A 108,653-nucleotide genomic window follows, 5' to 3' on the forward strand; every position below is an offset into this window, starting at 1 on the left:
AAGTAGTAAGTACCTTATTCTTATTAACTTTGGAAAACATACAGCTTGGTAATCTACGTAGGTCTATGAAAATAAACGATGTTGTATGAAATTGACAACACCCAAACATGCAGTAGTAGCAGCTTGGTCGCACTGTTCCATGTTCAATCAAAAATTATTTAGCAAATATGAAATACATATTGTAAAGCGAAATACACGCGGCCTCGTACGCGTGCGGCGCGGCGGGGGTGGCAGGTGGCCGGCCCGGTGCGCTCCCATTTCTCACCGCGTCTGGACACCGCAAATTGCAACTCACTCCTCGAACCCCCACGCCAACCGAATTATGACCCTTCCCTCGACACCGGAGAGCTCAAATCCGCCCGCCCGCCCGGTCGACATCCATAAACCGAACCATTAACTCGACTTCATAAACCGATCGGTGTATTAAACTCCCGATATCTTTTACGTGAACTCGTAATTAATTTCGTTAAATCGTTAATTAAGACGCGCTTGCGTTGCGATGTAAACAAACGTATCGGCCGGCCGACTTATGTAGAGTGCAACAAACATACATGCATAACTTACGTGTGCGTGGGCGCAGCGCGGCGCGGGGCGGCGCGGCGGCGGGCCACCCGTACTGCGGCGCGGGGTCAGGTGCGGGAGGCGGCGCGGTGCAGCCGCAGCGTGCGCGGGGCGCGGGCGCGCGATGCAGACTGCACCCGCGACCCGCACCCCGCGTCCCGCACCCGCCCCCTACATTGTCAACAAACACCGATTGAATGGAACACGGCGCCTCCCGAGATGCCCCGGCCAGCCGTAGCGACCGGTGATCCTCAAACGGCCGCTCAAAAAATGAAGCTCTCAAATGATGTGATCGAACGATGCTTGTATCGCCCCAGCGAGTTTCTTAGGCCGTTTCTTTTCGGGTTAGTTCCCGGTGGACCTCATATACTACTACCTTCTAAAAGTATGAATTTTAAATATATTTAGAAAAATAAATTATTTCACTTTCTCCTCGTTATATTTATATCAATAAAATACACCGGAAGAGGACGGAGGCATCAGTACGGAAGCGGGATGTAAGACGGCGCGTGCGCATGCAGCGGGCGCGCTGCCGGGGGTGCAGGCAGCTGCCGCGGCCCGCGGGTCGACGACCGCGTAGCGCCGCGATCCACCCGCGACACCCCATGCAATTTGTTACGACGGTGATTAAGAAAACATTGATCATCACCAAATTTAAAAGAAGAACTAGAGAATATTTCCATTTTCAACATTAAGTTTACTAAAGTTATATTGTTATATTTTTAGCATTATATTATGATTTACACTTAATTTAACGCGGATGTGTAATTGGACAAGTAAAAATACAATTTATTAATGTTATTGAAATAATATTTTAATCAAAAATAGTAATTAACTAGATACATTCATTAATAGAAGCAACGTTTTACATTTCCCAAATTTTAATATATTTCACACACATACTACACACGTGTACACGGCATTGTTTCGATTCGGAATGTGTTTGATAGGGCGCCCATTTCGCAATGCTCTGCAACTTCACTCTAGAATCTAGATTGTAGAAAAACATAATTTCAATAAAATAGTCATAATTTTTATTATTTAGCACTTACCATATTTTTAGTATAACAGTGATAGCACTATTATAGCACTATGCTACTCTTAAATGTATTTTCAACGTAGATCCTTAATTAAAGTAACACTAAACTAGCATGAAGTTGTAGCGCAACGTTTTCAAAATGGCCGACCTGTCAATGCACTTATCAGGATTATGAACTGCAAACCATACGATGCGAACATTGGCAATTTTAATCCCTAACTGATTGTTGTATTTGAGGTTTCCGATGTGAATAACTGGATGAAAAATTTAATTTATCTAACATCTCGTAACTTGTATCACAAAAAATACATTTTATTGGTTATGCCAGGGGTTCCCAACCTGTGCCCCGCGGCACCCTGGTGCGCCGTGGAAAGGCAAGAGGGCCGCCGCGCCGTGAGTCGATCCTTCGTCATTATCCGAAACCACAAATATTATTTTAAATCATAATAATTTAATAATTATGTAAAGCAGGTAGATGATTAAAATATATTTATTTCTTACTATTTACCCGCTTAACCCAAATACTAGCTGTTTGACCGAGCTTTGCTCGGTATCCGATGAAAATGACATTTTCTAGAAATGATTCCTAGCTAAATCGATTTATCGCCCCCAAAACCCCCTATATTCTAAATTTCATGAAAATCGTTGGAGCTATATATATATTTATATATATATACAAGAATTGCTCGTTCAAAGATATAAGATAATCATTCAAGGTATTTATTTATGTATCTTTTTCTAATAGCTAATAGCTATACTCTACCTAGAGTAGTTTCTTGCTGAAAAAATATTTTACGAGTAACTGCGCCGCAGGCTGCAAAAGATTGGGAGCCCCTGGGTTATGCCAAAGCCTTGAATTTACTCTATTGATTATTTTAAGTAATTTGTACACTGATAGGAAGCTGCTAGTAAGAAAATCTACTAACTAAAAGAGTTTTGGTATTGTTAATGAATAAAACTTTCGTACAAACATTAATAAGATTCTTATAATATTTAAATGCAAAATTTATTAAATTCATAAGTTATTTTGTAAATTTATTCCCAAAATTCGGTGATCTTCTATGTTATACATTTGTTTTTATTACATAAAACAATATAATTTATTAATATCGAATACATAATATTATATTCATTATAATGACGTGTTATAAATATTATTATCTAAAATTTCTTAAATTTGATTCAACCAAACATGTAATAACACATGTTATTAAAATACAATCCGTTACTGAAATTTGAATATCAGAGGAATATCTTTAAGACAATAAAATGTTTTAATTGATAGTATTTAGTATTATCTTAGTATTATATTTGTGCTTATTTACATTACGTAAGAAATGCGATTCATAAGAAATTGTTAAATTAAATTAAGTTTTAAATAATAATTATAACAAAGGTGTTATTAACAATCAATTAACAAAGGATAATTCCTGAAAGTCTCGCCGGACAGAAAGAAATTCGGTCATTGACCTATATAGCGGTTTCTCTTTCACAGGCGCACAAAAATATTGGCATCCTGCTCATAAAAATAAACGTTGAAGCAAGGTACTAATATTTTCGTTTGTGAGTAAAATGCGTAAAGAGATAAGCAGCTGTAGGTCAATGACCGAATTCTCCCTATTTGGCGATCGGACCTTTACCAACTTTTTTGAAAGGATTAAAAAGGGTTCTTAGGGTTCCGTAGCCAAATGGCAAAAAACGGAACCCTTATTTTAAATATTATGTCTACGCTTATAAACAAAACTTACTAGTTTTAAATAGTACCGATATTTTTGTAAATCAACATACTTTAAACTGTTGCTTGATATATAATTTGAAAGATATATTTAAAAAAAAATTACATTCAGGGCCAGCCGCTAGAATGTACTACTTAATTGCGAAATAATAGTTTTGCCAACGCAAAATAACGTAATAATATCTAACTCAAACAAACATTTTCTATGGCAATTAATTACACTATGCAGAGTTAAAATCGTTCGCACATAATAATTAACTATGTAACTTACATTATAATACTTACACGTTATAAACTAAAATTAAATTTGGCAGAGTTAATTTAGCCCATATTACTGGCTGACTATTGATTTTAACTATTTGGAATATAAATTTTAAGTACATCAACCAATTCGGCAACTATTTTTTTTTACTACAAAACTGTACAGTTTTATAAAATACTCAAACTAATTAAAGTAGATACGGCTGAAATATGTATAAATATATACAAATATTTTACTTTCTACAAATATCTAATCCAACGTCAGCGCCAAATAAATTCATAATTTAAACTATTTTTACCATTTTATCAAAAAATGTATTAGATATACAAGACAATTGACATTTTAACTATCATTAAAAATAAATATAGGTAAAATAAATAAAAAGTTAAAACACGACCATTGCACTGACGCCAGCGTAATTATGATACGAATACAGACTGTTCACAGTTATTTTACCTCTGATAGCACCTCAATGACGACATAATCTCGTAGAACCCCTTAATTACTACGTTTGTTTAATTTCGACATAGCGGAGTGCGCTACATATAAAAAAAAAAAACTATCCCTCCCCCTCTCTAAATTCCTGCGCCTGCTAGCCCGAGCATGAAGTAAAATAACCGTACAGTCTCCACTATGAACCTATATCAAAAGACAGTGTACCGATGACGGTGGAAGGCCGTGCGGTGGTGGTGGTGGTGGTGGTGGTTGTGGTTACCCCAGGCCCACGTCCAGACACATCATCACCGTGAAGCCGATGACGCAGCCCCACGTCGCCAGCTTGCCGTTGCCGCTGTTGACAAATCATAATATTAATAGGCTTATAATTAACCGATCACCAGAAATAGTAACATTTCACAGACAAAAATAGTAAACGATCACCAAAATACAGACCACCATTTTAATGTAAAATGATAACCAAAGATTTAACATCTTAAAACCAAAAATAGTAAATGATCACCAAAATAAGTAAATGATCACCAACATTATACTATCATTTTAAAGTAAAATGATCACCAAAATTAGTAAATGATCACCAACATTATACTAGCATTTTAATGTAAAATGATCACCAAAGATTTATTATCTCGCTATCCTATTTATACAAAATGACTCCAAATAAATCATTGTTACCCAAAAGTATTAAACGATCACCAACATTAAACGTTAGCATTTTAATGTAAAATTATAACCAAATATATTTTTATTTAGTAAATATCCTAAGTAAAGAGAAGAAGACATATAGACGGACAGACAGACATCGAAGTCTTAGTAAAAGAGTCCCGTTTGTACCCTTTGGGTACGGAACCCTAAAAGCAGGACTCTATTACTGAGACTTCTATGTCTGTCCGTCTGTCCGTCCGTCTGTCTATCTCTAGGGCCTAGGCTGTGTCTCAAGAACCACTCCAGCTAGACTTCTAAAAATTTCACAGATTGTGTATATTTGTTGCAAGTACTAAAATAAAATAAAATAATTATTTAAGGGGGGGCTCCCATACAAAAACACAATTTTAGGTCTAATTTTGTTTTATAACGGTACGGAACCCTCCATGTCCGACTCACACTTGGCCGAATATTTTGTTAATAATATGCTTGTTACATGTTTTGTCAATCGCAGTTATTTATTTGGACAAAAATATCGCATTGATTTGCTCACAAGGATTTGGTGATCATTTACTATATTTGGTGATCATTTACTATATTTAGTGATCATTTACTATATTTGGTGATCATTTACTATATTTGGTGGTCATTTACTATATTTGGTGATCATTTACTTTATTTACTTTATTTGGTGATCATTTACTATATTTGGTGATCATTTACTTTATTTGGTGATCATTTACTATATTTGGCGTTCGATTACAATTTGAAGTGTTGTCATGACTAAAATAGCTGGTAGTATTGCAATTTTAGACTTTATTTTTTTGGTGTTAATTATCTTTTTTTGGTAAACAAGTTTAGGGTATCAGTGCATTTTTGGTGGTCATTATATTTGTTCCCATATTAATACGCGAACGAAAAACTTTGTAACACTTTTTACGTAAAATGGGGAACAGTTGGTGCATGAAATTTTGCACAGTTATAGTTTATATGGTGAAGGAGTGCATCGAACTAATATTATTTTGAAATTATGCTTTTATCATAAAAAAATTTAACAAATAAACCATTACACACACGACAACACGCACACATGAGAAATGACAGATTTTTGAGTGGCAAGCCTATACATACGAATTATACTCTTTTATTTATGGTTGAACTTCTGTTGACAACATTTTGACAAATTGACAAGAAGTTGAGAAATTGAAAATGGGTTATAGTTTTTTTTTATTGAATCTAAGATACTATTAGACAATGCTTACACGGCCAGTCTGAGAACAGCTAAGTCCCAGAGACAAGAGTTGAAAAAAAATGATAAAGTCAATATTTTTTACAAAATATAGGTAGTAGTCCTAATGTCGTTAAAACTAAGGTCGAATTTCGACCATTGGGCGATCTCTATATATCGTATCGTATAAGTTATTATTTGGAGATTTTGAGACACAGACAGCTATTAAAGATTCATCGGAAAAATCTCCCTTAGACTAGAAATAACTGTCACTTCATTGTCAATCACGGTTTGTATAGAAAATTATGAAATGTGACAAGTTCTGTCATGTCAATGACCGCTACGGACGGAATTCGGCGATTTGGGAATATATATAAGTACAATTGAATTCTAGACGTAAATGAGCAATGTAAACTACCTCACGATGAGCAGGAACTAATTTTTATTATTAGTATGGAACGGAAATATTCTAAAATTATAACGTCACCCCTGATATGGAGCAAGTTGCAACCTAAAATTTAAGAGTATAATTATAATATTATTATGATACATTTAAATCATTGTAAATGTGAGGATGGATGGATATGTCCATTCATAATATCGTGGATGGATCTCTTTTTCTCGAAATCGAGGTGTTTCCGAGGGCGGTGGAATACCTACAGTACCCGCGTTTTTTGTTTTTTTCTTATTATTTTTTTATTTTTATTTTATCCGTATCCGCTTGCAAACCCTAGTAACAAACCCTAGGTGCAAACCCTAGTAAAAATTCCTACTTACGAAAACTTTATAATTCGCTTTATATCTACTATAATTATTATTGTAGGTACTCTTAGAGCCTGTTTCACCACTTTCTGATAAAGTGCCGAATAGGCTATTCACAACTTTTTTGAGAGATTATACAGACAGACAGACAGTAAAGTGATAAAGAGCCTATTCGGCACTTCTCAGAAAGTGGTGAAGTGAAAAAGGTCTTTGAGATTATTATTATTGTTGGAGTAAGGTGATTTAGATAATGTTTTTTTGTATTAATTGCTTTATTAAACTCTTGGCATCAAAAATATCTAATTATTACATACTTACGATGCAAAGTTTTTATGAAATAACCCGTTTATTAAGAGATAAAAACACATAATTTTGATGAAATTGTGGCCTCTTAATTAAAAAAATGAAAGTTAATTAGAAAAAACTAATCTGGGCATTTTGAAGAAGAGAATGTTGAGCTCATTATGCGCTGAACAGATTTTTAAATTATACTAGCTGTCCCGGTGAACTTCGTGTCACTTAAATTCGTAGAAGTCCAGGGAAGGTTCCCTGGACTTCTACGAATATTTTAAGACTAAAATTAGCCCAATCCGTTCAGCCGTTCTCGAGTTTTGCGCTTAGCAACACATTCAGCGACTCATTTTTATATTATAGATTATTTATTGCCATAAACTAAGCGCACAAACACAACTCGAAATGACATTGGGCACGAAGAGCTGTTTTTAACGCTTGATTTACCTAACATTATCCACATATATGAACTTAAAAAAAAATAACTAGCTATTACTTATATTATACGCAATAATAATATTTAGTGTTATTTCATTAGTTATTGTTAGTTTGTCCAAAAAAATATATACAAAAATGCGCATATAATTCGCAGCGAGTGAATTTTGCAAGACTGTAGCCTTAACATGATGATTCATGTAAAAAACACATTCTAGGCCGAAAATCGAATCGAAAATCGAAAAAAATAAAACAAAAATATGTAAGTTTAATCTTATATTATAAAATTCTCGTGTCACAATGTTAGGCCGCGTACTCCTCCGAAACGGCTTTACTGATTTTAACCAAATTTTATATGTGTTATAGCCAAAGTCCGATACACAGTCTCTTCGCGGAAGGACTGGTTTATCCTAGGTTTGGCCAAAGCCGTCAGGCGATCCCCGAAATACATTTCAATTTCGCCCTTTGCCTGAAGTATTTTTAGTCAAACCCAGGAGCTCCTAACTTTTCAGTCAAACGTCGAAAGTAAATTATTCTGTTTCGGTTTTGGCCTAGTCAATCCTAGAAGCGACTGCAAAACTCGGTCAATCGTTGATCTGAACATGTTTAAACAGGTTCATAATGTCTCTCGCGGTGTTCCGACCGATTGTTTTGTCATTTCATGTTCGTTCATTGAGCGTGCGGGCGTGTAATTGTGTAAAATTGAAGATGAGTGAATCAAACGGTGTTGTTGTTACTAAAAACGTGGATAAAGAAGCTTTATTAAAACAATTAACATTAACATTAATGCCTCACCATGTCAGAAAAATGATTAATTTGCCACTTTAACTACCTAAGAAATTATTAAAACAATTAACATTAAAGTTAATGCCTCACCATGTCAGAAAAATGATTAATTTTCCATTTTAATTACTTAAGAAATTATTAAAACAATAAACATCAAAATAGGCTCGATGACAATTTTTTTTTCTTACTGGTAATTGAAAGACCCTTAAAAAATAGAAACATCACTGAAAGAATGACTCTGATAGCTTTAAAATTCACCAAGATATGACAATTCAAACATCTCATAAAATAGACCTGCCCAAAACGCTCCATACAAAGTGCTACGAAAGACTGACGTCACTCTTTCGTAGTTTGTACGCATCGGGAGAGAAATTTGTTCGATAGGTATATTAAATACTGCGTTTATGAAAGTGTTTTCATAACAAAAGTTGCTTTTAATTGCATAAGATATCGAATGGTATACAAATATTAAGAAATTTAATTAAAAAAAAAAACGACTTCATTATCCAACTTTGAAGGCGCATAACAAAAAAAAATAAAAATGCTATCGAGCTGAAATTTTGGGAACACTTATTTTTCACCGTGATTTCTTTATTTTATTAACAAAATTCGCTAATCTTTGACCTTGTCATCATCCCTATTTTTAAAATGATATTTTTTTATACCTAATCTTACAAACTAACCTCCGTATATTCCAAAGCATTTCTTTATTTATTTTATACTTTATTGCACATCGTACAAAAGGCGGGCCTAATGCCACACGGCATTCTCTCAAAGCATCTCAAATATAAAAGTGAAAATCACGTAAGCTGACCAATCAGGTGTCAGAACTGGCAGAGTTAAGCGGTTAAGACTTGAAAGCTGCTTAAATGATAAAATGCTTCCAAATATACGAAGATAAGACACTTCATACCTATATCGGAGTTTGACTTGTCAAACCCCGATTTAATACAATTGTGTTTTGACGTTTGCCTGACCAAATTAGTCCCTCCCAGGTTTGACGAAAATTGTTTAGTCAAAGGCCGAAAATTTACATTTGTTTGGGCTTTGACTAAGTCATTCAGTCTGACCTGAGGATTGACCAGTCCAACCTAGGAGCGCCGGAGCTTCGGAGTTTGCCTATAACATATGCATATTCAGTGGGTCTGAGAATCGGCTACTGGGTACTTTTATATTGATAAGTGCATTTGTTAAATAAATAATAGTAAATTATTACAACTCGAGACTGACGGCGACCATGTTTGTGCGACGGGATAGCGATGGACGTTGCCATGGTGACATACTTATTTAGTCACTTCAATAAAATAATACGGGCGAAAAACTTAGTATGGCAAAGAAACGTTTGCCGGGACAGCTAGTTTACATATAAATCCGGGCCCTACACATAACTTATGTGTAATCCAGACTGATGAATGATGATATAGGTGATTTTAAATATTACATGTTAAATTAACCAAGCCCACATCACAATACGTATCGTCTACAGAAAGATGAGTAGGTATAAGATATTAAAGTACAGTTAACCTTCTGCACTTATCTATGCTGCGTCCATTTGCGGCCCAAGTCACAACACATAAATCACCCTAAATTGATTTGATATTTAATAAAAGGTACGCGTGCGATCATAAATTATTGTATGGGTTTTTGGACAATGAACAATAGAATTTTATCTCTTTTAATATTTCCTGATGAACTCATTACAAGTTTAGTTCCGTCAGTGGTTTTTATTCCAATTTTTCATTGCATTCAGAAGATTGTAGAGGCCCTAAATTATGAGAACAGTATAATATAGTTTCTAACCTATCACAATTATTTACCCAAATTTGGTATTCAGAAGTAACTGATTCACTACAAATCAGTTTATATTAGGTCCTTACATATGAAATTGGCGTTTTGTTGTACGGTCTGCACAACAAAACGCCAAAACAAAACGCTTTGATCTCAAATATCTCCTCTTTGGTTAAGAATTCAAAATTCATTCATTTATTTGGTACATTTGAGTTTCCAAAACTGTCATTCATTTGTTTTTTTCTTGATTATTTTTCTTTGGAGTCGTTCATATCGCACAATGGAAAAATTGAAATATCGCTTTCTTTACGAATCAGGTCCTACCGTGGCACGAGTGCTGCAGAAACAGCTCGAAGAATAATTATTAATGTCAATGTGTATGTCGCTGGTGTCGTAAAAGAAAACACGATATGTACGGTTTTGGTTCCAACGTTTTCGTACTGGAAATTTCTACCTTCAGAACAAGCCCCCTGGACAACCCGAGACTGGAGGAGCTGCAATTGGAATGTCTGCGACATCCACCGTACTACCCGGACCTTGCTCCAACAGATTACCATTTTTTTCGGAATTTAGATAATTTCCTACAAGGAAAAAAATTCAACTCAGATGTGGCAGTCCAAACCGCATTCAAAGATTTTATTGACTCTCGTCCCTCCGTTTTTTTAGTAAAGGGATCAACGAACTACCCTTAAAGGAGTGAGCACACTGAGACGGGCCGTGCCGGGGCTCAGCGTGCCGGGGCTTCTTTCCATACAAATTGTATGGAGGCGGATTTTTGCGATGAGCCCCGGCACGGCCCGTCTCAGTGTGCTCACTCTTAAGATGGCAAAAATGCATCGATAACAATGATACATACTTTGATTAATTAAATATAATATTATACAAAAAAAAATCGACTTTATATTCCTCCCATACAAAACGCCAATTTCATAAGTAAGGACCTAACCCCCCCCGTTACTTTAATGTTTCACGGAAATATTGCGATAAAGTACTATCATACAAATTGATTAAAAGTCAGACAGCGGACCTACGTAATTCGGTCGAGTTATGTGATGCCCAGGCGACAGGTCACAAATCATATAAAATTGATATAACCCAACCTACGAATATTAATAGTCGGTCAAGTACAAGTCGGACTCGCGCACGAAGGGTTCCGTAACGTTGAAGAGCTAAAATAGACCAAAAATTGTGTTTTTTGTATGGGAAATAATTTAACTTAAATGAATTTTTTTATTTTATTTTAATAAAAATATTAATTATTAAAAACACATATAATTAAGGGTTTTGTGAAAATTTCAAGTGCCTACCTGTTGTCATCATTGATACCTTTTTTGGCCTTTTTTGCTCGTAATTAATAATAACAACTGCTAGGCACTTGAAATTTCCACAGCATCCTTAATTATATTTGTACTTTAATAATAACTAATAATAATATTAAAATAAAATAAATATTACTCTCTCTCATACAAAAAACACAATGTTTTCTACTTTCGCTCTATAACGGTACGGAACCTTTCGTGCGCGAGTCCGACTCGCACTTGGCCGATTTTTTTAATTATTCGTAAGTAGAACACAACCAAATAAAGTACCTATTTCCGCCTATGAATAATTTTCTCTGTTGGTACTTGAGGAATTGTAAGGTAAGAACTTGTAAGGTCTACAAGGATACGGCAATAACAACAGAACAATCGTTTCAAGTACAACTGCAATTGCGTATCAAGCGGTAACATCAAAATTCAAAAGACAGGAGTAACGGATATATAAAGATCAAATACTTAATCCCTACAGCTAGTACAGAACCGACGACAAGGAAGCTACGTACCGAATTTATTAATGACATTCGCAAATATCCTGTAGGGCCGATTTAATGCTTCCGCGGCCAAATTGATATACGGTCCTCAATAGACGAGTACAATGGTCGGACATAAAGAGACTCGTCGTAACCGTGCGACGAGAGGCCAGCGAGTACAAGGCACTGGAATCTCAGAGCAAGGACTAGTTAGTACACAGCATAGATTTAATATACCTAGCGGAATAGGGAAAGAAAGGCCTGAGCAAGCGAGATGTCACTATCAGTAACACAGCGTGGTAAAAAGAGACGTGTGATAGGTACGTGTGACAGTCCGTAGACTGAGTAGTTCTTCCGAGGCAGTTCTTTCGCCGTCTTTTATTGGCTAATCAGGCCCTTAGCATACGCAAAAGTGGCAATCTGCCGCTGAAAAATTTTTGCCGAGGGAGAATCATGCTTCGGCACGATTCTCCCTCGGCAAATGGGCCGGCTCGACCGGAGAAATATCGCGGACTCACAGAAAACGGCGTGAAACAGCTTGCGCTGTGTTTCGCCGAGTGAGTGAGTTTACCGGAGGCCCAATCCCTTACCCTTTTCCCTTCCCTGCCCTCCAATATTTCTTTCCCTACCCTCCCCTATTCCCTTCCCTACCGTCCCCTATTTCCTTCCCTACCCTCCTCTATTACCCTATTCCCTCTTAAAAGGTCAGCAACGCACCTGCATCTCTTCTCATGCTGCGAGTGTCCATGGGGGCGGAAGTTGCTTTCCATCAGGTGACCCGTTTGCTCGTTTGCCCCCTTATTCCATAAAAAAAAAACTTTCTCTTCAAATGTTTTATTGCCTTTTGCAATGTTTTATATGACTTTAAGGTTTGTTAGATATGTTTTACAAACATTTACAGCCGTCCTAGAAACATTTCCTTAACTTTAATTTAGCGCGGATTTTGATACACTTTCTGTCAGACTCTTCATTGAAATTAAAAGAATTAAGAAACCATTAAAATATGTCCCTGAGTACGACCGATATCTCACGTTTTGCCTGTAGCATTTCTATGTTGTTATCCTTGAGTGACAGGAGTGACGTCACTAGGTGGTGGGCTCACGGCCGCCGACCACAATGCCCATTGACAAGCGCGCTGGAATTACGGCCCATTACAATAAAACGGTTCCCCGTACTCCGGCCCTCGAACCCGCACTTACGGCGAAACATATTTGTTATGCCCCCGATGTATATTCGTAACAGACGTGCAAGACTTTCGAAACGCTTAAAACAGTTAGAAATTTTATGACTATATTATAGAAGGTGGTAAAGGGGATTCGTATCTAAGCGAACGAGTTCAATTAATCTCAGTAATTGTGATTATTGCTTTTTAAAAATAATGTAGAAAAGTAATACAATAAGTTCTGAATAGTGAACCTAAAATAGCATTTAAAGGGGCCTCAAGGAAAAATTATTATTAAGAAAAAGGATAAAACAAATCTACGAAATAGGAAGAATTCGTAGAAGCCATAAAATTAATATCAGTAAAAACCCATAGACTGGGCAGACTATGACAAAGATCTGAGCCCCATTTTGAACTTATATGGAACAAGGACATATTATTATTGATAGGTGATATAGCTTAAGAATTTCGAAGAATAGAACGCATCGGTTTTTAATATTTTACTTTCAAAATTGTAAAATGTTGAGGGGATCATATTTTAACGGTGAAAATCAATATTTTGTAAAAGGGGCTCAGGTTTTTTATATTTTCAAGCAAAGCATTATTGCAACTGCAAAGTATTATATTATAGAGTCATTTCGAAAACAGACGATTTGCACCTTATGTGATAGACTATAGAGAACTGCTGAGTGCTGATTTACATACAGCCTATCTCTACAAACCTAAAATTCTACAGGTTTTCCGTAAACCTTAAAGTTGGGGCATAATAAAGGTTCTCTGCCTCAATGAAAACATCACCGTTAATTGGTTAATTGGCGACTCATTAGTCATTACACATAACACGAAGACCGTGTCTGTTCGCGTTACTATCCGTTCGGAGATTTTTTGCCCTAGATATTTTACGAGAATGAGCCATATATCTTCAGCTTAAAAGTCCTGGGGGAGGTAGAAAAACCGTGGACGGTCAGTAATCCGCGGTTGTCGCATGCAACTCACGTAGCGCCGGGGAACACCGAGCACGACACTAACTGACATCACGCCCAAAATATCACCAATTTGGAATTTGTACACCGGAACAATAAACATGGGTTTCATGCGCGAAGAATTTGTACCGAGCATGTTAATTGCTGAGGCGCTCGGCGCATTGAATCACTGTTGATTAGAACTCAGTTCACGAAAGTTCGCGATTAGGAAATATAGGAAAATTCCTTGTTCAGGGTAAGGTAGGCATGGATAGTGGACATCTATACCGTTAGGGGAAAATTTATTGAAATTAAGACTTTTTTTGACAACGTAGGTAATATATTATGATAATATGTGGCGTTTTTTGTTCTAGACATCTTCGATTTGATACTTCACTCTCAACTCTATAGTGGTTAATCGAGGAAGAGCAAGGTGGAGCGTGTCCTGAGATTAGCAAGTAGCTAGGATATTCGGTAGGTCCAGCGCGAAGCTGGAGGTAGGTCAGGGAGTACCGGTGGTCGCGCCAGATTCCCAGACGGTGACGTCAGCGTATATACAAACTAGAACAGCGTCACCGGCCAGATCGCGGTAACAAATGGGTTATTTTGTATTAATTATTATTATTATCCACAGCGGCGAGACTGCGACGAACCCACGCGCCGGGTCCGAACCGCCCGCAAATAGCGCGTCCGAGCCGCCCTCAGACACATACGCAGACGGGCATCATGTCTGCATAGATGCCGCGACGCAGACGACTCAACCTATTTAATGCTAAATATAATTTGATTCTGTCACACTTTTTTTTAAACGCATCGATTTCTGACACCCAATGAGGTTGAAATCGAACAAGCGTATCCGACCAGACCACAAATGTCAAAAGTAACACGTTCATATCCGTATTTGCAGACAAGTTACCGAGAAGTGGCCAACGAAAAGAAGTCAGCGGATTCGAAATAGGAATTACATTTGAATTTGGACAGTTTTATCATCAACACACACACAAGAACATCGTGAAACTGATAATTACTGGATGAATGTCATGACGCTTAACAGACGATGATCATTATCACGATCATTAGCCTATTTGATCACTTCTGAACATGGGACTTTAAACGAAACCAAAACGATCGACTCCTGGCGACGAGCCAACATTTTTCGTTGTTCTGCTGTTGGAAACATTTGGAAGCATCTCATTTGCAGTTGTGATGTAGACAAGCGAATAGAGCCTTCTTAGAAGTTCTCGGGAAGGGGTCGTAGGTATATATGCCAAGGGGAATTAGAAAAATCCATGTGCATGAACTCATATGGGTTCATGCCAATATTAGAATCATTAATGAGTACGTCTTGTCGAGATAATAATGATTCTCAAACGTCTGATAACTGACACATTTAAAAGGTCAACTCCCAAAGCTGAAACTAGAGCTAAAAATAACTCCTAGAAACCGACAGCAGAAGAATGTCAGCTGACTTCACATATTCCGACGTAGGTGTACACTGAAGCTATAAATTATATGGAATTTTTATAAACAACGGTAGTAGAAATATGATCTAAAAATAACGAATGATTCATTAAATAATACGTTTCTATTCTTCGCTGATTTATGGAGTCCGTTTACAAAGAAACACATAATTCTTATTGTCAGTATAAACGTCACCGAAACATTAAATGGAGCGCGATCTACACCGATATTAGAGACTCCGCCTGGGAACGTTTAAAAAACCGTACCATCTTCGGCAATTAATGGTATTTTTTATTAAAGAAATGATATATTGGAATGTTTTCTCAATATTAGCGAATCAATAGAGGAGTTGTCATCGACGCCGCTGGAGATATCGATGAAGTTGAAATATAAACTATTATATGAGTAAAAAATATTTGCTATTAATCTAAATTACTGAATAATTAATTTTTGGCAGCATAGAATATTGGCAATTTTAATGTTCTTTTTTAAGGTTAAAATAACAATTATTTAAGATGTTATACTCAATTATTACTTAATTAAAGACTTTTGGAGTGAAGAATATAAATTTTGGTTAATTAATTGTTTCTTAATATTAAGTAAATAATAATATTAAGTAATTTGCGACATTGTCACTGCGAAGCAAACAGTCAATAAAATTGAGTTTATTTGAATTAAAAGTATTGGAAGCATCTGGGCCATCTCACATCTGGCATGTAGAGTACTACAATAACGAAGTCTTCGGTTACTTTAATTGCATTATTATGCACCGCGAGACTCGGTGATTTCTTGTGGTATGTTCATTTTGCGTAACAACGGTAATGTGCCAGTGGACAGGGTAAACAGCAATGACGGATCTATATGGATGACGGATTTTGGGTCGGGATTGTCGGGTAATGCCATTACGTATCCCCGGCAACGTTGGGGAGAAACTACCGGGGTATGATGTGGGACTCGCTACGGCCGATGAGATGGTAAGTGACCGCAGCTCTACCCACTAAAACCCGACCGTTTAAATCACTTAGAAAGTGACAAGAGGACTTATTACAACCAGTGTGATGTAAAAACCTTAGTCAATAGACGGTTAACTAGGAGAAGTGCGATTTGTAAGCTTCAGCGGCTAGTCAACATATTTTGTTAAAGACAAGGTACTTCGTATAGCAAAGCGTCGATTCTCCGACTTGGTGCGATTGATACGTTGCGTCGTCGACCACGATGTTCGTTAGAAAGACGAAATAGAAATGAAGATAGAAAATATATCAAAATGAAGAAGCGACGAAAACGAAAATAAAATAAAGAAGATGTGTGATGTATTGCGCTGTCACCATCTTAATCGTAATGTCGCACATTGTACACAACGCAGCAATGTGGCTGAGCTCACAGGTTTATAAGCTGCACATACTGTATTCACAAGTTTATAAGCTGCACGTGTGCTCACAGCTTTACAAGCTGCACATGTGCTCGCAGCTTTACCGGTGCTGGATTGCGGAGGGCAGCACGTCCGGGGTGTCAGACGGCGCGCCTCTATTTCTGGCTCCGTATTTGCGTCTTTGCGTCGCGTCGCCGCGTGCCGTTGCAATACATTATAATGCACCAATTGCAATAGGATTATTGGTTTGTATCTATAGTAGGCAAACTATTAATCAACTTCATAGGTAACCTGTATAAACAACACTAGCCATGATGTTTAAAGTTTTGGATCAATTATGAGGAGATGGCTCTCTGGCATAGGTATTAGAACTTGATACCATTTCGGAAGACAAAACGACGAGCATTTATTGTAATGCATTGCGTAATAAATGGTTTTGCCTAATAACAATTTTGGCAAAGTGTTTGAAAATATGAAATTTCACATTTCAATAGTTAATCAGTTAGCTTCACCACTTATTATAACGATCGTTTGAGGAACTATAGGAGTCTGTATACTGTAGTTATTAATACAATAATAACCAATAATGGTGATTTGCAAATTTCGCTATAGAATATTATGGAAGCTCGCATTCTTCGAACGCCTGTCAAGTTTGTTTCGCCAATTAGCACCGGTCAGACGAAGTTCAATGAAAGTCAAAAGGCAAATTAGTTTACACCATCGGGCACGGACACATCAAAATCGCCGCAATCGCAAGTACTCCGAGTGTATTTTAGCACCAACTTTCAGAATTACGTAACCAAAACTTCCGACGAGTGAAATCGTGAGAAAATATTCAAGAAATGCCAATGAGATCGATAAGTTTTAAGCTGCGAGCGGCGTCCACCGCAGAGACAATAACGACGCGTTAATTTTATACATCGGCGCGTCCACTCAGTGGAAATCGTACAATTAGCGCCGAATACGACGGCGAGTTCTCATACGGAAGGGTCCGGGACCGGTTCCCGACAATGCGCAAGATGGGCGCGAATCCGTCGCTAAGGGGAAGTGTCATCGGCCACAATAGACCGTGCCCGGGACCCTCTGGACCCGGTTACTAACGAGCCAGCTCCGAAACCGTATTCCGAAGCGCCAATACCAGAACAATCGGGCTCCGTACCCTCGTCAATCCAATTATGACAGGAACTCGCCGAGATTCGCGTCGCAGATAAGCGAATCGTTTCGAATATTTCTGCCACCTATTTACGGGGGACACTCGATGCGTATCTGCCTATAAACATCATTATACGCGCATTAAGCGGAGACGGGTATTCGAAATAAATACGGTCGTCCAGGCGCAATAAAGGATGTTATCTCGCCCGTATTGACGGCGAAGGCCGGCCCGAGGGCTGCGTCGCGAGGGTCAGAACAAAGACTCGCGATTCTCGTCTTTTTTGGGTCAATCTCAAGGTCGATTCGAGTCTCTTTATGCTCCGAACGATAAAAGGTACAAACAATGCCTCGTCTCTAAGCGATCTACATGTACTAATTTCCAGGAGTTAAGGTGTGTTTACATTCCCAAAGACTTCGGACATTGTCGCTCGAGTGGTTTGTGTCGCTCTTTAGAAAAACAATTTTTAATGTATTCGAGATCACTTCAAATCACTTAACATACTTTAGAATTAAGATGAAACGTTCGATACTGACGCGAACGGCAGAAAAGAGGTGATGTTGCGGAAACATTCGTAATCGTAACAGCATCTTAATGGTGCTCTCACGGTGACCTCGGAGCGTATCGCATTTAAGTGACGGAATGGGATCGTCGTTGAATATAATTTGACGGTTTGCTCCTGACAGGATATAACCTTCATTTGTCAAATCGACTATATCAGGTTTGGTCGGACATTAGAATTCAAATGTATCACTCACACTCACTTAAAACTTCCACAGCCTCATCAGGGACCATTGTTGAAATAGGGTGACTTTGGTAAATAGGGCTGATATAAATAGTCAGTACTAAAGATAAATCTCGGTCTTAAGACGCGATTCAGCCCTATGATTAGTCCAAATGTTGACAGCCAACCAATCACAGAGCCTCAACCGTGTCTTGAGACCGAGATGCATCTTGAGTACTGACTATTTATACCAGCCTAGGTTGCATTAGAAACATGTAGCTAACCCTTAGATAGTTGCAGGTTACAAGTATCTCAGGTATCGGACCTCTATTTTGAACGGTTGCAAACTCGTCGGTAATTCTGTGAATGTCACTTACGATGAGTTAGCCTCCGGGATGATGTCATCGACCACGACGTATATCATGGCGCCGGCAGCGAAGGCCAGCGCGTAGGGCAGGGCGGGGCGCGCGATGCCCACCGCCACCGCCCCCAGCACGCCGAACACCGGCTCCACCATCCCCGACAGCTGTCCGTACCTGAGAACACCACCACATTATAGACGATATAAGGGCTCCCATACAAAACTCACAAAACTGCGAATTCGCATCGTATCGTAATGTCATTTTTATTATTAACTAGCTGTCCCGGTGAACTTCGTGACACTTTAAAACCTTCCCTGGATTTCTACGAATATTTTAAGACTAAAATCAGCCCAATCTGTTCAGCCGTTTTCGAGTTTTAGCGCGACTAACACATTTAAAAATCCATTTTTATATATAAGATTTTGTCGCAGATATTTGCGATGCGATGTGAATTCGCAGTTACGTGCGGGCCCTAAATCAACAGAGTGCCGAGTCAAAATGCATTCGCCTGTTTCGATAGCGAAGTTAGATGTCAGAATATCTGACATTTAACTTTGCTATAGAAACTGGAGAATGCATTTATCAGGGGCCCATTGGGTACAATATAATAATTTATATACATCAACAGATTTCCCGCTCGAGCGACACCATTTGTTTTAATTTGGAATCTAACAAATTAGTCGGACGATTGGCCGAATAAATCATTACTCGATTAACTATGAATTCTGTAATTGAAACTATCGATCAGACTGTAGGAAATGCCATCTATTTCTGAATGCTTATCATCTTGAATGGCATTTGGCGCATTCATGTCTTCGCCGTTAAAAATTTGAACGACAAATTCAAATTTTTTAGTAGCCGCCGTGGAATGCCTCTGCGACTTTCACCGCGGCTTCTGTCAAAAAATAAACATTCGGCTACAGAATAATGTTCGTCGACATTAGCCGCTCGCCCGCCGCCCGCCGGCCGCCGCTAACGAGATTGTGTGATCAATGAGCCCGCCGCGACGTTTCACAACATCACGCCGGAGGAATGTTAATAAAATATTATACAGAAACGTGTATTCCGACCCGAGGAGTCGTCCGACGCTAGAGAATCTCGACTCATTACGGAGTAAATGATGTTACTGCCGGACCGACGAGCCGATATCGGGTAGCGCGGAATGGTGGCCCCCGGCATGCGGCACGGTGGCGAAGGAGGCCACTAACGAATTGTTTTGGTGAAAGTGCGGGTCGGTGCCGCAACCACATTCCTACGAACTGGTCGCGGGCCGCCGCGCCGCTGTGGGAAACGCCGTCGACGCTGCCGATCTTTCGCTGCCGAGTGCCGACAAACGCCCTCCGACGAGGACGAAAAAACGACTGAAACGCGCGCCTTCGTCGAATTAATGACGTCTCAGGAGTTGGAAAGTCGGGCTCTTGTATAAGGAAATTACGATTGTGCGTTCTGCGTACACCTCCGTAATATCCATATTATACAAGTTAGGGAGATGTAAAATGAGAGTCGTTGAAAGTGAATCCTTTCAGCAGAGTATTTCTAACGCTTTGAACATGGATTTTTCAACATAAGTACCTAGAGTCACAGCTGTTTAGCATGACGTACGAATTAAGATAAAATAATATTGTTAAATATAATTTTACCAATAGGACCATTCATTTTGAAATTCTTTATATCGGTTGGATCATTTAGGTAACAATGTAAGAAGCTTTGTACAAATAGAACATGAAAAAAGCGTTACCCACTTTTGTTTTTTTAGATGTGAGCCGTCAATAGTGAATGGAGCTCGGTAGTTGAGCCAGTTCTTCATAAGGAAAATACGAGCGCGCTGCCAAACATCATGAATCATAAGAAGACAGCTAATTGAACATGTCCACTGATTTGATTGGCCGCGATAACGACGGCCTGTAATGGCACAAATACATACGACGATGATCTACGAGATAATTAAGAACTTAGGTTTAGGGTATACGAAAAAATTAAACGGTGTAAACCTCAAACGATGAGCTTTTTACTAAGTGAATTTGATGGCACTGATCAAATAATAGATTTTGATAAAATATTGAAATTTAAAAAAAAATTGGTCATTGAAAACTTTAGCGGGAAAACGAAGAGCTTTTTACCAAATGATGGCTTGTTAATTTACTATAAAATGTCTTACAGAATTAAAAACCTAAACATAAATTCTATAAAAAGGAAAATTCGCACACAAAGAAACAGGCGACAAGAATGATTATAGCTTAAAGCTAATTTTGCCAACTCTAGTTTTCATGCCATATCGCAAACAGTCCAAAATATTTGGTTATCGTCAGGGTGGGTTTTGCTGACGGCGGCGGCGCGGGGGAGGTGCGGGGGAGGTGCGACGGGCGGGTGCGCGGGCGCACGTGATGTTATGTTATCGCATGCATTATTCAGGCGGGCGGCGAAAGCGGCGATTTGCGACAATATCCCCGGCTTCGCGGAATCGCCGACCGCCGCCGACATAAAACAGGATGCTCGTCACTCAATAACGATGTTGAATTTAAATAAAACTCTACCGCCATTAAAATAATGTCTTGTTTCGCGTTACGTTAAAGTTAAAACGACAACGAGCCGCTTCTGGTGCTGCTTAGGAAGCGACGAAAATAAGAATTCTGGACGAGTCAAGCTGAAGTGTAAAGATGTTCAATAAAAGCTTACATATGCTCGTCCCATGAAGGCTTTACTTAACACAGAAGAGAAAGCAGTATGGAAAAGCATGTTACTTTCTTAAATATTGGAATGGAATTGGTGATTCTGAAAATTTTCCGTAACCAGGTTACCTATAGACTCGTAGATATGTTCAAAATTCAGATGATCAGGCAAATTAAGCAGGAGAAAAATAAGCATTTAAGTCTCGGAATAGATAAAATACAAAATATTTTGAACAAAATTGATACGACGTAATTAATAAAGAACACAAAACATTAGTCAAGAGTTTCTGCTACATAAAATAAGCGAATCCGGATTCCACGAGTATTTTAAGCAATTTTTTACGAATGCGCGATGAAATCACATAATCGACGAAAAACGCAGAAATCAATACTTTTAATAACAATCAAGTTTTTTGTATAAAATTGGCAGCTATTACAATTTAATAAGCCTTCGCGTCGAGTCTTTCCCACGCACATGTAGGAAGTTTAATGGGCCGTCATCGATCAAAAAACGAGGCGATCGAGCAGTCTAGAGCGTTCGAGAAGATTAGGTGCGGCCGCGAGTCGCGAGCTGCGACGCAATAGTCCGCGGAACCGGCCCTATTGCGCAGATCAGCGCCGTCGAGGCTGGTGCGGTCGCCGTGGTCGACTTTGTTATTTAGCGAAGGCCGATCGCCCGAGGCGACTGGTCGGACGGGTGGAGGAGCGTGTAGACAGCGCGCCGCCGCGCGGTGCTGCAGCCCGCGCCAGACTCGCCGGCACCGCACTCCGCAGAGACAACGCACCGCCCGCACATCCGCTACCGTGCCACCACATACCACCTAGCTCTACCGACGACTCCCACTTGGTAGTCAGTAGAATCCCCGCCGTTCCGCTACCGTGCTTCCACCTAGCTCTACCGACAACTAGCACTTCGCGAGTCCTGTAGGAGAGTCCCCAACGACTAAAGACGGCAAGCTAAGTAATCGTAGTCATCAGCAGCATCACCAGCGGGGTGCGTAGCTAGGTAAATGAAATCGTCAATATCGAAGCCTGTGAAAAAGAAATCTAACATTTTAAGTCACCAATGCAGCATGGTGTCCTGTATGGCAGTATACAATCCTCAATCCTATACTACGCAAGTGAGCATATCTCTTGACAGTACCATAATATAATGTTTATTCCTTTTGAATATTTCCCACGTCCTTCTCCTATTAAGAAATACATAATATGCAGATGTTTAGAAATAATATTAGTTTGTATAATGAGGTGAGGATGACACAACAAGTATAACGGATATTGCAAAAATGTCATAGAACGTTTATATTTATATTAGCAGTAAGGATTGCATATCAACTTTTAGATGAAACAGAATCGAAGGTAGTCGCAAGGGTAGTCATCATTTTGACATCAAGCGGTTATTCTTAACTCTCAATTCTGTTATTGAACTAAGGAGAGAACTAAGACTTGGGATTAAACTCGTAAAACGAATATTTTTGATATCATAAATTGAAGTTCTTAGTTTCTTACCAATAAGAACGCATTTAATTTTCATCATATCAAAACCATATGAAAACCGTATGATCTATGATCTGTCATTACCTGGATTATTTGACAGAACGGACTTTCTGTTCTCACAACTAAAATTGTCAAAAGAACCAAGTAACTATCGGTTAAAAGACAAAAAAGTCACAGCCAAAAGATTGCTGTAATACTTGATCGCCACGAGCGGATGAGATGATCATGGTGCCATTAATTGTTTTAACATACATTTATGTAAACATATAAGGCTATTACTTATTTGAACGATTAATTTGGAACTACAGCCGGTATCGTTTGAAGACCAAAAATAACGGATAGTCCATACATAATTTAATAATATTTAAAATTAGTTGTGAAATGTTTAACAGAATATTGTCCTACTTCCGGCTAGTTTCTTCAATTTTACGAGTACCGAATAGCTTAACATCTGAGTTTTGTCTCTTGCTATAATATTTGACTCCTTGGGGGTAGAATTGATCAAAATCCTTTCTTAGCGGATGCCTACGTCATAACATCTACCTACATGCCAAATTTCAGCCCGATCCGTCCAGTGGTTTTGGCTGTGCGTTGATAGATCACCATGTCAGTCAGTCACCTTTGAGTTTTATATATTATATAGATTTACTATAGAAAAATATTAAAAACGGGGATCGAATGAGACTTGAAACATCCTACTAATCAGCACCTGTATCTAAGACGCCAAATCCAAAAATAAATAATCGGCCAAGTGCGAGCCGGACTCGCGCACGAAGGGTTCCGTACCGTTATAGAGCAAAAATAGGTCAAAATTAGTGTGTTTTGTATGGGAGCCCCCCCTTAACATTTTATTTTATTTTAATATTATAATTAAATATTAAAGTACACATGCAACAAAAGAATGTGAATAGGTATTTGAATGTGAAAAATTCAAGTACCTAGCCGTTTCCATTATTGACATAGAGCAAAAAAGGCCGAAAAAATCACGTTTGTTGTATGGGAGCCCCCCTTACATATTTATTTTATTTCGTTTTTAGTATATTTTGTTATAGCGGCAACAGATATACACAATCTGTAAAAATTTCAGAAGTCTAGCTATAGCGGTTACTGAAATACAGCCTGGAGACATGAAGGCAGACAGACGGACAGACATCGAAGTCTTAAAGTAATAGGGTCCTGTTTTTACCCTTTGGGTGCGGAACCCTAACAATACCTAAGCCATTTTCAGTACAGCTACTCGTGCTTTGATCTTTAGAAAGTCGCGTCCAGCGTTAAAAATCCAATTAAGACTGGACAGTCAAATATTTGATTTAAACAAAGGCAGGCTAATATGCGAAATTGTCTCATACATGAGTCACCTGGCTGGATCGGCGAGACACATTGTCTACATACAACGGCGGCTAATTCGATTATGTCATAATTAGACAAAAAACCAACCGGGACCGAGCGCAAACACTGTAAAAACCTACTTAGCAATCGTTCACTTCACAGCCGAACAAAGATTGGTACAGGGTAACAAGTTGGAAATTTAAAAACAGTTTATAGAAATAATAAGGTACATGTCAAGAATTGAGATAAATAGAATTATCTACCTTAGGTACATAACTGAAAGACTCCAGAGCTTTAGAGCTTTCTGCGAGAATTTGTACATTATGGTATTAATAATTTAAATAAACACAAAATGAAAAAGTATGTTTATTATACTTCTTTATACTTTGTTATAAATGCAATAGTGTGTATGTCTGTCGATCTGTTTGCCTATCCGTCTGTTACCTGTTCACCTTAAACCGCTGAACCGATATCTATACTAATATCTATACTAATATTATAAATGCAAAAGTATCTCTGTCTGTCCGTCTGTCTGTCTCGCTTTCACGCCAAAACTACCGAACCGATTGTAATGAAATTTTGTATACAGATAGTCTAAAGCCTGAGAAAGGACATAGGCTACTTTTTACTGGAAAAAAAGCGTTATAAGGGGGTGAAAATGCGTAAATTTGTTCAAATTCTATTATGAATTTTTGGAACAAACTTATAGTTCCAAAAATTCATAATAGATGGCGCCGTGCGTCTCCTACATCGCGCTAACGCATGCCCAAAAGTCTTTCTATAAGAGGTTGTATTATCTTACATTCGGTTTTCGACTTTTTTCTATTGTTAATTCTTTTTTACGTTATTTAATAAATCTGTATTTATGCAGTGACGTAACCTTAAACCTATCAATGATAATTAGTTTATGGGTAAAGTTGTGTAATTGGGGGGCTAAATAAGCCTAAAAATTGGGCATAAAATAGAAAGTTTAATTAAAAAAATTGAAATATTATGTGCACACTGCACAGCTGTTTTGATTTAAGGGGTACCAGGGTTTTATTTATAAAAGTTTTTGACACCAATTTTGTTGACATCGCGCGCTATCAATGGGGTAGGCCGGTCGAAACTTTTCGTAGATGCCGCCACCTTAGCTTTTACCTGTCAATGATTTTGTCAAACAACAACAACAATTTTATTTAGTACTTTTGCATAATTTCTGTATTAATTATATTGAAATCATTATGTATTCGTCTTGGCGTGTAAGTGAGCTAAAAGCTGAACTAATGAAAAGAGGCGCATCGCTTAACGGAAGACGGGCAGAATTAGTCGAAAGGTATAACCTCAAAAATATTTGATTTGCATTTTTTTCCAATAAAATTAGGCACTCATAGCCAAAAAATGGAAAAAATGTGTACCTTTTTACAAATATTTTTAAGTGACGTAACAATATTAAGTAAATATTAAATTTGGAGCTTGAATTATAACTTCTATTGTTGTTATTTATTCTTAACTTTTTCACCTTGTAGATTGGAACTTTACGACCGGAATTCCAATTTTGGAAGTGCAGAGAATCAGTAAATTGACGATGTGATGGAAGTTCCTCATGATAGGACATATCGGGACATAAATGCTAGTTCATTGTTACCTCATGTAACCCAAACTTACATACAACAGTAATTTTGCTGGTAAGTATACATAACCCACGTACATAAGTACAAATATTTTCATTACAATTCAATCAAATACCTATAATCACCTATAATATTTTATTACTATTTTTAGTGATGACAAGAAAATAAGTGAAGCTAAGGCATTGTGTGAGTCCCGATACCTACCTTGTTTTAGCAAGAGGATTTGGATTCAAATATGGGGGAAAATACCTTTATTAAAGGATATTGCAAAAAACTATGAAGCAGCTGCAATATGAAGTAAATTTAAAGCTTCACAAAAGTGGAATAGCACAGGAATCTAACTGTAAACAAGTTTTTGTTTCTTATAACTAAACCAAGTTTAGTTATAAGAAACAAAAACTTATTGTTCAGCTATATCTGTAATAATTCGACGGGTCCCAAGAACAAAATCTTATGGAAAAATAAGACGAAATGTATTTTATTGCGTTTTTGGATTCTACATACTAAAAACTATATGGCAGCATATATTTTTTATTGTATATCCTTTTATTTATTGGAATAATCAATCGAACACTATCTTATTAGAAATATATACCCACGAACAAACATGTAATGACATGTAGGCGATTGTTCTTTGCAACTCGCACCGAGCGCGCAGTGACGCAACAACATATACGATATTGTTCTTTAAAAATATAAATAAGTCCATCAGTAACTTATAAATAAATTCATGTAAAACCTATTTTACTTTTATATTCATAGACTATACAATGAGACTGTTATTAGACATATTTATATTCTAGCTTATTATTTTAACATAAGTCGCTGTTCGGTAAAAAACAATTTCAAGTAATTTATCGCTTGAGCAGATACGATTTTGTTCTACAAATTATTAATAAAAAAAATTGTCGTATATAAATAAACAATTTTGTTCTCTGTAAACTTTTTTAACATGCGTGTTTGTTTTACACAAAAGTATTTTATTTAATATTTTTTTTAATGAAATAGTACTATTTTTTGTAAGTAATAAGATTTTAGATATATATACTAGCATAACATATACCTTCTTATTTGCTTTCTGTTAGAAACTGGTTGCCAACGCTACACCAACATCAGCTCGCTGGAGCCGAGAATATTGGCCGATATGGCAGAAGTTTGGCATGATATTTTTGATGAAAATAATGAAAATGATAGTTTTAGGGAAAATAAGATCCTCATAATATCCATAACCCAGATATCTATTATGATACCTGCGATCAAATTACTTCACCACCTATGTATGGCTAATACCGGCCCCGCCTAGCGCCTACAGATGAAGTATTTACTCCATTGAACGTTGAGGTAACTCACCAGCAATATAATACATTATATTATTGAAGAGTTTGAAGAACCTGCGATTTCTACAATACCATCATCATCACATAATGGTATTAGGTCTACCACACATTCCCACCACTGCAACTCCTATGTCGCCAGGATCAACAGTAGTAACCACGAAAACTCTTTGATATGATCTCACGGGTGCCCGAGGGACAAGCTAAATCTGTCTTGGGACCCGCAACGAAATTAATCAGAAGAAAGGTAAGAGGAGTAGGGGATAAGGCCCATCACACATTCACATAATATGGTATTATAGCTACACTTATGCCTTCCCCAGTTAATGTACACAAAAAATGTAAAGATATTTTTTGTGCCGATCATAGTGGTTGGATTGATTCAGTCCAATCCCTAAATAATAGCACATCAAACTTAACGCCTGAGACTGCCCCGAAGCGAAAGTCAAAGAAACGTTTGGTAGGTACGTCGACAAGACTGGTCGAACGCGAAACGGAAAACCCAGAAAAATCTTGGAAAGAGTTATGTTTCAAGAAGAGGTCAATTTGTTAGAGACAAAATGATGGGAAAGCCGTGTAGTTGTAAGTATAAGACGTGTGGAGACAAAATTCAGACAGAAGAACAAAGACTTGAATATTTTAATCGATTTTGGAAGCTAGGAAATAGAGACAGCAGTACCTGTATCAGAAAATGCTTACTCGTCACTATTGAAGCTAACAAAAATAAAGATTTAATAAGTATAGTCATAAATTCAAGCAATGCAATGCCAAATATCAGCTGGCCGATTTTGTATGGTACATTTTGTGAGTTAATCACTGAGTTAGTAACGAAACAAAGGAGTGAGTAACGGAAAGTCTCACTAGCATATAAAAGTGAGAATTTTCGTCACTTACTCCTCCGTTTCGTCACAATATACGATACAGAATCAGCCAGCTGGTAGATAATTCGAATAAAAACTGATTTGATTTAAATTTAGGCATAGCATGGTCCCCATAGAAACGGTTTCTTTACGGAAGAATAGACAAAGTGACAGTTAGACAATGGAAAATTAATAACCCGCCATTTTTCGATAAAATCTATTAGTATGTCGATTCTTTTCCATGTCTACTGTTATGCTAGGTGAGAAAAAGAGTAAAAATTATTTGTGTTAAATATTTAGCTCACTATTTTTTTTAATTACTTTTTCTATAGGTGCACTTACTAAAATAAATACAGCTAATGATTACTTACACATTTTAATAATAATTACGACTGAAATAAAACCTATGTAACATACACGTTGACATTGGTGTTAATTCAAAAACAAGGTTAAAAACTACTTTTTAATATTACTTTTGAGTTAAAAATGTTCTGAATTTATTTATTTAATTAAAGTTTTGATAATTACATTGTTATTTTCAATATCAATTCGAACGTTAGGGCTTAATTTTCTTTTAAGACATGAAACCGAAACATCAATTCCCTAAAACAAAGTCTTAAATAAAGATATATACTAGATTGTTCCAAAGAACAACGTCGTATATTAACATATGCACTAGATCGTTCCGGAAAACAAAACCTTATTGTATTATAAGAATTCATTTTATTCGAAAATAACAATTTAAATCTATAAAAAAAATATGAAAATAAAGAAATTAAGCTCTTCAATAGCTTTTGCTAATTTTTTTCTCAAAAAATGTACATTTGCTTCAAAAATTTATAATTATATTTACACAGAACTTAAAAACCTCATACCGTAAACCAATATTTTCATACATACGATTTTGTTCTTGGGACCCGTCGTTATATTAATTATAAAGCATTAATGTGATGAAACTGGATTAAAGCATTGTTATAATATAAGATCATATAAATAAAACATACATTGATTTTGTACTTTTTATTATCAACAATACATTCCCTAAACTTATATAACATAAAACAAATAAAAAATATTTCTGATGCTAAAGGCACATAAAAAGAGTTTGTAAAATTTTGTATGTTTTTGTTAAACCTCTCAATCTCTCAATGTGCACACATTGCCTGGCAAGCTTCTGGTCATGTTTTAGCAAAACCCCTGCTATTTGTGACTTGCCTTTTAAAAAAGTAGGTATGTTAATAGTAAATATTATGTTTTTTATTGCAAAGATTCAAGACCTATTTGATTTAATTGAACATTAAAACCCCTGTCTGCCATTATAATACAGTCTCCTTCTTGACACTAATTATCTATTAAAGGACTTCACTGTATCATATTTTGACGGTCACTTGTTGCTCCGCTGTACCCTTGAGAACAATTATCCACCTGGGGTTGGACCTACTAAAAATTTAATAGTATTTTTATTTTTGTATGAGCTAGTATGAATGAGTAGCTCTTTGGGCGGGGTATCTGTAGTATCTGTATCTGTGTATCTGTGTTGATTCTTGAGACCTAAAATAATAATTTTATATTATAAATACATGTATGGAAACAAACTATGTCTACTTATATATTATGATTTACTTACAAAATATAGTTAAAATAATAACATACCTGATAAATACTTATGTTTTGGAAGTCGGAATCATGGAAATGTTTACATTTTTATGGGGCCTAACTTCGGGCCTAAAGTTTTTCCTTATTATAGCTTTCAGCCACATCTTAGCCATATTAGGATCTTTTGGGAATTATAGTGGGCACCTATTTCTTTACAAAACGGGACTTCACACATCTGAGGCATGTTATTTATTTAAAATAATCGAAAATTCCCTTTTAATTCCATACACTTTGACAACTACAAGGTGAAAGCTACTATAGCGCCACTTTGACAGTTGCCAACCCCATTGAAGTCCACGCGGACGAAGTCGCGGGCAACAGGTAGTTTATTATATTTAGTAAAAAGCGACCCGCCCCGTCGAACTATTATAAAATATATAGCCACTGAGAAAATGATTAAAATCGATAGCCTATTATCCTTCACGTGGTCTACTTCTTATCTGTGCCAAAATAACATAAAAACTTGCTCCAGTAGTTCGCGAGATAAGCCCTTTCAAATAATTTCCCCCGTTTTTTTCCACATTTTCCTATTAGTCTTAGCATGATAAAATAAAGCCTATATAGCCTTCCTAAATAAATGGGCTATCTAACACTGAAAGAATTTTTCAAATCGGACCAGTAGTGCCTGAGATTAGCGCGTTCAAATTAGTTAGGTGTCCCGACCGACCCGAGATCAGCGCTAGAGAGCGTGCGGCGAACTCGTGCCGAGCGTAGAAGGTCGTCCCGGAGCTGACGACGAGCCAGACGCACCACCAAGCGCCGTCCTCGTTTTGGCTCATTGACGCCAGGTTCTCTGCTCATCGTGCTGCGACCCACCCTTTCGGCGAAGACAATATCCGAGGGCGCAAGAGTGACTCCCAGTTTGGAGGCCAGCACGGTGACAGCGTGCGTTATACTTTCTCCTGCGACCTCCGGAACATTATTAATATCCAGGTCTGTCAACAGCGCATCCTGGTCCCTGTCGTTAAGCTCGACCTTCAACTGCTCAACCGTCTTCTCCAGCTCTACTACGGTCCTCCCCATCTCTACATTCCCCGCGCCGACGCCGCCTTTCTCGAGCACATCAAGTGTCTTCTCTACTGTGTTTAACCACGTAGATAAGTCCACAATGGTTGTTCTCAACATTGCCATCTCCTCACGACATCCGCGCAGCTCTATGATACAGTCAGCAAACTCACGGCGAAACTCTGCCAGGCTGTTGACTCCCAAATCAGTATCATCCGTGGTAGTTGTCGATCCACTCATTTCATCTAACGAGCCACCGACTGTGGGGACTACTCTGGCAGGTTCAGGGCATGCAGTGAGACCTCTCACAGGCGTCAGGGTGTTGTCACCACGTCTATCAGTTTTTTTGCAAATGGGACAGGCCCAGTCGTCTCCAACATTAGCCTTAGCTGGTAATGCAAGACAATTCTTGTGGAACTTTGTGCAGCACGAACTACAGGCCACTGTTGCAGACTTTCCGAAGGATTTCAAGCAAGTGCCACATTTTGTTTTATCCATTAGGGAAAGGTTTGAAAATCCTCTGGGTTAAGTAGCTTGTTCCGGGATAGCTTAAACAGATGGCGCTATTGAGGGTTTTTTAATTCATATATTCACCAACAGATGGCGCTATTTCTACAAGGTCACTAGTGCGTAGAGCTTCTGAACACTAGATGTCGCTACTATGCAGTAATTTGGTTACTTTACGCTCAAACTCTACCCTCACACTCCAAAAAAGTAGCGTATGACCAAAACAGTTAATTGATTATTTTACTAGGTAAGAGCGTACACAACTAGACACAAACACTAACACAGCTACAACGAATTACGAGTTACGCAATACACATTACAATCTGACTTAAAACATTGTTTAACAAATAAAATCAATTAAAAACACGGAGACCTGTATTCACAGTTTGACGGTTGTGACGTCACCTCAAATATTATCTACATTAACTGTACCTAGTAATGAAATATTTTTTTTTTGATAAGAATTAATGCCATGAGTAAAATAAAGGCATTTAAATGTAGTCAAAAAACATTTTAATAAAAAAACGGTTATTGTGCCTCACTCAACATAGATAGGTATAGTATGTCGGGGCATTTTTTGTAGATATTTAAAAGATCTACAATTACTTAGAACATTTTATGGTTCTATCTTTTATAGTTTAGGCAGCGTACGCGAAAAAAGTAACATTTCTGGTTGATTTTTTACACCTTGCGTCCGAAAATCCCAAATATCTTACGGAACCCTATTTTTTTCCAAAAAAAAATGTAGCCTATGTTCAGCAGAATTAATGTAGGATTCCGATGGTAAAAGAATCTTTCAAATCGGTCCAGTAGTTTCGGAGCCTATTCAAGACAAACAAACAATCAAATCTTTCCTCTTTATAATAGTAGTGTAGATAGATAAGATACTACGACCCTAACGACCATAATAATAAAGATTTACTATCATTTGATTGCTGCTGATTTTATTTACAACATGATATTTTACATCGCCTAAACCCTAACCTGTATGAGGACATGACATCAAACCCCAGCAATAAAAGTATCCACTCTAGTTTTTAATTCGCTATTTACATTCGAGAGCTCGGAGAAATTCCATTTTAATTAATAGACATATACAATATATTCCACTCGTAACAAATAAAAAAACAATAAAGTGACATAAAAGGTAACGGTATTATTTTTATTGAGTACGTGAATATGAGAGTCGGAATTTACGTAAGAATGCACTACATTATTGAATTAACATAACCACCGATATTAATTAAGATTTCAAGCGAATTCTTTAGATAATTCAAACTAATTTATTTAAATTAGGCAATCTAACGTATTTCTTAATCTGGGGGCACGGGAGTGCCCCCGCCAAGATGAGCCAAGCGAAGCGCGCAAGGGCACTACCTACCTTTTCTCGAAACATTTCGTCGTATTTTTGAACCCTCGTAACTTTGGTTTGAATAATGCCAGATAGTTGAAATTTTTAAGATATAATGACATGGGTATAGTTATTAAATGCGCAAATTTTGAATATCGTAGCTATTATACTTTAGATTTTATAGGTGTCCAAAAATCCACAATTTGGTCACTGACTGACCGATCATCAAAACTGTTAGGGTACTTCCTGAAGTCTTAGAAAGCTGAAATTTGGTATGTAACATAATATTAGTACTGAAACAATATATAAAATTATCAAACCCAACTTAATCCGTACCATTATAGAGCAAAATTAGGCAAAAAATTGTGTTTTTTGTATGGGAGCCCCCCTTAATTTTTTATTTTATTTTAATATTATTATTAAATATTAAAGTAGACATATAACTAAGAACTTTGAGAAAAAATCAAGTACCTACCTGTTGCCATTATTTATATAGAGCAAAAAAGGCCAAAAAATCACGTTTGTTGTATGGGAGCCCCCCTTAAATATAAATTTCATTTTGTTTTTAGTATTTGTTGTTACAGCGGCAACAGATATACATAATCTGTGAAAATTTCAACTCTCTAGCTATGACCGTTCTTAAGTTACAGCCTGGAGACAGACAGACGGACAGACATCGAAGTCTCAGTATTAGGGTCCCGTTTCTACCCTATGGGTACGGAACTTTAAAAAATGAACCAAAAGAAAAAAACAACGTAAACCAGCTTACAAAAAGAAATGAAATCCCACCAAAAACATTTTCATGTAAAAATGTTGCCAAGATGAGAACATAATATTATAGTTCGTCGTGTCAAAAAGTAGTGAGATCTCATGTAGAGCCAAGTTTCTAACCTTACATACTCAACCCTAAATCTAAAAACCTTAATTTTACCCTAAAGCACGGCAAAATATTTGATAATAATATTATAATGTGTCAGCCGCACGAGAAGAATCTAAAAACTCTACACATTAGTCAAAATCGGTGGCTTGGCCCTAAAAGGAACACGTACACTCCCTAAAGTATTATCACTTATTTTTGTTACACTCTGTATATTAATACGCGAGCGAAAAACTTTGTATCCCTTTTGACGAAAAATGCGGAATCGTAGGTGAATGAAATTTTGCACAGTTATAGTTTATATGGTGAAGTAGTGCATCGAGCTAATATTATTTTGAAATTATGCTTTTTTAACAATTTTTTAACAAATAAAACATTACACACACTACAATACGCACACTCAAGAAGATGACAGATTTTTGAGTTACAAACCTATACATACGAATTTATACTCTTTTATTTATGGTTGAAGTCTGTTGACAAGAAGTTGACAAATTGAAAATGGATTATAGGTTTTTTTATAGAATCTTAGATACTATTAGACAATGCTCACACGGCCAGTCTGAGATCAGCTGAGTCCTAGAAACAAGAGTTGAAAAAAAATATGATAAAGTCAATATTTTTTTACAAAATATAGGTAGTAGTCCTAATGTCGTTAAAACTAAGGTCGAATTTCGACTATTGGGCGATCTCTAGTAATATGAAATCAAACATCAACTACGTATCGAGCAAGATATTCTCCATAAAACCACTTTACTCCCTGTAATGCAAAATATCCTCCATAAATTCAAGGTAATTGCTATAAATATTTTCAAATAAGTGTTAGAGGCACCCGTGGGACGGTTGCAAATTTTTTCCCCGAGTCGGCGATCACGCGACGCGCTCGCCGTTTCTTGCCGGGGCTGCATTCCTCTCTCCTTGCATTCCACCTTAGACCTATACGTATGCCTCGTTAGCTATATTGGACCATGTTTCTACACTCTAACTGTTCTTGTTAGCTTACTTGAAATTATACCTACTGAACGCTATTATTGAAATGCACCTACGATTGCTGCTTGGTCTTAGATATTTAAACATCTACAAATTAGTACGATATGAAGTTAGAAATTCTGATTAAGGACCACTCCAAGTTAAGTAACAGCAACAAGTTATTAGAAATATAATTTCGATGAAACATTGTCTTTGGAAGAATAAAACTTAGAACTTGTTCTGTTTATGGTGTATCTCTACAACCAAAGCAGGAAAAACAAGATACGCAATCCAAAGTACTTATCCCTTGTCCATTCAAAGCGAGCCCAACCAAACAATTATTTTTCTGTAATCTAAAATCACTGAATTAGACGTAACGTATGCTCTTAGTTAAACCCTAGTTGATTTTAAGCGACTCCAACAAGTACTTAAGAATGAAACGAAAGAAAAACATTTGCGCAAACATATATTTTTAAAGGTAAATTTTTTCTATTTTAACTAAAATCCAGTTATGTCTGATTTTGAACTTCTAATTTGATCCCGAATTTAAATTTAAACCTTACAGATTGTTAACAGAAACCTAAAGCAATTATAATTAGATCTGCAAGGGTACCTCGCCGTAGGGTGGCGGGCCCGGGGTCGTCGCTCGCGCATGCCTCCTAGCGCGCATTCCTGCCGTCGCTTCCATCAAACACTTGCAACCTTACGCCATGAAACTTTGGATGTTGCATTATAATGCATTCCGAAAAAATGCTACGATTTTTCCGAGAAATAGCATTGAGGATGTTACCATTGATGTTTCTATCAGAATGTTAATGCGATAGTCATTGTGATAAATGTCATAAAGAAATGTTAGTGGCGGTGACCATTGTTATTAAGAATATTTTCTCCTAATTGCCCATACAAATCTGTGTTGAGTCCTGTTATTTTTTATGATACGTGGGAATTGACAGTCAAAGACAGCGACACGGATTTGCCTGAATTAAACACATTCTCAGTAAGGGTGTGAAACAGGTTCTATGTTTTGTTTTTTATTTTTATTTTATTTTTTATATTATATTTTTATGAGGTAAGTATTATATTTTTTATGAGATTCTATGTTCGTATGTATGTATGATTTTTTTCTCCGATATAATCAGTTACACAATCTGGGACATCATCACAGATTAGGTACGACGTTCGACAAAATGTTATTAAAAACCTTATTTATCATAATATTATGAAGCCGAACAGGGAAACCCATTACTCGAGCGAGCGAAAAGGGAAACGAAAAAACCCGCCCTACATTCGCAGAGGAATTTAAAGCAGGGTGTTCGTTTTTCACGTCCTAAACAATTTTGTGGGCCATAAAAATGTTAGTTTCGTGAATGACATTGAAATCCCCGGGGAGTCGGGGATCAATGACAAACGAAATCGTTTTCTTTATAATTTTACGAGGTGTCACATCCAGAACGGACGGGTCGTTTCGTGGCTCCGGCGGGCGCTGGCCGGCGCCAGCGGTTCCGAGAACACAGTGGAATGCGACTGTTTACAACTTTTACCTATTCAGTAACATTTACAATGCGTTCACGTACCGTGCAGTATATCCTTTAATCGGGTTAAGTTTCTATACTTGGACAAGTGCAGTAAGCAGAAGCTGAGTAGCTGTTGTGAAAAATTCTCGTACCACTTGTAGGAAATAGCTTCACTTTGAAATAGACAAAGGAAATAAAATAAATAGTTCAAGAAGATGACAAGTTCTCAAATGCAACAATAATATTTATAGAAATTGACTACCAAAGCAGATGAAGCTCATAGAATAAATGTCATAAAAAAACAATTTGCGAGATATTAACTGTTGAGGTTCACGAGCGTGCCCAGTCCATCCAGAAGAAGTACTCCGATAAAGGTAGGAGAGCACCTCCGGATTACGAGGTAGGTAGTTTAGTCCTCATAAACACTCACGGACCGAACAGTGTCGGATCCGGGCAGTCTGTTAAGTTTATTCCGAAGAGAGACGGTCCCTATCGTATCAGCGAAGTAGTTAGTCCCACGACGTATCTTCTAGAAGGCATTGGACGTTACCACGTGTCACAATTGACACCATACGTTGGCGAATTAGAAGCACCTGTTAGGTGCGTAGGCGCGGGCGACCTCGTAAGTGCTAGTCCGAACGCGGGACGCTAGTTCGAACTAGAGGGGGAGTTTGTAGCGCGTGTGTTAATTGTTACTAATATTGTTTATGTGTGCGTAATATTATTGTCAACGACGCCCGCCAAAACGAGCCGATCTGTTGCATCGAGGCTCGAGGTCAAGGGGCACCGCGGGGTGAAGCGTTCTAGAATGCACCGGCGAGCGCGGCACCCCCGCGCCAGTCGGGACGCGCGAGCGTAAGCTGCACTACTTGATTGTGTACTTTGTTGTTATTATACCTAATTATAGTTATTAGTGAGCCACACCTGTATTTTAGTGCATAAGTAAAGTGAATAAAAGTATTGTGCATTAAACTGTAAAATAAATAAGCAAGCTCGATATAAATAGCATATAATATTATAAGTCTACATGCTCTATCATCTAGTCTACTTAATAATTAAAAGCGTTAAAAACTAAAGCCAAAAATTCGTTTTTGATAAAGTTACAAAGAAAACATGAAAATTGAAATATCTAAGAGCCAGACACATTTCTTTGTTAGCGAATAAAAATATTAAGCAACTGTGTAGAAATATTTAGCTGTCGATAAAGCATTCTATAGTGAGCGTCGAAGCGAGGAAGCGATGAAATAAATCGAAGCGCTTACAAAAATTCCGATGACCACAGAGTCGCGGCGAGAAAAACATTTTCAGCCATCAACTAAGTTATGGTGAATCTGCATTAGAAAAGATCGTCGTCGTGCGGCTGCTAAATGAATTAGTGGCGGCAGGAATGGGGTCGCTCGGTCTGGCTGTGTTGGCATCCGGCCTAACGACGCGGACGGCGCGGGCGCATTCTCCGCTACATGTATCTATTCGCTTCTATTAGAGAAACTCGCATAATCAAAATGTATTTCTTTTCATAAATAATTTTAAGTGCGATTTATCGCGCCGCCGAAACTGTTTACAAGATTTTAAATAATACGAGCCCATCCGACGATTTTAATAATTTTGAAACAATCTCTATAAATCGCCTGCCAAGTTCCACAGATTTCGTGAAGAAAAATTCAGTTGTGGTTTGGTTTCTTTCTTATATTCTTCTTTAGATTAATTCTTATTCAGAAACACAAAACTACTAGGACTTCAATACTTGTTGATACTCACCAGAAGGCTCTCCATACTGAAAACCCGGCGGACTGCAACGGCAAGCTGACCGCTAGTCCTTCTGGGAAATTCTGGATACCGATCCCAATCGCCAAATTTCTGGAACCGAAGAAGTAATATCAATAATGCAAATTATTTTAACAATGTTATAGGAAAATCGTAATACCACAGTTTGGATAATATGCAGTTCCTTTTCAATAACTTAAAATCATAGCAAGAAAGTTGAAAATACGAATTTTAGAAGTGTAGAGAATAACATTAAATTGAAACAATTCCTACTGAGCTAACAAACGATCGCAACAGAATCCTAACACGTGATAAAGCAATCCTAATCTCAAAGTACGTCCAAGAATTCGGTGAGTTGACACAAAACGGATTCTGGCACAAGTGGGAGGAAGCTCGGACATTCCAGCGGAGGACGTTTCCCTCTCCACCTGCACTAGGAATGTAACTGTACAGCCTCCGTCACCGTTAACCTCGACCGTTCCTCGTACAACTGCATATTATGCAACACTGTGAAGGCCGATCTCAATTGTAGGGTTCGATGTCCACAATGTTTTTTTGACAAAAAGTACAGACGTTCTTTTAGGAAGGTAAAATAATATCTTTAAGAATAAATTAAGTACCTAGGCAAATAATAGTACAATTCCCGTAACAAAGCTACGTTAGTACATAACGTGATAAGAAAATTCTTTAGCAGAAAAGGTCGATGCTCTCCTATTTTAAGCCATCACAGTACAATTGAACCTCAGTAGATAGATATAAAGGTACATAGTTGTAACAGTATAGAATTATAGATAGTAGTCGGGGCCATACATGGGCGTACCCAGGTTCTGGGCCAGGGGGGGGGGGGAGAGACGGCAAATTACCCATATTCTGGGCCAGGGGGGCAAATCAGATTTTTTATAAGCTAGGGGTTTATAAAGAATAAAAAATAAATAATTTTTAGTTGTAAAAATATTGTATTGCAATCAAATTGCAAAAATTCGTTTTCTTAATTTTTATAGATAAAAGTAAGTACTACTTAGATAACACTACTCAACAAATTTTCAACTTTTTTTTTATCTGAGTTCTTACTATGTAATTATAATTCCTTGTTATTGGTATAATATAAATATGTAAATAAAATTTTTGGATCACATCTCATTTCCGAGATAAATGAAATTATTCAAACATATGATTTTCTAGTAAAATCAAGCTCATCCGTTAGGTTTTTTTTATGTTTTGATTAAAAAGGGGAAGATTTCTTAGTGCAGCTGGCTTTACGCTTGTATTAAGATTCTGGAGATTCACTAATAAGGCTCCAACAGTAATCTGCTAGCATAACAGGCCCCCATCTTGGAAAAAAATTCAGCCGTATCTTCATGAAAACGGTTCCCATGTTCATGGCTAACTGATCCCATATTTTCGGGTAAAAAGTCTAAATGCGAAGTAAGTAAATGACTTAATATATGATATACATTCCTTTTTAAGGATACAGTCCAACATCAGTTGTATTTTTGGCGAAAGTCAGCGGATTTGTTGTCACCGAGAAAATTCTTTGTCACATCAATAAAAGCTTCCCCTGCTTGTTTTTTAGTATGATTAAGAGTAAGTTGATGTAAAAGATGAATCTTCGATCAGCTTTCTTACGCCCTACCTACGAATAAGATTCGATTTTGACTTCGATTTTCACCTAACCATAGAGAAAATGGCCTAACAAAACTTTGGTTACGGCAGCAAAATAATTTAATCGGACTCAACCAATTAACCAAATTTATCAATCTTATGTCTTATGTGACTTTCGTGATGGCCAGATTTTGGCGTAAGTTCGCCAAAAATGTAACAAAATAAGTTAGGACTGCTAACATTCACGCCTATCAAATAAAAGTTCATCAAATAAACTAAAGTATAAAGTAAGTTTTGTTTGTAAAATAATCTTATTTTCGAAATACCAGCTACATAAGCATCAAAGTTACGTCCACATTACAGTAGTATACTTATAAGGGACTTAGTAGGGACGTCAACATGACGCTGGCAGCTGCCCCGTCCTGCCCCCCGCTCGGTACGCCCATGGGGCCATATTTTAAGCCACCACAGTGCTTGAATCTTAGTCCATAGATATTCCATAGATATTGAGAAAATTGTACAGAAAAGAGTAAGTACCAAGCACAAACATTTGATAGCAGCAATCTCTCAAAAAGTGGTGAAATTGGACATCTTATACAAGTGTAACGAAACACGAAGACACTAACAACGCAAACCAGCCCGGGAGTCATGTAAAAGGGTTAGGTTAATAAACATGCACGCGGCGGAGCCTTTGAGCGCGGTGAAAGCTGTCCGCGCCATGCGGGTGGCACCGCTACCACATTCTCCGTACACGAAGTGCGCCTCATATTTCCCAACTGAAGAATTAATCTTCGTCTGATCATTGTGATTTCTGTCGTTTAGTGCCAATCGTGCTTCGTAAAGGTAACGAGTGAATAGACTAGGACCTGCGGTGACTTCTTAGTATCTGTTATACGTACATAGTTTCGTCGAGACTAGAAACTTTTGTGATCAGAAGAAGTACCTTCTGCACGTCTATGCCTTGGGCTCTAGTACATATAATAACCATTAAACCTAAAAAATAACATATTTTTTTTTACAAAATGTCATAGGTTAATTAGGCCAGTAACCGGTAAACACTGGTATCCAAAACTTTATTGAAAATTCGTTTAAACTTAAAACATTCTTGTTATAAGGAAAATGTTCATTAGCTGTTATTTGAGTAGTTTTGACCGTTCACTTACAAACGTTAAAAATGAATGGGATTCTAAACTGTATTATCTATGAGTAAGTCCGAATACTGTTTGTATTAAAAGCCGACAAAATGCTTTTAAATATTGAACTTAATTGGTCATCGCACTAATTACTATCAGACGTTTTGTACGTAATTTGCATTTGAAATTAATTATGTTTTGATAACATGTCGTTATTCAACATTTAATGAAGGGAGCATTAGTAAATAGTAGCAAAATTATTTAATTAGCTCAACTGCTGCAGCTGTGCTTCAACCAAACTCATTCAACATAACTGTAACCATTAACATAACTGTTAATGGTTACCGCAATGAGAGGATGTAAATATTGTTACTGAATCCTGAATACCTTTGATGCATAGTCAATAACATAAAGTTCATTAATGATTTGGGATGCTCACAGTGATTTTATTAAGCATCATGTAGATTAGTCGCTGCTGAAGTAGAGAGAAATTATTAAAACGAATACGCAAAGTGTGGACATAATAATATATAATTTATCTTTAATATTGTGTACATTAATAATTGCATTGTAGACAAATAATTTGCAAATTCATTCAATTCCAACCTATGACGTAAACAAAAAAAAAGAAATGACCCATTTGTAACACGGAACAATAAATTAGACGGACTTTTATGCGATCACGCTGCAAATATGCGTGCAGGAATTCCAAATGATCTATTAAAATTTATATCCACGGTTCCACGTAGAGAGGCACCGCCAACCGGGCGAGATACCATTCGGTGAATTTAACAGATTAACGAACTCGCAACCGCGGACTATTATGTCAACACTTTTGTATATTTTTACAAGTGAACGGAGCAATTCCGACTCCGGATATATCCGAATTCCGATTACATCACAGACGAGACCATTTCACTTTCCGACATACCCGGAAATGAATTCCTAAGCGTGATCATACTGCGCGGCCGCCGGCCGGAGACACCGCAAAGTGAATCTTATCCTCGGGAGCTACGATCCTCATTCGTCTTCCGCGAGAATCATCAGAGGCGAGCACTAAACGCCGAAGCGGATGTGAATGTCGGCCGGCGGCATTCGAAATGTGACTCAATCTAGGAAGGTCGAGAGTGCAAAATATGGCCGCCGAAGCACGGGCGGCCGGGAAAGTAGCGGCGACTTTCACGCGGTGCTGGGCCGGGGGCCGGCGAGGTTCTGCGGCGCGACTGCCCATTGACGACACCGTGACCCACATACCGCAGATCCATTCATGCCCCGGCCTCGCGGTACCACGCGCGCGCAGGACTCGGCCCTCCGCCGCTAACGCGCCGTAGAATTTCTTGCGTAACCTCCGGACGGATGTCGCAATGGTCCCGCGCACCGGGAGACGAGGTCGCGCCGGTGCGTTATATTACACTTGATCAATTAAAACAAGTACGACTTTGTACCTGGGACAGTGTTTACCAATATCGACTGTCGCTTCAATCCGGAACTGGAAATTTTTAAAATTAAAGCCGACATTTAAAAAATATATAAAACTTGAGAGATGTCAAGGGACACCTGGATGGAACGATGTTATAAAAAAGAAAAATACCATCTAGTTGACGCCCAGGATTACTAACAAAGACACTTTTGTGGAATTGTAATAACATTTATTTAAACGTCCAGTAGATATCGCTGTTTATTCTCAAAAACGCCATCTGGTTGACGCCCAGGAATGCTATCAACGCCCTCTGCCCCTACAGCGCAGGAATTAATAAAAATGTGTCGTTACAACTTTTTCCGTCTACTGTCTAGACCATTTTCGCAATGCGCAATAAGGAACTTCGTTCCAATGAATGTTATCAATGCGACTGTTGTTTTAGTTGCCCCCTCGGATATGATTTGCCATTCACATATTTAAGTATGCCACATTGAGGTATGCCATAAATTTCTTTCGCCGATCAACTTTCATTCATATTCTAGACCAGGAATTCGCGGAATCGACGGTGTCACACCGCCGATACTCGATAAGGACAAAATAATCTATTACGCATTTCGGCAGCAAAAACAAAGACCTGCTTTTGTGACATTGTAAGTCTGCAGACACAACAAAGGCTGTTTTTTCATCCGTGCCTGTGTTTTGCTGGTAAACAGTATCCACCAGACGTTCGAAACAATGAACGTAATGAATATGTCTGCCGTTTTCCTCATTACGAATCGTGGAGAACAGTTAGACGGCGTAGAGAAAGAATAATCGCAATTGGTGAGGCGATGCGAGGTATTCGCGCTAGGTATCGAGGAGAATGCAGGCGGTTCGAGAGCTTGTCGCGGGGCGGTCAGGGGGGCGACAGGGGGGAGGGAGGGGGGGGAAGTCTGCCAGACAGCGGGGCTCCGCATGGGAGGCTAGCACAGCCTTTCGCCTTGCATAGCTGAGGTATTAGCGACTAAGCGAACGTTGCTCCACTTCGTTAAAATGCATATATAATATGTAGATGCCAGTTTTATTCCAAGAAATATGTGTTTATTTTATTAGCTTGTTATCTAACGGTGTGGTCTCGAAACGGTTTTGTGAAGCGCGTTCGTTTGTTATTTTCTTCAAATCATTTACGATTAAAGGCACATTTCAAGTTTTCACTTTGCGGTACGCAGTTACATTTTAATTTATTTTAGTTACTTATTTATTATTAGGTTTTGAAGTAGGCTCCTTAGTTTTTGGTCGTTATCCTTCATCTTATCACAATATTGAGGTGTTAGTGATTACGGCTACGTTTTCTATTTCATTATTTAGTAAATCAATTTTTTTTATTTCATTATTTAATAAATTCTTCCGCCATTTTCACTTTGCTCTACTTTATTTAGGTCCTTATAAAGTTTTCTTATTTATTTTTAATCTACTATATATTTCAATTATTATACAATCCACTGCTTTTTTAATTAACAATAATATTATAATTTGTGTTTTTGGAAGCTTATAAAACAACTCTAGCGTTTAAAGTTAATTAAATAGAGCAAATCGTACATAGTAATTTCATACGAAGTGTGACCGTTACATGTGAAAATTGTTCGAATCCAAGTCGGCCAACATGAATAGTAATTATTGCTAACGTTTAATACGAGACGAACAGAGCGAACCGCGCAGACAGGCAAAAACAGTATCATAGGTACATTGTCAAATCGCTAATGTGTACATTGAGGTCCGTTTGCTTTACCTCGGAGTTACTACGAGAGTGATCCTAACATCGTTGGCATAAGGTTACTGTCGGAGGTGGAATAAATATGAACGATCGGCAGATCGTGGTCCGGTGGTTATCGCGTCGAGTCTTGACCCGGAGCTTGTGGGTCGATAGTACAATTCACAGTGAAGCAACTAAATCATTGTTGCCTCACTGACTTAGGTTTTTCCATTTATTCATCTGGAATCTGGATATCGAGTTCTAAGGAGTACTAACTAGGAGTTAGGACTCCTTAGAACTCGATTACGGACTCCTTAGAAATAGGCGTTGGTGACACCATGCCATAAGGATGAGATGCTTGAATTGCTTAACTTCTTGATTGTCCTGTTCTATAGTCTATAGTCTATAGACTACAACAGAGTAGACAGCAGGTACTCGTATCTTTGATACCAAGAATACTCTACCAGAGGACATTTACCAGAGGAGAGTTGCCACATCAACAATATCTAAAGGATAATATTATAATTATTGTTGATATAACGCGAAGGAGTCATAGTCAGCAGTTCGCAGTCTTTATTTGATTTGTCTTCGGACAGAAAAATCCTACGACTTTTACATTGCGTTTGGCCACTGATTTCAAGTCATTTCTTGAAATCAACAGGTTGTATCTTGACTAGCGACATTTTCACATTAAAAAAAAAATATTTTTATCACCTTACAGTTGGGGAGGGGAAGAGGGGATTTCGGGACAAGCTCGAGCGTGTCAAATTAAGCTTGTATAGGCTTCCGACATGTGTCTAGTTATCATGGTATACAATCAGATTTCTCACGTGGTGTGTTAATTTTTTTTTAAATATTTAAATGTCATCGGATCTGTCAGATTAAGATAGGGGATGTTTAGTATGTACCCCGAAGTAGCTAGTATAAATCACTGACGATACAAAGGTTAGGACATTATAAAATTAAAAAAATAAAGCTTCATATTTTCCTAACTAAGCTTCGCAGATATTTTATTTTGCACTAAACTAAATGATTCTACCTTGTTGTCTAAAATACCTAAACAAGCAATTTTCTTAATATGTATATTGTATATGTATATATTTTTTCAAAACTTTAAAATGGCTGCAGTTTCTGACCCACCGCTAAAATAAAAAAGGCTCTTATTATTTTTTTATCAGCTTTACTTAATGTGAAAAACCTACTAGGTTTCCAATAACTCCATGACTTCCCCCTACTATTACGAATCCATCAACGTATTTTCATTATCTATCATTTTTTTAAATTTGTATATTGCCCACAGATGCAACTCTAACTTGACCTAAGCCATTCTTTCAGATACTAAATCTGTATAGTATTATGAAATATCATCAGCTCTACATGTGTGGATTGAATTAGACAACTCCTTCTAACAGATTCCACAATGGATGACACGTGTTCTTCTTTGAATTCTTTGGAAATATATTTTATCTATCGCAATACTTAGGTATTTCATTTTACGAATCAATACCACGCTAAACAAACGCTCTTACCTTGGCTCTTACATAAGTTTATGACTGTCCTGGAAAATGTGTACTTCTTGGCACTTTCTTCTTCTTTGCCTCTCTAATTGATTGGAAGTTTGTCAAGTTTCCAACCTTTCCTCAGCATCATCATTACGTCTATTTGCCACCTTCCAAGTAGGTACCTCCTGGTTCCTACACGACAATATGATTTGGCTTTTACACACAGTCGAAGTAGAGTGTAGACCTTACTTGACGATGTTATTTTTGTAGCATTCCGTTCATTGTTCTCATGCATAAACATTCGTTTGTTTTACGTGAAATCATTTTGAAATGCAAAACAGCGCCTAACAAAGGTAAAACTAGCCCTATGTTAAAGTGCATCGAGATCGGCATCGGCGCCGCGCACGTCACGCGGCCGCATTCCACGGCGCCTTCATTCATGTCGAGCGAGTGAAAGGCGACGATAAGACCTCTGGAAGGAGCGAGAGAGGAGACCGAGCGCCGTTACCCTGTATGGGAATGCAATTCGTAAGCGCACGCGCACGGATTTGATGCCGGACTCGCTGTGTTTCATCTTACGCTCGCACGATGGCGTTCGACCTGGGCTATCTGCCGATGTTTGCATACTGGCGGTGTGATTTGATCGATCGCCGGTTTCCTGTGAGAAACGCAGGTTGTTTGTCCAGCCAGGTGGCTTTGTGCATTACCTTTGGGTAGGTGCTGCAGTACCGAGATAAACATCACGTTGTCAATTATTGTCACAATTTGAAAAACAAAATTAAATCCGTAAGGACTAAGGACGTAAGTAAGTGAGGCCTTTGCATGAAGGATCTAAAACTTGTAAGTTGTAGGGTTGTAATTAAATAAGAACAATGTAAGCTCCAGTAAGCAGTAGGTAATTGAACTAATTGGCAACATTGGAAATCCAACCAACAAAGGCATCTAGCAGCAAGCAAAATTAATCTTAATAAAAGTATGATTAATTGGTTTCTTAACAGTGATTGCAAGTATTTATGTAGTACTCAATGTTGGAGATTTCAGAGGTGAAAAAATGCTACAGTCCCTTACATCTTACCCCGTTATTTGTTTGTTTTTTTTTTACTATCTTTCAGATACTGGTGAAATATTATAATACGTGAATATAGATTTTGATGTTTCTGTTTGATATAATAACTTGTATGTCTATAATTTGAGAACATTAGGAACGGAATGAACGTGTGTGGTATTGGTAACATCAAAAATAAAAGATAATGCAATAAAAGAATTAAGAAAATATACCAATTCATTTGGACAGAAAATAATTACGGATTGTAGAAAATTTGTCATTTCACAATACACATTTCTCGCGGGCCGTAGACGAGAATTTTTATGTGTCGGCCAAAGATGTAAACAACCAAATCTAATTCAAGAATAATCTCGTATTTTGAGGTTACTGCGTCTGCTTGCAAGATGTCTCGCTAAAAAATGACTCAATCGTCTACGAAAAATATATTTTTGGTAAATGGAAGACACGAATGAGATTTTATTGCACGCTAATAAAATCGCAACGAATTTATTTATTAACGTACTCTGGTTTATATTAAAAAAGTTAATAATACAACATAATAAGAAACAAAGATGTACGATATTAAGTAGCTAATAAATATGTCCCGACTGTTGTGTACAGTCAAGATGAAAACTTATCATTGAAAAAAACTGAAACTTATGGATTAGATAAAACCTAAGATATAGAGCATTTGGAGAAGGGAAAAGAAAGAGTGAAACTTTTATTATACTATTGTAACTTTATACGTGGGAGAGCCATGCTTCGGCACGAATGGGCCGGCTCGACCGGATAAATACCACGTTCTCACAGAAAACCGGCGTGAAACAGCGTTTGCGCTGTGTTTCGCCGAGTGAGTGAGTTTACCGGAGGCCAAATCCCCTACCCTATTCCCTTTCCTACCCTCCCCTATTCCCTTCCCTTCCCTACCCTCCCCTATTACCCTATTCCCTCTTAAAAGGCCGGCAACGCACATGCAGCTCTTCTGATGCTGCGAGTGTCCATGGGCGACGGAAGTTGCTTTCCATCAGGTGACCCGTTTGCTCGTTTGCCCCCTTATTTCATTAAAAAAAAAAAAACTGCAATAACGTAACAATTTCGAGATAACTGATTGCAGAAACAAAACATCAATAATTTATTTATAATAATGGAGTCACCCTCTTCCCATAAGGAAATGTACACACAAACAGAAACCTTTTTGCCTCAAGGATTTGCTTCAAGGATAGAGACTCAACTATTGCAATATTTCAATAAAATAAGCAAGGTACGAGTAACATCAAGATGTACGATGATCATAATTCATTGAAACATTGTAGTTGATTATTAGCAGTAAAACAGGTATATAGGACAAAGGTGCTATTATCTGTGCGAAGGCTTATTCAGTCTAATGGATCGTGAGGAATGCTGCATTGTTGAAGGAAATCCGCCATGGCGCCTAGAATGCGCTGTCATAGTATGCCACATACAACCACGTTTTCCTTGTAATATTTTCCGTTGCACGTTAAGGCGCAGACAGCTGCCAATTTGACATCTTTGTGCAGTTTTCTAGACGTATGTATTTCATTGATTGGCACAAAAAAAATATATGTGATTTTTGATTATATTTGGAAAAGCTTGTCCGATTTAAATAATAAAATAATGTACTCCTACTGGATGAAAAAAAATACCAAAGTCACATCTTTCGGGAACTTTAAACAGTTCTAACTAAAGTAATAATACAATCTATGCTTTAAAAATTTGTTTATTTGATACCTTTTACAAAAATCCAAAGATTGCCCGATTTAATTTTCGGCTCTGACATCTAGATTTCCCACAATATTTATTTTTCCTCTAACAAACGAAAAATATATCCACGCTTCTGAGTGAACATTTCACATCTCTCTCTCGCGCATGAAAACCGACAGTGTTCGCTGAGGCGCGGTGCTATGTGGACGTGTGACGGATTTCGCTCTGCCGATATTGTGATTTTAGTGTAATTGAAGCGTTTAGTTCTTAAAATTTGTATATAGGTATTTCTCATTGTTTTATAGTATATTAAGTTTATTCTGTAAATATTTGAAATTATATTGCGCGTCTGTAAAAATGGGTGACAAGAAAAAGAAAAGACGTCCAGCAAAAAAGCGACAGCTTCGTGAAAGCCACAAATACATGATGGAAGTAAAAGTAAGTTCAATTTTATCTACTTTCTAGTTGCGTACGTCTTTATTAAAAAAAAAACGAACAATTACGACCCCGAATCAAAATATTTCGTCACTCTCAATGTGTTTTAGGATAGCCAGGATCGTTGTGTCAAATAAAACATAAAAAAAACTGTATTACGATTGATTACGATTTACGAAAATCCTCTAAGATTCGAACCATAGACCTTGGAAATTGACATAATAATGTTATCACAATCGTTGTGATAACATTATATCAATTTCCAATCGGCCTATGGTTCGAATCTTAGAGGATTTTCGTAAATCGTAATACAGTTTTTTATGTTTTATTTTATCACTGATAATAATTTTGCTTTGTATCTGAACATTTATGTTGGAGTTTTGCACTCCAAAATAAATGTTCAAAAAGTTAAAAAATCACCACTCATAAAGTTGATTATTTCGTTAGCCTAAATAAGTTTTAGCGTCGCGCGTCGGGGATCGTTCTGATAAATCAATATTCAATCGGTCTATGGATCGAGTTTCAGAGAATTTTCGTAATACTTTTTATGGTTTTTTTTTATCACTATTAGCACAGAATAAATAATAGTACAAGTAAGTACTATAATTAGGTACTATAAGTTCATTTTGCTTTGAATCTGAAGTTTTATTTAGGCCTTTATTATTTAAATTTTTATTTCAGGCGGCGGAAAACCATGGATAGTGCAATTATTGATAACCCAAATGAATCACCAAATTCCAATTCAGATCCAGCGGCAGGTAGTATGTTGGAAAGGTAATATAAGTTTATTTATCTACTTATTATAAGTTGTAACCAAACGTCCTTCACGACTACGAAACACAGCGCAAGGGCTGTTTCACGCCGGTTTTCCTGTGAGTCCGTGGTATTTCTCTGGTCGAGTCGGCCCATTCGTGCCAAAGCATGGCTCATTCATTGTATTTTTTATGATCCAGTTTATCTATTACAAGCTATTTTAGCCTTTTTATGATATTATTATGATTTAATTTTTTTCCAGTCGACCGAAAACGATGGAATTAGATAATAACACAGTGGAAAATGTAGCAAATGCCGATCGCAATATAGCGACGGGTAGTATTTTAAAAAGGCAAGTATATTTTTACAATTACGATAGGCTAGGTAAATATAGATATAATAAGTTTATTACTATTTGAGCGCGATGCGATTGCGCGATTCTTTCAGCTCTATTCAAGGACATGCTCCGTAAGGGCCGGGACACAAAATCACGGCACGACGACGCGACGTCGTACGGCCCCGGACCGTGTTTTTGTGTCCCGGCCCTAATAGGGTGCGGCTTCACTGCGGAGTAGGGGTGAGCGTTATTTCACGTCACTATAGTTACAATAACTAGCTACATACAGTAACCGAATAACTAGTTTCGAGTCGTATTTATGTAGTAGAGTAGTGATTTTTGTAACGTTTTTATTGCATTGGGTGGTATGAAGTACCGTCGAGCGATCGTCGCGTTGTTTCGTTTGGAGTCGCAGCTAGCGCCCGCCGCCCACTGCACCGGTCGACCTAGCGAGCGACAGCGAGTTTGCTATAGTCCGCGCGGAACTAGTTGGCCGCGCCGCCGGTATGTGAGCATACCGGCGGCGCGGCCAACTAGTTCCGCGCAGATTACCTAGCAAAAATATTAATTAGTTTATATCAATACTAATATTATAATTGGGAAGAGTTTGTTTGTTTGTTTGAACGCGCTAATCTAAGGAACTACTGGTCCGATTTGAAAAAAGGCTATAGGCTATAGGCCCGCGCGCGCGCCTCATCCCGGCGTCACCCCCTTTCATTCCCCCGCGCCGCGAGTGACCTTTCTGCAACGATTTTAAATGGGATAAAATATTGTCATTTAAAAAAAATAACACCCATTTTTTTGGTTAAATGGGCTCTCCTAATGATACCTAAGCCCTGTGGGGCTAAAATGGTAATATTTAGCAATTCCTCTCAATCAATTCAGCAAATGAATTGTCAAAACTGACAAATGTCAAATCAGTGCAAAAATACAAAAATTAATTGCAAGCAGAGTTGCATTTTGCGATATTAGAGAAATGAATCATATTATGATTCGTCTCATGATTCAACAAAGCGACCATTTTAGCCCCGCTGGAATAATTGGGCAGGAAGGTTTAATTGAGAATGTTACTAGGTATGCCAAATTGCTTGAAATTTTGTCACAGTAAAGCCTGTATGTATACAAATACACTAGTTTTTGTTGCAGTCAAAAATACCTTGTAGTTTTGATTTTATAGGCATTCAAAGTTTCGAAAAATATCGATTCCCGCTAACAGTCCCGCGACCGCTTGTGACGTCATATCACAATTTTTCCGCGTGGGTCCTATACAATAAACGTGATTTTTTGCTCTATCTCAATAACGGCAACAGGTAAGCACTTGAAATTATCACCGAGGCCTTAATTATATGTGTACTTTAATAATTAATAATAATATTATATTATGTTACTAATCGGACTCACTTATGAATACACATACCGTTATAGTGCAAAATAGGCCAAAATTTGTGATTTTTGTATAGGAGCCCCCCTTAATTTTTTATTTTATTATAATATTATTATTGATTATTAAAGTACATATATAATTAAGGCCTTGATGAAAATTTCAAGTGCCTACCTGTTGCAGTTATTGAGATAGAGCAAAAAATCACGTTTATTGTATGGGGCCCGCGCGGCGAAATTGTGATATGACGTCACACCGTTACCGGGCGCCCGCGTCGTACAGTTACAACTTGTTTCGTCGGTTAAAAATCACATAACGACCCACCCCTACTACGGAGTGCAGCGTATTAGCCTAATAAAATTTTTAGTATACCTTTTTAATGAAATTAGAAGGCAAACGAGCAAAAGGCTTTTTTAAATATTGAGTTCTGTATAATTTTATCCTAATTCCTATTTCCCAATAATCGAAAAGTTAATCATTTTAATTTATAAAATTTTGTGGTGATCCAGTTTTTAAACTGTTGTTAAATGTCGATGTCTCAAAGTATAAACTTACTTACAGGCTGGAAGAAAAAAGTACCCATGACACTGGACTATGTAGTTTGGAGGCTGAATGTGATGCTGAAAAGCTTATTGTTGAAACTGCACTTCCTCAGAAGAAACCTGATGTCGGAAGAAGAATTATAAGTGTTTCATATTTTTATAAGAGGTTGCAAGAAATTTCTCATCATGGTCCTCTTGGAAGTGCTTTAACTGACATAGAACTAGTAGGTGAAAAGCAAGATGGCCTCAATTCAAAATTCACATTTCTATGCATACTTTGCAATCTAATATTGATAATTGATAGTGACTCAAATGAAGACCATTACATGCCTATCAATAATAATAAGGCAATATTCGTAACCTGAAATATGGAGCTGCCCTTGCACCTTATAAAACCAGGAGTGATTTTTGTCTATATTTAATTTGCCCTGTTTATCTATTTTCCAAAATGTAACTTTTTGTTGTGTTATAGCAGCGTCTACTCCAATGTTATATGCTGTGATGGGACATTTAATTTCTAAAATAGTTTTTTCATCGCAAATTCCATCGGGCGTTGCTCCTAAAAATGGCAAGTCTGTATCTATAAATAGCCCGCAAGGCTTTACTTTAATTCCTTCTTGTAATTCTAAATCTCTTATTGCTTGTTTTTAATTTTTTTGGCCATGTTTGATAGAAGAAACGAAGCTTATTTTTTTTTATATAAAATGTCTTTTACTAGGTTAGCACTTGCAGTGTTGGGTCTTCTTTTTATCACCCGGCCAAAGTTTTCTAATAATTTTCTAATAACTTCATCATGATCACGCTTTGGGTCAAATTTGTGTCTTTGATGGGATATTTCGTATCAGTTTGTAAATTTTTAGCCTATTACAGAAGTTCCGAAGTAGGTGATTTCGGCATTCAATTTTCTCGACACAGGGTTTGTACGTGTTCCTTGTTGAGAGTTCACTGTAAAAGTAGCAGCGCTGAAAGACCTAATTTTTTTTTCTTTTGTATGGGGAAACTCGTGACACTTGCCCTTGCTCATACAAAAGAAAAAAAATCGTCTTTCAGAGCTGCTACTTTCACAGTGAACTCTCTACAAGGAACACGTACACACCCTAAAGTATTATAACTTGTTTTTGTTACATACTGTATATATATATATATATACATACATATATATATATATATATATATATATATATATATATATATATATATATATATATATATATATATATATATATATATATATATATATATATATATATATATATATATATATATATATACAGGGTGTAACAAAAATAAGTGATAATACTTTAGGGTGTGTACGTGTTCCTTGTAGAGAGTTAACTGTGAAAGTAGCAGCTCTGAAAGACGAAAAAAAAATTTCACTTTTGTATGGGCAAGGGCCCGAGCGTCACGAGTTTCCCCATACAAAAGTGAAAAATTTTTTTGGTCTTTCAGCGCTGCTACTTTCACAGTGAACTCTCTACAAGGAACACGTACACACCCTAAAGTATTATCACTTATTTTTGTTACATCCTGTATATATATATATATATATATATATATATATATACATAGCTGGGCATTAACTCGTTAATCCGTTAATCGTTAATTAACGAAGTTAACATTTTGATTAACGGATTAACTTTTAAGTTAACTTTTAAAAATATTAACGGACTGGTTAACTTCCGTTAATATGCAGAAGTCCGTTATTCGTTAATCCAATGCCTACTATTTACCGCACGGCACCGCGGCGCCGCGCGAAAACAGGTTCAGACGAAACAAAAATAATACTAGATATACATTTTCAGGCGCATGCGAGTGAGAAGATATTTGTTTCGTTTTATCATTTCATTATGTTGATAAAGAAGAGTGCAGTATAATTTAGTTACCTAACTAAATTATACTGCACTCTTCTTTATCAACATGCAAATTATTTATAATAACAATAAACTATATCTATAATAATTATTGTATTGTAATTTCTACCTAGAATACAATAATTATAGAAGTATTTTGTTTTGTCCCTAACCTGTTAACTTCCAAAACCTTAAACCAACAGGTTTTGTATGTACACTAACGCAATGATATAAGTTACAACAAGGCCATATTACACATATTAACGGATTAACGATTAACGTTAACTTGCGCTAATTCGTCCGCAGTGTAACGCTTTAACGTTTAACGAAGCTAACATTTTTTTTAACGGATTAACGAAGTTAACTATTTGATTAACGGTGCCCAGTTATGTATATATATATATATATATATATATATATATATATATATATATATATATATATATATATATATATATATATATAGCTGGGCACCGTTAATCAATTATATTATGCATATTCAGTAGGTTTGAGAATCGGCTACTGGGTACTTTAAATATTGATAAGTGCATTTGTTGAATAAATAATAGTAAATTATTATAACCTGAGACTGACGGCGACCATTAAGTTTGTGCGACGGGATGGCGATCAACGTTGCCATGGTGACATACTTACCTATTTACGGCCGTTCCCAATATTTGATCTATCTCTGGTTTTGCCCTACTAGAGATAGGAATAGCTCACAATTGACAAAATATATGTCTCTAATGTCTAATGTGAGCTATTCATATCTCTAGTAGGGCAAAACCAGAGATAGATCATATTATATTGGGAACGGCCGTTAGTCACTTAATTAAAATAATAATATTATCGTAAATATAATATTATGGCAAAGCAACGTTTGCCGGGACAGTAAAAAACGATTCCTGAATTTTGTTTTATATCTTGCTGTACTTATGTAATTGTAATTTTAATGTAAATTGTAATGTAACAGAAAAAATGTTTATGAAAAAATTGAATGTTTTTACGCAGTTGGGTTTTGACATTATTTTATAATATAATAGGTATATTATAAAAGAATAACTGTGTTTTATTTACCATAAGTAAGCCTTACACGTCTACCGGGGACGGGAGAGATCCACCTGTACAGCACGCAGGTATGCCTGCACATGTATACCGGTATGTGTGTGGGACCTGGTCGCCTGCGCAGGTCCAAAAAACTGCACAGGTATATTCCCTCACACATTCCGGTCTACCTGCGTAACGTGTATGGCTTACATTACTACCACAATAGACATAACGAATCAGTATAATATCGACTTCAAACTTTTAAAGATTCCCGCGTATCCTCGAGGACAAACGTGCATTTTTTTGTAAGGTTCAAGCATTTATGCACTTTAGTTTAATGATTATAAAGTTTATTTTCAAGTGCGTTAATATTACCTCTCCGCTGTGCTCCGTTCTATCTGCATTCTGCACTAATCTTCCGCACTCTTATAGTTCGCTCACGGAAGTATAGTACATACTCGTAGTATTTATTTATTACGCGCCATCTATTGAAATCTCTATGCGACAGCTCAATATTAATCAAACCTATCTTTTAGAAGTTCCCGGTTTAGCCGCTAGCAAAGCTGGCGCTGTCTTATCGGACAATTAGGGGGCGTGGCTTAGAAATGCGAATCCTCAAGGTCATTGGCAGTTGTCAGCGTCTTAATCAAATACCACATCTCTGCTGAGATAAATTGTTTTATATTAAACGGAATTGCATGATCGTTACTATCGACATGACTCTTATATTATTAATTCAAGTTTTTAGATCCATAGATCTAAAAGACAAAGCATTCGCAAGAGCACCTAGTAGCATAATAGACCAACATTATTTAAGCCGATATCAGACGGCTCGCTTATAATACGACTATTTATTCGAATGAAATGAAAGAAAATGAAAAATATTTATTTCTAAGTAGGTTAACAAAGTTAACACTTTTAGAACGTCGTGTCTACACGAGGCCTACCACTGGTTCGGGAACTAACCCGGCGAGAAGAACCGGCCGGAATGAATGATCAATCTTTCAATACATGCGGAACTAACGAAAATGAACCGTTCTATATCAGTCTCACGTTACAGGGTAGCAAGTGTTTCTGCACTTTCTGCCTCTTTGATAAATAAGAGTTTGATGGTAAGCTACTCGATCACCTATATTATCGAATACATACGAGTATATTTATAATTAACCGATATTTCGTTACGGAATCTTTTGAATCTAGCGTGTGCAATCTGCATGGTCTCATGCAGATTGTCATAGAAAATAGAGATGGAAGCCTTTCTGAAAAGCACACAATTGCCGTTTGCAGTATATCTAAATTACATACAGCTGCTTATGTTCTATCATTCAAAAGAGCCATTTCACTTAAATATAATATCTGCAATCATTATCCTGATATTGTCTTAAAATTGGCAACGTACCTAATGATTACAAGGATAAGGAAGACCTTAAGTATAATCCAGGCTTTGCAAACTTTGAAAGAATAGGTTAGTGTCACTTAGGACTTACCACTATAAAAGGGACTGTACGAGCAGCATAGTAATGACAGCATAATTATCTGTCATTTGGCGTGGCAGCATGACTGTGCCACCGTACGCTGCCATAATCATTCTTGCACGATTCATTCATCGTCAGCCTCATAGGATATTCCGACCGCATGCCCACAAGTATGCGTTACTCAACCATTCATAACTACCGAATATGCCAAGGGCACAAGCGAACCTCACGCAATCATCTTTCACATCTAAATATACACATTAGTCATTACGCATTTAATACGCAGAAAACTTGACGATATTACGAGAACTGGTCCATCTTGTAGATGTGATTCATAAGTTAGCTATAAACAAATTCAATTTTCCTGTACCCACTTCCTCATACCAACTTAACTGGACAAACTGAGGAAATCTGTTCTGCCATTCTTTTGACTTGTTATTTTGATGTGAGGAAAGCGGCTAAATGAGGTAAGCATAAGCATTTCAATTGATTAAAGAACCTTTTTATATAGGTAAGCATTTTAATTTAATCCCCTTATAATTTTCTATGAATAAGTTGTACATTTTGTATAAGCTCTACAATATACAATCAGAATTTGTCTTCAATTTAGTTTTTTTTAGTTTAGTTTAGATTAATTACATACTTTTATGATTCAGCTTCGCTATGGTATAATTATGGTCAAGAATCCAATACTTTGTCTCTTACAAATTGACGTGTCATACGTAGCTTAGCTGGAATTTTATGAATGATAAAATCACTGTGTCATTCATTCAATAACTGCATATTAAGTCCTACTAGCCGTTAGTCATAATGTTTACTTAGCATAATAATTCCTGGCTGAGTCACGTCTGCATAAAACGGCCCTTAAATCTTACCATATATGGTCATTTGCACCTGACTTATCTGCGATAAGGACTGATCATAATCGACTGCATAATGCACTGCGTCGGCGCCAGTTACGAGCAAGTTGTTTAATATTCCTCGTAATATATTCAAAGTTGACGCACTTGGCACTGCAAATATTATCGATGTGATGTAAGCTACATTTATTGATTCCTAGAGACACTAGTTTATATTAGGACCTTTAAATAATGATTATTCCCTTGCAAATAGCAGATTAAAACAACCAGTGGCTTTACACACAGCAACTTTAAAGTTATTTCTATTCTTAACATCGTTGATAACAGCGATGTTAAGAATAGAAGTAACTTTAAAGACGACTTTGTGGAATTGACATGACATTAAGAATTTAATGTAAATTGTTAATTCAAAGCCACTGGTCGTTCTGCTATCTGCAAAGGTAGAATCATTATATGAAGGTGTCTCTAGGAATCAATAAATGTAGCTTACATCATATCGATAATATTTGCAGTGCCAAGTGCGTCAACTTTGAATATATTACGAGGAATATTAAACAACTTGCTCGTGATAAGTGTTGACCATTTCGATCTATCGCAAATTATCTGATATGAACTGATGAACTGCAAATAAAATATAGAGAGTAGAAACCCATATAAACACCATTTAACACCAATTCATTTGCCACGAATCGAAATTGCAAAAATTGCTGCTTAAAAAATTTTGCTACCCCATTATAAGGCAATGTTCAGATCGATGGCTACACCTACATAGCGTCAATATGAAATATACACTTGCGATTTGCCTCGTCCCCTAATATAATAAACTACAATCAGGAATGGAATGAACCAAAACACAACAATGACTTTCTTAGGGTGCTTATACACGGCGCCGCAGCGGCAACGGCACCGCCCGCGCCACCACGGCGGTGCCGCTGCATTACTAATCCGTGTATTTCTAGGGCCCTTTGACCTTTCACACGGCGGCGATTCGTGGCGTTGCCGCTGCCGCTGCGGCGCCCTGTGTAAGCACCCTAAATAGACAACTAATTAGTAATTACCTTCCTAAAAGTTATACATACTCCTAGACCAAGAACAAAATGGATCGATGATATAAAATAAAAAGAATAGACCAGATGTAGCTACCCAAAATTAAATAAATTAGCCCAGGACCGGAACAAATTCAACCTGCTGACCGCCGAACTTCGATGTAAAGGGGACACTAATAACTATAGATGATGTTGATGGTAAGGCGTCAAATGTCAATGTTTCAAGTGTAGATTAACACTACCAATTCTCAATACATAGTCACAATTCACTAATGAAACAACTACAATCAGGAATGGTAGTAAGTAGTAACCAATTCGCGTGAAGCGTCAGAGTCATAATTCGATATGAAACAACTAAAGTCAGGAATGGTAGTAAGTAGTAACCAAAACACAATAAGGCGTCGGCGCGGGCGCACGGGAAGTCGTAAAGCGCATCTAGAGCGCGTATCTTCCGGAAGTGCGCTTTCCGCCGCGTGCGCCACTTCCGCCTGCCCCGTAACGTACACTGAACTTTCTTATTTCGGCCCGGGACGTGGTCATGCTAATGGCGGACTGTTCGTATGAATTCACTTCATTTATTATATTATCTATGTAATAGATATTATGGCATGCCGCGCCAAAAAGCAGGGCCAAATAAACACCATGGCCACTTAGGAGTTGTGAGCTTTTTCTAATTTTTTATTTGTTAAATATCCGTTTACAACTCGTGATAATATTTCAAATTGCCATGATCTGCGACAGCTTTCTTGTCTGATCAAGTATTCATCTACTCGTTATTGCGATTTTAAAAGGTCCTTAAGGATTCTGCAGACTCCCTGTCCAAAAAAATATTATTTGTCAAAAATCATAGACGAGTCAGAAAAAGAGACTGCTCTATAATCTAAGTCGTTCTATGCGAAGCAAAATATATTAGTGCCTTAATTCAAATTGAATATGAAATAAATTCAATTAAAGCTCGTTTCAGCGGATGCAGCTACACGTTCCTCGAATACAAATAGAAGTGATGTTAGTAATTAAGTATAAATGTTGTTAATTAGCACTTAGTGCTTAAAGTTTAAACCTAAAGAGGTAAAAAGTAACACCAGTTAAAAATTAAAATGTAGCTTTTACGTACTTTGTAAGGAAGTAAATACTCCTAATTTTTAATTGGTGATTTTCTACAGCTGAAATTCCAGTAAATTTATGTAGGTATATAATAATTATTACAGTTCATGCTCGCGTTTTCCTTGTATAGTAGGAAAATTGCGCCAACAAAACGAAACGTTAGTTTATTTTTAGCACGAGTAAGTCCAATCACGTGCCCATACGAAATACAAAAGAACCGACAGAAAGGCATTACGAAATAACTTTGCATAAGACGATTGCACTGATAGGGGCAACTAATATTTAGTAACCTGCGATAGGGCCGCCTTCGGGCACTTACCTACAGGGGCGGATCTTGAATTTGTGGGGCCCTGGGCTAATACTGCTTAGGGGCCCTACCTAATTACTCAACTAATTACCATTTTGACAAGAAACTGTTTTCTGTAGTGATGTAGGTATATTTAAATTTTATACTTATCTATACTATATATATAATATTATAATTGGAAAGAGTTTGTTTGTTTGAACGTGCTAATTTCAGGAACTACTGATCTGATTTGAAAAATTATTTCAGTGTTAGATAGCCCATTTATCGAGGAATGCTATAGGCTATTTTTATCATGCTAATACTAATAGGAGCGAAGAAATAGAAGAAAGTGTGGAAAAAACGGGGGGAAATTATTTGAAGAGTTTATTTGAATTTTGAACGCGCTAATTTCAGGAACTACTGGTCCGATTTGAAAAATTATTTCAGTGTTAGATAGCCTATTTATCTAGAAAGGTTATAGGCTATACTTTAGCACGCTAAGACTAATAGGAGCGAAGAAATAGAGGAAAGTGTGGAAAAAACGGGAGAAATGATTTGAAATGGCTTATTTGAACGCGCTAATCTCAGGAGCAACTGGTCCGATTTGAAAAATTCTTTCAGTGTTAGATAGCCTACTTATCGAGAAAGGCTATAGACTATATTTTATCACGCTAAGACTAATAAAAGCGAAGAAAAAGAGTAAAGTGTGGAGAAAACGGGAAGTTATTAGAAAGGGCTTATTTGAACACGTACTGGAGCAATTTTTATGTTATTTGGCACACATGAAGAATAGACCACGTGAAAGGACATAGGTTTCTTTTTTTGCGGAAAAATGTACGGTTTCCGTGACATTCTTAAATTACGCGGGCGAAGCCGCGCGGAACATCTTAGTATTATAAAGCGGAAGAGTTTCTTGGTTTGTTTGTTTGTTTAAACGCGCTAATCTCAGGAACTACTGGTACGATAAAAAAAAAAAGTGTTAGATAGCTATATTTTATCACGCTAAGACTAATAGGAGCGAAGAAATAGAGGAAAATGTGGAAAAACGGGGGAAATTATTTGAAAGGGCTTATATTCTCACGAACTGGTGCAGCAATTTTTCTGTTATTTGGCACTGGTCTATCCAACACTGAAAGGATTTTTCAAATCGGACCAGTAGTTCCTGAGATTAGCGCGTTCAAATAAGCCCTGTAGAATAATTTCTCCCCGTTTTTTCCATATTTTCCTCTATTTCTTCGCTCCTATTTGTCTTAGCGTGATAAAATATAGCCTATAGCCTTTCTCAATAAATGGGCTATCTAATACTGAAAAAATTTTTCAAATCGGACCAGTAGTTCCTAAGATTAGCGCGTTCAAACTAACAAACAAACTGCAAACTCTTTTATTTCGTCATCGCACTGTAGGTCTTTTGTTAAATCGAAATTTGTCGAAAGAACTGATAATTTAATTAATGATGACATTGTTGCCCTGTATTTGTTTTCTATATACGACATCCTGGAGAAAGAACGCTCTGCTCCCCGTGTATTACATTTCTCTATGGCTCTGCTTCACAGCTAGTGATCGGCATCGTTAAAAAATCTTTAAGATGGTATAGCAGTTTGGGGAAACATCAACATGTTTCTTTTCATAAATTTGCCAAAAAATTTCACTGCAAGAGGTGTAAGACTCTGCCTTAGACTGCAGTAAGTAAGATTTTAACTGAATGCACTCATTCACTAAATGTTCGACTACGGCATTTGGATAATTCGCCAACCTTATGATCGGATTTTTAAAAATTCTACTTATATAATTTTTATTATTGACAATATCGTCTATTGGTTTCAGTTCGGTTGGGGGCCCTCTGTATTCGCGGGGCCCTGGGCTGCAGCCCAAAAAGCCATATAGTAGATCCGCCCCTGCTTACCTAGAGTCCGGTTGTGGGATAAAAATAATTTCAGACAATGATCTAAAGCTGCTCTTTCACACACAGAAATATTTTAGTAACATAGAATATCATTGAATATTAGTATATTTTCAGTTAACGAGATACCAATGAGTTCCTCTAACAGCTAACTCTATCCGACGACAGAACTTTGGACAAAAAAAACAAAGCCACCTACCATCTACGTATATAATACCTTAAAAGTCAAAAATCCCAAAATTCCAAAGACATTTTCAAACGTTGCGCCTTTTACTGTCTACGTAGTACCATCATACCTTAAACATCTAAATAGCCCAAATAACTCCGAATATATTATGCGATATCTAAGCTGAAAATCATCAAAAGCTGCCGACGCGACGCCAACGATGAAGCACTACTATGCATTACGAAACTCCTACAAAGGGCCAAGGCGGGTGGTGGGGAAAAATGAAAAAGGTAAACAGTTGCGCATTCCTAGCGTACAGCACGTGGTGCATTCCGGCGGGGTCATGCGCCCGCGCAGCGCACAGCGCGTGCGTAAACAAGTGCAGGCGATTTGCTCGTCCGGTACCATGCGCAAAAAAGTTGAATCAGCAAACGAGCTCACGAGTAGTTGTAAATTAGGTGGGTAATGGAAGGAATCAAAAAATTTTGCAAGTCAGAGAAAATTTATTTCAGTTAAGTTCAAGTATTCTTGCATGGGAATATAAGATGAACGCAAAAAGTGAACCGTAAGCGTGCTGATAATGATATTAATATAATATGATAGTTGTAATTGAGGCGGGAAATGAAAGGAAATAGCGTGTTAGAAACAGAAGAAAAATCAAACAATTTCAAATCAGAGAAAATTTGATTTAGTTAAGAGCTCACCTGACTCTAAAAATCAAACATCGTCCTTCTCTCTTCACACTCACGCCCGTCTTTCATATGCCAGGTGAAAAAGGACGGCGCGGAATCGTCGCCGAGTTAGTTTTACTTGAATAAAAGACGAACTATAATGATTATGAAAAAAGTGTTTTGAGCAAATTTAGGTTTTATCAATACCTTTTTAGATATTAAAAAATATTAAAGAAAAGACAGCAAACTTCGAAGATCCAAGCAGAAATGTGTCTAAAACAAGGTTTTTTGTAAAAAAGAAACTATCGAGCATTTTTTGAGTAATCGTGTTTTCGTCTTGAGCATTTAATCTTTATGAACTGAAGTTACTTGTGTCAAAAAATCAGTTTTCTAGACCTTACAGATTTTGAGATCTAGGTTAAAGTATGTAGTCAAGTTAGGGTCATATGGGCTCTTAAGTCCATATTTTTATTTGGAAGGAACTTATATGGCGGACGGTTTAACATATAAATATTATAAATATAAATAAAACATTATAGTACATCATGACGAAATCCCTTTTTGTAGATAGTAGCCTTAGCCTGTATAAGACGTAGACTTATTTAAGAAGTCGCGATCATTAAAAGGAATTAAGGAAGGCTGTACTGTAGTGCACCAACAAGGTATTAGATGTTATTAAAATATCAATTTCACAAATAAGTAATGGCAAAACTTACAACAGAATCCGAATTATTTTGCTGTCTGTACTTCACATCTAGGGAAAAACCCACATCGCGAGCACTGGGCAATATGTTCTATGGCAAACTTGAAACTACTCGAACTTCTATGTCTTATGCTGAGGAATTTGCTCATGTAACTTGCATTTCGATTAAACTTGTGTTTAACGTGTGCATTAGGTACCTATCAGATTCTTGCAGTAACCATCCATACTGATATTATAAACGCGAAAGTGTGTCTGTCTGTTACCTCTTCACGCCTAAACCGCGGAACTGATTTTGCTGAAATTTGGTATGGAGATACTTTGAGACCCGGGAAAGGACGTAAAATTATACTTTTTATCCCAGAAAATGTACGGTTCCCGCGCTATAAAATAATTCTGGCGCAGTGGACCTGCGGGCGTCATCTAGTAAAAACTAAAATTGTAAAGCTCCCGAAGAGGATGAGACGGGGTGAGATGCAAACACATCTGTGTTAATATTTAAGGTAACTATCCTCGAAAGCCGATCGATACGGTCAGCCCGATTGCAGGACGACCTGACCAGACACTTTTGTCCGGTCTCCGGCCTCCCCGTTTAAGGGGACCTTAAGGTATTTGTCGAAGCTGTAATTATAAGTCAAGTGTAAAAAAATGTTTACAACAAAAGTGCAAAAACATTTATATGGAGGTAACCACAGGTATATTTACTTCTACCACTAAAGTCACCTAGCTCAAGTTATCTCAAATGGCGCGTGTCGTGACAAGACGGGACACTTCAATGGATATGATACTCAATTATGATGACACGGACCTAATGAATTGGACATATTCCAGCAGAATTTACATTTTTAGTACTAATTAACCCAACTACCACTTAAATTGCAAGGTTTTAAGCTTTTTGTTTGTCCAGCGACTTCGCAACATTGTAAGAGTTGCGACGCAGCCGCCTAAAATTGAGTCTAAATATCTTCGAAGTAGAGTTTAGAATGGAAAAGCCGTATTTATCTAAAAGTTATGATCTGGGATCATTCAAATTATTGCACTTAATTCTAGGGCTCCTAACGAGTTAATCTTACAGCGAAGCATCTGCGATCAAACACATCGTAAACTATTATATGCCGAAACCCGACACCGAGCCTTCAAATTATACTGCCTTTTATTTTGATTTTTGAATGATAAAGAATTTGCAGATAGGTAACATAGGTATATATTAATTTCATTTATACTATTAGGAATTGTCAAAAAATTAAGCTAAATAAAAATTATGAAAATGTAAAGGAAAGGTTGACTTCAAATATTTTTAGCGGTAAAAACGCTATACCGTTTTTTTACCGCTATATTTGTAGTAGGTACATAAAATAATGAGCCAAGTGCGGGTCGGACTCGCGCACGAAGGTTTCCGTACCGTTATAGAGCAAAAATAGACCAACAAATGTACGTTTTTGTATGGGAGCCCCCTTTATTGAAGTAAACATAATATTATTAAGGCCTTTGTGAAAATATCAAGTGCCTATCTGTTGCCATTATCGATATCGAGGAAAAAAGGTAAAAAAATCACGTTTGTTGTTATAGCGGCAACAGATATACACAATCTGTGAAAATTTTACAAGTCTAGCTATAGCAGTTTTTGAGATACAGCCTGGAGACAGACAGACAGACGGAGAGTCGGACAGACGGATCGACATCGAAGTCTCAGTAATAGGGTCCCGTTTTTACCCTTTGGGTACGGAACCCTAATAACCACCCAGACCAAGTTATTTATAGATCAAAAGATCTAACTAACCAGAAAATAAATCGGCCAAGTGCGAGTTGGACTCGCCCATGAAGGGTTCCGCAGCAGCAATTAGGTTTATTTTTATGAAATTAAATGGTTATTGATTTTTTTTTCTATTGCAGTTGATTTAATGAAAGTTAAATTAAGTTTTACCATTTATGGCGTATAAAAAGAACTACTTGCTAGATCTCGTTCAAACCAATTTTCGTGGTAGTTTTTATAGTAATGTAAGTACATCATTTTTTTTTTGACTTATCATGCCCCTACTTTAGAAGTTAGACGAAGAGACATACATTTTACCATTTTGGAAGCGTAGACTCTTATAGTTTCGGAGAAAAGTGGCTGTGACGTACGGATGGACAGACAGACAGACATGACGAATCTATAAGGGTTCCGTTTTTTGACATTTGGCTACGGAACCCTAAAAACGAAGCCTCTGACACCTATCTAAAATATCCATTTAGATAGATAACTTAGTCAAGGTAGAGATAGAGGCATAGATAGAGCTCCGATAGAGTAAGCAGCTTTTACATTATAGCAGAGACCAGCCATACAATTCCTCTATGATTATAGCAAAATCTACCTTTTTGACTTTTGACTAACTTTTTGACCATTCATCGTTTCAAGCCTAAGCATCTGTGTGGTTTCAACCACACAGAGATGTTTCCAGTTTCCACACACCAACAAATCGCATTCTATCGAACATTGATGTATGTGTATATTAGGCCGCGGCATTCCGTCCTGGGAAAGCGGAAAGTTCGGCGCGCGGAGGGTCGGAGGCTCCGGAGGAATGCGGCCGGGCCTCCCCCCTCTCCCCCTGCTCCCCCCGCCATCTCCCGCAGTCCCAGAGCCCGATTCCACCATTTATTTAACTTGCACACTTATTTGTTACCACAAAAGTGCCGCTAATGTGATGGAATTCTTTGGAACTTGGGATAGTAAACTGTGGTATAGCTTGTATGCTAGTTAATTATTGCTTACTAGATTTTCAATGCAGATTCGGTGTGCTGAAATTTGTGTCGGGAAATGTGGATTTTGTCGCGATAGTAACTATCTTGTCTTTTTGCAGGACTCCAAAAAGTCTATATGCCTTATAAATTATAATCGAAATCAAAATTTAAAAAAATATATTTTTACTGATAGACAGACGCATTTCGCATAAACTACAAGCTTTATTTGTTTAATACAAACAATTGGTCAGGACTTTTGAATACTGTGTTTTAAATGCATGCTGTGTTCACTGTAGAAGGTTGTACACTCAGTTCTACTAACATACTGCCACGGACGTAAAAAAAAACATACTCCATTATTTTATAAAATTGTATTAGTGATACAGCCAGTTTGTGAACCTTTCAATAAAAAAATAGAAAAATATAAGTATATGAAAAGTACTGAAATGCTGCTCTTAGCTCTGTAACCACAGCTCTTTGTAAATTTCCATGACTTGGGCACACCAAACACATAAAAACCAGCCAAGTGCGTGTCGGGCCACGCGCAATATAGGATTCCGTTGTAGGTAAGTACCTACTGCTAGTTTTTTATATTTTTAATGGTCAGTGAATGTACAATTACAACGTGTTTTACACTTAACACTTACCTACTGACAACATCATCTCAGTTAGTTTTAAAGGAATTTGAATGAAAAGTTCATTTATACTTCTCCTATTACATTTTTTTTAGTTGATCGACTCTCACTAACTTATGAAGTCTTCTTTGCCGTGATAGTTTTCCGTTTAAATTCAGCATATTTTCTACTCCCGTGAATTTTTTCACATTTCCAGAAGCAACCGTTTAGCTGGTAGAAGAGGGGGATACTGGGCTCTAACGATTTTCTCCACTTTAAAACTAAATCGGAATATGATATTTGAACACTCATAATATTTTTAAAAACCTATCTAACAATATCCCACACGGTGGGGTGGACGCGAAAAAAAAATTCATCCCCGCTTGATGTGTAGGGGAGGAGGTACCTTAAAAATATATATTATTTTTAATTTTTTATATACTATTTTGTCGGCATCATTAATTATGTGCATTTATGCCGAATTGCAGCTTTGTAGGTCCTATAGTCTCTGAGAAAAACCGCGGACAGACAGACGGACGGACAGACCGATACTATATACAAGGGTTCCTTGTTGACTACGAAACCCGAAAAATACAGTATGTATTGAGCTATAACTAGTACAAAAATTTTAACTCTATAGCTGCGATAAAGCTGGATTATCCATCACCCAGGGTGTTAAGTTTCGTATTTCAACTTGTTAGCTAAAATGAATTACACCTAAAACGGCGGTGAGGGAACATCCAAATTTAAATATGTACATAAATTGCACTGTCCGTCCGCTGCGCGTCTGCACGCGCACATAACATAATATTATCTTTTTTGTAACATCTTAGGCTTCGGTCACACCATTCGATCTGCAGGAAGCGGATTTAATCTTACCCCTTGCGTGCATGTGCTACTATGCTTTCATTATTATTCAAGCATTTTTGCAGCATTCAAACATAACAATATGTGCGAATTTGTCGTTTTTCCTGCAACCTAAGTTTTTTAGATAGAAATTATTATGTAGAAATTCTATTATTGTAAAGCGCATATCTTATAAATGGAAAAAAATAAGTTCAATCAGTCAACACTATTCAATATTCATCACATTTATGACAATATGTACTTATAGCATTGTAAAGTACGAGTAAAAAGTGTGGTTTCTCAACGTTTGTTACAGTATGTTTTGATATTTTCAGAGTCCTCATTCTATAGAGCTTATACGTAAGAAACGAAGTATGTAGTATGTACTGTCAGAGAAATTGATTCATAGAGAGATGGTGGACCTACGCCACGTCATGACTCATGAGCATGACGTGTCGACTGTTTCACATAATGCGACTAAAAACGTAGGTCCACTATCTGCCTATAAATCAATCCGATAGTAGATACATATTATTACATACTTACTCAAATAAAAACACATTGTCTAATCTTTTCTCGCTTTAACTTTATGGTCAATATTCTCTCCTTCATATCGCCCCGTCTAAATGTCACCTAACATTACATAATCGACGAAGGCTCCAAAATCCGTAGAAGGATCGCCGCCATATTCTCGCGGCTTAAATCGTAAATTACGGCGCGGCGTCGGCGCCGGCGCCGGCAGGGACCTGCCCCCGGCGAGTGCCGACTTAGGGATATCCTGCCAGAAATAACGTGAGATTATCTAAACGAAACATTAAACGATAAAGTTAGGAGTCTAATTTATTTGGGGCCTGTTTCACCACTTCCTGATAAAGTGCCGTATAGGCTATCCACAACTTATTTGACAGATTATCCATACTCTTATCTGTCAAGTTAAGTGACAGATAGCCTATCCGGCACTTGTCAAGAAGTGGTGAAACAGCCCCTTAATTTTCTATAGTTAATCAACTCCTGAATAACCTGATATGACATAAAATTCTTTTCAGGATTTTTGTATAAGAATGAAGACTACGATTTTCAGGGGCTAAATTCGCGGAGAGAATCTTTAGTTTTAGATCTTTTTGAACTCTACGACGTAATACTGTAAAGTTTTTAGTTTAAGTTAACTTTACATGAATAAGAATATGTAGTTAAAAATTACATTAAAGGTTTGATATGCCATCAGTTATCGCAACCCGCGCCTAATCTGTCAGATATTTTAATGTTGGCAGCCCTGGCGGTGGGCGGGAGCGCTGGGGGGTGTCGGGAGGTGTCGGGGGTGCGGGGGCCCGGGCGAGGGGGGGGGGGGGCGCTCGTTATATCCTCACAGATTCCCGGCGGTGTTAATCTGCATAATAACAGCGCGGCGGGCGCAGCGGGGGCAGCGGGCGCCACACACAGACGATTACTGATAACCATGTTACGATATTACAGGTGAAGAATATATTTTATCCGAAAAACATCAGTGATTATTGTCAGTGTCATCCTATCGAAGCAAAATCGTTTTCTTATGAACGTCAAACGACAGGTTTTTGGAGTTTTTAATGATGAAAGTGCGTTTAATATTGAATTAAAATATTTTAAACTGAGAGCAGTTAATGGCGTAAACCGCTACGCCAGTTTGTTTCCATACAAAACAATAATATCATGTCTGTGGATGGCTATCTAAAAAGAAAATATCAGTTTAAATACGACCACCTTGTTGTTTCCAGTGCACAAAGATGCATTTCGTTGTTAACGTGTTAATTTTATCTCTCATTGTTTCATATAACTATTTTATTTATTAAAGTACATAGTATTATTTGTACAGCTATTTACTACGACATAGATTTACACCGGCCTACTTAGGTCCGGACAGGCGGCTGCGGGGGGCGGCGGCTTCTACCAAGAACTAACATTATTTATGAAGCCTCTGCCTCCGATCTTGACCAATTACATCAGAAACTCGATTATTCGGACCGAGGTACGGATTTCTGTCTATCTAGAGTACTTGACACTTTTCTTATTATGGCTTTTTAAGGTTGCGTACCCAAAGGGAAAAATGGGACCCTATTAGTTATTACTAAGACTTCACTGTCTGTCTCCAGGCTGTATCTCCACTACAGCTAGCCTTCTGAAGAGTATGTTTTTAAATGTATAAAGTCTGGTCCCCACCACCAAAGACACCTATATATAGTAAAATTGTCTACTATAATCAAAAATACCCTGTCAGTGAAAAGTTAAAAACATGACTTTTCATTTAAAGTCATGTTTTTTATCATTTTGTAAGAAAAATATAATGAGTTTGGTGCAAATGTCACGTTTACGTAATGGTCTGCTAAATACGGAATCATTATAACTGGACCGCAACCAAAACTATCCTGTAAGTAAAAAGTTATGCCGGAATGAAAAAGTTTTCTACCATTTTATTCCATAAAATAATGTTACTGTGATCGATTGCACTTTTTAACTACCTACTCAATCTACGTTATGTCATGCAGCTTGGCATTTACTATTAGGTTTTCACTGAAATAGATGAATATTAATATTTTCACTCACAACAAAAATAAATTTTAATTTGTCTCTTAATGAAAGTTACTCTATATTTAATGGACAAAGTCAATATGGGTCTCGTTGGTGGTGGAAAGGGGTATGAAGATTTTTGTATGGAGCCTGGCCGACCTACAAAATCGCGTAAAGTGTCACATTTCGAAGATTTAAGCTGCCAAAGTTGCAATATCTTAAATTGGTAAAACTTTGGCTGCTCATATCTTCGAAATGTGACACCTTACGTAGTTTTGTCCAAGATTATTTTTTGTTTGTATTGATGTTAGCTATCCATTTTTGAAAAAAATATTCATGAACGCGAAAAAACACAATAGCGGTACGGTAGGTCGGTCAAAATCTTCGTACCCCTTTGGACCACTTTACTTCATTCTCATTTCGCCCAAAAAAAAAATCGGCCAAGTCCGACTCGCACTTGGCCGATTATTTATTGATTAATTTAGACCTATGTCGGTAAAAAATGAAACCTATAGCATAGGACCTAGGTCAAAAAGTAGCAATTTATTTGAATTTTTGTCGGTGACGTGAGACGTCCCGGTGACGGCGGCGGTGGGCAAACGGCCTGAGGAAATCAAAGTTCAAAGACGTGGTTTCTGATGGAACCTGTGATTCAAAATATGGTTCCCAACTGATTGCGAAGTATACCTATTACCTAAGCACAAGGGAATTCCGCATGCACCGTGCTTTTATCTCGATACGTTTCTTACGCCGCGCGCCGGATCTTCTCGCCGATTTTGTTCGGTGGCCAGCATACTTGTAACTTGTATATAGCTATATAGTATGCCAGCAGATGTTCAGAAAACATTGTGTAAAATTCATTCTGAATAAAAATAATTTGATAAAATTCTTATTTCACAACTTTTTGTTCTTTTCTGTAGTCTTAAATCTTTTCCGACTTATCAAAGTAAATTTTTAGTCAATTTGTCCAGTAGTTTCAGTGTAGCGAAGTCGTCTCATTGCTCAAACACACAAACAAATAAACAGCAACTTTATTCAAACAGGTTTAACCTATCCCACGGGAACGCAATGTGCCATTTACATTTCTTTGAAATTTTGGCGCTTGTAGAAGGCAATTAATCATGAGCTGACATACAGACCTATATATTGAACGTTTCTACAAACGTGTCGACTATAATATACCGGAGTAAAAATAGCGAGCGTTTGTCACGGCGGTTCGGGGCCGGCGCCAGGCGAAAATATATCGGGAATAGGAAATGCCCAAGTATTATATTAGCTCTGACTATACAGTATACAGCTAATATAAATAATAAATACAGGCATTTTCTATTTGACAATAAGGCAACAGAGTCGAGAAACGAAGGAAAATTTGAAAAGACGCATTAAGAGAAACTTGATATCAAACAAGGGTAATTATAGGAAATATAAAAACTTTGATTTAAAACTAAGTTTTTATAAAGAATTGATGAAGAAAAACAAAGACATAATGCACTACCCCCAAACGTTACAGCTTTCGTTAATGCACGAATACAACTCACTCTTTAGACACTTGCAACTAACTACTTACTAATAAAAATATTTACGAAGGGAATGTACAAGTCTGCTCGTCTTTTTCTAGCACATTGGAAAATTCACGAGACAAAGACAGCGAACCATGAATGTAATAATATTAATAAGCAGCTGCGACAAAAATATATTTATTAAAAAATACTATTAAAAAGCTCGATATTTGGGTGCCTCATGAGCTCACTGAAAGAAACCTAATGAACCGTGTACCCATTTGTGATTCTTTATTACGACGTAATGAAACCGAACCATTTTTGAAGAAGCTGATAACTGGTGATGAAAAGTGGATCACGTACGAAAAGAACGTGCGAAAAAGATCGTGGTGAACTGTGGCGAAACCCGGGGTAACTCGCAACAAGGTGATGCTGTGTGTGTGGTGGGATTGGTAGGGCATTATTCATATTCTGAACTGTACTGCGAACAACTACTGATGAGATTAAATCAAGCAGTTGAGAGAAAGCGGCCGGAATTAATCAACAGAAGGGGTGTGGTTTTTCACCATGATAACGCTAGACCTCACACATCTAAAGATGTGTGAGGTCGCAATTTTTTCATCAGAAGTCCCAAAATTTTTATAGCAATGGGATCATGTCCCTACCAACAAGATGGCTAAAAGTTATCGAACAAAATGGCACCTATATACATAAGTCCATTGTAAATAAACTTTATAAAAAACCTTTTGAATTTTTATATAAAATGCGAAGAAACTTTTTCCCCAACCTAATAATATAAGGTCGGAGATTTTCAGGTCAGTTATAGAGGCGACACGAGTACTGAGCAGACAACAGATTGTGCGCGGGTCCCGTGGGAAAGTGTTTTATCACGACATTAACACGATTTCCACAGGGGCAGAGCCGCTGGGAAAGCCGCTGTTGACACATGGGTATGCCCCACTAACGTGCTCTCATGAAATAAGACGCGTTTCAAGATTATCCATACTAATATTATACATGCGAGGGTTTGTCTGTCTGTCTGTTACCTCTTCACGCCCGAACCGCGAAACTAATTTTGCTGAAATTTGGTATGGAGATACTTTGAATCCCTGGAAAGAACATAGGATACTTTTTTTGACGACCTCTGTGGCTCAGTGGTGAGCGCGTTGGTAGCTCAAGCCGGGGGTCGCGGGTTCGAATCCCGCCGACGGAACAAAAAAAAAGTTTTCAATGTTCCCGGGTCTGGATGTGTATTAAATATGTGTATGATATAATAAAAATCTTAAATATATGTATAATATAAAAGTATTAAATATATTTCCGTTGTCTGGTACCTGTAACACAAGTCCTTTAGGTACTTAGCACGGGGCCAGACTGACGTGGTGTGAAGCGTCCATAGATATTATTATTATTATTTTTATCTCATAAAAATGTACGAATCCCATGCGATAAACTAATTTTGGCGCAACGGAGTTGCGTGGCGCGGGCGTCATCTAGGAGGTAATACAATTATAGGTATAGGTGAAAAGTGGATACTCGATAGATAGGTACATGATATTACATTCTTCCTATATTATGAATACGAAGGTGTCTGTTTGTCAGTCTGTCGTCACTTCTTCGCGGGGACCGAATAGGAATAAAGAAATTGAGATAGGTGCTTAGGATTTCGGGAAAGAATAAAGGATAGATTTTATTGCGAAAATATTATATAAGTACTTAGGTTCTTCGCGCGATATACCAATGGGGATTGTCCATTTTTTCTTAATTTTGCTCATTACAAAAACATTTCGAGGAATAAGGTCAGTGATCGTTTTTCTGCATATAAACGAAAAAAATACCCATTAGTTACTTATATTTTTGAACAAATACGTTTAACCTTTGTTTGACCTTCAATGGCGTTAAAATAGCAATAAATTCGACCAACATTACGTTTCGAACTTTTGGTAAGCTTCTCGTATCAGCTTTCACATAATGAGAACTTGCATTTGACGAACCAGCCATTATAAATAAGATTGAAAGGAAATTTAAAATATATGCAGAGGTCAATTGCGGCTACTTGTCTCTTTCATCCGAGCGCACTCAGGTATCTACGCAAGAATGATAGCAATATTTTCAACGAATTTCTACGTTGTGCCAGTGCCTAAAGCCTAAAGTACACATCGACACATTAGAAACATAGGTAGCAGGTCAAAGCACTTAGACGGCGACACAACGCCACAAAAATAGGTAGCGGATGAAAATTCCGTGGATTTGGCAATCGAACGCCAATCGGCAGTCTGTTCATTGTTATTCTATCTCTAATAGCACCCTTATGGCGACGGCATAAGGCTCATTTTATGGTAACCACAAGGTATAATAACTGTGAACTGTCTCACCCACGTCGACGAGACACGCCAAGGTTGCGTCGCGCCGAATTTTCAGCGAAATAGTTTCACCGACATCGGTCGATGAACCCGTCTGCGATTTGGCCGACACTCGCCGCCATTTGCCGACATTCGCCGACATCGATACGTACTAATTAACGACATATAATATGATATGTACGTTATTTGGTAAACGCTATATCGATTGAGCGATTAAGTGCGGAAATTTTGTCAATATAAAATGCTATATCTGAAAAGTTAGCTTGTAAAACCGATTGGCAACTTTGTTTTCTTCATCACTAACATGTCTTAGATACAGTGTGTTCATTTGCGGCGTGAAGATTGAAGAACCTTAATTTTTTTATTCGTTTAATCATAACTTTCAATAACTTAATAAGCATTAAATTACATATTATTAACATGGGCGTACCCAGGGGCGGGTCAGCTGCCCCCCTGGAAGATAAAATAAACGTAAATTTTCCTGGCAAATGGGAATTAGAATCGTGAAATGGGAAACTAAATTATTTATATCTTTTTAGTCAGATTAATAAAAGTCAATTTTCATAATTTTCATGAATTTTTGTTTCAATATACCAGACCGACCATCTTCTCCAAACCAATATGCTGCCCCCCCCCCACCCTAGCTGAAATCCTGGGTACGCCCATGATTATTAATATAGACCTTTACAATACCAATACAATAGCTGGCTGGAAAATCAACTGTACTGCCAATGACTAGAAAATCTAGAAATACATGTTTCTTTTACTATATTAATCTCTCTATAACCACCGCGACTTTAAAGACGTTAACATTTTAACTCTTTTGAAGTGGTAATTTACCGTAAGTCGATTTCCGTAACCGACTTTGTAAATGTACAATAAGTTTTCAAACATAGTTTTAAAGTAGGTTTAATATAATTCCCAACAGACGGCCATTCTGCCCTGGGGATGTCCCCATCTCCAAAACCGATTGTATACAGTAAACTGTATAGTTGGGCCACTTGACCGCGGGTCGCGGGTCCATAGTGCAGCTAGTCCATCCCGCCCGCGCCGACTTATCAATGGAATTCCTGCGCGGCGCCCGCTCCTTGTGACGTCACAACATGGCCGCCTTCCCGACCTCTACTCGATTACGCTTTTAGGTTATGTGATAACATTTCGTTGTGTAATTAGGACTAGAAAAGTACAACGTTATGTACTTATAACAATAATAATTTTGTTAGTTTGTTTGTATTATCTAGCATAATATAAGTATTTATGTGCTAAATACTTTGCATGTACCTAATCACTAATCAGTAACCACTAATCAGCATTCAGCAAGTATTATGGGTGACTTGGTAGGTAGCGCTTCTTTTGCTTCATTTTTTAAATTTATTATTTTACTCCTTGTTTAAACAGAAGTTTAGATTCATTTTCTTCACCTAAATACGTTAAAATTCTACGCACTTGATATTAATAACAGCTAGTTGTAATTTTTATAGTTTGAGACAGCTAGCGCCATCTAGCAGAGAATATACGCGTTAAAATAACGAACTACTAACCTTGTCGTCGCAAGCGATAATATGAACGGCTGAGAAGTATATGTTACAAAATAGTTCTTCTGTTTTATACTAGATGGCGCCACTTGCGGCACACAATTTTCTTTTATTTCCCATAGTACTCCGAACAATTTTTATCATTTGCTTTATAGATCTATACTCTATCTATAGTCTATATCTATACTATTAACTCTATACAATTTTCAAGCAACAGAGATGTTGATTCCTAGGCAGATGGTGGACCTACATAATTTGGTCGCGTTACGTCAACAGTCAAACCTAGCCTTTCAATATTCGCCAACTCAATATTAGTCAGATAATGCCTAATAGTAGGGGAGGGGAGGGTGCTATTTGTGTAGTCACTCGAGCGTCATGGAGACCTAGTAGGTTTTTCATATTAGGTAAAGCTGATAAAAAAATAATAAGAGCGTTTTTCATTTTAGTGGTGGGTTCAGAAACTGCAGCCATTTTAAAGTTTTGAAAAAGAAAATATATTCAGAAAATGGCTTATTTAGGTAAATTATAAATATATTTTAGACAACAAGGACTAAATCATTTAGTTTAGTGCAAAATAAAATATCTGCAAAGCTTAGTTAGGAAAATATGAAGCTTTATTTTTTAGAATTTCAAATATCCCTGCAGGCTTACCTAACCTTTGAATCGTCAGTGCTTTATGTGGAAGCTTCTTTGGGGTATACTAAACATCCCCTATCTTAATCTGACAGATCCGATGACATTTTAATATTTAAAAAACCTACCACATGAGAAATCTGATTTCCATACGATGATAACTACACACAATATGTCGGAAGCCTATATAAGCTTAATCTGACACGCTCGAGCTTGTCCCAAAATCCCCTCTTCCCCTTCCCAATCAATTATAATATTGAATTGACATAACCGACCAACTGACTTAGGTCCGTCACTTCGTTCCCACTAATGTAGCACTTTCAGACATATACCAAATGAAAGGGCAAAAAAGTTAACGAGGGTAGAAGGTAAGAAATAATCGGCCAAGTGCGAGTCGGACTCGCGCGCGTAGGGTTCCGTACCGATATATGGTACAAAAAAAGGCAAAAATTGTGTTTTTGTATGGGAGCCCCCTTAAATTTTTATTTTATTTTAATATTATAATTAAATATTAAAGAACACATATATAATAAAGTACTTTGTGAAAAATCCAAGTACCTACCTGTTGCCATTATTGATATAGAGCAAAAAAGGCCGAAAAATTAACGTTTGTTGCATACGAGCCCCTCTTAAATTTTTATTTTATTTTCAGTATTTTTATTTTATTTTCGGATGGACGGACGGACGGACGGACGGACAGACAGACAGACATCGAAGTCTTAGTAATAGGAGTGAGGTTGTGAGTCCCTTATGATGTGCCACCCGCGGGTGGTACTTACAGTTCGATGCCTAAACGTGCGAGTGGGACAGGCCTGCTACTGGGTACTTTTTATATTGATAAGTGTATTTGTTGAATAAATAATAGTAAATTATTACAACTCGAGACTGACGGCTACCATTGTTTGTGCGACGGGATAGCGATGGACGTTGCCATCACTTCTCAATAAAATAATATGGGCGAAAAAAGAAATGCTTTATACTGCAAAACAACGTTTGCCGGTACAGCTAGTATACAATAAAATAAAGGAAAGGTTCGATTTTTGGCACCTTATTGTTTACTCATACATTTCTTTAAAATATGAAATAATATACTGAAATATAACACTTTCCTCAAGTTTGCCATAATATAAAATTACAGAAGTGATTTCTTATCAGCAACACTATAAATTGATGCAATAATCAGGTTGTTTTTTGTGTTTTTTTAACCTTCTATCCTCGTTAACTTTTTTCTCCCACGGTTTAGAGATTTTACGTCATACAATAAAATGTTCAGCTTTTCAAGCCCATTCATTTGTCAATATATGTGTGGATGTGCTACAGCTTGGGTACGGCTTCCATACAAAAATGCCCCCTTGTTTTTTCATCGATAGTACATGAACACAGTATTAAAAGATGTAGAATGCAAGTTAACCGTGTTTATACCTTTTAATCTGTGTACTGTTCTGGTATTTATTCATGGATTTTTGTGATAAGCAATCGGTTATGCGTGTTGACATTTCTAACTAATGATTGTGAAATTGTGATTTTACACTCTATTTCAGACAAGCACGATAATTTAGTACATTGGCAAGCAAAACAATCTTGACTTAAATACTACTTTCAATCCAGCTGGTTTGCAAGTAGTGTCTTTGAAAGTCAACTTATTAAAAAAAATACACAAAAAGCTATATAATAGTTATACTACAGATAGATAATAGTTGGTTATACAATATGTTTGCCCTCTGTAAAGTTAGCTGTAGTTACTTGACAGACAAAGGGAAAACATCGTATCTAAGCTCTTTCATTGTGTAATATTCTGTATGTGATTTACTGTTTTTTAAACAAAAAAATGAATGATGTTCGTATTGTTGTGTTACTACAGTCGCCTAGGTTATTACTTATAATAAATTCATGTTCTTATAGCCTAACCGAGGTATTAGCGCGAATTCGGTTGGCTTGAGTCTTGACGTACAATCGAGGAAATTCATTCCTAGGCAACTGCCTGTCCACCATTCGACCGATCACAGCTAACATTGAATTGACATAAGCCGACCACGTGACGTAGGTCCGTCATGTGGTCGGCTTAATATGTCAATTCAATGTTAGCTATGATCGGTCGGATGGTTTTTAACTTAACGCGACCAAATTACTTAGGTATGCCATCTGCCTAGGAATCGACTCCTCTGATAGTACCTCTAGATTAATACTTTCAGAATGGTTCTAGTAGCCTATCCTTCCTTACTTAGGCTATCTTCCTACTTTTTTTAAAAATCTATTCACATACCTGGCGCTAGTAAACGAGGCCTGGGCTGACGAGGCAGCGGCACCAAAGCTGACGCCCACGGCCAAGCCCTCGGGTATGTTGTGGACGGTGATGGCCACCACTAGCAGCATGATGCGTTTCCACTGGGACTGGCGCACCGCCATCGCCCGCGCGACTGCTTCTCGACCGTCGTCGACGTCCGCTTTCTGGAATGGTGGAAGTGGGTTTTCAGATGGGAATATCAAAATTTAGTATGAAATAAATCGATTTAAAATATTAGTCATCGGTCAAGTCAAAGGTCTTATTACTATAGTTTGCGCGTTTTTATGATGATATGCGTGACACATAATTGACAACAGAAGGGAAATTACCTAACAAAAATTAATCGATAATTTAAAAATATCGAATTACTTCGTAAAGGAATTGCAATGGAAATTATCGATTTCGTACTGACATTTCAGTGGTGCCGGCAATTTAAGATAGCCGCCCTTTTTATCGATTTGATTTCGATTCAACAGAGTCAATCTCTATTGACATAAGTTCCGTTTCATGCATCTGACATTTTTCAAATGTTTTCGTGACAATAATTTTATACTCCTATTTCACAGTTAATATTTATAATTTTAGCATTTAGCAACAATTCATTTTTATTCATTTATTATTTATTATGGGAAACATTTGTTTTTGTAGATGGAATATAATTTGTTACATTTTGTTTTTTTTTTGTTTTCTTGTAAAAAAAACCCGTAGCAAGAAATATGAAAACTGTCACCTATATCTTCTTATAACGCACAAACTAGGGAATACAATCCCGGTATTTGCGGGACTGAACCATCACAATCCCGCTGGATCCCGGTATTTGCGGGATCCCGCAGGGTGGACTTAAACTTTTAAAATAAAGCGTTATAATGACTTTACTTGATAGAACTCCTTTTATTTTTAGAAACATAAATAAAACGAACATTATCGGACACTTTTTTTTACAAGGGTTTATTAATACTTCAGACTTTAGATATAAAAATATTAAATAATAAATAACTAAACTTTGCTTGAAAATGGCTACGTAAAAAAATTGTTAAAAAAACTAAAAAACACTTTTTAACCAACTTATTTATAAAAGGATGTTAAAAATGTTAAGGTATTAATTGTGTCGTCTGCCAAACGGCTCCTGATATTCAACACAAGGTAGCCAGCAGCTGAAAAAGTTTGCTCAGCTTCCACGCTGGTTGGTAAAATTGTCATTTAAAGTGAATTATAGGTGAATTGATGGTAAATTGCTTAGTGGGCTCCCTGTAGCCAGTTCACTCACTCCCACGCGCAGCGTTACACATATGAATTACGCTTTTTTGTAATCCCGCCAGTCCCGCCGCCCACGGGATCCCGCTAAATTTTCGACCGGGATTAGTCCCGCAAAATGCATGCGGGATCCCGGCATTTCGGGATCCCGGTATCCCGGTATTGCATTCCATAGCACAAACTATAGGTGCTACTGTGTCATCACTCATCAATCACGAAGTTCGGAAAATGTAAGTTTTCAATAAATTTTGAAATAAGGCCATTTTATACAGAGTTGAGCCAGTGCGTAGTACTGACGCCCGCAACGTATTAAATTAGTCTAGAGGTCAGTCTACGATCGTCGATGCAATGCGATGCAATATTTAAAAAGCCTAAATGGCTTTTCAAATATTGCAACGCATTGCATACAACTTTATTGACTACACTTTGAATTGACAACATTTCATTTAATTAATCATCAAAAATAAAAAGTACCATTTCTTTGTTTTTATTTTCGAAGTCCTAAAAAAATTACAGATTTTTTTAATCATTAATTTCTGAGAAAAAATATTAAAACGAAAAATCCATTGTGACGTTATTGGTACGGCAGAATACGATACGATACACACCTTTGCTTATAGGAACGAAAATAATGCAGACCTATACTCCACTCGGGCTAACTTGTCGCTAGCGGTCATTGACTCCCTGTCAAAAACTTGTCATTTTCCATATAAAACCACGATTGACAATATCTGACACTTCATTGTCAATCGCGGTTTATATGGAAAATGACAAGTTTTTGACAGGGAGTGAATGACCGCTATCGACAAGTTAGCCCGAGTGGAGTATAGATCTGCATTATTCAATAACGTCATGATTCAATAACCTCAAAGTAAAGTACCACAAAGTCAGTGACAGTACTGACAGTTTTTTTTTAAGAAATCAGATATGACGTGCAAAGGTATTTTGTTGTTCAACCGTACCAATGACGTCATTTGGCGCTTAAGTCATTTTAGAATGATCAGAATTAAAAACCAAGTTTTATAAATGAAAATGACCACATTTTCAAAAATAAAAAAGATGGGTCCCCTAATTTAACCCCTACTTTTATATTTCGTCATAAAACAAGTACAAAAATATTTGAAATGTTGTCAAATTTGGTGCTGGCTGCCTATACCAATTTTGAATTTAATCAAAAATGCACTGCAAAGTCCCGTGACATTGCAATATAAGTTGACCCTAACTGTTATTTAGTAGACCATAAAATTGATCTGAACTTAAAGTCACATACCAGCGAGTTATTAGACTGATGGTGTCCTCTCCGGCGCTGCGCGGTGTGCTGGTTGGTGATGCAGTCGCCGAACTCTGCGGGCGTCTCCATGGTGACCACGGTCGGGTTGGACGGCCGCCGGTTCAGCGCCGCCATCATCTCCAGGTCTTCCAGCTTCTCCTTAGACTTGGACTCCTTGCTTTTGGTGATCGCTGGAAATTATAGAGTTGGGACGTTAGTGACATTGAAAGACGGATGATGATGTAGATGTATGTTCGATCAAAATCTTTTCTTTTTAGCACCATAACATTGGCTAAAAACATAATAGTCGATCAACTAAAAAAATTGTATTCGGAGAAGTATGAAGGACATTTTTGTTCTAATTCCTTTGAACGTAACGAGATGATGGTGTTAGTAGTGTAAAACACGTTAATTATATAAAAATTATCAAAAACTAAAAAATCAATAACTACTATAACGGAAAAAATCCGGGCAAGGGCCCGGATTTTTTTTCATTTCTTGCCAAAACACAACGAAAACTTTTGCCCCCTTACTACTAATAAACGCTGTATAAGCTTTGAATAGTTATACAGTGTTTTGTCTTCTTCAATCCAATAAAAAATGTCACTTGTGTGACAGGAACAAAACACTGTATAACTATTCAGTTTATACAACGTTTATTAGTAAGGGGGTATAAGTTTAACTTCCGAAAAAATAAGTCTATTTAATGTTTAAAAGATTTCTCATACAATATAGTATATTAATAATTATTATCATCTATACATTATACATATTATAAAACAAAGTCGCTTTTTTTCCCTCATGTCCCTTTGTTCCCTTAAATCTTTAAAACTACGCAACGGATTTTGATGATTCTTTCAGTGTTAGTCCATTTATCGACGAAGGCTATATGCTATATTTTATTATGCTAAGACTAATAGGAGCGAAGAAATAGAGGAAAATGTGGAAAAAGCGGGAAAAAATATTTGAAAGGGCTAACTTGAACGCGCTAATCTCAGGAACTACTGGTCAGATTTGAACAATTATTTCAGTGTTAGATGCCCATTTATTGAGGAAGGCTATAGGCTAAATTTTATCACGCTTAGACTAATAGGAGAATGTGGAAAAAACGGGGGAAATTATTTGAAAGGGCTTATCTCGCGAATTACTGGAGCAATTTTTATGTTATTTGGCACAGATAAGAAGTAGACCACGTGAAGGATCATAGGCTATCGATTTTAATAATTTTTTCAGTGGCTATATATTTTATACCCGTGCGACGCCAGGGCGGGTCGCTAGTATTAAATATTATAAGGGACCTTCACTAACATTAGTATGTTTACCACAAAGACTAAGATTTTTATAACTCGTTCCCCTACTGGTTTTGTTTTGATAACACACATTCAGATAATGCCCTATTATTTATGAGAACAATTAGTGTACAAAAATCTCTATTTACATAATATCAAGTAAACCGTAGTTTATGATGTAGATTGTTGATAAAATATTAAAATCACACGTCGGTAGCTAGTGCTGTTTGAGATAAGATAGATGTGCAGGCGCATTTACAACACGGCTTATGATTCTATGAATTCCGTAGATAAAATTGAATGATAAACAATAAAATAAGCAAACGAAATAAAAGAAAAATTATAACGTTGGATGGTAAATTTTTTTATATTTTATGTAATTTTATCAAAAATGATAATGTTGCCAGTCCTTTTGTCATTAACACATTCAATGCCACCACGATTTTCTAGTAGTTCCCAGCTATGCCGCCCTATAAAAACGCAAATTTTGCTTGGTGTGCTCTCGGCATTGCAGGATGAAATTACGTAGCACGCTAGGCGTGTTCACTGGCACTGTAAAGAGGTAAAATCGTAAAAAGCTTTTTTTTCTTAGTTAAAAATTAGTCCTTGAGTTACTGCAGATATATTTTGTTTTTTGAAGTGTTTATGGTTTTGAAGGTTTAATTATCGCTGTAAATAGATTCCGAGGTAAGTATTCATCGTAATTTGATCAGTGAATGTCAACCTTTGGTTACACATTTATGATTTTTTAGAGAATAGAAAATATGAGCTAGAAACAGGGGAATATGATGATGATGCGACGCAAGCAGATAGTCCCCCATCAAATAAAGTCCAAAAGTAGAAGGTGAGCCGATAACTCATATTTCTTATCTCAATTAGTTAAAAATTTAGTGCACTCATTGTGACATGGTGGATTAGTGACGAATTGTAAATCATTCGATACCTATTGGTACCTACTTTATGACATACCTATAGATATGTCATAACTCATAAAGCAGAATATATTTACATGTTTCAGCTTTTTTAAGCATCATGGCAGGCATGGCGTACTCAGTGTTTGTGCTGTTTTATGTAATTAATTATCAAAAGTAAATATATCTTTTTTGTTCAAATTATAAAAAATACACTATATTTTATTATTCGCATTAAAATTTTAATAAGAATTCATTAGCTTACGGCACAAAGTTTTTACTTTCTGCTCTGAGCCGGAGCGTTAAGGTGAAAAATTTTGTTTTAAAATAAAAAAATAAAATAAAATAAACTTTATTCTGCCACCTTTAACCTTTAAGTACACGCGTTGTTTTGGGTAACGTTCCGTCACGCGTGGGGTCTAGAAGTACCCCAATATAAATAATAAATATACATATAAATTCAGAATTATTTAATAATTTTTAAAGCCCGTTTTATATTACAAGAAAAGATATTATTTTATTCATGAAAAGCATTTATAAATAATAAACTAACCATTATTTAGACAGTGAAGAACATTTTTATGAACTAATCGATTTGGTGCATAGGGCACATGTTTAATGTACTAAAATTCAACAAAAATGTCTGCTTCTGACTAACTCATTATTTTTTTCTAATAAAATAAGACTTTAATTCAAATAATTTATTACACGAAAATCAATACGGTTTTACTAAGGGTCGTTCCACAACGGATGCTGGTATAGGTCTTCTATGTAGTATATTTGAAGCTTGGGAGGGATCGCAGGATGCCTTAGGTGTCTTCTGTGACCTCTCTAAGGCCTTCGACTGTGTCGAGCATGCTACATTGATTAGGAAATTACACCACTATGGCATAAGGGACTCAGCACTCAACCTTTTGACACCTTACCTCAAAAATAGGACTCAAAGGGTTGAAATCAATAATAAGAGATCAAATGGAACCAAAATAGAATTAGGTGTCCCATGGTGTGATCTATTTTAGGCCCATTTCTTTTTCTCGTCTACATAAATGACCTACCTTATCTAGTTAAGGATAATGATAATGAAATAGTACTTTTTGCTGATGACACTTCACTTATTTTTAAAGTGAAGAGACAACAGTCTAATTACGACGAGGTAAACTGTACTCTTTCAAAAATAGTACATTGGTTTAATGTTAATAATTTACTTTTGAATTCTACGAAAACTAAATGTTTAGAGTTTACTTTGCCCAATGTACGGCAAGTTCAAACCAATGTACTATTGAATGATGAGAAAATGAATTTGGTGGACACTACTGTATTTTTAGGTATTACACTAGATAGTAAATTACAGTGGGGTCCTCATATTGCTAAATTCGCAGATAGACTCAGTTCTGCAGCATATGCAGTCAGAAAGATTAGGGAAATTTCTGACGAAGACACTGCACGATTAGTATACTTTAGCTATTTTCACAGTAGAATGTCATATGGTATCCTTTTATGGGGAAACGCTGCCGATATTAATACTATCTTTGTGCTGCAGAAGCGAGCTATACGTTCGATTTACAAAATGTCTACATTTGAATCTTTGAGAGAAAAGTTTAAAGAAATTGGTATTCTGACAGTAGCTTCTCAATACATTTTGGATAATGTAATACATGTTAGAAAAAATATATGTAAATTTAAAGCCAAAGATGACATTCATTGTAGAAACACCAGAAATAAGTACAAGCTAGATTTGCCAGTGATCAGACTTAGTAAAATCAGTAAATCTTTTAAAGGTCAATGTATACGCCTTTTCAATAAAATCCCAGAAAACGTTCAAAATCTTTCCATTAATAAATTTAAGAAAGTAGTCAAAGAGCGTTTGTGTGCCAAAGCCTATTATAAGGTCAATGATTTCATAAACGATGGCACATCTTGGGAGTAGGATGGCTGCTTACAAGGCTACTTCTACATTATTGTACATGACTTACTATGTATGTATGTTGACATTGTATAATTTTAAGTTACAGCATTGTAAATTTTATTTTAAAAGATTAATTTTTTTACCTCACTTTTTTTTGGTAAAAAAAGTGGGCCCCGTGCGAGTTTCTTACGCCGGTTCTTCTCGCCGGGATAGTTCCCGAACCGGTGGTAGGCACCGTAGCTAATATTAACATTCTGAAAGTATTTTCTTAAAATCTACTCAGAATTAACATTTTTTATTTTTATTTTTACTTAGAAATAAGTAATCAAAAGAAAAATTAACACTAAACATTACAGAAAAAAATTTGACAATCCTTGAAAAGTACTATCCTAAACTAAAATTATTCCTTGAATAGGCAAGGTAAGTAACAAATAATGTTACTAAATGAGGCTTGCAAATAGTTTTATAGCAAGGCAACGGACAATAATAATTAGATCTGGGACAATAATAGCATCTTCGCTTAATTTTTGGTGCACTAGGTCTAGCTACATCTAACTGTTCCAAATTGCAAAAACTTTCGGAGACATTAAAATTTTATAATATTATGATTTGTGCAATTTGATTTTCTTATAGTCAGCAACAATTTTTTCCATTTATACATAACCAATTCAAAAAACAAACAAATAAACACATAACCAAAGTGAAAAAAGTATATACGTTAAATCACGGGTGGGGTCTGTAGGTATCCCCACATAATCAAAAATGTAACTTCCCTTAGCAGAGGAGCGGCGGACTTTTAATCACTGACAGACCTCGCATTGCATTGAGATTAGCCGAAAACGTGCGAACGTAACTTGCCAATTTAAAAAAATACCGTAAAAAAACAGCGCGTGGGGTCTGCTTAGACCCCGCCCGTGACGTTAAAGGTTAAATGTTACACATAAACATTACACAACATATATTTCAACAATCGAAAAAAAAACTATTTGACGCTACAGCTAAAACACACACTAAAGACTAATGAAGATAAACACTGAAAAACCTATTGTATTAGCACATTACCATATCAGTGTAACACCCAAGTGAACAGAAAAGGAGGCCACTCAGGTTAAGACGACATTCAAGGTCATCCCTGATCTTCCGTGGACCCCTTATTTTCGGGCAGAGGACAAGCACACGGAAGCAGTATTATAATATAACAATATAGTAAGTAGCAGACTTATCTTATCTTTGAGATATTCATGAAAAACGGAGAACACGCCCAGCGTGCTCGCGGCATGGAGATAAAGATTAGAGTAGACACACAAGATGTGCTAGTGGCACCGAATGTGTTAACTTGTTGGTCTACAGTGTGTAATAAAAATAAGTGATAATAGCCGCCCGCGTAATTTAGGAATGTCACGGAAACCGTACATTTTTTCGAAAATAAAAAAGAAACCTATGTCCCTTCACGTGGTCTATTCTTCATGTGTGCCAAATAACATAAAAATTGCTCCAGTAGTTTCTTAAGATAATAACCAATTTTAAATAATTTCTTCCGTTTTTTCCACATTTTCCTCTATTTGTTCGCTCCTATTAGTCTTACCGTAATAAAATATAGCCTATAGCTTTCCTCAATAAATGGGCTATCTAACACTGAAAGAATTTTTCAAATTAGATCAGTAGTTCCTGAGATTAGTGCGTTCAAATAAGCTCTTTCAAATAATTTCCCCCGTTTTTTCCACACTTTCCTCTATTTCTTCGCTCCTATTAGACTTAGCGTGATAAAATTAATATAGCCTTATAGCTTTTCTCGATAAATGGGCTATCTATCTATACTAATATTATAAATGCGAAAGTATCTCTGTCTGTACAATAACTCAGTACATTATCTATGCAGTGACGTAACCTTAAACCTATCAATGATAAATAGTTTATGGGTAAAGTTGTGTAATTGAGGGGCTAAATAAGCTTAAGGCATAAAATATAAAGTTTTATTTAAAATAATGAAATATTATGTGCACACTGCACAGCTGTTTTGATTTAAGGGGGCTTGATTTATGTATATATATACAGGTTTTTTGAACATAAGAAATAACTTCGTTCCATTCCATTCCATATACATATACACTCAAAAAAATATATATTAAAAAACGCCATCTATTGACACCCAGCAATACTAACAACGCGTCGCTGTTAATTTTTAAAAAACGCCATCTAGTTGACGTACATGAATACTTACTATCAACGCCCTCTGCCTCTAACATGCAGGTATTAATAAAAAGTGTCAAGGTCAAATATCGTTCTGTCTAGCCTTCAGATTTACGCCGAACGCACGATAAGGAACTTCGTTTCAAAATTCTTCCAAAAAATTCCAAAATGATTGCACTCTGTACAAAAATTATTGTAATATAATATAATATAAAGACTTTTTATTTGGTCTGAGAATAAAGTACTGAGAATATAGAGTGTCATTAATAAAACATGACAATTGACATCAATTTGCAATTTGCAAGCCCTCAAAGGTGCAAATTTGCAACATTATCCAAACTTGTTTTGTGAAGTGATAATATGGACCGGTTTGGAAAAGACAAGATGTTCCCGCAACTTTCTTGGCCTGTACATCTGGCTATCAATTTTCAATTATGGCGCTGGAACTGTACATTTCTCCACGATAGAGGGTGCCTTGTGGCCCGGGATAATATAATATATTAATTATCTACATACATAATAAAAATTCCAGCGAAATCAGTTTAGCAGTTTAAGCATGACACGGTAATAGACTTTAAAATGTTATGGATAACAATGAATATGGACATCGAGAAGTCATACCGCTTCGTAAGAACAACAACTCTCACACCCACCCGCATCCAGGCCATGACTGGACACGGTGCATTTGCTCACTACCTGCACCGCTTCAAACTGATCGGAAGCCCAGGATGCGAGTGCGATCCAGGCGCTGAAGAAACGGTATGGCACATCATCTTCGACTGTCTCCGCTTCCTGCACCAAAGGTATGATACAGAACAGCTAAACACCAACCTACAGGAAGCGGACGTACATAAATATTTGGAGGACCAGCACGCCAAAGAAGTGTTCCTGACCAACAAAACACTGACAGCACAAATAGCATCCTTCAAAGAACAGAACCCACGGACCTCAGTGTTCCACTCCAACAAAGAACGGTAGCTCCCCAGTTCAATATGCTGAGATGGCTAAGAGAGGGAGAGAGTGGAACACCTTCAATCAGAACAAGGAAAGTGGTTATGTTCATGAATAACAGCTATGAAAGATTGGGAATAAGTTTCTGCTCCACCGTTGGCAACAAGAGAATCGCCATTTCACCTGGGCTGGCTCTCTTACTTAAAGGCAGCACGACAAGGACGACCATGAAGAGGAGGAAATATGAGGAACTGGGCGAGGAGATGATCGACGGACAACTATGTAGGATAGTACGCACTAAAAACAAATCTGTGCTACTATTCGACATAACGACCGAAGAAACTCAATTTGCCAGAGCCTGCGCGTTCTTGCTGAAGCTAGCCGAAGCCAACGGTACTACCATCGGCCCAAAGACGATTAGTGTGGACACAATGAGCGTGGACTTCGATAGAGGAGAGGTGGCAGACTATCTCGGGTGCATCAGAACATCAGATAAACATGAGATCGTGGTGTACGAGGGGAGATCCCAAGATCTGAGCTTCCTAGTACCCAATAGACCACCCGAGACTGCATCTAGACTGACCACGGCGGAATTACAGCAAAGCCAAACAGCAGAAGTCCAACCTATAACACCCTCAGAGGTGGAGCAGAATCTCGATCCAAACTCTACACTAAATGTGCTGCAAAGGATCAGAAAAAAGATAAGCTCGCTGACAAAGTGGAAAAGACCATCAACACCACAAAACACAGAACGTGCACCATCACTCCCAGGGCCATCTACTGAGACGCCGAAGTCAAGCGCGGAAGTCTGTGCTGAAAAAGAAAGGGAATTAAGGAGACAAAGGGCAGCTGAAAAACAAAAAGAGATCATCATCGCGGCCAAACAACAGACCTCAGCCGCCAAAGTTGAGCAGCATCTCCATCGGCTGGTCACAAAGGAGAGCCGACACTTTAGGAGAGAGCCTCAAGAAGGTCTCGAGAAACAGCTGCTTCTACGACCGGACACATTCCGAAGCCCGGACACCCAAGCAAACGCGCTCAGCAGATTCACCAACGCCCCAAAACCACCGCAGAAAACACCAAGAACACAACAACCAACAAAGGCACAAATAGGTCTGGTCAAGAGTCCAACCCTAAGGAAAGTGGTACGACAAGAAGATCACATGATCAACGCGTTCCTTGAATACGTAGCCGTACTAGAGGCGAATAGGACCATCAGGATCAAGGAATGCGAAGATATCATGAAGTCGTACCAAAAAGGCAAAGATGGCCTCCTACAAATCCAACTAGAGGAGGCCCATGCAACGGTCTATAATAACAACACAGCGACCGTCCTTAGGGGACAGGACATGACTACCCATATGGCGGCGTACAGCGCCACCTCAGGAATAGTCCTCCTGGACGAAGGCCGGACCAAAAGGAGAGGACAACCCGTCTATAACATCCCGTCTCGCGACCCCATCGTCGTCACCACCAGGGGGACAGAAATATGGCTGGAAGACAGGATCCTACAAACATCCCAGATCCTGTCTGAGGTAGAGCCCCCCGACGAATGGACGATCCCCGCAATAACTTGGATAAATGGAGTCCCGGGTTGCGAGAAAACGACGTGGATAGTCCAAAACTTTAACGCCGAAGAGGATGTAGTTGTAACGACAACAATCGAGGCAAAGAAAGACCTCGTGGAGAGAATCCGGGAAAAGGCAGGCCATGAAGCTACGAAGAGGGTGCGCACAATCGCATCTCTCCTAGTAAATGGACCGAAGGGACTCGAAGACCTGGAACGCAAGAGGCTGCTTGTAGATGAAGCACTTATGAGTCACTTCGGATCCATAATACTGATGGCGCAGATCACCAAAGCCGAGAGCCTGCTATTAATAGGGGACGTAAACCAGCTCCCCTACATCGACCGGGATAATCTCTTCGAGCTATACTACTATCGCCCGTATCACCTCGCAGACGTCGCCGAAGATTTTCTTTGTACACATAGGTGCCCGCAAGACCATGGATAAAAAACTGACAAAATAACCGGAATGACACCAATATTCAAGAAGAAGACACCAGCCACCAACAGGTGGCCAACAAGTATTCCCTCACTACCAACAGAGGGCAGAAGACATCAGCCACCAACAGGTGGCTAACAGAATACCGGACTGGAAATCAAGAAGAAGACACGAGCCACCAACAGGTGGCAAGCACAAAATAAGAAACCAAGAAGCCTCCGCCAGTGAGTGGGACCGGCATGGACCAGCACTCTTTAACACCCCAGATACTCCACCCAGCTTTGGTGACCCCATTACACCCGAGCCAATGCCACAACATCGAAAGGCAAAGGGTGGACGCAAATCGAGAGGAACTGGAAAATGCCGGACTAACCCCCTGGGCTCCATATGAGGCCCAAAGCATACAACAAGAAGATGACATCACCCCGGAAGATCAAGACTTCGATGACAGCCCAGTCAAGAAGATGACTTCCGGGAAGATGACAGCAGCCACCAACCAGGTGGCCAACATAATACGACACTTAGAGCCCCTTCAGGGCAAAACACTTTTTGCGAATATAGAACAGATCATAACATCATACATGACAAAAATATATGAAATGTAATCCGACGCAATACGATATCATAAAAAAGAAAAATGTATTTATATTAAAAAGAAATTAATCAGGGCACGGGCAATCTAGGCCTGTGGAGATAGGGAAAAAAAATAAAAAAATGCTATGGATTATATATCCTTCGCTCTTTTAAAAATATTGTATCTTTGATAAAGAAAAGTATAAATCTATACTAATATTATAAATGCGAAAGTATCTCTGTCTGTCTGTCTGTCTGTCTGTCTCGCTTTCACGCCAAAACTACCGAACCGATTGTAATGAAATTTTGTATACAGATAGTCTAAAGCCTGAGAAAGGACATAGGCTACTTTTTTTATGTTGTTATTTCTGTTTTACGTTATTTAATAAGTTAGTACTTTATATTATACAGTGACGTACCTTAAACCATCTTAAACCTATCAATGATAAATAGTTTATGGGTAAAGTTGTGTAATTGGGGGGCTAAATAAGCTTTTGGTCGCTATGTCTTCTCACACCTGGCCCTGGATGGTGGGCCTGGGTGGGGGAACATGCCCAGGGGCTAAGCCCCTCTACATGTGGTGTTCCTATTTAAGGCACCTGGTACGGGTACCACGGTGCGTGTGTTATACTATTTTTAAGGGATAAATCCCCGCGAATATCGCAGGGCAAACCCGGGGGCCTGGAATGGCCAGGGGGGGTAGTATGGCCTGGGGCCGAACTCGGCCGGGACAGGTAGGGTCCCGGTGACGCACGCGGGTCCCCGCCCTGGGGCGGAGATAGCGTGTGTGGGACCACTCCCACGCGCGCCGTCTTTCCTCCACACTGAGGGCCGGACCGAGTTGGGAAAATAGAGATGGGGGGGTAGAGTTCCCTGAGCCCTGACTTTAAATGCCGGGGGGAAAGGACACCGAGGGGTCGGCGGTAATGGCAATAGGGCTGCCACTCGCCAGGCCCCTGGTGTCACTAGAAGTAAAGGGAGGGGACGCGCTGGGGTTTAAAAGCCCAGCGCGGGGGGGGCTGGTTGGGGGGCTGCATCCGTGGGTGCGGCTGCCGGAGTGGTGCGGGGCGCTGTGGCGCTCGTCCGCACGGCTCCTCCTCTTCGGGGGCGCTGCGGTGGGCGGCGCAGTTCTCCCTCCTCCGTGGGGATGGTGTCACGGGGGAGCAGCAGGCGGTCGGGTGGGCGTGCGTGCCAGGGAGCCAGGTCCTCCAGCTCGACCAGGCTCGATGCATCAGCACGTCGGAAGAGGTTGGAGGAGAGCCTAGAGATAAATTGCTCTACGCTCTCCATCCTGAGGTCCCGAGCGATGGTGGCGTTGCGAACGTAACGCGGCGCACCGACAACGCGGCGCAGCACCCTGTTCTGCTGCCGCTGGAGCAACTCTCGTCGCGTCGCAGACAGCAGCTGGTACCAGGCAGGGGCCGCGTATGTCAGTCGAGATCGCACGTACGTCTTATACAACGCCAACCGCGAGGCAGGCCGCGGCGGCACGAGCGCCGGCGACGACTTGGTCACACTGGGCGTTCATACTGAGGCTGCGGTCAATGGTGACGCCCAGGTACTTGGCCGTCCTGCGCCACGGGATCTCGCAGTCCTCAATTTTGAGGGGCGCTGGTAACCTCAACTTCCTGGTAACGGCGAGCGCTTGTGACTTACTCGCGTTGACCGAGAGTCGCCACTTGCTCAGCCACTCAGGAAGGAGATCCAGCGTCCTCTGCACCTTGATGGCAGCGTGGTCCAGGGTGATCGAGGAGGCGATGAATGCCGTGTCATCGGCGTACAGCGCCGCCATGGTTGCGGGGTGCGCTGGGATGTCTCTCCCGTAAAAATTGTAGAGCCCAGGGGAGAGGACCCCTCCCTGGGGGACTCCGGCAGTGATGGGGTGCTCCTCCGAGAGGGTTCCATCGACCCTGACTCTGAAGGTCCTGCCCGTCAGGTAGGAGGCCAGGATCCGGATGACGGACCTGGGCACACCAGCTTCTTTCAGCTTATAGATAAGCCCGTCGTGCCAGACCGAGTCGAAGGCCTTCTCCATATCAAGGAAGACGGCCACGCTGGAGTTCCTCTTGTTGGCAGCGGCGGTGAGAAGATGGACCACTCGAACCAGCTGATGGGTCGTGCTCAGCTGGGAGCGGAATCCAAACTGTTCCTTCCGAGGAGGAAGGTAGGGATCGAGGTATTTGAGAAGAAGGATTTCGAATGTCTTCGAGAGAGTGGACAGGAGGGTGATGGGGCGATAGCCTTCAGGGCGTCTTAAATTCTTGTGCGGCTTGGGTATCGTAATAACAAGCCCCATCTTCCAGGGTTTGGGAAAGTGGCCGGTCCTGAGAATCCCGTTATAGAGGCGGGTGAGGGCGGCCACTGTGCGGAAGGGGAGGTGCCGGAGGGCGGAGTTGGGTATTCCGTCTGCTCTGGGGGCTTTGCGGGGTTTAAGGCGTGAGATTACCTTTTTGACTTCTCTTGGTGAAAATGAGAAGTGCGGGATGTCAGAGGGGGAGGGAGGGGATAGAAGGAATTGCCTTACCTTCTCGGAAATTGCTGCAGCGTGGTCCGTCGCCGAGGTGGGCAGGGGGGAGAAATGTCTCTCCAGATGGGAGGCATGAATCTCCGCTCGGTCTTCGGCTCGGTAGCGCGGGTTGCCGTCGTCATCCAGCAGGGGTCTCGTCGGGGCTGTGGTATGGGTGAGGGAGCGACATAGCTGGTGCAGGGACTGCCAGTCCTCATCGGCTCGAGTGATGCGCCGGGACCAGTCGGCAGCATTCTTCTCACGCATCTCAGTCTTCACCCGTTCTGTGAGGCGGTTTAGCTCCGTTTTTAGCCGAGGGCAACGGGTCGCCTGCCAGCGTTTGCGCAACTTCTTCTTCTCCATGATGAGGTCGGCGATGTGGCGTGGCAGTGCGTCTCTTTTTCGGCTGTGGCCTGTGGTCGGCTGTGCGGCCGCTTCCAAGGCCGACGTGATGGAGACGGTGATCTCCTGCGTCAGATTTTCTACATCTTCGGCGGAGACCACCGGAATTTGGGGGTGGAGTTGTGGAGGTGCTGGGAGAACACCTCCCAGTCGCGGGCAGGGCGCGGTGGTGGTTGGATCCTAGAGAAGGCGTCCATGGCCAGGGAGAGCAGCTGCTGAATGAGCTGGCAGGTAGTCATCTCGTTGTATTCGGCGCCCATAAATAAGCTTTAAAATTTGGCACAAAATATAAAGTTTAATTTTAAAAAATGAAATATCTGCACACTGCACAGCTGTTTTGATTTAAGGGGTACCAGGGTTTTTTTTATAAAAGCTTTTGATACCAATTTTGTTGACATCGCGCGCTATAAACTGAAGTCCACGCGGACGAAGTCGCGGGCAACAGCTAGTACTTATATAAAATCTTCAATAGTCTTAACTTTTTCTTTTTATCAAGATTCGCTGGTGCTAACAAATATAAATTAACTATGTAATCGCACCAAGCTGAAAATCGGTAATATTGTTAAGAATGTGATTACGAATAAAAATTGAAAGTTCCCCATAATTCCCATGCCACGTGCTAAATTTTTTATTTAAAGTCAAAGGTCCAAAAATTAGTTTTTCACGATTTTAAGCGAAACGGTTTAGCTTTTTCATAAATTTCATTATTCACTCGTTCTCAGATAAAATTTGTAGGCCATGAAATTGTCTACAAAAATGAATCAATACTTTTTTCATACAAGTCACCGTTTTTGAAATACAATTTGCTATAGTACATAGTGGGACACAATAAATAAATAAATTATAAATAGTACATAGTTGTAAACTTGTAACACCTCTGATAAGTTACCTCCAAAGTATTAATTTTAAAGTTAAAAACTACATCATTTATTTTAGAATAAAGCTATGATACTATAGGTTTGAAAGTACAGTTGTACATAATTAAATGTATTAGGGTGTGTACTGTGTATGAGTCCCCTATATACATCACTGTAAAAGTAGCAGCGCTGAAAGATTATATTAATGCCCTTACAAAACATAACAAAAGTGTTGCTCTTTCAGTGCTGCTAGGGACATGTACATAAGTATTATCACTTTAAGTTTGATTAGGTCTGGCAAAGAGATTATATTACAGTGGATACCTGCTCATATCGGCATCACAGACAACGAAAGGGTAGATGGTTTAGCAAAAGAAGCAACCACGCAGGGCGATATAGTTGGGCGTCTTCCTGACTATACCAATATTTTAACTAACGTAAAATCTCAAGGATACCAGTTATGGAAAGAATATTTTGATGAACGGTAATTATCAAAAGGAGTGTGGTATAGAACTATGCAAATGACTATACCAAAAAGACCTTGGTTCGATGATGCCATATGAGCAGGCAAGATATTGTGCTGAGCCTCAGACTTCGTTCCGGACGTATTCCTTTAAATAGTTTCGCTTCATTGATGGGAAAAATCACATCACCAAATTGTTCAGAATGCGGTGTGGTGGAAGATGTGTACCATATATTAATTGAATGTGTCCAGAACAAAGTCAAGAGACGTAAGATTCTATACGAGCATAATATTGATGTACGTCAGATAGGAGTATGTAATAGTATTATTTCTTTCCCAAAATCAAAAGATTCTAGCATGTTATATAAATTAGTTAAGTTAAGCATTAAGTTTAGGTTGTAACTTATTATGTATGTTCCTATGGTGAGAGTGACATGCTCGCAAAGCGAAGCAAAAAAAAAAAGTATTATCACTTATTTTTGTTACAGCCTGTGTAATGCCACTATCAAATATTATTATCCACACTAATATTATAAATGCGAAAGTATCTCTGTCTGTCTGTCTGTCTCGCTTTCACGCCAAAACTACTGAACCGATTGTAATGAAATTTTGTACACAGTTATTCTAGAGTCTGAGAAAGGACATAGGCTACATTTTGATGTGGGAAAATATCTTATTTCCATGAAAATATCGATGAAAATGAATTCGCATTGCGCGTGGCCAGCGTTCGTCCCGGGGGTCCTGGGTTCGAGTTCCGCAGGCGGAACAAAAAGTTTTCAATGTCCCAGGAACATTGAAAATTTTTTGTTCCGCCTTTGTTCTTGGATGTGTATTAAAATAAAATTTCAAAAATCTTAAATATATTTTATGTATAATATTATAAAAAATACAGAAATATATCGATGCAATGAAGATTTTAGTTCTAATACGATTCAACAGATGGCGTTTTATTTTTTACTTCATTGTAACATAGAACTAATCATACTTATTAGTAACTAGCTGTTGCCCGTGACTTCGTCCTATCTATGATAAATAGTTTATGGGTAAAGTTGTGTAATTGGGGGGCTAAATAAGCTTTAAAATTTGGCATAAAATATAAAGTTTTATATAAAAAAATGAAATACTTATAATTGTGTGCACACTGCACAGCTGTATTGATTTAAGGGGTACCAGGGTTTTTTTATAAAAGCTTTTGACACAAATTTTGTTGACACCGCGCGCTATAAACTAAAGTACACGCGGACGAAGTCGCGGGCAACAGCTAGTATTATATTGTATTATGAAACTCAATGGCCTTACAGAATGTAACTATCAATATCCTAGTATTAAAAAAACACCAAAAGTACTCACAGATCATCATATTAGTAGAATTTATTCCAAGGTAATCCAAAAATTTGTCTGTTCCAAAAACAAACACTGCTCCCAACATAAATCCTGCTACGACGGGAGCAAATGCATAATTCCCATAGATTTCAGAATCTTTGCACATATTAATAGCTGGCTCCAGAAGAGACCAGTAGGAGGCGGCTGTCATCACACCCGCAGCAAATCCTAGAGACACATCCAGTAGTTTTCTCTGAAAGTATGAACATAATATAAGATTAAAACACTGAATGTTTTGAAGTGCCTCATGAAGCATTCCCAAGGAAATATTGTACAATGTTTAGATGCACTCTATTACGAAATATTTACATGTTTTCCTCTGATAAAGAAGACACACGCGGCACCAGCGGCGGTGAGACCCCACGTCAATAAAGTACCAAGCAAAGCTTGTGTTACGGCTCCGTATCCTTCGATCATTTTTGAAACGAAACAATATTTAGTATGACTTTATTTGAGCAAAATTATGGTGCGTATTGCGAGTTTACTCATTAAGTAATTTGTTTTTATCTTTACGATCTTTATATACTTTCAATGCACATGTATATTATCTTTTCGCATCTTCTTCTTCTTTTAAAAATGGCCGCCTCGGTGAGTTGCCAATGTCAGAGTGGCATAAAGGACTTTGCTCTATGTAGCGAAGGTCTTCGCAGTTCGTAGAGGAGAATGACGTTTCTTGCCCTGATGTCTGATGACGTTGACATCTATCAGCTGTCAAACATCAGTGTCAAATGACTTCCACTTCTTTGTTTAAGGCTAAAGAAAAGGTTAAGCCAATATTTTTTAATGTAGGGTGAGGTAGTCAAGACTACAAGAATATTAGCACATAGCCGAAGAATCTCTTTATTATTTGCAAGTACAAAATTTACAAAGAAAATTTATAATTCTTCTTTTATACAGTACTCGTATTTAATAAATTGACTAGCAATACCGGGGTAATTGGAATAAAACATTTTGATCCCTTTTTTCCTTATAACGGCTTATTCTGTGTGTGAAACATGCAAATATAAAAATTTATCCAATGATCAAGGATATTTTTTAAAAAATTTGCCATCAGATTCTGGTAGACCTATGGGTAGACCTATAGTTTGATTGACTTCAATACAGTTATTTGTATAGCATAGATTATAGTAGGTATGGTATGTATTTAATTGGCTTTTTTCGAGCATTGTAAGCATAGAATTAGAACGTTAGGAAAGGCATTCCATACAATCGTCAGCGCGAAAATGTGTCACCCTCGAAATGAGTGAGCTCACTCATCTAAGAGCAGTGCCTTAGGACGCGGTAACAGCCGGACGTGTTAAATTCATTAATTACCGCGTTGTTTTTCGCTACATTTCGCTCCAGAATGCCGTCATATGCCTTCCGACAGTGCAGTAACAAAACGAGAAATACAAATAAAGCCAAAGGTGTAGTATTTCACACGTAATTACCTACTAAGATTTTATTAATATTTAAATTATTGTCTTCCATTTTAAGAGAAAAATCAAAGCGAAGCGTAAAATGAGCGAAAGAGAACGTTTTTACGTGGGAGAGCCATGCTTCGGCACGAATGGGCCGGCTCGACCGGATAAATACCACGTTCTCACAGAAAACCGGCGTGAAACAGCGCTTGCGCTGTGTTTCGCCGAGTGAGTGAGTTTACCGGAGGCCCAATCCCCTAACCCCTACCCTATTCCCTTCCCTACCCTCAACTATTCCCTTCCCTTCCCTTCCCTACCCTCCCCTATTACCCTATTCCCTCTTAAAAGGCCGGCAACGCACTTGCAGCTCTTCTGATGCTGCGAGTGTCCATGGGCGACGGAAGTTGCTTTCCATCAGGTGACCCGTTTGCTCGTTTGCCCCCTTATTTCATAAAAAAAAAAAGAGAAATTAGCATAATATTATGATATTACTGTAAGACAAAAAAGGACGACAATATTTTCTCGATTCGATTAAAGCGTAAAATGAGCGAAAGAGAAAGTAGTATATGCTATTACTGTAAGACAGAAAAAGGACGAAAATATTTTCTCGATACACATTTTGCATGCAAATACATTGCTAGAGTTTTGACGGCATACGTCGTATCTAAGTATTTTGATGTCGTTGACTGTAAGCCATTCGGCTGCCCCATTTCAAAACCTACCTACTTATGGGAAAATTTTTACAAATACGATATTTGTAAAAAGTTACCCTACCGACTACAAAGACTCCAGCGTGAAAGTTCTTTGCCATGGTGTTTAAGCCAACGTAAATAATATAAACATAATAAGTAATAACTATCCACAAAAATATTTTATTTTAATTGCGTTGCATGAATTAATAATTAATTATTTAACTTTTTTAACTGTTGTAATTTTCCCGTATTGCGGACATGTAAGATATTAAAACGGTATTTAAAAATTAAGTCGGTATTTTTTGGAACGCTGACTACGTGACTGATAGTCGTCGCGATAGTTTGTTTTGAGATACACGCAAATTAAAAACGTTTGGATTTATTACACCGACTGAAGAGAAACGTGCTCACAAACAAGAGTAAATTGATAAGGTCGATTGTTATCTAGCTAAAACAAGACGAGATCTCCGTGGTGTATAAAAAGGCTGCTCGATCTGATGAGAATCACTCCCACAACGAATCTCTGACGGACAACATAACATATTTTAGACAGCTCTCAGCAGCCATCTACCTAGAAAAGGCTCAACCGTTGCCGCGCAGTGATAAAAGAAGCATGGAAGTTAGAAGTTGGAAATTGGAACCTATACAAGGTGTAACAAAAAATAGTAATAATACTTTAGGGTGCGCATGAGTCCCCTGTATAGACTTCACTGTGAATGTCGCAGCGCTGAAAGATAAACTTTTTTTCAACTTTTGTATGGGATAATTTCTGACGCCGCTGGGGCACTTGCCCATACAAAACACAAAATTTACTCTTTCAGAGCTGCTACTTTCACAGTAAACTCTATATAAGGGACACATACACACCCTAAACCATCATCACTTAGTTTTGTTACACCTAGCCGGTATAAGTTATAACTGTTTTTATGGTTACAATAATTATTAACAAGTTGACGAGGCCAGAGGACTTGCATTTAATAGGTACTTACGTGTCTTTCAAACCTATCTGTGGTCTTCGGAGACTTTATGATTGGAACACAGAGCAAGAGTGGTACCACATCATTCGGACAAAACGTGGAGCTCGCAACACTCTTATACGCCAAGGCAGTTCGAAAAGCCCTATACAACATTGAAAGGGAACGATTGCCATTTGTCAGTTGCCACATCTCGAAAGTAGCTGTTTCGATCGCAGATTCTCTTTCGCGCATACATGCTGCTGGCTCAAGTTGACAGCCTAGGTTGAACATTCGAAGTATGAGAATAGATGCCTAGGTTACGTACTTGTTACTGCTGTAAATGTCAATAGGGGTCAATGAATCATTATCAGCGGGCGATCTGCCAACCTATAGCCATAGTTATATCCGGACTTCCGTACTAATAATAATATTAGACCTCTAGCGTTCGCTAGAGGTAGATGCGAATTGAGTGTATGTCTGTTACCTACCAGTTTACGTTTAAGCCGCTAAACGACTAATTTTGTTCGAAGATACTTTGAGTACCGGGAAAGGAAATAATATCATATTGAATAATTTTATTGCCAGAAAATATGTACTACAGTTACAAAGCAATAAACGAATTTTGGCGAATTTGAGAGCGTCATCTTGTAGACTACTAATGAGAAAACGTTTTGTTCTTCCCGCGACACCTGCACCGGGCTAACAAGGTTTCAAGAAAATAAAATTCTAGTTCAGCGTTTCCCAAACTTTTTGGTAGTGTACCCCCAAAGAATATTATGAGGAGTCCACACCGGCCTTTTTTCCATACAAACGTTGTCCCCTGTTTCCTTCCTGGATAATGCTAATAGAGTTATAATTTTTTTCCTGAATATCTACGGCCACTAATACAATGTTCCTATATTTTCTTTTTTTTTCATAATGTAATTATTAAATAAGATATGAACGTTCAAAAACCCAAAAAAATGGCCAGATTTTCCTTGTGTTCAAACATCCAGAAAACAGATTTGGCTAGATTATACAAAGAAAATAAAACATAGGTACACAGCTCAAGCCTTTCATATTTAATGAAAAAGCCATTAATATTTAATGAAAAAAGTACTTAAATCGGTTAAGTTTTGGAGAAGGAATCAGGGGACAACGAATCGTTGATTTCATGCAGTTGCCTCTATCGCGTTCTGCGGTATAGGCTTGAGGTAAGGGAGACAGCTTATTACACGTACTTTTTTTTCATTTCTCTAGCCCCTGGTGTATCCTCTTAAGTCTGGGAATTAATTGTCTCCAAGCTGGTGTTTGATGACATTTTTAGTAAACAATTTATTTATCGCTAGCGGAGTCCCTACAAGTCCTTTGCAGAGCCCCAGGACTGGGCACACTTTGAGAATCTAGTTAATATAATAATGATTAATGACTTAAGTATATAAATTAAATCCATCAAGCGTTAAAACATATCCTACTAATAATTGTTTGATTAACAATAAGATTTATTGCGCATAAAGCCATGTTTACGCTGCATTTAATTTTATTAGACTTATCTGTATTTAGAATTATATTTATTTTATTATTTTCTCATGGCTTTCGTATAACGACGTGCTCCATATCATGCCCTCCTATCTATATCTTTATGTTCATAATATCAAGATTCGTCATTCGCGGTTTGTAGGTACAATGATTCTACTTTTTTAGTTTAACATTAATAGAGCTTCGTTATCGACATAATAAATGGTTTCGGTGCAGTTTCAGTATAGTATTCTCATCTGTCGATTGTTTATAATGTCGAGTCGAGAATAGGTATTGATTTTTTATGAGTATTTAATGCATAAACCTATACGACAGTATATATTAAGTCTATGATTTAATGCTAAGTACTGACATACGGTTTTCCTCGATAGTTTTACTCCAAATCGAGCAATAACCACCGTGTGGACCGCCAAAACTGACAGCTCGAAGGCCAGCTTCGAGCCGGCTCGATGGAATTAAATATGTCAAATATGTCATTTCCTTCGATTTGGAGTAAAACTATCGAGCAAAACCGTATGTGAGTACTTAGCATTATTGTTGCAGTAGAACCATTCTTTTGAAAGTGTTAAATAGCAACAAGCTACGAATAAGGCAACAAGCTATCATTAAGTATTTAAAAACGGGTTTCATCTCTCCTAATATAACAAAGGCAGCCGATCAGTCAGCAAATTGGACAGTAATTGCAGTGTTGCCACTTAATAAAGCTCAAATTGTTGGATTTTAATTAAGCCATCTATCACCGCGCTGTGACGCTCTACCGTTAAATTACTTTCGACTTGATACAGTATACCGTAAGAGCGTACAATACCATTGATATTTTTATTTGACCTAGAAAAACGCAGAAAATCGCAATGGCACATTTGCATGGAAAGTTCTAATCTTACGGTTTGGAGATAATGTTGGAGTTTGGAGATAACGCTGCGTGCAGCGTGACTTATCCTGCGGCAAGGTAAGTAGGAATGTTTAGAGTATTTTAAAGGTTTTTATGTGATCCTACGCTCGATCAAAAAGCTTAAAAAATCCTATAATACCTTCTTCGGCTTATTCTATCTTCTCTTAATATACTTAACTTCTATCACTTCTTCACAAATTCATGTTAGTTTTTGGTTGTAAAATCTTACCCCGATTCTGAAATTATTATTGAAATCTGAAAATAAGTCAGATAACTCAAAAGATGTTTACGTTTGACGTTTGTTTGGGGTAGGTATATGAGAACAATTTGTGACGTCACGCCACTCACCAGGGAGTGGGGTCTAAGTTCTAACCAATGTGACCACCTGTGTCAAGGAGGGAGAGGGGTCTAAAATCATGAAAATTATGGATGGTCCCTTACCTTTTAATAAGCAGGTGCATTGGTCAGGGTTGTCACAACAGGGTCAGTAAGAGCATGCAGTGGAGCGTTTAGCTGCACTGTTAGTTGTTACAGACAGTACGGCACATGTAATCACCGGTGATCACCCCAACACCACATTATGTCCCGCATGCTCCACATTACGCCTACAATCAAATTATCACTTCGATATTTTATATACAGGTTGTACTAAACAAAGTGATTATACTTTAGGGCAGCGGTTCTCAAACTTTTTTGGTGGCAGAACCCTTTTAAGAAGACGTGACATTTTTGACGGACCCCCAAAAAATGTCTTGTTTTTTAACAAGCTTTTGCCCGCGGCTTCGCTCGCACTAAGAAGTATTAAGTATTATTTATTAGGTATATCAAAGTCGCAGCCCGATCGACCGGTTTAAAATTGACAAAGTTTCATACAAACTCGTCCCCTATTTTATCCCCTTGGGGGTAGAATTGATCAAAAATCAAAATCCTTTCTTAGCGGATGCCTACGTCCTAAGTGTAACATCTACCTGCATAACAAATTTCAGCACGATACGAGTGGTTTGGGCTGTGCGTTGATAGATCTCTATGTCAGTCACTCACCTTTGAGTTTTATATATTTAAATTAAGTGCTCCCATGCTGGTGAGTGGTGTCAGGCAGTCTGATGACACTTCTAAGAACAATAATGTTAAATGTATCGCTCACGGGGCCCTACTAGGCCTTTTCTAAGCACACTTTGAGATGCCTGCTATTTGCTATAGGGTGTTTATGTTGTTCCAAGTTCAACATAAAAGTAGCAGCGCAGAAAGAGTTACTTTAGACTTCCGAGTTTATGTAAGATATACCCCTCTGCCCTTCGTCAATACTAATTTGCCCACACAAAAAAAAATCTTTCAGCGCTACGTACTCTATATATAAGGGACAGATACCCTAAACTTTAAAGCATCAACTCTTTTGTCCTGTTACATCTTGGAATAACATTTTCCTAACCGTTAAAAAATGTTCAAAACGCACTTTCGCGGTTTACTCATAATAATTAAGATTAATTTTATAGGGCAACGTTAAATTAGTTAGAAAGTTTTAGATTACTTTTATTTTATTTAGCGTTAATTCGAGTTAGTTTATTCATTGATCTTCTTGGAATTTGATGTACCTACTTATTTTACGTGGGAAATTATTTTTTTATTAATTGTATTTTTTACACGAAAGTTCCAACTGTTCCAATTATACAGTCATCGCAAAGCTTCTTAAGTTTGCAATGTCTTTTTTTTTATGAAATAAGGGGGCAAATGAGCAAACGGGTCACCTGATGGAAAGCAACTTCCGTCGCCCATGGACACTCGCAGCATCAGAAGAGCTGCATGTGCGTTGCCGGCCTTTTAAGAGGGAATAGGGTAATAGGGGAGGGTAGGGAAGGGAAGGGAATAGGGGAGGGTAGGAAAGGGAATAGGGTAGGGGATTGGGCCTCCGGTAAACTCACTCACTCGGGGAAACACAGCGCAAGCGCTGTTTCACGCCGGTTTTCTGTGAGAACGTGGTATTTATCCGGTCGAGCCGGCCCATTCGTGCCGAAGCATGGCTCTCCCACGTATTATGTGGAATTATAAGATATTTTTATTTTTTATATTTATATAATACCAAGATTTATTTATTATTTTATATTATTAGTAAGCCCAAGAGTAGGCAATAGGCATACTTTGAATAGAGTTACTCGTAATTAATATTTTCACCATTAGATCGGCCAGCAGCGCCACAATGTTAATCGATCAACAAAACTGTTGAGTAGATAAACTACAGTCAAAAAACCTCAGAAAAGGATGAGAGTCGTCTTCTCCATCTACTGATTTACCACGTCCTTGAACGCAGGAAAGTAACCACCACGCGTTTCGACCTCTGAGGCCAGTCTATATTTAGACAGCTCCGGCCGCGGCGGCTTAGAGCACCGTATCTGTAGACTATGCTGTAGATCAAACTCCGCTAGATAGTGATTATTTAAATTTTCGCCGTACCAGTTGTTCGTTTGTTCCGGCCTCTGGTTTTTGTCCTAATTCTTCGGGTTTGAAATTACGATTTGTTCGGTCAAAATAAGACGCGGTCGGCCGTGGTAACCGTGTGAACGGCCCGTTATGTCAATATTTACGAGAATTACTCTCAAATTGTCCACCGTCAATGAGATACTCATTATTTACTACTTAGTCAATAAACAACCAGCGTACTGCAGAGTTACCGCCTAAAAACGAATCAAAGAACAGTTAACGCCACGCATGATAGGTTACTTACGATTAAGATCTACAGATGGGTCTTCACGATTGCAATACGGAACCAAATAGCTATCCTATAGTACCCATACTGGAGCAGTAATAGATGAAATATATTAATCGAGAGTCATAGTAATCAATACTTAAGTCCTAAGTAGAAACTAAAAATAGGACCATCAGTTTTGCATACAACACTACGACAGTTTGCCAGTGAAGCTACAAGTCTAACATGTTTAGGATTTTTTAACTTAGTTGTCGAAATTTTATTTCAAGCCAGTTCTTTCAAGGGTAGATAGTTTTATCTCATTCAAAGAGTCGAGATACCAGACTGCGTCTTTGGAGATTGTATATAGAGTCTATGTAGCAAAAGCCTCCAGCTTTTCACTGTAACTCGAAGATTGTGTAACGGGCTATACCGTTTAATCAATTTGGGAGCACGCATCTGTCGCGAGCACGCGGAAGAGACAATCTCAAGATTCGCTCCGCGCCGCACCGTGCGCGTACACTAATGCTCGCAAAAAATGCGCACGCGCAGATTTCGAGCTTTCAATACTACGTTTAGAATGCCTAGCGTGTGTTTCAGAAACCCTATTATGTTTCCAGATTCGTAAATTGTGTGTAAAATATCCGAGAAAAGAGTAAAGAAGTTAAGTGAAGTAAGGAACTCATCTAGATTTAATAAATCTTAATAAATATCTACTCTCTCGCTCCTTGATAAAAAGATGATACCTTTTGTTTAGACAGTATTTAGGCTTTTTGAAAGTAATTATTATTCGTTTGACAAAAAAAATATTATCTTACCTTTTAGATACAATTTTCAGTTTGAATAAGTAGGTAGGTATACTAGGTAATAATGCAAAAATAATGTAGATATAGATCTACCAGAATCTGATGGCAAAAAGTGAGAAAAGAAATTGACTCTAGCTCACTACCGGGGTAATTGTAATAAAACATTTTGATACTTTTTTCCTTATAGCGGCTGATTATGTGTGTGAAAGATGCAAATATAAAAATTTATCCAATGATCAAGGATATTTTTTGAAAATCTGGCATCCAAATTTGCCATCAGATCCTGGTAGTTGAGGTACGTGAGTACGTTGAGGCATGTCTATTGAAAGTATGGAGAAAATGAAAATAGTTTTAATCAAGTTTAAAAACTACAATTAATTATGTAAGTAGTAGACGTATTGCACAAAAACAGTTATAAAAAGTGTGAAGGGTACTGGGCTACTCTTTATACCTAAGGAGTGATTTGAATAAATCGACACAGAGCAAAAGATTGAATTTCATATTAGGTACTCTACAGTCTGCACACAGAATGGGCACACGTTATGTGCAGTTTGCAGCAAAATAAAATTCAATCGACGATTTTAATAATTAGTACGAAAACTTTACCCACATTCAGTAATCGCGAATTAGTTATAGATAAAGAGTCTTCCAAATTACCGTTTCCATAGCGGTGTAAAACGGTAAAACAAATTGTTTTTAATGCTGTAACAATGTTTAAATTAATATTAGCGACGCGCTCTGTTAGTCTAATAGATCAAAGTCTGCGTTTAGTGCAGTTTATCTTGATAAGTTATTTGGCAAATATTATTTGGCAGATTATGCATTGAGGTCATTGCCACTGCAAAGTGCTTACGATTATTTTGAATAAAATTGTTATAAAACGCAGTAAAAATAGACTAGACGACGTTTGCAACAACGTTGTGCTAAAATTCGTTTGTCGCGTGTACATTTTCTGAGACAAACTCTCATGTCCTTTGTCAAAGTATTTCCATACCAAGTTTTGTCTAATCAGTTTAACCGTTTAAGTGCTAAGAGATAACAGATATAAATATACACACTTAATACTATTTATGGACAGATAAGTATAACACAAAAACAGAATTAGTTCGACATCCCGAACGTCCCACGGGAACGGCAGGAGATGGAAAAAGTTGGTTACGGCGGGCAATCACCGAGTCCTATAATTTAAACTCGCTTCATTATTACACTGCACGCTTATAAGATGTCGCACAAAAAAGACCTGACTTATAAAGCCAAGAAGCTTAAATTTTATACGCATCTCCATAGCCAAACTACTTTTTTTACGTCCGTGAGCCAAACATACAGAATTTTCTCATTTTTGTTGTCGGTGAAAGGAAGGAGAGGATCTTGACATTTACGAATTACAGGAACTTTTTGATATATTATTATATTATCACTAGCTGTCCCGGCAAACGTTGTTTTGCCATATAAATAATTTTAGGTATGAAAAATAGATGTTGGCCGATTCTCAGACCTACTCAATATGCTCACAAAATTTCATGAGAATCGGTCAAGCCGTTTCGGAGGAGTATGGCAACGAAAAGTGTGACACGAGAATTTTAATAAGACTAGCTGTCCCGGCAAACGTTTCTTTGCCATATAAAGTATTTCGCCCGTATTATTTTATTGAAATGACTAAATAAGTATGTCATGGCAACGTCCATCGCTATCTTGTCGCAAAAACAATGGTCGCCGTCAGTCTCGAGACAACTGGCGGGGATAAATGAAATGACGATTGATCAGTTATCGACCGGGGATGAACAATGATTAAATTACTAAAATGGCTATTAAAAAATAAGGGTTGATCGTAGAAGGGTGAAAATTGAGGATTGTATGTATTTTTGTATGTTGTATCATAAAAAATAGAAATTAAAAATTTTGTCTAAAAAATAAAAAATAAAATTTAGGGATGGACTACCCCTAACATTCAGAGCGCTTACAGACGAACGGCACGTGACGGCGGCACGCGTCGGCGGCAATCAACGGCAATCAACGGCAGTCGGCGGCACGTGTCGGCGGCAGTCGGCGGCAGTCGACGCAACCAGTGTCTCGCATCAAACGGATATTTTTTTTACAGTACGTCCACTGTATCGCCTGCGTACGGATTACCGACTAGACAGTATGTTTATCTTCAAATTAGTCCAAACAAAGTTTCTAAGTCAAAATTTCTGCTTTCGACTATTCCATCCACTTTTTCCTTTTGAGCATTTATTTACTGGGCTAGTCGATAATCCGTACGCTGCCGATTCAGCAGACGTACTGTGAAAAAATTATCCGTTTAATGTGAGACGTCCGTTGCGTATGATACCGACCTGTGGCCGCTTACCTTTGGGCGGTACGTCACAACTGGGAGCCTACCACCACCTCTACTAAGCGACACCGTTTGACAGATAAGCAATAATTACTTTAACGTCAAGCTAGCGATCTTAAAAAAGTTGATATTTCACAGCGGATTTAACAATGTTTTGCGTTTTTTACTGTTTTTTAGTAAAATTATATTTAAAAAGTGAGTACGGTAATGTTATCGTAATCTTACAACAAAGTTTTCTGGAAACATGATCGTTTTAGGAAAGGTCGTGGTAGGCCCCCTGCAAGCGTCATAAACTGTCAACGGCTGCCGTCGGCTGCCGTCGACTGCCGTCAACTGCCGTCAACTGCCGCCGACACGTGCCGCCGACACGTGCCGTTCGTCTGTAAGAAGCCAAAATAGATGTTGGCCGATTCTCATAGATACCGGATAAGCACAAAAAATTTCATCAAAATCGGTCAAGCCGTTTCGGAGGAGTATGGCAACGAAAACTGTGACACGAGAATTTTATATATTAGATATAAGACGCGCGTACATATAGGGGATATTAATTTTCAAAATGTATACAAACACAAGTTTGTGGATTGATTGAGTCACCTATTTAGGAGTCGTTTCAGTGGGAACAACAAAAGTGCTCAGACAACAGATTTAAGGCTCTACACGAAAAGCCAAAGCAATCCTTTCTTCATAGTCGTCAGACTATTCTTTATCGGTGCTCGATTCCAGCAACTTTATTACAGGTGCGTGATATAATATAGGATGTACGAGATAGGGCACTGATAATGATGGATCGCTAACCGGGATTAAATCGAGTGCGATTTGCCGAGAAACGGGCAATTTATGTCGACGACGGGCCGTTTTTGCCGTATGCGACGAAAGCAATTTCCACAGGCGGTGGTTATTAACGTCGTATTACCATTATTAATGACGTAGTATGTAAACTTAGAAAGCGATGCGTGTTGACAGCTAAATGACACGAATCCTATCCTGATTTAGATACCCAAGATTGGCCAAGTTCCGAAACATCGCGTCGACATTAGGAACTTAAGCATTTTACTTATTTAAATACGGATTGCGGAGTGGCACTACAAACTTGATGATCTTCCCACAGACCAAATATAGTTCCAACTTCCACCTACCAAATAACTTAGATTAACCTCCACTCTTCTACGAATACTTACCTATATAAACATATTACATAGTCAAAGAGTGAAAATTAGGAAATTTAGTCAAATTAGGAATTCGAGTTATAATCAAACTCGAAAACTAAATATTACATTCATCATATAACATTGAAAATCATACGATAAAACACCATAATAACCAACGAAAGCCTACAAACCCGAAAATAAGCAATTTGTTTTGATGACTGACTCTATTACGGACTACGGTAGGCCATCTTGTGTTTAACATAAAGTGTTTTGGTCACGACTGACCGATCATGTCTCCACCTGATGGGAAGTGCCCTCGATACCGCCGTGGACAATCGTGTTTTCTTAATAAAATAACCGCATTGACATTGCCCGCACTAACCGAGAAAATTGAGCGATTCTGAATGAATCTCACGCTGGGTGCCAATTGTATAAACACACGATTTTTTCTAAGGTATCACGAAGTTTTTGTGGTGCACAAATTGAATGAGTCTATCGTCCTACCCTACTTGACTAGAGCTATAATATATTGCGGTTAGACATCTTATAAGAGACATCGTAAACTAATATTATTCCCAGGCACTACTGGAAACGTAACTCATAATTGAATATTT

The 108,653-nt window shown here is 37.9% G+C and overlaps 1 protein-coding gene and 2 long non-coding RNA genes across 3 annotated transcripts; 1 reads left to right on the plus strand and 2 right to left on the minus strand.

Moving 5' to 3' along the window:
* Positions 1 to 3,942: 3,942 nt before the first annotated feature.
* On the minus strand, positions 3,943 to 96,165 carry LOC121738897 (zinc transporter ZIP11). Its single transcript, XM_042131165.1, has 7 exons — positions 95,925 to 96,165; positions 95,583 to 95,808; positions 80,182 to 80,372; positions 77,637 to 77,821; positions 37,907 to 38,005; positions 18,983 to 19,141; positions 3,943 to 4,387 (listed from the first exon to the last, which is right to left on the minus strand). The coding sequence occupies exons 1-7, from the start codon at positions 96,030 to 96,032 to the stop codon at positions 4,309 to 4,311; spliced, it is 1,047 nt and encodes a 348-aa protein (XP_041987099.1). The 5' UTR covers positions 96,033 to 96,165; the 3' UTR covers positions 3,943 to 4,308.
* LOC121738898 lies at positions 29,275 to 30,209 on the minus strand. Its single transcript, XR_006037357.1, has 2 exons — positions 29,923 to 30,209; positions 29,275 to 29,820 (listed from the first exon to the last, which is right to left on the minus strand). It is a non-coding gene; the product is annotated as an uncharacterized LOC121738898 (long non-coding RNA).
* On the plus strand, positions 68,561 to 79,994 carry LOC121738899. The gene is made up of 3 exons (XR_006037358.1): positions 68,561 to 68,571; positions 74,974 to 74,980; positions 79,799 to 79,994. It is a non-coding gene; the product is annotated as an uncharacterized LOC121738899 (long non-coding RNA).
* Positions 96,166 to 108,653: the final 12,488 nt, after the last annotated feature.

The sequence above is a fragment of the Aricia agestis genome, chromosome Z (assembly GCF_905147365.1).
Source record: "Aricia agestis chromosome Z, ilAriAges1.1, whole genome shotgun sequence".
NCBI lineage: Eukaryota > Metazoa > Arthropoda > Insecta > Lepidoptera > Lycaenidae > Aricia > Aricia agestis.

Coding starts and splice junctions, on each gene's coding strand:
- LOC121738897 (XM_042131165.1), bottom strand. CDS start 96,032: ATGATCGAAGGATACGGAGCCGTAACACAAGCTTTGCTTGGTACTTTA. Junction 95,809..95,924: donor TCTTTATCAGAGGAAAACAT/GTAAATATTTCG, acceptor TCATACTTTCAG/AGAAAACTACTGGATGTGTC. Junction 4,388..18,982: donor ATCCCGGAGGCTAACTCATC/GTAAGTGACATT, acceptor ATTTGTCAACAG/CGGCAACGGCAAGCTGGCGA.